This window comes from Phascolarctos cinereus, unplaced genomic scaffold (genome assembly GCF_003287225.1).
Source record: "Phascolarctos cinereus isolate Bilbo 61053 unplaced genomic scaffold, phaCin_HiC Scaffold_1;HRSCAF=81, whole genome shotgun sequence".
Lineage (NCBI taxonomy): Eukaryota > Metazoa > Chordata > Mammalia > Diprotodontia > Phascolarctidae > Phascolarctos > Phascolarctos cinereus.
Genome location: NW_027555514.1, coordinates 213,372,013 through 213,503,901, shown reverse-complemented (window position 1 = coordinate 213,503,901; position 131,889 = coordinate 213,372,013). Strand labels below are relative to the sequence as shown.

The following is a 131,889-nucleotide window of genomic DNA, read 5'->3' as shown; positions in this document are numbered from 1 at the left end:
CCTTCAGTTTCTAATAGATCTGGGTAGTTTTCATGTATGATTTCTTGAAATATAGTATCCAGGCTTCTTAAAATCATGGTTCTTGAGATGTGCAAAGATTCTTCAATTAGAATCAGTTGGGTTTTTTTAGTATCAGATATCTTACATTTTCTTCTTTTTTTCATTCTTTGGATTTTTGTTCTAATATTTCTTTCTTTTTAATGGAGTCATGGTTTTCTGTTGAGCCTAATCTAGTTTTCAGGGATTCTATTCATTAGGTAAGGCTCGCCGCTTTCTCTTCTGTTTCTAATTCTTCCAATTCTTTCCTCAAGAGCTGTATTTCATTTTTCACCTCGAGCTCTATTTCTTCTAGGTATTCATGAAGTCTTTTGGAAAATCTATTTTTTCCTTTGAGTCTCTGCTTGTAGTTGTTATAGAATTAGATTTGCCATAATTTTGTTATACTGGTTAGTGTTTTCTTTAATTTCCTCACAAAAGCAGCTTGGCTTTGTTCCAGGGCCAGGCTTCACTCAGTCCTCTGCTTTGTGTGGGATTGTTAGTCCTGAGTGCTCTTGCCTTGTATTTTTGTTGTGTCCCTTGTGTTCTTCTTCTTCTGATCTCTGCCTACGATGGTGTGCCACCCCCTTGATATTGGCGGTTCTGAACACTGGATCTTCAGGGCCTTCTCTGGTATGACCTTGAACAAACTTCTAGACACCTCAGATCTCCCAGTCCTGGGCAATCCCGATCTGAGCATGACCTCTGCAGCACTGTGCTGATGGCCTAAAACCAAGAGCCAACATTAACATAATGGAGAAGATCAGAGGTAAAATAAGGATGTCTCATAATCACTATTATTTGATATAGTTCTAGAAATTGTGTATGTATGTGTGTATATATATATATATATATACATATATATATATAATGTACATATACATGACATCAAAAAGAAATCAAGAAAGTAGCATAGTTGCATCTTGCAGATGATATTATACTTTACATAGAGAAGCTTAGGGATCCAGCTAAAAATTAATTGAAACAATAACATCAGCAAAGTAGGAGGATGTAAATTAAATCCACTTAAGTCATTAGCTTTTCTGAATATTACTAACAAAACTTACCATAAAGAGAATGAAAAATTCCATTTAAAATAACTTCCAATGTGCGGAATATTTGTGAGTCCATCTACCATAGAGGAACTATATAAACGTAACTACAAAACATTTATTACAGAAATAGATAGACCTAAATAATTGAAAGGTAACTAGGTGGTGTGGTGGATAGAGTGCCAGGCCTGTAGTCAGGAAGATGTCTTCCTGAGTTCAAATCTGGCCTCAGACACTTACTAGCTGTGTGACCCTGGAAAAGTCACTTAACCCTGTTTGCCTCTGTTTCCTCATCTGTAAAATGAGCTGGGGAAGGAAACGGCAAATTATTCCAATATCTTTGACAAGAAAACCCCAAATGGATTCAAGAAGAGTTAGACATGACTGAAACCAATTGAACAATAAATAATTGAAAAGATATTAATTGCCTAGTATTGAACCACGTTAATATAATTTTTTAAATTCTACCTAAATTAAGGATAAAAAAGGAAATGATTTTATTGAAGTACTTTTTTCTTAATGTAGAAGAGCTCCTTTCTTCCTAATTGGTTTGAGTAAGGAAAAGATGCTATAAACCTCAGACCCTGCCCACTTGCTACTTACATGTGATCTGTGAATATGGCCTCTGTTCTTTGCTTCTTTGCATTTGGTCTTTGGTGAAAAAATATCAGACAGACCATGATGACCCTGTGAGTTTTGAAAGGTTGGAATGGAAAATAAGTGAGGTCCAGGAGCTCTAGCTCACACCAAATTTGGAGATAGACCAATGAGAACCCAGTCTTTATGAGTAGCATGCTGTGCCTGACTCCATCCCCACATATATGTATTATTTCCAGTTAACTTGCCACATAAAGAAGAAGAGCCTTCCAACTGCTTCCTGAGCTGAAGATGCTTACAAAATGCATTACTGGATAATTTGGATTCTCTTTCCTGCCTGGCTGGTTCAAGTGAAGAAGTCATGCTGTAATCCCCTGGGTGGGTAATGGTTTTTGTTCTTTACCCCTTTGGTTGTTTCTTGCTCTTAGATGACAGTGTACTGGACTAGGCTTCAACCTTTGAGTTCCAAAAGGTCAAGAGAGCAAATCACTAAAGGTCTGGGAGCTAGAGACCATACCAGATTTTTTGGATAACCAAATCCAGTGAGAAGAGAAGTCACAAATAACTGTTTGACCCAACATAAGAATGGAAAAGAAGATAGACAGGAAGGAGTCAGAGTAACTCATCTATTGGCTATGCCAAATTTAGCAGTGAACTTGATGGATCAAATGCTTTATAGCAATTCCTTTAAGGTTAAGCCAGGTCCTACAGTATCAAGGTGATTTAGGGGAGACTCTGGCCCCAGATGTTGGGGTCAGGAATTGAAAATGCTCTTTAACATTTTGTTATGAAAATTTCTCCTTAAATATCCTTTTGTTAAAAAGCTTTTTTAAAAGGACAGAAGAAAATGGAGAGAATTTTAGGAGACTCAGATAAGCAGGGAAGTTTTGAAATAAATGTGTTGAAATTATTATATCCTCTTTTTTAAAAAAAATTAATGGAGGTTCACAGTTTCATATACAGTCATCTTCTTCTGTTCTTTGTATTTGAAAATGTGTCTGTCAAATTCAGAGCAACAAAAAATTAAATAAAAAATAAAAATATTGGGGCAGCTAGGTGGCACAGTGAATAGAGCTCTGGCCTTGGAGTCAAGAGGACCTGAGTTCAAATCCAGCTTCAGACACTTAACACTTACTAGCTGTGTGTCCCTGGGCAAGTCACTTAACCCCGATCACCTCACCAAAAAGCAAAAAAAAAAAAAAGAGAGAGAGAGAGAGTTCTTAAAAACCAAATAAATAAATAAATAAATAAATAAATGAAATTTTAAGAAATGTATTGATCTGATCATTTAACCCTATCAAAAAAAGGAAAGGAAGTCAGTTAGGCATGATTTGTTCTTAATTAATCCATTTTGGCCTCCAGACCATCATTTCTCTTTCTAAGCATGCAGACAGCACCCTTCTCATATTGAACAAGTTCTAGAACCCAGTGACTAGAACAGGACTCTGCAAACTTAATACAATCTGCAGTTGCTGTTGCTGGCATTGTGGTACTGTTGGTGATAGGGGCAGGGGCAAAAACACCTTGCTGTTTCTTTTCCAGCTATATAGTTCTGAAGAACTAGATGCCAGGCTATGAGATTTGGGCAACTCAATTTGCTTAGTGCCATTAGAAGCCAGGGATCTTGGCATTTTGGTGCTTGCAGGCTCTTCCATGCTGCTCACATTTAATAGTCATCATTTCAATTTGTTATAGGTACAGAAATAAGCCTCTGGCTTTTTAAAAACATAGTCCATTATTTATGGCAAGTTATATGCATTTAAACTGTCTACTTCCTCAAAAAGGCTGGAATATTTTATGTCTCCCTATTAAGTACAGTTAGAAGATTGCCTTCCAGTTCTCCTAATTCTTCTCAGTATCTTCTCAAACTCTCCTATCTCCCATTTATAGCTAAGTGGTCTCAGAGGAACAGGGGATTCTGCTCCTCAAATACCCTCAACCTGGGATTAAGGGAAAGGAGGGTGAAGGGAGGAGGAAGGAGGGGGAGCAGGTTGGTTGGGCTGCATCCTGCAAACTTTCCTTTGGAAGATTCCACAAAGCCTTTTTTCAAAACTTTCCTTGCTACAGAGAGGAAATAATTTCTTCTGATGGGCAGGTCTCCTCCACTCCACTCACCCTGCCCTATTGTTGTTTCTTGATCTAACTGGAAAAGCTGATAAAAATCCAGAGCTGCCTCTGCTGTTCAGCTGCTATCTCTTGTGTTCACACCACCGAGTTGCAGTTCCTCTCCATTTTTTCTTCCTGCTTTTCTGATGGGAAAGTCCCTATTACTCCGATGTTAATAGTAGCAGTGAACCACATATGTCATGAGGCTCACCTGTGGCAAGAGGCTATTGTGTGACTCAAAGGGAGGCAGAATAGGCATCTCTCACCTCTTCTCCCACCCCTCTCCAAGGGAGACTTTAATTCCTGCCAAGGAAGGAAGAGATTGGGGCCAGAGACCACAATGCTTTCCTCAGAGAAAGGGTAAAAGTATATCTGGCTAAGAATCTATCTGTTCCCTTAAATATTATTTGTCTAGGGGATGTGATTGGATTCCATCCAACTTTTGATTATCATTCTATATCCAAGGTTTGATCCACAGGTTGGAAACCTGTGGTCTTGAGGCCACATGTGGCCTTCTAGATCCTTGAGTGTGGTCTTTTGACTGAGTCCAAGTTTTACAAAACAAATCCTTTTATTAAAAGGATTTGTTAATTAATTAATTTTTAAAAATAGAGGGATTTGTTCTGCAAAGTTTGGATTCAGTCAAAGGGCCACACTTGAGGACCTAGAAGGCCACATGTGGCCTCAAGGTTACAGGTTCCCCATTGCTGGTTTGAACCCTTTCCCGCCTAATATCAGTTCCACAGTGAACACACATAGAGAATAACAAAGAAGCCCATTTATCCAAAATGTAGCTAAACAGAAATCAGAGAAGGCATACTTAGGAGAATAAATGCCAAACAATACCGAGTGAAAGAGCCTTCTCAATGGAAACAAGATAGTTCAGCTCAACTAAGAGAGAGGGCTCTGAATTTCACCCAAGGAGAAACTCCTCAAAGTCTCTATAAACAAGCTGGGAATAGACACATGATGGAGACTACCTCTCTCCCTCAGGTTTTCCCAGTCTTTTCCTTCAGCAACCTGAAGTGGAGTTGGCCTTTTCTCAATGGAATGAGTATCCAAAGTGAGGGCTGACTGTGAAGTGAAACTCTAGCCTCTCACCAGTCATTTCAGTTGTGTCTGACTCTTTGTGATCCCGTTTGGTGTTTTCTTGGCAAAGTTACTGGAAAGGTTTGCCATTTCCTTCTCTAGTTCATTTTACAGATGAGGAGCTGAGACAAACAGGATTAAATGACTTGCCTAAGGTTACATAGCTAGGAAGTATCTGAGACTGGATTTGAATTCATGAAGATGAGTCTTCCTGACTCCAAGCCTGGTGTTCCATCCACTTCACCACATAGCGGCCCCTCACTACCTACACAGCCTCATAAGTTGGGCAGGGCTTTCATCTCTACCAATAAGGAAAGAGTCCCATACCAATAGGCTTTGGGACAAGGGTTATATTAAAATGGAGACTCAGAAGTACTGACAAAATGACCATGGGGGAAAAAAAAGGAGACTTTCAACAGCACTTCAGGAGAGTAGAACTTCAGTAGAACTTTGGGAGATGTATCCTTGCAGCTAGAGGCATTTTGGATTGCATAAAAGCTCACTAACTGACTCTAATAGTATAAGTCACTGGGGACAGTCTCCTTCTTTTTGAATCATAGAATTTTAGAGTTCAAAGGGACTTCAGAGATTATATAAAGTATGACTCATACCTGATCAGAATCTCTCTACAACATCCCACCATTCAGCCTCCATTTGTGCATTTCACATAATGAGGAGCTTACTATCTTTTGATATAATCTGCTTCACCTTTAGACAACTTTAATTATTAGGAAGTTTTTTCTGTATAATCGTCCTGAAACCTTCCTTATGCCCCTTTGATCCCTTAGAAGGCAGAAGGAATAGATTTAGTCAGGAGAATCATTCTTCAGTCTCTCCAGCTCCCCTCTCGGGTCCAAGTTTTGCTCTTGATTGGTGAGAATTTTCCAAAACTAGCCTGACCCAGACCCATCATATTGCCCGCTGATCTCCAGGCATCATTATGCCATGCTTATCTACTCTGGCTTTTGGAACAGTAATCAAATCAACACCATTCCTAGAAAGGATGTGTCAATAACTGTCCCATGGCACCACTCATTACCCCAGTGACTTCTCAGACCAAATCACTGTTTCCTGGCTACCATTCCCTTATATGTGCTATCTTCACCTTAGAATATATACTCCTTGAAGTCAGGGACAATTTTCTGTTCTTTTCTTTTTTTTAAATTTAGATCTTCAGCATGGTGCCTTGGCATTGCCTTAGCGCAAGTAGGTGCTTTTTCATTCATTCGTTCACTTAGATTCAAATACTAACTCAAGTACTTACTTTGTGCTAAGCTAAGCCTAGGGACACAAGGAAAGACAAAAAAACAGTCCCTGGCCTCATGGAGTTTATACTCTAACGGAGGAGACAATATGCAACATTGTTGTACATACAAGGTAAATACAGAGTGCACTGAACATAATTGTGAGGGAAGACTCTAGCATTGAGGGGAAGGGAAAAAGCTTCTTGTAGAAGGTGGAATTTTAGATAAGACTCAAAGGAATCCAGAAAGACAGGAAGTAGAGATGAGGAGGGAATGTTGAGGAAATGTCTGTAGACAGTGAAAAGGCAAGAAGTCAGGAGATATCTTGATCCAGGACAAGAAGGTTAGCATCTCTGAATCTTAAAGTATGTGATAGGGAGTAAAGTGTAAGAAAACAAGACAAATAGGAAGGGGCCAGGTTATGAAGGACTTTAAAAGCTAAAAAGAGAATTTTGTATTTAATCATGGAAGTTAAATAGGGTGTCACCAAAGTTTATTGAGTAGGGGGCTTTAGGAAGATCACTTTGGCAGCTGAGTGGAAGATGGACTGGAATGAGGAGAGACTTGGCGCAGGGTGACATTGCAGTGGTCCAGGTTTGAGGCGATTAAGACCTGTACCAGGTTGGGGGACAGCTCTAAACGCTTTCTTATTGATTCTAAGACCATAGAACCAGTCTCAAATGAGTGTCAATGTCCTCATTGGCAAAATAAAGATAATACCTACTTTTCAGGCTGTTAAGAGTAAAATTCTGCATGGGTGCCATCTGGTATTATTATTACTCCTGGTTTGCCCTCTGGCACCAAGCAAGAGGAGTCTCATTCCTCTTCCAGGTGACCTTCAAATACTTGACCTTTTTTTTTCTTTTAGTAGTTAGTTGTCACTCCCCATGAGAAGGGTTAGATGGTTAGTCATCTGCACCAATGAGATCACTCATCCCATTAAGTACCGAAGAGCACGGTAGTTTTAAACCTGAGATGGTTGGAGCACAGACCTTCCTAGAAGCAGACAAATGGATGGAGCAACCTGTCAAAATCCACTCCTACTCCAGTATTCTGCCTCTGGAGAAACGAGTGCCTCCAAAGTAGACTGCTGATTAGCCTGAGGACTCAAAGCTGTGTTTAAGGAACAGACTCAGCCCAAGTCAAGTTCTCTGAATAATCCATTTCCTGAACACACAGTACACTGCACAGGTGGTGCTGATTATTCAGTGTGAAGCCTGTGCACAGTTTGTTCTGAGGATTCAAAATTTTGTGGTTGCTACCTTCCCTAGTGAGTTCATCCCACCCACCACCATCCCTCCTAGGCCAGGTTGGGTCCTGCCCAGAGTGTGGGGCCTACTTTTGTGGCTTGTGATCTCTGAAGAATATGAGGTGGGGTCAGAAATGGTCTGTGTGAAGTGGAAAAGGAGTAGAAACTCAAACCTATGAGGAAAAGGGAACAGGTATTTCCTGGCACTGAAGTAAAGAGAAATGAGGGGTGCAAAGGAGGGCTGGCAAATAACAGCCCAGTCCTTGAATAGTGTCTAGAATCCTTCCTGGTTCCACGTGGAAGTCGGGGGGGAGGGGAGTTTCTTTCCAGCTACGCATGACTGAACACCTCATACTGTAGGATGTCAAGAAATCTCATACTGGACTGAAGACCTGGAAGAAATGATGATGACTCAGGAAGAAGGGAGCCAGAACTGAGTTTGCATACAAAAGAGACAATCCTTTGATCTTTCAGTTTTTACATTCCTGGCCCTTGAGTGAGAGGAGAATTGCTCTGAGCTGCTGGGCAGTGAATAGCAGTGCTGAAGCATATTTGAAACTTCCTTTTTAGCAAAAATGAAAAATTGAGAAATCATTTTTTCCTTTTCCTTGAATCCTTGGAAAAGCCCCTTAGAAAAAATGGATTGATCCAGTAATGTATAGGTTGATAGGTTGAGGACAAAAAGGCTTTTCTTAGAGAAATGAATTAAGGACACTACCTGAAGACAGAAGAACTCTTGGCCTGTTGACACTACTGCCTCCTCATTGCCAGAAGTAATTGACCTAGGGCTCATTTTTCTCCATTGGGAAAGGAATAAAATATTGATAGAAGGGAAGAGGGCCTTTTGTTTAATTCTAGGAATGAGAGGAGTGGTCTAAGATGGAATGGGTTGGAATGTTAACCCAGACTGTATTTTAGCATATTATGATCTTTTCCTTTTTCAAGATTCCTATAAATGTTAGCTGAAATCATCTTGAGACAGTCATGTCACATTGGAGTTGATGAAGGATTATGGCAATCTGAATATCAAAATTAGAAATGGCTTGGAGATGGATTAACAGTAAATTAAATAAAATTACTTCTGGCAGTCTTGAGCCTAAAATCTCAGAGTACAGTACAAGACTAATTTTTTTTTCTTCAACAATGGCAAGCTACATTTTCCCACGTAAGCACCAGGTAACCATGAGCATATGATGCCTCCAGAGATGAAATTACCCAGATGAGCACAGGAGACTCAAGAGAGGTTCCACTGACAACTGGATTTGGTAGAACTGACCACTGGCCTTCCAATGGCTGAAAATGGAGAAACTGTCTTCAGGAGAATGTGGAAAACCAGGGAGAGGAACACAGTAGTGATAGTAGAGAATGTGACCCTTGAAAACAGAAAGACCGGCTACTGACTCTAGAAAGACACGAATACTCAGAGTCAAGCAGGGAACTACACATAAGGGAAACTTCAGGAGGACCCCACAAAAGGAAAAACAGACTTCCCAGGCCAGGAGTCAGGCAGTATCCCTTTGCCACACATTTTATGTCCACATGAGCCTCACTGACATTGTACTTTAAGTGTGAACCCTGACTTGCTCTAGGAACCTTCTGTGCACAAAGGGAGAGCGTGCCCCCACTTAAAGGGAAATTGTTCTGTACCAAATATTCTTGGGAAACCTTCTCATTAAATCCCATTTGTAAAAGCTACTGGAGTTTAAATGGTTGACTGATGGAGAGCACACATGTGGGAGCTTAGAAGTAACAGTATCAGAAATGCCAGTCCCTCAGTTACCCATAGAAGCAAGGCCAGTGAGAGCTGCCCTCTGAGGACCCAGCTGCCAGTGCCAGTGGGAGCTGAGCTCAAAGGGAATTTTAAACAGCATAACCTCAAGAATGTGAAGGGCTTTCTTACACCACGGAGTGGGATAAACTGTTTCTCATCTCTACAGAGGAAGGAAATGGACTGGAACTACCACGAAAGGGGCCCACAAGGTAGACTTTCCTTTACAATAATGTCAACTAGTTGGGGGCAGCTAGATGGTACCGTGGATAGAGCACTGGCCCTGGAGTCAGGAGGCCTTGAGTTCAAATCCAGCCTCAGACACTTGACACTTACTAGCTGCATGACCCTGGATAAGTCACTTAACCCCACTGCCTAGCCAAAAATAAAATGTATTTATAATTTATTTATTAAGTGTCCAATATATATCAGGCATTGTGCTAGGCACTGGGGGTGCAAAGGAAGGCAAAAAGCAATCCCTACTTTCAAGGAACTCACTCAGTCTAATGGGGGAGACAATATGAAAATGATCACGTACAAACAAGCTATGCACAGGATAAATTGGAGGTTATCTCATTAAGATCAAAGAGGACTTTCTTATAGAAGTGGGACTTTATACGAGACCTGAAGGAAATCAAGGGACTCGGGAGCCAGAGGTGAGGAGAGAAAATAGATAGCCAGTAAAAATGCTTGGAATGGGGAAATGAAGCGTTATGTGCTAGGAACAACCGGGAAGTCACTGGAGGACAGAACATGGAGGAGATAGTGAAAGAAGACTGAAATGTAGGAGGGAATTAGGTTATGAAGGACTTTAAAAGCCAAACAGGAGATTTATATAAAGATAGTAAAGGCACTAGAACAGGTCATCATGGTAAATTGTAAAAGCTTCTCTGTACAACTTGAAAGGCAGGAGAATCTCAGATATCTTAAAAAGGAATGAGGAAGAAAAATTAGGTAAGGTCAGAGGTGTGCCAGAGCCCATTGTTAAGTTTTCTGCATGAGAATTTATACCTTGGAAATTAGGAAATGTTACAAATCAGGTCTTGGTTCACCATTTTGTTGATGGTCTAGACTTAAGAACGTGATAAAGAAAAGGTAAATAATGCAGATGAAACCTAAAAGTGTGTCATGAGCACATTTTTGTTCTGTTTTGTTTTTCAGAGAGCCAGCTGTTAAACATCTACCCTACATCCATGGACAGGGCTCACTCAGAGATGGAAGGTTAGAGAAGGTGACTCCTCCAAGTTCCCTTCACCTTAGAGTTTTATGACTCTGTTTCTACATTTTTGAGAACCCCAGTTCCTTTAGAGAAACTAAGCGAGTTTGGCACTTAGGAGCAATTTGGCAGCTACCTTTTTTCCAAGCTAAATAATATGTAATTCATTTTGCCTTTTCATTCTTTCAGAGTAGTAAAGGAGGCCCTCTGCTGGCCAGAAACCTGTCTGATGAATCTAGGTAGGAAGATAAGAATTCTAAGAGATCTGGAAAGACATTAAGGGATGGAGGTAAAGAATCTAGAGTCTAGACCCACTTAATAAAAGGATTTGTTCTAGGAGGTTTGGATTCAGTCAAAGGGCTGCTCTTGAGAACCTAGAGGGCCATATGTTGCCTCACGGCCAAAAATTCCCCACCCCGATCTAGACAGACCGGAACTGTTGGGGGATGGGGTTCTCATGACCATTCAGGACTCTATGGCATCTTTGACATCAACTTCCTGATTTCTTGGTCATATTACTCAAGGCTCTGAGCATACAGTGTAGAAAGGATAACAACTTTCTTTTCTCCTCCCCCATCACCCCAGAGCTCTCCAAAAGACTAGAAAAAGCCTAGCTACATTTGTTTCAGTTTGACTGATCAAGAATTTGAGAATAAAGAATCCCCATTTTAAATTAATCCTTTCCACTGAAGATTTTTGTATCCGTCTTTCCACTCTATCCCTACCTCCCTATCTTATCCTTCTTGACTCCATGGACTGTCCCTATAGAATAAGATGAGTTAACCCTCATAGATCCCACCCTAGATCCAGCAAGAGCCAAATAAATTTTGCATACATGTAATAAAGGGACTGGCCAATTAGGTTCTAGTACTGGGTGCATGCTCAATAGGTTTTAACCTGCCAGCAGCCTATATGGGGCGTTGAGTGAGCTCCTTCTGCAAGTTTAAGATGATACAGCATGAAGGACCCTGCTCCCAATTTAGGACCTGTGCCAGTGTCCTTTGACTTTTCCCTGTCTGATTATAGGGAAGAAAAGCCTTTTGATTGGATGTGAAGCCAGAACTGAGTGTGCATAAAAAAGGCTATATCAGTCTGTCTTTCTCCTGACAATGACTGAAGCAAGACTGTAGCCTAGTCCATTCTGTCTCCAGCACTCATTCACCTAAGAACAGAAAATAATGAAACACATTGGAGGTAGAAAAACAGCTGCTCCTTGTGCTAACCTCCATGTTAGCCCAGGCAGAGAGATCAGGCTGCTAATACTACGTCTCTCTCCTCACCCAGAGGTTTGCCATGGTTCAAGCCTCAATCACCATTATGAGAAAGACAGAAATTGATTGGACTGGTTAGTGGCTCTCGTGCTCTATCTTTATGCTATTTCTTTTTTCAGCAAGAGAAACCCCTAAGATCAGGAGTTTGATTATGTATTGAATGCCAGAATACTAGATGACAAAGACTAGTGAGGGAGGAGGCATCCAGGATGAAGACCGTTTGAAACTCTTGAAGACGAATTACTTTACCTAAGCCCAGGCTTAGATTGAGTGAAATATGAATTGATGCGGCCCAGCCAAGAACAAACACGAAGACCATAGGAGAGGGCTGGCTAAATCTGTAGTTGAAGACTTTTCATTGCAAGGAAACAGCATAGTGTGTCTGAAAAGCTCTTGGGCCTGAGTGAAGAAATTACACCATTAGCTGTATGATCTTAATTGTTTTGTGTGTGAGGCTCAAATAAGAAAATGTATGTGTGTAATGGAGGCTTTGAGCATGTCCGGATCATCTAAGACAGAAGGACCAGCTTCTGGAAGAAGACATCCTGTGTTTTCTTACTGCTTGGGTGGGAGTAACCTCTTTGGATTGGCGGTCACTACCCAGCATAAGAGCAATGTGTTCAGTAGAATTAGCACAGAGAGCCTAGCGGTGCAACCAGCCCGACAGGTTGTTACTCTCCCAGTGGAGAGTACCTCAAGGACAATACAAGCAAAAGGTAAGGAGGTCCTATTGTGTCAAAGATGTGAGTTGCCCTGGCCTCTACACCAGGGTATTCTATATACGTGGCCATTCTTCCTACTGAAACTTGTGTGTATTTGTGGGAGATTATACTCCATGTCCATGGGGAGAATATTTTTTTACTGCTATTCATGTGATACCATTTGAATAAATGCCTTTGCTTTGGGTGTATTCTCTGAATGACTAGAGTTAAATACACTAGTGGGGGCTTGAAAACTGTTAAGAACGTGGACTCACAGAGCACCTTTGACTTAGGGTAGTCATCCTTCCAGAAGACCTTCCACAGGAAAACTTTCTCAATCCCTCTTAATTCTAGTGCGTTCCCTCTCTCAATTATTTTCTATTTATGCTGAGTATAACTTATTTCTTTATCTCTTCTATTAGACTGTAAGCTCATTGAGGACAGGGACTGTCTTTTGCCTCTTTTTGCATCCCCAATGCTTAGAACAGCGCTGGGCATGTAGTAGTCACTTAATAAATGTTGACTGAAGAGGCAGCTAGGTGGCGCAGTAGATAGAGCACTGGCCCTGGATTCAGGAGGACCTGAGTTCAAATCTGGCCTCAGACACATAACACTTACTAGCTGTGTGACCCTGGGCAAGTCACTTAACCCCATTGTCTAACCCCCCCCAAAAAAGAATAGGTCATATATAATAAACTTTTAATAAATAAATAGATGTTGATTGATTGATTGACTGACTGACTGACCTGCAAGTACAAGTTGGGAGGGTAATCAAGAAGAACTGCCTGTGTAAAGCACTTTGTAAACCATAAAACGCTACATAAATGTCAGCTATTAATATTATTAAGAGTTCAGTCTGTGGCATATTGGGTTTCCTGGGCCCCTAAGGGGATATTCTTGGGTTGGGGAGAGCAAGAGGAAGCAGTTTTTAACTTAGAAATAACTACAAACCGGTCTAGAGCATACACCGCTCTCCTTCCTTCATCTCTTTCTTCCCTCTGCTAATGCGGTTAAGTGTTAGGGAACATTTCCTTTCTCTCCCACCCCCCACACTATCTCAAGCTCAGACAGAATTGGGTTCCTCCAGAAGTCACCTTCCCCCATCATGGTGCCTCGGTACCTGACAGGTCCCAGAGCTCTAGAACAGTGCCCAGTTTCAGGAGTTCATCTGAAGGAGCTGCCCTCTATTTCTTAAGGTCACCACATGCACGAATAGAAGACTGGACTCACTTCCTCTTAGCAACATGAATATTTTATATTTTATAAATGCAGGCCTAGGGCTTTAAGCAGAGAATGTGCATTTGGGGTAAATCTGATATTCAAATTTATGCAAGCAATATGATATCTGGGGGAGGTGGGGGGGAACCTGGTAGAATGAGTTCAGAAATAACTTTCCAGTGCCATCGCTTTGAAAAAACAAGCCACAGCCACAGAGCTCTAGTCTTGGGAAGCAGCTGAAGTGTCTTGAAAGTATAATTTTGGAAAATCTTCCAGTCTCCCTGGGCTAAAGGGAGGTAGGGATGGGAGAGGAAGCTGTGGAGGAAGACGAATTCCGTAGATTGGCCTGGCAGAAGGAAAAAATAAATGACTACAGGATTCAGTGGATTGGAAGAAAAAGACAAGAAACAAGAGACATTATTTGGCAAAGATATTTCTTAAGTTCTCCCTGTTGACCTGGCCCCTCCTCCCTCGACACCTATTCCTTGAGTTTGTCTTGACAGTTGACATTGAGTCCATCATCTGGGTGACTGGAACAAAGGTATGTTTCTTCCTGTCAGCCAGTTTAATTCAGTTCAACAAATGTATCTCAAATGCTTATCAAGGACAAAACACTGTGTTCTGGAAGTAGGTGATTTGGAAAAAAAAAAAAAAGAAACAAACAAACTTGGCTACAGAGGGATACTTTGTATCTATTCTGGGCTCAGGGTAGGATCAACCCAAGATATTTGCCACTTGGGTCATGGTATCAAGGTGTACTGGGAGGATGGAGGGGAGTCCAGGACCCTCAGTCAGAGGTTCTGAAAAGTGTTTGAATATGAATGAAGTTTGCTAGCTGATGTTGGTAGAGAGACAATGTCCAGGGTCTTGCTTCTCTGATTTCTGTGTCTCTCATCTAGCTATCTATTTTTTTTCCTTCTGGCACCAGGCACAGAAGTTCTAGGCAAATAGAAAAATTATTAATTAGCTCCTTTCCTTCTATAGCTCATGATGAATACCTAGTTCCATTGTAAGATCTTAATTGCCCACAAGGATCCAAGAAAGAAAAACAGTGGAGTCAAAGGTTTAGAGTAGGCAGCCAGGATAGGAGAGATTCCATAAAGAAGGAACTATGGGACAACTTAATTTTGGCATAATGGAAAGGAAGCTGGACTTTTAGTCAGAATAATACTGGGCTCCAGCTCTGTCACTTACTGAGTGATCTTGGGCAAGGCCTATTACTTCTCGAAGGCTTTCCTCCTTTCTAAAATGGGTATCATCAGATATTGACCACTTGCCTTACAGGGTTGTTGCGAGGACCAAATGACATAAAGCCTGTGTATGCAAAATCTCAATATTAATGTAAACTATTACTGTCCCGGGTTTCTTCTCCATTTGAACTTTTCTGTAGGAGATAAAAAAAAAGGAGTGAAAATTAATAGGAGTTGAGGAAGTCTACCAAGGTGTCAGAAGAGGAGGATGTAGTAGATTAATTGAAGCTAGATGAGTTAGTCAAGGAAGGCTTCCTGAAGGAGGTGAATTTAGAAGGTCTCACTGAATTCTAAGCTATTAGTGATGATCTTCTTCCTAAAGTTCAACTTGGATCACACTTTCTCAGAGCCTCTTAGAAGCCATGGGGTAGAATTCTACTCCACACCCTTTCAGACCTAGGACTGTCTGGCTTTTGTACCTTTTGTACCTTCAGTACAAATGCTCGGCACAGGGAAGGTGCTTAACATATTGATTGGTTGAGGAAACATTAATTTAGCTCCTACTGTGTGCTAAACATTGGGGATACAGACAAAAATGAAATAATCCTTGACCTAAAGTAGCTTACGTTCTATTGAAGCTACAGGGCTGCACTAGAGCCAGCTCCAACCAGTTCACAGGGACTGATTATTAAGTTTTAGGTGTGAGCATATAAAGCTCAGAAATTTACAAATCAAGGCTTTATCATTCAGTTGATTATTTAGATTTAAGAAAGTGATGGAGAAAATGCTTATAGTGCAGATCACACTTAAAAGTATGTGTGAGTCCTATGTTAAACATTTATCAGCACACCACTAACTGAAGGGATTCCAACATGTATAGTACATGGCAATTTGGTAAGATCAAGGTAATTTCAGGAGGGGAAACCACTAATAATTGAGTAATGCTGGAAAATTTCTCATAGGCAGGGGGACCTTAAATGAGGGGGTAAAGGACAGAGACATTGGGGTATTACCCCATTGGGGTAAATAAGGGGTAAAGGACAGAGACATTGGGGATGCTCAGGAAGGCAAAGAGATTAAATACCAGTTTAGGGGGAACAGCTAACAGGATGCTTTGGTATGAAAAGGATGGAAATGAGAAAAGCCTGGAGGGACAAAGTAGTGATGATTCTGGCCTTGAAGTCAGAAAGACCTGGGTTCGGGTCATGCCTCTGACCTATGCTAGGCAGGTCACTTAACGTCTCAGTGCCCAGGGCCACTCTCTAAGGCTGTAAATGACAGATGCTGAACTGTGATGGTGCAGAGAGTTTTCATACCAGAAATACATGATGAAATTACAAGTCTGGTTCACTGACCAAAGACTGGAAATAAAGGTAGAAACCAGAGAGAGATAAAGAGTAGGTATTTTATTCTAGACACTGTCTGTCCTTTACCCTAGCCCAGAACGGATTTGTCTCTATCCCTACACAGTCCTGAACTGCATTTCCACAGAGGCTCTGCAAATGCTCAAAATAGACTCAGGATATGAGCTTAAGGGTAAACTGAGGACACAGGTAACCTCCCCATGAAAAAAGAGAAACATATCAGCCCTCCCAGATGTGAGTTTGGAACAGTCAAGCCACACTCCAGCCCTGAGAACAAACAGCCTCAGGTACGTAGTCTTGGCCAGGGAACCAGAAAGAGGATGAGAAAAGGGCAGCCTCTGCCCTTAAGTGCCCCTAATCTGATAGGATGTGAGATACATATCCAAACACTTTCCCAGAGCCTCTTAGAAGCCGTGGGGTAGAATTCTACTCTAAACTATTTCAGGGTTTAGGACTAGGGAAGAAAGAAGGAAGGACTAGTTCAGGTCTAGGGTCACTTGGCTTACCAGAATTACAGACATCAAGACTAGGGGGATGGAGGGGCAGCTAGGTGGCGCAGTGGATAGAGCACCGGCCCTGAATTCAGGAGTACCTGAGTTCGAATCCGGCCTCAGAAACATAACACTTACTAGCTGTGTGACCCTGCGCAAGTCACTTAACCCCATTGCCTAGCCAAGGAAAAAAAAAAAAGACTAGGGGGATGGGAAGAGAATTGAAGGACAGATTAACCAAGGAAGGTTTACTGAAAGAGATTTATAGATATAATTATTATTATTTAACTTTTTATATAGTATTATGTTATAAATGCTTTACATAATACTTTAAAGTTTGCAAATCATCTCACTTAATTCTCACAACAACCTTTTGAAGTCAATGTTATAATCCCCATTTTACAGATGAAGAAACTATTAGAGATGATAAGTGATTTACCCAGGGTCTCATAGCTAGTATCTGAAAGTAGTATTTGAACTTACAGCTTCCTGACTCCAAGGGGATTAGAATCAACAAGCATCTCAGACTGGGAGAAATTCTATGTGAAGCCTCAGAGGTAGTATAAATCACAGTGTCCATCTGTAAGCATTGAAAAGACATGGGAGGTGGGGGAGGCCAGCTAGGTGGCACAGTGGATAGAGCACCAGCCTCGGATTCAGGAGGACCTGAGTTCAAATCTGGCTTCAGACACAACACTTACTAGCTGTGTGACCCTGGGCAAGTCATGTAACCCCATTGCCTAGCAAAAAAGAAAAGAGAAAAGACACCAAATACTTGGCACAGAATCTGTGCATTTAAAATAAGGATCACTCACTTCACTCACCTGTACCGCTTGTTGCTAAAATACAAATGAATCATTTCTGTGCAAGGCGATGCATAAGGCATATCTGAGCAAGTACTTCTGAGTTCTTCAAAGAAAGCATTTGCAAAAACCTTAGAGGTTCAGAGAGATAGCCAATAGGTTTAGGGCTCAATCATAGCTATGCAGAATGGAATGGAATGGCCGAGGGGCTAAATGGGTTCTCCATCACTGGAAGCCATCCAGCAGAGGCTGAGAGATCATTTATCAGTGTCATTTTTGATGAAGATTTCTGTTCACAAACAGGTTGAACTAGATGGCTCCTGTGGTTCCTTCCAACTCCAAGGTCCCATGGTTCTGTAAATATCCAGACCCCAAAACTGACTATGATGCCTAAGTCATAGTTATGGAAGAGACACTGGAGATCTTGGCAGCCTTCCTTCCTCATACCATGACTTTACTGAAGGTCACACAACTAGCTGAAGACCTGGAACCTAGCACCTAAGAGGACTGCATCCATTGTGCTATTCTTTCCACTAAAAGAAGCTGCCCCTCACTTGTGTGTGCATATCCCCCATCTGGCTTAAGCCATATCCTCAAAATGGAGGCCATCTCCCGTCATCCTGATTTATATCTTGCCACTGGACCCAGATGGTTCTGGAGGAGAAAGTGAGGCTGGTGACTTTGCACAGCCCACTCTTACTTAAATCTAATTCACTTGCAAATCATGGTATCACCTTCCTGATGTCATGGTCCTCTTGGAGAATGAAAGACAAACAACAACCTGTGAGTAGTATGGGCTGCCCCACTTGGAGACCCAGCTGGCCAGTTCCAGGTGGGCAACACAGCTCCTTCCTTCCTTCCTTCCTTCCTTCCTTCCTTCTTTCCTTCCTTCCTTCCTTCCTTCCTTCCTTCCTTCCTTCCTTCCTTCCTTCCTTCCTTCTTTCCTATCTTCCTATTTTCCTTCCTTCCTTCTTCCCTTCCTTTCCTTTGCCTTCCCTCCTTCCTCTCCCTTTGTCCACACAAGGTACCATACACTTACCTGCAGGTGCTCTGCCCAAAGGGATATAAATTTTGATGGCTGAAACCTAGCAATATATCTTGGGGTTTAGGGCCAGATTTCTTTCTTAAAGATCATGCCTTAAACCCAATTCACTCTGGCTCTCATTGATTGGCCATCCCCAGATGGCTCAGAATGAACATAAATAGTAATTGTTTCTGTTTTGGCCAGAAACCCTGAAAGTCTTCCCCTCCCAGATTAATTTTTGTTTTTATCAAGTAAAAGGGGGCATTCTTGACTCATTTCTTACCTAGTCTTAATCACTGAATGGGCATGGCCTCAGTCAAAGTGACAACTCAGAAAGACCTTAGCTTAAAAAGAACAAGGTCTCCCACTGTATCAGGGGCCATCTCCAGTCATTCTGATCTATATCTTGCCACTGGACCCAGATGGCTCTGGAGGAGAAAGTAAGGCTGATGATTTTTCACAGTCCTCCCTCAAATCCAACTCACTTGCAAGTTATGGTCCTCCCTGATGTCATAGTCCTCTTCAAGAATGAAGGACAAGGGGCAGCTAGGTGGCACAGTGGATAGAGCTCCAGCCTTGGAGTCAGGAGGACCTGAGTTCAAATCTGGCCTCAGACACTTCACACTTACTAGCTGTGTGACCCTGGACAATTCACTTAACCCTGATTGCCTCACTTAAAAAAAAAAAAGAATGAAAGACAAACAACAACAATAATATCCTCAAATACCTGGCAACTATGGAAAAGGAGCGCACATGCCCAGGGTTGGACCAGTTCTAATTAAGAAACTTAAGATTCTTCAGATGAAACTTACTCAAAGGCCCTTTTAGTCTGACTCTTGAGAATGGGACATTTATGCTTATCATCATTATCATCAATCATCAACAGCAACATGCATTTATTGTGCGCCAGACTTTGTACTAAACTCTGCAGATACAAAGGCAAAAGCAAAGTCTTTGCCCTCAAGGAGCTTACATTCTAATGAAGGAGATAACACACAAACAGTTATGTACATAGAAGATATATAAAGAGCACTTGAAAAGTTGTCTCACAGGGAAGAAACAGTTGAGTGGTGTTGCTGGCTCTATGCCCAGTTTAGTGACCAAGAAAGGCCTCTTTCAGAAGATGGGATTTGATCTGAGTCTTGAAGTCAAAGAATCCAAAAAGTGGAAGTGTTAAAAAAAAATTATATATATATATACATATATATTAAAAGGAAAATTAATCAAAACATTAAAAATATTAATACTGTATTCTTCAATTTAGGTTCAAGTCTGCCAGAAATAATTTTATTTAGTTGATCTATAACAGAGGTTTCTTTTTCACCTGCTAACCAAAAGCAGAAAGGAAGTCTCACTCTCTAAGTGACCAAGATGTTATCACGTCCTGGGTCCGATGAAGTTATCCCCTTATAGAACTGTACTCCAAAGCTAATTTATACATTCCGGGATCTGAGTAGTGAGTATCCTACATAAGCATAATTCTATTTGGGGCATTATAGCCCAATCCAACCCAATGCCCATTGCAGTGCCTGGCACATAGAAGGTGCACACCCAAGAAATTTTTTTGAGACTTTAGAACTTTGATCAATGCAGGGTTAAACCACGAGTTCAGAACACTCAAGTTGAAACATGCCACTCACTAGAAAAGTAATGACCTTAAATTTCAGACACATATATTTTGGGATATGGCCAAGGTGGGAATTTGTTTTGCTGGGCTAGGAATGTTTATGATACACCTTTATTTGCCACGGTTTTTGTGGTTTTTTGACAGAGCAATGAGAGGCACAGATTGTAAATGGATGTAAAAATAAACATTTTTAAACAAGAAATGCTTGTTGATTTATCCTATTTTTATTCAAACATTCAAATGCTAACTATGCCCCAGCAACTACTGAGCAGACAATCACTGCGTGCAGGGCACCAAGCTGGGCACTGGGAAAGACAGATAACAGGTCTGCATGAGGCACAGTTCCTGCCCTCTTAGAACTTAAACATCAGGCGGAATGTAGTTCCTACTCTTGGGGAGCTCTTGGTCTGGTAGGGATGAGAGACCACACATCAAGGACAGACACAGGAAGATAAACAAGCATGGAGATCTATCACATGTAAACAGACTATACCACTGAGGTGTGAAGAATGTGGGTAAGTCAGGAAAGGTCTCTTAGAGGAGGGAAATATAGAACAGAGTTGAAAAGGAGAATTGGACAGAAAGGAAAAGGGAGGATCTGCCCAGGAACTGAATGAAAACTCAGAGGTATTAGAGAATGAAGCTCTGTGGTGAGTACCAGATCAAGTTTAAAAGTGACTCAGAGAAACAGACGTTGCCACGTTTCTGGTGGTCTCGCCATGGCCATACTCTTCAAACATTGCCACCCCAGCAGAAAGACGGACCCCTGAGTCCCCTACCTCTGCCGGGTGAATTTTTACTTTATCTTGGCTGGTCCAGGCATCCATGACGTTTCCTGAAGCCTCCTCGCTATGCCCAACATGGTACCTTCCTCCTCCCTCCCTTATTCCTCCTCCCCACTTCCCTCCGTTTCCAGTACTCCTTTATATGTTTTCTTCCCTCATTAGAATGCAAGCTTCTTGAGGTCAGAGACTGTCTCACTTACTTGTATTTGTATCCCTGTTATTTAGCACAGTTCATGGCACATAACAAGCACTTAATAAACGCTCTATTATCGATCTATTTAATTATCTACCTATCTGTTTATCTATTTATCCATTTATCCATCCATATATTTTCCTCAATGAAAACCCTAAAGACCATCTCTTCCATGAACCATTTCCTGATGTGCCCAGGTTATAATGACCTAACCCTTCAGATTTCAGTTTGCTTTACAACCCTCTGATATATTTGACATGCAATGTTATATTCTATCTATGTGTTTATCCTCCTTTTTTAAGATCCACGAAATGAAGATAAGTCCATGTTTTATCAAAACTTTTTATCTCTCCCAATACTTCACCCAGTAGGCCCTTAACATTTGTTGAGTAAATGAATCACCTTTTTATCTCCCTCCCTTTTATCTTTCAGGTATCACTTGACCATGCCTTGTTTTGCTTTGTCCCTGTCTCTCCCACTTTTCCTTCATTTCACCCCTGGTTGTCTCTTACAACTAAACCACGGTAGCACTGTCTTCTCTACCATCCAACATCCCTCTCTTTCTGCTCTCTTTGATGCTGTCCCCAAAGTTCTCTCTTTCATGCTGTCTAGATTCTGCGCTTTCTCCTTATATTCTCATACAGATGTACTTTCCCTCATACCCCCCCTTTCTGATTCTGCCTCTCCCTGTTAAGAGTCACAGAATCACAGAATCTTAGATTTGGTTAGCTAATTCAGCATCCTAATCCCTACAATATCTTTCTACAATATCCTTGCCAGAAGGCCATCCAGTTTCTATATGAATGTTTCTAGCGACAGGGATCTCATTATTTTATTAGGCAACCTTATTTTTAGACCTGTGGTTAGAAGGTTCATGGCTGTTGCTATTGAATCATTCAGTCATGTCTGACTCTTCATGACCCCATGGACCATATCATGGCAGGCCCTTCTATCTTTCTCTGTCTCTCAAAATCTGTCCAAAATCATGTTCATTGTTTCCATGACATTATCTATCCATCTCACCCTCTACCTTCCCCTTTTCCTTTTGCCTTCAAACCTTCCCAACATCAGGGTCTTTTCCAACGAATCCTATCTTCTCATTATGTGGCCAAAGTATTTAAGCTTTAGTTTCAGTATGTGACCTTCCACTAAATAGCCTGAATTAATTTCTTTAAGTATTGACTAATTTGATCTCCTTGTCGTCCAAAGGCCTCTCAAAAGTCCTCCAGCGCCACAATTCAAAAGTATCAATTCTGTTGCACTCAGCTTTCTTTATAGTCTAATTCTCACAGCCATGCATAGCTACTGGAAATACCCTAGCTTTAACTATGACCTTTGTTATCAAGGTGATGACTGCTTTTTAGTACGCTGTCCAGATTTGCCACAACTTTCCTTCTAAGGAGCAATCATCTTTTAATTTCATGGCTGCAGTCACCGTCTGCAGTGATCTTTGAGCCAAGAATATAAAATCTGACACTGCTTCCATTTCTTCTCTATCTATTTGCCAGGAAGTGATGGAATCAGTTGCCAAGATCTTTGTTTTGTTTTGTTTTGTTTTGCTTTGTTTTGTTTTGTTAAGCTTCATGCTAGCTCTCCTCTTCCACCCTCATTGAGAGGCTTCTTAATTATTTTTCACTTTTTTCTACCAGAGTGGTTATGGTCTGCACCTCTGAGATTATTTGTGTTTCTCCCAGTTTGGCTAAAATCTATCTTTCTGTAATTTCCACTCATTCATCCTAGTCATGCCCTGTACATAGAATGACAAATTCTACTTCCACGTGACAATCCTGAAAAGATACGAAGGCAGTTATCATGTTCCCCCAAAAGGCCCCAGTTCCTTCAAATATTTTTCATCTTGGAAGTCCCACAACCCTCACCACCTTACTCTACATGGCCTTCAGTTTGTCAATGTCCCTGTTAAATTAGACCCAGAAGTGGACATGTAAACCAGTGTTCTAGTATTTGCATAAGACTCTCCTCAGCTAGCTGGTACAGTGGATAAGATTATCAGGCCTAGAGTCAAAGCCAGCCTCAGATACCTACTAGTTATGTAACCCTGGACAAGTCACTTAACCCTGTTTGCCTCAGTTTCCTCATCTGTAAAATGAGCTGGAGAAGGAAATGACAAACCACTCCAGTATTTTTGCCAAAAAAAAAAGGGAGTCATGAAGAATCATACACAATAAAAGTGACTTAGCAGCACCTCCTCATTGGTGATGAGAATGATTACTCAATGGCTTGAGCCTGTATGAGGGGTTAGAGGTGGCGTGAGAACTTGGGAGAGGGTGAGTCCTTGTTGTTTCCTGCTCAAGAAAGGACATCTGTGGAGAGAAAGCCAGAGAGGGAGAGAGAGAGAGAGGGAGAGACAGACAGACAGAGACAGAGAGACAGAGACAGAGACAGAGAGACAGAGAAAGGCAGAGACAGAGGAAGAGAAGACATTGATAAGCAGCAGGTATGCAGAGAAGTAGGCATCTTACCATGTTCCTGACTTCCAACTTGTCTCTGTAAAGACTTAAGGGAATTTCCCCCAGGTGAGATAGGAAACTTGAACTCTTGGGTCAGCTGAAACAGCTTACTCCCATTAAGAGAGTTCACTCATTCTGGGTATTATCTGGCATATTCTTATCTGCAGAACTGCTCTGATTTTTGTTTGTTATGTGCTTGGATAAATGGATTTATTCCACTAGTTATTTGTGATGGTCTTTTGTGTAACTAGCAATTGGTGGGAAGGAGGTCAAGTCTTCTAGTAGAAGTCTGAGGCATAGATACTTCCCCTTTAAAGGATAGCAACCAGGAAATCATCTTGAACCTAATAATTATTTCCCTTAGATTGACAATATTTAGGTGAGCACTATTCCAGAGATATCAATTCACATCTCCCTGAAAACCATATTTAGACATAGCTATGTGTGCATACACATAACAAAATTGGCAACACAAACACCTTACAGAGAAAATACCCCAGATCTCATCTGGTTATGTTATGTTATTTTAGGAATGTGTTTACTCCCATAATAACATCTCTTCTTTCTTTCTTTCTTTCTTTCTTTCTTTCTTTCTTTCTTTCTTTCTTTCTTTCTTTCTTTCTTTCTTTCTTTCTTTCTTTCTCTTCCTTTCCTCTTTCTTTCTTTCTTTCTTTCTTTCTTCCTTTCTTTCTTTCTTTCTTTCTTCCTTTCCTCTTTCTTTCTTTCTTTCTTTCTTTCTTCCTTCCTTCCTTCCTTTCCTCTTTCTTTCTTTCTTTCTTTCTTCCTTTCTTTCTTTCTTTCTTTCTTTCTTTCTTTCTTTCTTTCTTTCTTTCTTCCTTCCTTCCTTCCTTCCTTCTTCCTTCCTTCCTTTCCTCTCTCTTTCTTTCTTTCTTTCCTCCTTGTCGTCCAAAGAAATGGTCAGAGAATTAATCTCTCTAAGTATTTATTCATTACCTACTATGTAGAATATATTATGCTAGGTGCTAGAGATACAAAGAAGAAACAAGACAAAAGAGCCTTCATATAATCTATTAGAAGGGCTAAGACAAGGCAGCAGAGTTCAATGTACTAGATTTGGAGGCAGAAGACCTGAATTCAAATTCTGACTGCCACCTATTCCCTATGTGACCTTGAACAAGTCACTTACCTTTCCTGGGTCTCAGTTTTCTCATCTATAAAGTGAGAAGGTTGAACTGGATGGCCTCTGAGATCCCTTCCAGCTCGAAATCTATGCTGCTATGGCAAATGCCTAAGTAATTACATGAACTTTAATAAGATAAGAAAATAGGAGAGGTCCAATGCATGAGCAATTTTTAAAGACAAGCAATCAATTATACCTAAGGGATTGGGCATGAGAAACAAGGATCAGGGAAGATTTCACAGAAGATGTGGCATCTGAGCCGGACCTTGTAGAAATGGAAGCATTTCAACAGAGGGTGATGTGAACAAGACCTTTTTCTGGATGGAAAATAGTGAGTGAAAAGGAATAAAGGGGGGAATATATAAGACAAGATTAGGGAATGACAAGTAGCCCAGGTAGGCTTAAATGTTAAATGCATAAATAAGAGTCCTATTCCCTTGCTGACCCTCCTGCTGGAAAAACAATACCTACACCTGCCAATGATCAGGCAGTAACCTGAAAAAATTCTCACTCTTGCCCCACATCATTTGGGGAAGCTGTAACACTACAATCAGTCAACAGGCATTTATCCATTACTTACTGTGTGCCAACCACTGTGCTAAGTTCTAGGAATATAGAGAAAAAACAAAAATGGGCCTTGCTCTCCAGGAACTTACATTCTATGTACTTTCATTTCAGCTCTTGGAACAAGGACATATGTCAAGAATAAGGTACAAGTAAGCATCTAAGTATGTGGGTCTAGAATTGAAACAGGAAAGACTGGTGGAGGGAGCAATTTCAAATGTCTCTCCACTGTCCTTTGAACCTAAGTCCCCAGGGATTGATTACTGTGAAGATTCTCTAGACTGTCATGCTGCAATTACCAGTCTTGGCCGCACTTGGGACACAGAGGAAACCCACTTCCTACAAGAATTAAGGCAGGGAAACCAGTGACTGGACCCTAGGAGTCCCCAGGGCATTCATTGCATTCAAAGGTCACTGCCCTTCCTATCTCTTGCCACAAAACCCACATCCTGTGACACTTTGGCGCCCTGGGTTATCCAGGCACCACAAATTTTCTCTGTGTTTTAAGATGGTGCTTGGGGTGAACAGCCCTCGTAACTTACACTGAAAAAGATCAGGCTGAAGCTGCTATATAAAAAGTGATAGAAATGCGTTTGGGATGGGCCTGAGGTAACCTTTTTCAGAATAGGAATTGTCCCCAAAAGAGAGAGGGTGTTGGACTGCTGGTCTCTTTTCCTTCAGGTCAGTCCATAGAAAGCAAAAGACTGCAACAAGCCCAGTTGTTTATGGGCTATCCTAGAGCATCCTGCTACTTCCCTAGTCAGTCAATAAACATTTATTAAATGCCTACAGTGTGCCAGATACTGTGCTAAGTGCTAAGGATACAAAGAGAGACAAAAAACAGTCACTGCCTTTGAGGAGCTCACAATCCAGTGGGGGAGATGGCGTACAAGCAACTCTGTACAAATAAGCTACATACAGAATAAATAGAAAATAATCAACAGAGAGAAGTGGGAAAGGTTTCCTGTAGAAGGTGGAATTTTAGCTAAGATCTGAAAGCATTCAGGGAAGCCAGGAAGTAAAGATGAGTGGGAAGGAAAGAGTTTCAGACACGGCTGCCAGCAAGTGAAAATGTCCAGATTTGAGTTATAGAGTGACACGTGCGAGGAATAGCAAAGAGCATGGTGTCACTGGATCTGAGAATAGTTGTGAGGGTGAAAGGAATAAGAAGACCAGAAGGGAAGGGGCCAAGTGAAGAAGGGCTTTAGAAGCCAAATAGAAAACTTCATACTGGAGTTTATTGAGTGGGAGGTGAGGAATTGAATAGTTAAACTGTATTTTAAGAAGATCAATTTGACAGCTGAATGAAGGATCAACTATAGTAGGGAGAGACTTCTGGCAGGGAAGGGAGCCTGCCTATAGGCCATTGCAACAGTCCGGGTATGAATTGATGAGGGCCTGCCCCAGGATGATGGCAGTATCACAGGAGAGGAGGCAGAAAACAACAGGATGTAGCAGCTAACTGGATATGGGAGTGAGAAGGAGTGGGGAGTCAAAGATGATCGCGGGCCTCGATGACTGGAAGGATGGTGTTCCCCTAAACAATAATAGGGTAGCTAGGAAGATGGGACAGTTAGTGGTAGAAAGATGATATGTTCCATTTTGGACATGCTGAGTTTAAGATGTCTACAGTATAGCTAGTTTAATATGTCCAATTAGATATGTCCAATAGGACATAGATTTGGCAATTACGAAAGCATCGGTAATTTTGGAGAGAGTAGTTTCCATAGAATGATGAAGTCAGAAGTCATACACCAGAATTAAGAAAAGAATGAGAGGAAAATAGGCCCACCCATGACCCAAAAACAATAGATCATGATATCCATGTGCAAAAGAGGAAGCAAGGTCATATGGTGGAAAGGGCACTGGATTTGGAATCAGAAAGCTTGGTTCTGGATCTCAGCTTCCCTCGAAGAAAGCAAAAGATTAGGATCTTCCAATCTAGAGATAATGTGTACGTTTTAGTTTAATTCACAAGGCCTCTGAATTTCAAAAGCTACTAGTTGTTATTTAAGACAAAATCGGAAGTGTAGATTGTAGCATTCACTGTAAGATATTCAAAGATACAATTTTATATGATTAGACAAAATCTGAATCAAAAATTGACTTAGGATACTTTTATCTTACTCTGAAAGTCCTTGAAGCTGTAAGATATTGTTATGATCTAACATCACAAATTATATCTTTGATTTGTCTTCCTTTTTCTGTTTGGTAAACATTCTGTTCTCAATTTGTAACTTAAAAGCAAATCCCTTCGTGTGTGGTAATTTCTAGAACTATCTGGAAGAATCTCCCAAGAATCAATAAGACCCAGATTTCATAGGTCAAAATGAAGACACTCGGCTGACAGAGAGGGATTTCTTTATGACACTGGGCCTTAAGGGTCTGTGGTGAAGATCACATGAGATGATTGTGTATAAAAAGGCTTTTATAAAAACACTGTAAGTGCTTCAGCAGTGTAAGCTATTATTACTTTTAAAATGTGGGAGTTGGACTTCCAGCACTAAGAGTTGAAGTTGCGTTGACTCTTCCACTTCTCTGAGATACTTCTCCATGCCCCAACCCCTCACAGCCCTGAGACAGGCTGTCCAGAGACATAGATAATGCAAAACAATGGGAAAATGTTTAAAGTCATTTAGAATTGTCTTTGCAATATAGTCAGAAACCCCTTCACCTTATATCCCATGTTTAGGCCCTGGGACCTGATCATTGATGTGAGGGAGGAAGTCACTACAAACAACCTACTAAGTTCTGAGTCTTCATCTTCATGGTGCAAAGATGCCCCGTGCTTCCCATCCACCCCCAAAGAAAACATCTTCACCACTTAATATCCAAAATTCCTTAAGCCTACCTTTTATATCACAATTAGGGACAAGTCTTAGGATATGGGTACCCCTATGAAAGAAAACAAAATGACTTCAATCTACCCGAAGAAGTCTATAGCTGATTATAGGAAAGAAAGAGATACTGAGGATAAACTTTTGGGCCCACCCTGAGTTTTCAGATAATCTAGCTTAATTATACCAGAGATCATCTAGCTTTGTTACCTACATATTAATTCAGTCCCCTCCAAAGACAGTGGTTTACCTTCCAGCTTGTCACCACTGCACTATATAGTAGTAACTCAGATCTCTGTATAGTGTTTTCACAGCTTACAAAGTACTTCACTCAGAATACTTGCACTGTGCAAATATTAGAAAACATCAAGTGTTATTTTCTCATAAGTCTTCTCTTCTCCAAGCTAAACATATCCAGTTCCTCCAATGTGACCTATCATGGGCTACAGGCTTTTCACTATTCTAGCTGCCCTCCTCTGAGGAAAAAGATATTACCATTAGTATCTTCATTCAACACCTAAAACCTGCCAACATTCACCTATTGGTCCAATCGACATCAACATCTCAAAAAGTTCATGATAAATATACCTATGCTTGGTGTAGGAAGATGACAATACAACATAGTGAAAAAGATGCTAGATTTGTCCTTAAGAGACCTGGGTTCAAGTCTCAGCCCTGTCATTTGCTAGCTCTGTGACCTTGAGCGAGTCAATTCCTTTGACTCTCATGTTGGTTCTTTGTGTACCGTATGGGAATATTTATACAGTTTGTATGACCTACCCTATAAAATTGTGAGAATCAAATGATGGAATGTCATTTTCATTAAAGACACAAGAATGTATGTGACAGGGAGGGGAAGGGTTAAGCAGCTAAGGAATATTCTATCACTTTACCAAACTCAAAGCCATGTTTAACAGTTCCCTAAACCAAAATAGAATTAGGGAGATAAATACCCTGATGTTGTCAGATAAATAAAATGATGCACCCCAAAGCCAAATAGAGGTGATTTTTTTAACTTTTTGCTGTTAAAACAGGCAGCATGGCACAGATTTGGCCTCAGATGCTTACTAGATGTATGACCCTGGGCAAGTCACTGAACCCTGTTTGCCTCCGTTTCCTCTTCTGTAAAATGATCCAGAGAAGGACATGGCAAACCACTCTGGTATCTTGGCCAAGAAAACCCCAGATTGGGTCTCAAAGAATTGGACAAGACTGAAACAACAGAACGGTACCAGTAACAGGGCAGTAAAGCACGAGTGGTGAAATAACTCGGATAAAACCACCAGGGGGCACTGGTGATCAAGGCTAGCCACGCCACCTGTAATCTACCAGCAGCAGTTTACGTAAGCCAGCAAAAGCGATCCTTCAACCTGCGTGAACTGATGCTGAGCGAAGTGAGCAGAACCAGAACATTGTACACGGCAACAGCAACAGTGTGCAATGATCGACTTGGATAAACTTAAATCTTCTCAGCAACTCAAGGAAATAAGAGAATTCCAAAAGACTCGTGATAGAACATGCTATCCACATCCAGAGTCTGAAGCCAGATTAAAGCATATTACTTTCTCTTTTTTGTTTGCTTGTTTTTTCTTTCTCCTGGTTTTTACCTTTTGTTCTGATTCTTCTTTCACAACATGACTAATGTGGAAATATGTTTGATGTGATCGTACGTGTATGGCCTATCTCAGATTGCTTGCCGTCTTGGGAAGGGGTGAGAAGGAGGAAGGGGAAAAGATTTAGAACTCAAAATCTTATAGAGGTGAATGTTGAAAACTAAAAATAAACAAATAAATAAATAAATAAACAGATAAATAAATAAATAAATAAGCAAATAAATAAATAAATAAATGAATGAATGAATGAATGAATGAATAAATAAATGATTAATCAAAATTTTAAAAAGTGACCCTTTAAATGCAACCGATGAACATTTACAAAAATATGAAACATCCCAACTAGCAGAATGAGAAACAAAATGGATATCCATAGAACATGAAGTGACTGAACACCTTTTTGAATGCAATGAATATAACAAAATATTATTGTGCTGTAAGAAACAACAAAAGGGACTCTGGGGGGGATTTGTATTGAATGATGTATAGTGAAGTAAGCAAAACCGGAAGAATAATTTATACAAATGACCACAGCATTGAGAAGAAAAACAGCTTGAAAGACTTAAGAACTCTGGCTAATGCAATAACCGAATAGGATTCCAGAGGATTAATGATGAATCATGCTTGCCAACTCTTGGCAGAGAGGTGGTGAGCTAGAGGTTCAGAAAGAGACATGCTTTTCCAGTCAGGGACAACACGTGAACCTGTTTTGTTTGACTATACCCACTTGTGACCAGAAAGCTTATTTTATTTCATTTTTTGAAGCTGAGAGAGTTATGGAAGTGATAACGAAGCAAAAATAAATTAATAAAAATAACACAAGGAAGAAAGCAGAAAAGCATTCCAAAAGGGACGGAGGCAAGTAAGGCAGTGTTGAAATTGCTGAGATTTCTACTCTTTCCTCCTCCCCCTCACCAAAACAATAACCACCACCCAACAATGATCAATCTGGCTAATGAGATCCATAATCGATGTGTACTTTTTTTCCTTTTCAAGGGGATCACATTTGAGGGGTGTGGTCTACATTGCAAGCCTACTGTGCGACTGAAAACTTCCCTTTGCATTGTGTCCCTCATTAAAAGGTGAGTTGTCTACGAGCAAAGGACTGTCTTACTTCTCTATTTGTATCCCTAGCATATAGCACGGTGCTTTGCACATAGTAAGATTAATGAAAGCTTTGTTCATTCACTCATTTTTTCATATTGAAGAGTGGTCTCCATTGGGTCCAATATAGTAGTTTAGAAAGCACTGCAGTGCTGTGCCAAAGTGACCAGCAACCAGCATGTGTTGGGCCTTGCTCTCCTTCCCACAGCCTCCATCTTCCAAGAATGGCGTAGCCTGGAGCCCCATCAGAGTAAGAGCCTAGTTCTAGACTTAAGAGAGAGGTTCCATTACTCTCTCTGCCAAGTACTCATATTCTTTTCCCCCAGGACGGAGGTCAACACAAGAGAGGTAGCATGGGGCAGCAGGAAGACCAGAGTTAGATGACCTGGACTCCAGTGGGATAACAACAATAAATATCTATTAAAGCCCTACTGTGCACAGAACACTATACCAAGTTATGGAGGTTATAGAGCTTAAATGAATCACCTGAAGGAGCTCACAACTCAGGAAAGAAATAACGCCAATACAGAGAACTATAACATCCACTGTTAAGGACGTTGTTGAACGGCGTGTCACTTAATCTCTCTTAGTCCATTTCTTCATCTACCGAGTAGGGATAAAAATACCTCCACTAGCTATTCTACAATTGTCTTGAGGATCAAATGGCTAGAATTTGTGTAAAGTTATTTGTCACCTTTATGATGAAAAATGTTATCCAGCCCCAGAGAAAGAATTGATAGTGTCTGAATACAGATTGAAGCAACTTTTTTTACTTTCCTTATTTTTCCAGAGGTTTTTTGTCTATGTTTTCTTTCACAACATGACTATAATGGATATGTTTTGCATGGCTACACATGTATAACCTATATTAAATTGCTTGCCTTTTCAATAATGGGAGGTGAGAAAGGAAGAAGGAAGAGAATTTGGAACTCAAAGTTTTAAAAACAGGGGCAGTTAGGTGGCGCAGCTCCGGCCCTGCCCTGAAGTCAGGGAGGCCTGAGCTCAAATTCAGCCTCAGACACTTGGCACTTACTAGTTGTGTGACCCTGAGCAAGTCACTTAACCCTGATTGCCTCACACACACAAAAAAAATCAAAGTTTTAAAAACAAATGTTAAAAATTGTTTTTACATGTAACTGGGAAAAAATAAAATACTAAATAAAAATTTAAAAAAAAAAATGAGCTCCTTAGTAGGAGACATTGTGTTACTCTTCTATTTGTATCTCCATCTCTTAAAACATTGCTTTGTACAAAGTAAGGGTTTAATAAATATTTGTGTTGAGGGCCGATCTTAAGAGTCTGATATGGGTTTAAGATCCAGGACAGAGTTTGACCTTTGCCCAGGCTTTTACCCAAAGGGCTCAATAATTAAGAAGCACAGCTCTCCAATCTCTCTCTGTTAGGAGGTTCTGAGACATTCCTTCTCACTCTTTGAACCTTAGATTTTACATATTCACTCCTTTATACAGGAGCCAGGAAAAAGCCTTGGAATTTACAACTCTATCTAGGAACTCTGATAAGGAGGAAATGTATGTTATCATATCCTTAGCAGATGTTTCGGGAGTGTCTCACGGGGAGGACTCTTTGAAGTTAGGATGGATTTTCTCTATATATCCTGTACCCTCAGAAAAATAAACTGAGTCAGTTTTTCTGCTCCGCCTGGCCCACTTCATGTCTTATTTCACGCCTTTCCATTCAGTGTACTATCTGGTTGCGGGCAACATATTTGTTCATTCATTCTAAAAAATAAAAAAGCTATTTGTCACCATAAAACCCTATATAAACGTCAGGTAATTTTATTACAGCACATTTGCCCAAAGTGGCACCTTGACTGGTTTTCACTGGCCTTCTGGCTGGTTCTGCCCACCCTCTACACGCATTACAATTCTGCTTCTAAGGAAGGAGAGAGAAGGTAGAGACTGAACCCCTGAACACTAGAGGGGTGACGTATCAAAGATGGGGTATGCCTATTCTAGGAAAGCCATTCTGTCTTAAGTCTAATTTCACCATCCTCTCTCATCCCCACGTGGCTCTGGCAGGTGTGACTGCCACACTGACACCAGTGTGGGAGATGGCTGGAAATCATCACCTGCTCCATGATGGCCCAAAAGCCTCCCCCAAAAAGTTCTACCCCAGGGGCAGCTAGGTGGCACAGTGGATAGAGTACTGGCCTTGGAGTCAGGAGGACCTGAGTTCAAATCCAACCTCAGACACATAACACTTACTAGCTATGTGACCCTGGGCAAGTCACTTAACCCCATTGCCTAGCCCAAAAAAAATTATTAAAAAAAAAAAAGTTCTACCCCAAAAGCCTCACTCCTTTCTGAGGAGCACCCACATTTTAAGTGCATGTGATCCATACCATACCAACTTCTGAAACAGGAAGCCCAAGGTTACAATGGGAGGGTTTTCTCAGTCTGAGGCAGAGCTGTCACTATGGACTTAGGGAAGAGAGTCTAAGCAAACCAGACGACCAGAGATCTTCATCGATGGCTCTTTGAAATGACTGTCATTTAAGCTTTGCCACTTGGGGGTGCCATTAATCTGTAAGTACCTTCTGATAAACTTTTTTTTTTTAAGAGATGATAATTCACTGAGGGTGGGGCTTTGAGCCACAGAGAAAGAGATGTCAGGACCCTGAAAGCAAAGTTTGTTGTGTGGAATTCTCGCTAAGGAAGAGTTGTAGAAAATGTTGACCAGGAAGAGTTCTGGGATAAGAGAGAGAGGACGATTCCTCCTAGAAAAGGATTGGAAGCAAAACACTCATGATGGAAAACACTATCCACATCTAGAGAAACCGTGGAGTCTGAATGCAGACCAAAGCATACTATTTGTGGTTTTTCCCTTTTGTTCTGATTCGTTTTTCACAATGTGACTAATGTGGAAATATGTTTGGTATGATCATACATGTGTAGCCTATATCAGATTGCTTGCCATCTTGGGGAGAGGGAGGGGAAGGAGGGAGGGGAGAAGATTTAGAACCCAAAATCTTGTAAAAGTGAAAGTTGAAAACTAAAAATAAATAAATATTTTTTTAAAAAGAAAAGCATTAGAAGCAATCTGGACACAAGATCTAAACAAAAAATAAAAGGAATTTGTGGGTTTCAAAAAGAAGATTTTTCCTTTTGGATGGATTCCTCCTCTGAAAAGCTTTTGCTAGCAATAAACTCAGACTGCAGAGAATTCCCTTTCCCCTGAAATCTTCGCTTGGTATATCATCCCTAACCTTAATATAATATTGTTTCTAGCCCTACTCCTAATGCTCTCTTTTTGTTGTTATTCAGTGGTGTCTGACTCTTTGTGACCCCATTTGGGGTTTTCTTGGCAAAGATACTGGATTGGTGTGCCATTTCCTTCTCCAGCTCATTTTACAGATGAGGAAACTGAGGCAAACAGGGTTCAGTGACTTGCCCAGGATCACACAGCTAGTCTAAGGCCAGATCTGAACTCATTTGGATGAGTCTTTCTGGCTCCAGGCCCAACACTTTACCCACTTTGCCACAATCCTCCCTCTTGCTGCTCTCTCTAACCCCAACCAAACATGCAGCTAAGTCTCAACTAGTGCAAATAAGGAACATTGTGGCATGGTCACATTCAAATTCCAACAGCATATCTCCATTGGACTAGAACTAGTGATTATATTTTACAGAATTGTAGCAAATAGTTCCCAAAATATAACAAAATGTTTACAATAATTATATTAAAAAATATAACAATCCCAAATAATGAGATTATTTGCATTAATTGAAACCTAGCAGTATTTCCAGAGAAATTCAGAAGGAAGCACAGGCAAGTAGGACAGTCTTGAAAGTAACACATATAGAAAAACCTGGGAAGACTTATATGAGCTGATGCGCAGGGAAGTGAGGAGAACTAAGAGAACCTTGTACATAGCAACAACAGTATTGTAACGATAATCAGCTGTGGAAGATTTAGCTATTCGGATCAATTGATCCACAGTTGCTGATCCACAACAACTCATGAACAGATGGACTCTGAGCGCAAATTGAAGTGCATTTTCTTTCACTTTTTTTCTTGCTCCTCCCTCCCTCCCCCCAACATGGCTAGTGTGGAAATGTTTTGCATGACTATATATATATATATATATATATATATATATATATATATGTATGGGGGGAACAATATATATGTATGTATATATATATATACATATATCTATATGTGACATCATATTTCTTGCCTTCTCAGTAAGTGGGGGAGGGACTGAAGGGAGGGAGAGAATTTGGACCTGAAAACAGAAATTAATTTATAATGTATTTTTTAAAAAGAAAGTAACAGAATTTGTCATATACTTTTTTTTTAAAAAAAACAAGCAGTATAGGGGCCCCTAGGTGGCATAGTGGATAGAGCACTGGCCCTGAAGTCAGGGGGACCTGAGTTCAAATCCAGGCTTAGACTAAACTAAACTTGACATTCACTAGCTGTGTGACCCTGGGCAAGTTACTTAACCCCAATTGCCTAAAAATTTAAAAAAAAAAGCAAGCAGTATGGAATGGAGATTCACAGGTTCTCAGAACTTTCGTTTAGGGTCTGCTATGTATAAGTATAGAGAAGGAGCAGCGAGATGGTGCGGTGGATAAAGCTCTGGGCCTGGAGTCAGAAAGACCTGAGTTCAAATCCAGCCTCAGACACTTACTAGTTGTGTAACCCTGGACAAGTCAGTTAGCCCTGTTTGCCTCAGTTTCCCCATTTGCAAAATGAGCTGGAGAAGGACATAGCAAACCCTTCCAATTTTGCCACAAAAACCCCAAATGGGGTCACAAAGAGTTAGACACCACTTAACAACAATGAAAAGGGAGTATTAGAAGGAGAGCTAGAAACAACATTATATTAGAATTAGGGATGGTACTACAACTGAGTAATAGCAACATTTAAAGAATGAGCCTCTCTAGAGGCAGCCAGGTGATAGAGCACTGAACCTGGAGTTAGGAGAAAACTGAGTTCAAATTTGCGTGAACCTGGGAAAGTCAAACAACTTATGTCTGCCTCAGTTTTCCCCATCTGTAAAATGGGAGTAATAAGAATGCCTGTCTCCCAGAGCTTTTGTAAGCATAAAATTAGACAATATTCATAAACCAGTTTTACATCTTGGTTTTTCTTTTGCTTCTTTCACAGCTAGCAAGTTTCAAGCATCTGGTCTGAGAACAGATTTGAACTCAGGTCCTCCTGACTCCAGGGCTGGTGCTCTATCCACTGCACCACCTAGCTACCCCGAGATGTTTCTTTCCACCTTAACAGGCTTAGGAACTTTTCCCTAAAATTTGCTTAAGTATCCAGTGTAGCAAGTATTGTCTGGATCTCCTTGCTCAGGACCAGGTCATCTACATTGCCCCTCAGGCTTTCAGAGGGTCATTCTGGAGGGGGGAGGTCTCTCCTCTAATGCTTGAACCTCTACCAGCAGTTAGGGGCCGGTGACTAGGATATTTGTTTAAAGATGTAGCAAGAACAAATGTACAAACATTTCCGCCTTACTACTTCCGGAGGCACACTCTTTCCTACACCAATTCTGTCAAACTCAAATAGAGAAGCGATTCTCTAAATGATGCATAATGATCCCTGCATTTGACTTAGAAAACCACATGTTAGCATTATTTATGTTCTTTTGTATTTTTATTTATTTTGTTAAATGTTTTCTAATTACATTTTAATGTGGTTCAAACCTCACCGCTCTGCCCATGAGTTGAACAATCTCCCCTACGCCACCTTGGTCTCTGGGAGAGTAGGCACAAAACAGCTCAGTTCCTGCACAGCACTGGTCCCACCAAGCTCACGTCACAAGGTGGCATTACTACCTGACGACCCTGCATATCAGCTAATGCTGAACTGGAGCTTCCAAGGTCAATACCAAAGCTCCTCAAAACTTCAATGCTATGCTGGTTGCATTCCTGTAGGAACCTGTCTGCCTCAGTTTCCTGGCTTGTTGTGAGGGTAAAATAAGGTCACATTTGTAAAGTACTTTGCAAATCTTAAACGCTGGCTATCAGCAACATCATCATTACATCTTCAGTGGTCAATCAAAGAGCCTCCTTTTCAACACATGGTTAGCCAAGCCAGCTAAAAACAGCCTGGCAAGCAAGCTGCCCAGGTTCTCTCTCCACTTGGAGATGCTGTCTCAAATACTTTATGCATGCACTAGACCCCATTACATCAGGATTTACATTTAAGCCAGTGACCAGACTTGCCCTAAGGCAAATGAGATAATATTTGTAAAATGCTTACTACAGTGCCTGGCACATGGTAGCTTCTTAACAAATGCTTGTTCCCAAGCAACTATGTATAAACAAGATATATAACCACTTATCTCTAGTTTGGTCCCTTACTGTAACTCCAGTGCTACCTGAGCATTGTCGAGGTAACCCCACAGAGAAAGAGTTGTGTTGAGAGGTTTCCTAGGATCGTCACAGAAACCACCCCATAGAAGATGGTTTGCTGTTATTGTTCAGTAATTTCGAATGTGTCCAACTCTTTGTGACCCCATTTGGGGTTTTCTTGGCAAAGACGCCAGAGTGGTTTTCCATTTCCTTCTCCAACTCATTTTACAGATGAAGAAACTGAGGCAAACAGGTTTAAATGATTTGCCCAGGGTCACACAGCTAATACACGTCTCAGGTCAAATCTGAACTCAGAAAGATGAGTCTTCCTGACTCCAGGCCCAGCACCTATCTGCCCCCATGTAAGATGTATTCATCCTGTTTCCAAGTTTGTTAGCTTCCCATTTCTCAGTAGCCCAAACCCTGGGGTTCTGAAAAGAAAGTCTATCCAAAATATGATGGTGGCTTCAAAGGTAATTGGTCTGATCTAAGACCCTGTCTTGGGCACCCCATCTTTCATTCATTCATTCATTCAATATGCAGGCGCTGTACTGTTCACTGTGTGGTGACACAGATATAAAAATGATAGCCTCTGACCTCAAGTTTATCGTGGGAAGCCACTGGTATGCATACAAGTGTAGTGAAGGAACCTGTTGCAGCCTTGCACCCCAGCCACTTCCAAAAGGAAATGTCCCTTGGCCTTTTGATAAAGGGCACATGCAATCAGATGCTTCTGGTTGGTCCCCATGTATTGGAAGGGGGAAAGAATGTATCACAAACTGTTGGCCATTGAGCAGAAAGAGAGTCTTCCACTCCATAGACCTTAAAAGGAGAGACAACTTCGGCTTTCATTGTCTTCTTACTCTCTTCTGAACAGGTGGCTAAGGACTCTGGTAGCTCTCTCTTGGACTTTCCCTGGTGGGAGTAGGAGTTAGGAATGGATTTCTTTTTTCTTTTCTCCATGCCAGCTACGAAAGCTGCTCTTACATGGCACTAATATATATATATATATATATATATATATAATATATATATATATATATATATATATATATATGTTTTTGCTAGGTAAGCTTGAGACTGGGTCTCAAGATCCTAGTCACCTCTAACATTCCTGTTTCTTTCCCTGAGTGCAAGTTATCAAAAAGCAATACTGAACTAGACATTTCCCATCGTGGCAATGATCTTATGAACTCAAGAGGTCTGGAGTCATTGAGATGTCTGGGTCACTGGTAGCAGGATCTGCTTCCTTCAGGTGCTATAACATTTCTCAGAGAAGACGCCCACCTTTAGTGAGTGCTCAGGTAGTTTAAAGCCAAGATGAGTGTGAAATGTCCATTCAGCAGTCCCTCACAGTGTTTCGTGTTTTAATTACCAACCTCCCTAGAAAGTATAAATAGGAAAGATAACTTACTATTTCTTGTTTTATGCACTTTGTCAGTGTGCTTATGAGTCAGTGGTGTTGTAAGCATTTCTTTTGTGATGAAGGAAATAAATAGCTGTCCTATACCTGATTTAATTTGCATACTGAATTCTTTAAACAAACAAACAAAACAAACAAAAAAGACTCTATTAATACCTTTGGGCAAGACTATAGACATGAGAGACAAAAAGAAACTTTAAACTAGTCTATGGAAGCAAGTGCCCCATAATCCTGGGTCAGTAGGCCCATTACATGAATAAATACAAAGTAATGGGGAGGTGGGGGAGGGGAGTACATATAAGCAAATGAGAGGATCAAGAAAGGCCTGTCTAGGAGATATCATTTGAGCTGGACATTGATGGAAACTAGGAATTCAAAGAGAAGATAATGAAAAAGAAGTCTATTCCTGGAATGTCATTTATGAAGAACAGCAAATAAACCAGATTAACTGGAGTATAATTGTGAAGGGGAATAATGTGCAATCGGCCCAGAAAGATGGGCTGTAGCCACACTGGGCCATTGAAGTCATCCCCTGTAAAGGAGACAGGAAGAGAAGGGAAGGCAAAGCATGGGTAAATCCGCACCCTTGAGTTGTGGTTTGTCATGAGATTGGAGGAGATAGAAAAGGGCCAGCTGGATATCTCTCCCAAATCCCCGGAAGCAGAAAAGCCAACGTCACACAAAGGCTCTGGGGAGGGTTCCACGTGGTTTCCCTCCCCTTGACCTTTATGAAGACCTCTCCATGCCCCTTTTCAGAACTTGGACTCTAGCCTGTGCATAAATATAAAACACCAGATGGCTAGGATGACAACCTGGTATTTAACCCCTCCTTGATTCACTGCCTCCCTGCTGTTCTGCCAGTCCCCTAACCTAATTCAACAAGGCTTCAAAAATCAACTTCATAAAGCCTTATACACTCCCCTGCTTGAGGACATATAATGGCCCCCATCACTCTCACTCCAATCCAAACTCCAAGGCAGCACAGAGTAGTAGAGAGGGTAATGAACTTGGAGTCAAAAAGACCTAGATTCAAATGGACAAACAGTTACTAATTGTGTGACTCAGGTTAAGTAATTTAAACTTTCCATTCCTCAGTTTCATCATCTGTAAAAATGATTGATGACCTCTAAGGGCCCTTCTAGTTCTAAAATCTAAGTCTCTTTTACCCAGTGTCATACTAGTCTCTTGGGATGGTCCAGCTGGGTCTTCTTGGACCCTACTTCCCATCCTTTCCCATCTCTCACTCTCCATACCTCCAGCATCTTCTCTTCCTCCCTTCCTTAATTCACACTCCCCAAAATTCATCCTAGTCCTCCTAGGAGTCTAGAGCTCTGTACATCTCCCTTTACTCCCATCCTTGTCTTTCTCTATCTCCATACCTATCCTGAGTATATGTTCTGTCTTCTCCATCAGATGGGGAACTCCATGAAGGCAAGGGTATGTGCCCCCTCCATCTGGATCCTTATTCCCTTAGTACCCAGCACAAGGCACACAGAATGACTCAAAATGGGGAGCTAAAGAAGGGCCACCATCTCATTTCTGAGGGTTTTTTCCACTAAGGAAGAAGGGAGAACTTATCAATTAAATGCAAATTAAAAATTTAGCCTTAATCTTGGTTTGTCTTTGAACAGAAGACAAATGAGTTTACCCGAAAAAGTATCTGTACTTTATTTGTATTTCTAGAGTCACCTGCAATTTTCCCTAACTCTCATCACATGGTTTTTGTCAACTAGTAAGGAGTGATAAGAGCCCTATAAAGAAGGGCCTGGAGGTCTGTGGTCTAAACCCTCAGGCACCATGCTGCGAATCCTGATCTTCGCTGCCCTTGTCTTTTATGGTAAGTCTGACCTGTGTTATGTAGTTAGGCAGGGCCAGAGCTAAACTCTAAGCCTGCTCTTAGGTTCAGAATAAAGTCTGGTCCCTATGCTATGCCCTAATACTTGAAATAGCTTTCCTTTCTTGGGGCCCTACAACGGCAGAGTTTGACGTGTGTAGCCATCATTATAATGGGTCATCACCCATTGATAGATCTTTGAACCTGTCTTTTGAAGATGAGGCTCCCCTATGAGCTCTGAGGGGAATCCCCCTCCATTATTTATGGGAAGTCCATGGGCTAGAGACCTCCTCAGCAAATGATCACAGTTGGGAGTGTAGATTGGTGTACCCCCCAGGAAATTCTGTCAAAGGCATTTGGATGAATCAGGGCCATTCTAGACAGAACTTCCATGTGATTCTAGGTCAGTCAGTCCACAAGTATTTACTAAGCACTTACTATATGCCAGGCACTGAGCAAGTCCCCCAGCTTAGTTTCCCCCTACCCCAACCTTATGTTCCTACCCACACCTCAATATAAAGGATCTTTGAAGTGGTTGAGAGTACTTAAGCTAAAGAGGTCATGGTCTTCCCTTTGCAGTTCAGCTTTATGTAAACCCCAAGGGTTCTAGCAATAATTACAGGATAGGCATGGAATTCATAATTTTCCTATGAACTGAGACTCAATGAAGTTCTCTAGTCTTCTGAGGGTAGGGAAGGTTGAATATCAGACAACCCTGTGTCTATATCCCCTGTAACCCCACATGACATTCCTTAGCCCTCTGTACCCCCTATAGCTAAAAAGTTGCCTACTCATTACTCATCTTTTTCCTTTCTCAAAGGACATGGCTTGGAGGACTTCCCAAATATCAATGCCCGAGTTGTGGGAGGGTCTGATGCCCAAAAAAGTTCCTGGCCTCACCAGGTAGGTGCAACCATGTAGCAATGGCTTTCCTCAAACTCAGGCTTCCCCTCTAAGCCACATACACTTGGAGGCAGAGCTCATATGCCTTGAATTCAAGTTTTGAAGATGCATGGAACCACCAGTTTTTCTAACTGCAGAAAGACTGGATGTTAGGATTTAGAAACACGACACGGACTCATACCCTCCATCCAGAGATATACCACGCTTGGGAACACATGAACGCATCGCATTTGCACTTATAAGAGTGGGTAGGGTATACAAGACAGAGGGTGGAGTAAGAGTCAGGAAGATCTGAGTTTTGAATTCTGCTTTGGACATTTACTTAACTGTGTGACCCTGGGCAAGTCATCTAGCCTCTCTATGACTCAGTTGCTTCATCTGTAAAATGAAGCAGTTGGACCTGATGACTTTTGAGGTCCCTTCCAGCTCTAAATGTAATATCTTATGATCTCCCCATACATCAGATGCACATTATCCAGGCATCGTTTACACACACTTCTAGTCTGTCAACCACCCCATCATAACACAAAATGCACTACAGCATTGGACTAGAAGTCAGAAGAGTTAGGTTTTATTCTTAGATAGTGACTGTATATATGTTATGTTGTGTTATTTTGTCTCACATTTTGTTGTATTATATCTTATATTGCATCATGTGTCATATCATGTTTTATATTGTTATATTCTATCATATCATGTCATATATTATTCATTAGCCTCCCTAAGCTTTAGTTTCCTCTTCTATAAAATGAGGAGGTTGAATTAATTGACCTTTAGGGTCCCTTTCCAGCTTTGACATTCTAGGTTACAATCCATACATACACACCTCTAAACAGACACCTACCCTTTTTGTCTCATCTTCCATGTACATTCCAGCTTATATGTCACACACATATCCTCATCTCTTGCACATGGGCACAATTTGGCTGCTCTGAAGGCATTTTCCCACTTTCATGTCAAGACAGCCATGCTGTAATTTAAGCATATTGGATAAGTGGATGCGTGCTATATGTTGGAAAGCATGATGTCTTTGGTCATGGCCCAGCTTTATGATCATGTACCTCCCAGAGCCTTTTTCCTTATCTGAGAAATGGGGGTGATGACTCACTACCTACTTCATGAGGGGAGCATGACTTTCAAACTTTAAAGGATGAAATGAAATTTCTTATGATTATACCAATTTACCAAATTGATTCATTAAGAAATTACTATACTCATCACAAAAGTATTCACTGCAGGATTCCCTAATCCTTTGTTTCTTCAATTACATTGAGAATCTCACTTTTAAATATTTTATTGATACTCATTTTTAACATCTTTATCACTTCTCAGTGACTTCCCCTTTAGTTATTTAATTACATTGAGAATATAATTTTATTTTTAAAAAGTTTTATTGATGGTCATTTTTTAACATCTTTGTAATTTCCCAGTGACTTCCCCTCCATGACAGAACTGCCTCTTGTAATGAAAAAAGGAAAGTTAAGCCAAGCAAAGCAACATTTCTGACAGTATATACCTCATTCTATGCCCATAGCCCATCACCTGGAACGCTTTACTATATAACTGAAGTTACTATTGCCCACTGTATTGATCTGAGTTGCGATGTCTCTCAATGTTGTTTTCTTTATAATATTGCAGTCATCACATAAATTGTTCTCCAAGTTCTTTTTTTTTTCACTGTTCACCTCACGTAAGTATTCCTAAGTTTCTCAGAGTTATAGTTTGATTTACTAAAAAAATTCTATTTCCTCTCAGATTTTCAGGCCCAGGGTTATTGTTGAATGGTAGGTCTACCCATAGCATTTAGGGTGAAGGTCATAAACTGATGAAGAATATGCAGCTTGGGACTCAGGTTGCAGACACCTAGATCAGTGTTCCCTAAAATCAGAGAAGGGAGTACATCTCCAGGATTTTTTTGAGTGATGGAGAATCCAGAACTTTGAGGCTCTGTACAGCCATTTCATGCCAAATCTCTTCTCAGGCAGAAGAAATTATTATTCCCATGCCAAACAGCCCCATCATATTTTGATTGGGTGGGGGTATGGAACTCAGATGGTGATGAGATAAAGAGGGGAGACAACCAACCACAGTCACTGATTCCTCTTTTCCTTTACCTATTCCTTCCAGATTTCTCTCCAGTACTCAAAGTCGGGGTCATGGTATCACACCTGTGGAGGGACTCTCATTAACCAGAAATGGGTTTTGACAGCAGCTCACTGTGTGGACAGGTAAAAAGAAAGGAGGCACTACTAGTTTCTCTGGGTGCCAACGGAAGTTGGTGTGGGAAAGCCACTGAAGTTCTGGACTTGTCTGAAAGTTCAAATCTTGCCTCAAACACTTTCTCTAGCTATGTAATCCTGAGAAAGTCACTTTCTCTCTCTCTCTCTCTCTCTCTCTCTCTCTCTCTCTCTCTCTCTCTCTCTCTCTCCCTTTCTCTCTTTCTCTCTTTCTCTCTCTGTGTGGGCACATTTCCTCATCTGTAAAATAGGGATAATAATTATACCTACCTCAGAGGATCATGAGGATCAGATGAAATAATATCTGCAGGGTGCTTTGCAGGCCTTGAAGTGTTATATAAATATAAGCTATTATTATTGGTTAGGAGGAAGTGAGGACTGGGTATCCAGCATCTGTGAGTGAGTTCTGTGTGCATTGTCCATCCTCTGGTGTGGCCAGGAGAGGAATATTCAGAACCTGAAGGAAGAATCAGTGACTTTAATGAGGAGATCTACATATCGAAGCCCTTCTAGAGGGGAGCGTGGTGTCCATGGGAAGGGAAGGGTTTGTACTGAAACAAACCCTTTAACAGGATCACATCCACATTCTGATATTATCTTTACAACTCTCCTGTCTAGACTGGTTAGACCACAGACTTGAACTGTTGAAACAGGAGCATACAGTCTGCTGAGGCTGAATTATGTGGGTTAACTTAGCAGGGAGACCGCATGGAGTCAGGAGGACCTGGGAATGAACGGCTGCCTTAAGTATTTCATAGCCTCTCTGAGTCCCAGTGGCAATGCCTCTGAGCTGGGGATAATAATAGAACCTAACCTCCCTGGGGCTGGTGTGAGGAGGAATAGAATACAAGCAAGGATGTAGGACCTTCCAGAAACCTTAAGCACTCAATAAATGTGAATGTTTTCTTTTTTTTCTTTTATTTATTTGTTTTTAGTTTTCAACATTCATTTCTATAAGATTTTAAGTTTTGAATTTTCTCCCCCTCCCTCAACTCTCCCCCTCCAAGATGGTGTGCAATCTGATGTAGGCTATACATGTACAATCATATTAAACATACTTCCACATTAGTCATATTCTGAAAGAAGAATTAGAACCAAAGGGGAAAATCATGAGAAAGAAAACACAAAAAAGAGGAAAGAGTGAGAAAATAGTATGCCTCGATCTGCATTCGGACTCCACAGTTCTTTCTCTGGATGTGAATAGCAGATAAATGTGAATTGTTATTGTTCCTGAGTATGAAACAAATACCTTGGGGGCAGCTAGGTGGTTCAGTGGATAAAGTTCCAGCCTTGGAGTCAGCAGAATCTCAGTTGAAATCTGACCTCAGACACTATGCCACTAGCTGTGTGACCCTGGGCAAGTCACTTAATTCCAATTGCCTCACCAAAAGAAAATAAACAAATACCTTTTCAATTATTTTCATACCAAAGGAGATTTGACACAGTAGATAGAATGAGGGACCTGAGCTGTGATAAGTCCCCCATGGCTTCCTTTTCCTCCTCCAGCAACCTGAACTTCCGAGTCGTAGTAGGAGATTACAACCTGTCCAAGAACGATGGCACCGAACAGTATGTGAGCATCAGCAAAATTGTCCAACATGAGAAATGGAACAGCAACGATGTGTCTAAGGGGTAAGTGATAGTCAATGACTCCTCTGACTGCGGTGTGTATATGGGAGTGGGGGGATGTGTATTGACCCTTGTCGTTGATATGTTTTCCTTGGAGGTCAAGAAATAACTGAGACCTGAGTCTTTAATCCTGCGCCCCATGGTCTGGCCTGCTCTGGGCAAGGTACCCTGTGGACCCAGAAGGAACCGAGACTCTTACTTACTCATGAGATTAGACCCAGAAGGAATTGTAGAGATTATTTAATCCAGCTTCTTTTTAGAGTTGAAGTAACTGGGACCCAAAGAAGTTATGTGACTTGACCGAGGTCACGTAACCAATTGTTAAAATTTCAGTGTGAGCATTTGTTGTTGCTCAATCATTTCAATTGTGTCTGCCTCTTTGTGACCCCATTGAGGGTTTTCTTGACAAAGATGCTGGAATGGTTTGCCATTTCCTTCTCCAGATCATTTTTGAGATGAGGAAACTGAGGCAAACAGAGTTTAATGACTTGCTAGTGTCTCAGGCTGGATTTGAATTCAGGTCTTCCTGACTCAAGGGCCAGTACTCTACCCATTATGCCACCTAGCTGCCCTAAGCAGCTACAAGGTGAGCATTTGCACCTTGGAAATTGGCAAATACTAAGATGACCATTGATTATTTTGTTTGTTGTCTAGACTTAAGAAAATGATGGAGAAAATGTTTATGATGTAGATTAGATTTAAAAGTGCGTCCTGCCTTTTAGACGTACTGGTTGTTAAACATTTACTAGCCTGTTCCTGACAAGTTTGTATAACAAATGCTCAGAGGCAGAAGAGGGCCAAGCGCTTCCTAAATGGACAGAGTCCATCTTTGGCATGTGAATGATCCGTCTCCCTTCTGCCCACAGCTATGACATTGCCCTGCTCCGTCTGAGCAGCAGCGTCACCCTCAACAGCTATGTCCAGCTGGGCACCCTGCCCCCATCCGGTCAGATCCTGCCCAATGACAACACCTGTTATATCACAGGCTGGGGCTTGACCAAGAGTAAGTAACTGAACCTGTCATCCACCCGGAAAGCTTCGATGAACCATTTCTCTTTACTGATCATGTAGCATACAAATAGTCTATGCTCTCAAGGAGGCTCATTACATGTGACACTCATCAATACACAGAGATGTAGTAAGGACACACAAACTAAGACCAGAATGGCCTATCAGGTACTTACTTACATCCTTGAATCAGTCATAGAACTTTGGAACTAAAAGGAATGTTAGGCATCTAGGGGATCTAACCCCTTTACTGTGCACATGAGAAAATGAGGCCTGCTGGAGGTAAAGTGACTTATCCACGGTCACACATCTAACTAGTAGCAGAGCCAAGATTAGAACTCTTTGATTTGGAGTCCAGTGCCCTTACCATTAGCTCCACTGTTGCCATAGAAAGGATGGGTAGAGTAGTTATACCGTTGGAATATGGGTATGAGTGGATGGGCTGGGGCAATTCCAGGTTCACATGAGAAAAGATCAAGAAAGACTATCAGCTTTTCTCAGATAACTTCAGAAGACTTCCCAGAGGTAAAGGGCTTTAAATAACTCTTAAGTGATTGATGACAGGATCACAGCCTGTCTGGTTAGAAGGGTGTTCCAGGTATATGGCACAGCATGGTCAAAGGTTCAGAGGCAGAAGAGGGACAAGTACTATTATAAATGTGAGTTATAGGAATTCAAAGTTATATCATATTAATTAATAGATTAATCAGGGATAGGGGTCAAGAATAGATAGTCTCTGGCTTTGGGGGAGTTTACAGTACAATGAGAGAAAGAGGAAAGATAGATATGATATCAACATATATAAACGTAGTAATTTCTAAAAACACATTGAAGGAAAAGAGGCTGGGAGGTTTGCAGGAGAACGATCTGTAGAGGGGTCACTGGGGGCTGGCAATCTGAGGATGTAGCCATGCTTCACATGTGAAGATGACTCAGGACTCAGGCCACTAGCTCATCCCTTGTGCTTTTTGTGTCCCATGTAGCCAATGGACAGCTGGCTGACAATCTACAGGAGGCCTACCTGCCAGTGGTGGACTATGACACCTGCTCCAGCAGGTCCTACTGGGGATCCACCGTCAAAAACACCATGGTGTGCGCAGGAGGAGACGGCTTGAAGGCTGGATGCCAGGTAGGAAAACAAACGTCACCCCGCTTCAAAGCTGGGAGAGCAAGGAAGTTGGGGGATTGGTTCCCCCATCTTCATCCTCCTCTTCTGTTTCACTGCCCCCTTCTCTCACTCCCTTTCCTTCATTCTCTCCCAAATCAAACCCAGCAACAGACCCATTTTCTCTCATCCACTCAACGAACTAGGAACACTCATACACCCATCTCTCTCATCTGTCTCTGTTCATCTTTGCAAACATATATGGGCACACATATGTATCTGTTTGTATGTGTGTTATTCTTCTTTAATGACTTTGTGCGTGGGGCTCTGGAGCAGGACAGGACAAGGAGGGGCAGTATATGTGATTATCACCAATCAGTGCTCCCAGGCAGAATATCCCCTGCTTAGATTTCAATTGTTGTTTTACACACACACATACACACACACACACACACACACACACACACACACACACACTCACTCACTCACAAGAGGCCAGGACTGATATACTTGGTTCTAACTTAACTTGGCTCCCTTATCATTGGCCCTCCCTGGTTTACCCTCAGATAGGCCAGCTCCTTCTAGAATCCAATCTTGTGGGTCACTATCCTTTCTTACTAATCTCCCTTACTTAGTCTAAGGCTATGAAGAAATCAAATCCTGGGATTTAGGCTTCACCTGTCTCAGTCAGTCAGCTTTCCAGAAATTTCAGCTCCTTCTTGGAGACCTTTGCATTTGGCTCGAAGGTTTTACCTGTACCACTTTGTAAACTTCCTACATCACTGAATCCCAGTGGGAAGCACTGGACTTTCCTGGTCCCTGAACTTGTATGGCTCTCTAGATGCAAAGATAGACCAGATTCAATGCCACTTGTGCCAATAAAGCTATTATAGATTAATGCTCAGTTCTGACCACCACTCCTTCTTAACCCTGCTTGCTAATCATTTATTCCAGATCGTAAGAGCATGTTTTTAAGGTTTATTTACAGGAAAAAAAAGAGATACAGATTCAGAAGTAATACAGCAGAGTAGGGTAATTAGATGTGTGAATAAAAGAAAAACTACCTAGTTCCAAACTGGATGGCACTTAAAAGACAATGTATTCTGATAACCCATAGTTAATCCCCTAAGGACAGTTTAGCCCAAGATTCCCTCTAGTCTAGAAACACCATCCAGCTACCTGGGAGCCACAGAAAGAGAATAACTGCTTCTGTCTTAGAAAGCCCCCATATCTATTGGGGATTTCTGAGCTTGGAATCCAAGTTCATCTTGAATCCAGATCATTGGTCCAGTCTCTAATATACTCTAATTCACTTTTCAGCCAATCAGGATGTCTCTTGATCCTATGGCTGCTTCTGGAACATTCTCCCCATAGTCCTACCTACTCAGTAGTTACTGAATTTCCATCTTCCATTCCTCCCCTTCAAGAGAGACAGGGAAACATCTAGAAAGTATTAATATTTCTATCACCTCAAAATTGGAAGAATTCAGTCCTATATGTAGGGTCACTCCCTGGTAAAGTTCACAAAAGATAATCCCTTTATTTATAAATTAAATTCAGACATCACATATCTACTGAATGCAAGGAATTGTGACAGGCTCCGGATATACAAAAACAAAAACAGTTGACTTTTTTCATAGTATTTTGACAGCCACAATTTCATTACCAACATTACCTCATTTCATCTTGATTATAACAGGATGAAGTAAGTTCTATCTTGAGGTATAATTATTTCTCTCCATCTCTCAGATAAAGGAACCAGTGGTTGAAAAAAGCACTAAGAAGCAAACACAGCCAGAAAGATGGGATTCAACCCGTTCTGTCCTGGTTCCTAGCCCAGCATTCTCCATTACACACCATGCCTCTCAAACTTACAATATTGTACACAATTAACTCTAACACAAAGTAATGCACAATGGATGTGAGTATTAGCCGTATTATATGTAGCATTAGGAGAGAAAGGCCATTACTGAGGGAATGGATTAGGGAAAACATGAAGGAGATGACCCTTAAATAAAGCTGAAAGCTTGTTTCCTTGGTCTCAGGAGAAGCAACATGCTTTTCTTCCTGTGCCTCTCCTAAAACTCTGACTCATTAATGCCTTCTCTGGTAAAATTCCTTGAATTAGCTTCTCCATGCTAGAGTAAAAGAAGCCGTCAAGTAATTATGTGATTAGATAGAAATTATAGGCTCTATCGTATAATTCATATAATAGAAATTCATGTAATGTGAATTGTATGATAGAAAGAGAAGATGGGCTAGTCATGCAGAAAGGCAGATGACAGATGGACAGCTAGAGAAATTAAGACAAACCTCTAGCACTAGGTGAATCTCCTGCGGAGAATTTTGGGAGGACATAGACAAGAGATTCGTAGGATGAGCAGGTAGGGTGGATTGTGAGCCTCCTCTTTGGAGGAAATACTCAAATCCATGAGGTCACAGATCCATTGGGAGTATTCTGGTGCATTAGTCTTTCTTGTCCCTGTCCCTCCAACTATCTCTAGCTTTTTCCTGAATTTAATGCTTCTCTTTGTTCCCATTATCCTTCATTCTTCAGACTCTTCTCTTCTTTTCCAAATAGACCACATTCTTTCTAAAGAAGTTCTCTGGCCAGCTCTCCTTTCAGCCATAACAGAGTGGGGAAAGCACATCTATAAGAGAAATGAACCTTCTTCTCTTTGCCCAGTGCTACTTCCTCAGTCTCCAGTGCTGAAGCCCTCCCCCAACATATATTTTATGAATAAGGCTGATAGTTGGCTGGCAAACCCCCAAAATGAATTTGGGAAATGGATTTTTTTTTACTGGAGATGTAATGATATGATAAAAAAAAAAACTAGTCCTGAAGTTAAGAGAAATCTGCTTTCAAATGTCAACTCTGATACTTACAAACTGTGAGACTTTAAGTACTCCTTGAATCCCAATTTCCTCACATGTAAAATGGGGCTAATAGCACGAAACTACCCATCATATCTTAAAGTCTATACAAATATATTAGCTACTATTATTGTTGTTACTACAGTGATCAAAAGGTTTGTCAAGAAGCAAATGAGTATGGGGCAGCTAGGTGGTACAGTGATAAAGCACTAGCCCTGGAGTTAGGAGGACTTGAGTTCAAATCTGGCCTCAGACACTTCACACTTACTAGCTGTGTGACCCTGGGCAAGTCAACTTAACCTCATCGCCTAGCGGGGGAAAAAAACAAATAAGCTTAGGTGACTCTGTTTCATCTTTCAAAGCAGAGATTTTTAGCCTTTTTGTGTGTGTCATAGATCCCTTTGGAGGTCTGTTCAAGTCTATGGACCCCTTCTCAGAATCATATCCTTAAATACATAAAATAAAACATATAAGATTGCAAAAGAAAGCAATTCTAGTGAAAATAAAGACTTAATTTTTTTACTATCCAAATTCACAGACCACCCTGAAATCTATCCATAGTCCATGGACCCCAGCTTAAGAAACCCTGTTTTGAAGAGTTGCCCATAATTTAAACATATGAGGAATCATTCCAAGTTTTTGGATACTAGTCATTTGTCTCCTTTTCTTTTATTAAATTTTTTTCAATCAACAAACATCTATTTTCTCTCCTTTCCACTTCCTCCTACTATTGAGGAGAAAAACATAACTCTCGCAATAAACATGCAAAAACAAATTCTGGGTTGTTTATGTCTAAAAATGTATGCCTCATGCAGCATCCTGAGTCTAGCACATCTTTATCAGGAGGTAGGCAGCATATTTCATCAACTAGCCCTCTGGAATCATGTCTGGTCATTGTATTGATCAGAGAAATCTTTCATATTTATCCCCACTTTCAAAAAACACAGAAACAGAAATAAGAAGTCCTTGCCTTCTCTCTCCTAGGATGTATCAGGGAACTCCCAGATTGCCAGAACCTTCCCTACCCTACCAGGATAGGCATCAGTTTCTCCAAGAGATAGGAAAGTAGAGACAAGAAGAGAGATTATGCCACTGAATTGGGACAGCAGGGGACACAAAACCTTCAGGAATGATGACCCTACTCCCAGCCCAGCCTCCTTTTCTTGTATGTCAACCTTCCTGGAATTTGAATAGCTTTGTTGGCATTGAGCAAACTAGTCAAAAGGTCCTTTGCAGAATCTAAGAGCTGGATCTTTGATGTGTCCTTCCTGGCTTCTGGAATCTCCAAGCCTACTCCTAAGATGTGTCTCTCTTTTCTATAGGGAGATTCTGGGGGTCCTCTTAACTGCCTGGTTAATGGAGAGTATGTTGTCCATGGAATTACCAGCTTTGTGTCCAGCCTGGGCTGTAACGTTGCCAAGAAGCCCACCGTCTTCACCAGAGTCTCCAATTACATCTCTTGGATCGATGAGGTAAGTCAGCCCAGTTGTTGGGCATAAACAGTATAGGTGCACTATACAATCATGGACTAGGAGAATGGGTAGAATAGGAAAGAAAAGGGGGGGTGGGAGCAGTGAAGCTAGTACTATCCCCTCCCCACACATATACTCCTTGGCTGTCATTTCATATAGCCAGGTATAATTTTCCTCACCCTGATCATTAAGGAGGGAGACACTGTGGTATGCTGGGAAAACTTTGACTTTGGAGTCAGAAGAAAACCTGGGTTCAACTCTTGGGTCAGCTACTAGCTATCTACCTGATCTTGGCAAATCACTTCTCTCTGGGTCTCAAATGCCTCATCAGTAAATGAACCAGGTAGACTAGCTGGCCTCTGATAACACCTGTAAGTCTGTTTCAAGTGGATGTCAGGAGAGGAACAGAGCCAGTGTGGTCTGTAGGAAGACTGGGCATTTCCCTGGACAAGAAGAGGAAATGCTTCTTCAATAGGTGCCAGGTCATCTAACAGAAGGGAGTTTCTACTTGGAAGGGAGGCTGTCTCCCCTCTGATGATGCACTGGTGGGACAAGTCCATTGGGCTAATCCATAGGAATCCAAGAGTGCTCTCTTCACCTCTTACATAGTTGATAGGACATGGCAAGAGCTCCACAGTTGGCCAAATTCTATTCTTGTTTCTCTGTGGCCTGAGAGTATACTCCATCTTCTTCATTAAACTGGGTATTTCCCAAGGCAAAAGACTCTATATTCTCCTGCCTTTACATTTCTTCTCTTCCCTCATTCCTCACTCAAGGACTCAAAAGAAGACTAAAGGAACAACGCTGAGTCCAATTTTCTTTTTTTCAGGTTATTGCTAAATATTGAATGTTTCTCTGAGACCAAAGGGTGAAGGCCCTCAGCTCCTCCGCAGGAGTTAAAATCATGGAGAAAGTTCAGGATGAGGAGACATTGAGACAAATGCAGACATTGTATACCAAATAAAATCAAATTAGCAAAATATTGAATGTCTTATGCCTCCTTTCATCTAGAATTAAACCAACTTAAGGAAATTCAGTTAGCCATTATCCAAGCATAGTTTAGCCAACTTACTTAAGTGTTAAGTGCTTAGCACAGTGCCTGGAACATAGCAGGTGCTTAATAAATGTTAATGGAGTGATCAAATGTTGGTCTTGGTGTCAAGGATGAGTTTGAATCCTGCCTCAGACACTTACCAGCTGTGTCACATAGCTAGTAAAAGTAAATGCTGCAACTCTACCCAGATATTCTGATCCTGAGGAATTCAGTACAACAAAGATTTATGAAGCATCTCTTACATACAAGGCACCATCGTAGGTGTTGGGGATACAAAAACAAATGGAACAAAAATGGTCCCTGCCATGAGGACATTTGCTGTCCACTAGGGGTAATATAACCAACTCATAAATTAGTATAATACAAATCAAATGAGTATGATACAAGATAAATTGAGGAAGGAAAAAAACAATAGGGAGGAGGCCAGGGAAGTCTTTATGGAAGACTTCTGTCTTGACAATTGCCATGAGGGAGATATGAGAAGAAGCATATTTAAGCATGAATCATAGATCTTCAGCCGGAAACAACCTCAGAGGACATCTAGTTCAACCCTTTCGTGGTAGGATTGAGGAAACTGAGCCCCAGGGAAATTAAGTGACTTGTCTGTGGTTGCACAGGTAGTAGAAAAGTAGGCATCAGTTTCCAGCTGGAAAGTAGTTTGTGAAAAGGAGTATTGTGAAATGAAGCTGGAAAGTGAGGTAGGAATCTGATTGTGGAGTGGCTTGAATGCCAGGCAATACATCTGAGGCCCAGGTGAAATTAAATGAAATTAATTTCACAGTTACAAAATCTCAGAATTAGAAGAGATCTCATACGTCATCTAGTCTAACCCACATCTGTACAAGAATTCCCCCTACAAATACGTACTTCAGCAATCAATCAGTAAACATTTATTAAGCCTGTACTATGTGCCAGGCACTGTGCTAAGTGCTGGAGATACAAAAAGAGACAAAAGATAGTCTCTGCCCTCAAGAAGCTTACAGTCCAATGGAGGAGACAAATACATACAAAACAAGCTATACACAGGATAAATAGGCAGCAATTAACAGAGCGAAGGTACTAGGATTAAGGGGGGTTGGGGAGATTTCCAGTAAAAGAAGGTCCATATAGTTCTTTGTTTTTCTTTATGGCCACATAGTTTTTTCTTAAACATCTCCAGCTAGGGCCAACCCAGAACCTCCTCAGGCAGTTCGTTTAATTTGGGAATAGATGTAATCATTAATACGTTATTTCTTGAGTAACATTGTTTTGCCCTTGCCAAGGTGATCAGGGTGCTGGAACAGAATACTACCTACCGGCTCAAGCATAAATCTTGACCAAGATTTCTTCCTTCTGAGTCTTACCAAATTCTTTTTATGATACAAATACGGTGTTGATTCCTAAACCAGGAAGAATCAAAATAGAGAAAGAAAATTATAGACCAATTTCTCTAATGAATATAGATGCAAAAATTTTAAACAAAATATTAGCAAGTAGACTGCAGCAACTTATCACAAGAATAACACACTATGGCCAGTAGGATTTATACCAGGAATGCAGGGTTGGTTCAATATTAGGAAAACTATCAGCATCATTGAGCATATCAACAACAAAACCAACATAAACCACATGATCATCTCAATAGATGCAGAAAAAGCTTTTGATAAAATACAACACCCATTCCTATTAAAAACACTAGAAAGCATAAGTATAAATGGAGTCTTCCTTAAAATAATAAATAGCATATATTTAAAACCTTCAGCAAGCATTATATGTAATGGGGACAGGTTAGAAGCATTTCCAATAAGATCGGGGGTGAAACAAGGATGTCCATTATCACCACTGTTATTCAATATTGTACTGGAAAGTTTAGCTTTAGCAATAAGAGAAGAAAAAGAAATTGAAGGCATTAGAATAGGCAAAGAAGAAACAAAGCTATCACTCTTTGCAGATGACATGATGATATACTTAGAGAATCCTAGAAAATCAAGTAAAAAACTACTTGAAATAATAAACAACTTTAGCAAAGTTGCAGGCTATAAAATAAACCCACATAAATCATCAGCATTTCTATATATTACCAACAAAGCCCAACAGCAAGAGATAGAAAGAGAAATCCCATTTAAACTTACTGTAGACATTATAAAATATTTAGGAGTCTACCTCCCGAAACAAACCCAGGAACTCTATGAACACAATTACAAAACACTTTTCACACAAATAAAATCAGATCTAAATAATTGGAAAAACATCAGTTGCTCATGGGTAGGCTGAGCTAATATAATAAAAATGACAATCCTACCTAAGCTAATTTACTTATTCAGTGCCATACCAATCAAACTACCAAAAATTATTTTATAGTTAGAAAAAATAATAACAAGATTCATTTGGAAAACAAAAGGTCCAGAATATCAAAGGAACTAATGAAAAGAAATGCAGGGAAGGTGGCCTAGCAATTCCAGATCTTAAATTGTATTATAAAGCAGCAATCATCAAAACTGCTTGGTACTGGCTAAGAAATAGGGAGGTGGATCAGTGGAATAGGTTAAATATGCAAGACACAGTAGTCAATGACTATAGTAATCTATTATTTGATAAACCCAAAGACCCCAGCTTCTGGGATAAGAACTCACTCTTTGAAAAAAACTGTTGGGAAAACTGGAAAAGAGTATGGCAGAAACTAGGCAAAGACCCAAATCTCACACCATATACCAAAATAAAGTCAAAATGGGTTCAGGACTTAGATATAAAGGCTGATACCATAAGTAAACTGGGAGAACAAGGAATAGTTTACCTATCAGATCTATGGAGAACAGAAGAATTCATGACCAAACAGGAGATAGAGAACATTATGAAAAGCAAAATGGATATTTTGATTACATTAAATTGAAAAGTTTTTGCACAAACAAAGCCAATGCAACTAAGATTAGAAGGAAGGTAGAAAATTGGGAAAGAATTTTTACAACCAGTCTCTCTGATAAAGGCCTCATTTCTAAAATATATAGAGAATTAAGACAAATTTATAAGAACACAAGCCATTCCCCAATTGATAAATGGTCAAAGGATATGAACAGACAGTTCTCAGATGAAGAAATTAAAGCCATCTATAGTCATATGAAAAAATGCTCTAAATCATTACTGATTAGAGAAATGAAAATCAAAACAACTCTGAGGTACCACATCACACCTATCAGATTGGCCAACATGACAAAACAGGAAAATGATAAATGTTGGAGAGGATGTGGGAAAATTGGAACGCTAATACATTGTTGGTGGAGTTGTGAAATGATCCAACCATTTTGGAGAACAATTTGGAACTATGCCCCAAAGGGCTACAAAAATGTGCATACCCTTTGATCCAGCAATAGCACTTCTAGGGCTATATCCCAAAGAGATCAAACAAATGGGAAGAGGACCCACATGTACAAAAATATTCATAGCAGCTCTTTTTGTGGTGGCAAAGAATTGGAAATTGAGAGGATGCCCATCAATTGGGGAATGGCTGAGCAAGTTGTGGTATATGAATGTAATGGAACACTATTGTGCTATAAGAAATGATGAACAGGCTGACTTCAGAAAAACCTGGAAAGACTTATATGGTCTGATGCTGAGTGAAGTGAGCAGAACCAAGAGAACTTTGTACACAATAACAGCCACGTTATGCAATGACTAAGTTTGTTAAACTGAACCCTTCTCAGCATTACGAGGATCTAAGACATCTCCAGAGGCCTCAGGATGGAAAATGCTGTCCACATTCAAAGAAAGAACTATGGAAGTCGAATCACTGTCACTTATTTTTACCTTCTGTTGAGTTTTGTTTCGTCTTTCTGATGGTTCCTCCTGTTGGTTTTAATTTTTACTTACAACTTCACTAATGTGAAAATATGTTTAATGGCTATGTAAATGTAAAGCCTATATCAGATTGTGCGCTGTCTTGGGGAGGGTGGGGGGGAAAAGGGAGAAAAATTTTCAACTCAAAAGCATATGGAAAAAATAAAAATAAATAAAAAATAGAAGGAAAAAAAGATTTCTTCCTTCTTCCATCCATCCCCTTCAGAGTTGCCCTGACTGGACCAACAAAGCCAGACTTTGACTCACAAGTTAGCCCATCCCACTCTACGAAAGTGGGGCAGGCAGAACCCAAAAGAGTATGAATGGAGGTGTGGCTTGGGAGGGGCTCCTACAATCAGTGGAGTGGGAGACTTGGGAGATTAGAAGCCGTGAAAAGCAGGAGCAAAAGAAATAGAAAGAGCAAGAATGAAACAGCTAAAACTAAATACTGCAGAACTGTAATGATGAAGCTTAGTTTCAAAGAAGACATATGGGAAAGTATCTCCCCTGGTTCTTCACAAAGCCGTGGGGGACTGTGGGTATGGAACATTTCATCCTCTGTCAAGATTTTCTGGTAAGTTGGTTAGTTTTGCTGAACCATCTTTTTTTTCTTCTTTTTTAAATGGATACTCTCTGCAATGGGTAAGAGAAAGAGATACACGGTGGCATGGAGGGGATATAAAAACAAAGGTATTAATAAATTTATTTAAGAAATACAAATTTTAAAGGTTTGCTTTGTCTTTCTTTTTTTCTTTTTTAAGTATGATCAATGTGGTTAATCCTGGCATTACTAATCTGTATGTGTCCTTGCAAAATGCAGGGGGAAAGGAGGAAGCAGTGGTGTCCCAGGAGGAGAGAGAAATTCATTTTACAACTGAGGTATATAGTGTGCCAGAGAAATTCTCTGTTTGGGGGCTTGAGCCACAGAAAGAGAATTATTCATTCACTACTTATTGCCTTCCAGAATAGGGAAAGACATTTGGACTTAGGCCTTTCTAGGTAAATGTGTCAGCAGCTTTGGCTGTAGGAAGCTATGAGAACTCAGGCTTGGAAGAGAGGGTGGGCTCATTTCCCCTACTGTTATCTTCTCCATTTAGATTTGAAAGTAAAACCGCTCTCCAGAAGAAAGGAGCCGAGGAAGAAGCCAGAGAGAAAGTGGTTGCCTAAGGACAAGAGCTGAAGGAATCACTGAGAAGGAATAATCTGACCCACTGGAGACTGCAGGGGGTGGCATTTGAGAGGAACCACTGACTTTTTACTAGCCGAACATCGTGCAGCACCACACTATTGCTATATTTATTTCTAGGAACTTCTGGAGCAACTCAGTTCCTTTTGATAGCCACTCTCATATTTAGTCTTTTACTCTGTCCTATCAATAATAGCTAAGACAGAGTAAGCAAATCGATAACATGATAACAGCTAACATTTATATAGCATTTTAAGGTTTGCAAAACGTTGTACAAAGGTTGTCTCTTCTGATCCCCACAGCAACCCTTGAGGTAGGTACTATTATTATCCTTGTTTTACAGATGAGGAAACTGAAAGAGATTAAGTAAATGTTTGTGGCAGGATTTGAACTCAAGTCTTCTTGATATCAAGTCCATTGCTCTTACCCTCTGCAATGCCTAGATGCCTCCTCTGTTCTCCCTTTCCAAATTCCTTTTAAAGCCCAGGCCAGAGGATTTTGCCTAAAGAGTAAAAAATGGCTATCAGTCTGTCAACCATCCTTAATGACATTGGGTCAGTAAGCACCCTGGGCAGAGAGCCTCTACATTCCATCCAAGGCAAAGGCCTCATCCTGTCATCTTATTAACTCGATTTACAAGGTGTCATCCTTGACTAAACTCTTCCTGGGGATTTCCTATGCCTAATATGTATGTGTCCTCCCGTGCTCAGAGGCTACACCAGCAGGACAAAAGCTTTCGTTAAGTCCTATCCCTTCATGCCTCTGCATTGGTTGCACCCCTCACCTTTATTCCTTACCTTTCCCTCTTAGATCCTTAGCTTCTTTCAAGGCTCAGTGCAAGTTTCACCTTCTCCTTGAAGCTGGAAATCTGGGAAAGCTTCAAGTATCAGTGAGATGACAGCTGTACTTTTCTCGTCTGAAGTCCAACCTAGCTAATTTTGGAAAGACTCATCACTAGACAGCAATCAATCAATCAATTAATAATCAACATTTATTAAGCACTTACTATGTGCTGGGCAATATGCAAAATGCTGGGGATACAAAAAGAGGCAAAAGACAGTATAGTCCCTGCCCTCAAGGAGCTATTCCTCACTCACCACACTCCATTTTCCATCTCCAGACCTATGCCCTAGCTTGGGGTAGGGGTGGGGGCAATCCCCATCCCCAATGTGCAGAATACTCTCCTTCATCTCCATCTCTTGATTTCTTTGGCTTCCTTCAAGATTCATCTTAAATCCCACCTTTATGTAGGAGGATCGCTTGGTCTTCCTAGCTGCTGGATCCTTTCCCTCTGAGATTACCCTCCAATCTACATTTTATATGCAGCTAGGTGGTGCACCAGATAGAGTGCCTAGCCTAGAGTTAGGAAAGCCTGAGTTCAAAACTGACCTCAGACACTTACTAACTGTGTGTCTCTGGACAAGTCACTTAACCCCTCTTTTCATCAGTTTCTTTATCTGTAAAATGGAGATAATAATAGTACCTACCTCCCAGGGTTGTTGTGAGGAACAAACGAGATAATAATTATAAAGTGCTTAACGCCGGACACGTTGTAAGTGCCATAATAACGTTAGTTATTACTATAATTAGTTACATGTTGCGTCCCCCATTAGGATGTGAACTTGTTAACTGTCTTTTGCCTTTCTTTGTATCCACAGCACTTAGCACAGCATCTGGCCAATGGTAAAAGCTTGTTGATTAACTGATTGGCTCACCATTGGTGAAGGGAAGATTTGTCATGATAAAATTACAGAACAGAGCCAAAAGTACAATGCCGAAATACTCATTAAGTTGATATCCAATGAGTATTCATTGAATATCTAGCATGGGTGTGTGATGAATTGGAATCAGAATATAACTGGGCATACTGATTCATGATAGCAAACAGAGGGGAAAAGAAAAGAGAGAAGAGATGAGGAGAAAGAGAAGAAAGGAGGAGAGAAGACAAGCGAGAGGAGGAAGAAAATGGAAGAATTAGGAAAGAAAGGAAAGATGGACAAAAGAGATAAAGGGGGAGAGTGGAAAGAAGTAGTGGGATGCAGAAAGGTAGAAAATGTTGAGAGGAACCAGCCTGAGTGAAGAAAGCAAAAAATTAAGAGCCAGTCCAGAGAAGAAAATAAAGGAAGAAGTCGGGGGGGGGGGTAGGTGGGGTAGGAGGGAATGGGGAGGATTGGAGAGAGGTAGTCAAAAATAGAGGACCACAAACTAGATATAAATCAGCACAATGGGACTAGAACTAAAATAGGTAACAGGATATTGACACTATGAATGAGAGGATAAGATAACCTTCCATCATCAGTTCCCAGCAGCCCTTTGGAAGGTCAGTGGGTTCCATTTTGAACCAACCACAGAAGGGCAACATGGAAAACTTGAAGATGAGATAATTCATCAGGAGAAGAGAAGGCTGAAGGGAGAATGAAAATGGAGGATGATATCAGGTAGTCATGAGATGTAAGGAAAAAGAATCTACTCACAGCCATTTGGGCTCTTACAATTGCGCTCTCCAATGTCTGCTGAAGAGGTTGATTTTCTCCTTGACAGGGTCAACCTAACAAGCAAATGACCAAAAAAACAAGGTCAACCTTCATATATATATATATATTATTATATATTATTATATATATATATATACACACACATACATATGTGTATATGTATGTATGGAGAGAGAGAGAGAAAGAGAATCAACCTTTATATGTAAATACCAACCTTTCTTTATATATTTATGAAAATATGTATGTGTGTGTGTGTGTGTGTGTGTGTGTGTATACCATTGATCCCATCATTCTTCTGTCTTCTCCAGCAAATTGCCCCTTCAACAGGCTCGTCTCTCCTACCCTTAAAAAACCCTCTCTAGACTTTATCATTCCTTAAAGTTATCATCCTCTATCTCCTCCCTTTTTACAGTCAAATTCCTAGAAAGAGTTGTCTACACTCCTCTTCCACTCCTCTATTCATTCCTCAACTCTTTCCATTCTGGCTCCTAACTTCTTTACTTAACCGAAACTTCCTTCTCCAAAGTTACCAATGTTCTCTAAATTGCCAGATCTAAAGGCCTTTCCCCAATCCTCATCCTTCTTGCCCTCTCTGTAACCTTTGACTCCCTTCCTTGATACTGTCTCCTATCTGGACTTTCATGACCCTGCTCTCTCTGATTCTCCTTTTGCCTATTTGTGTGCTACATTTGTCTCCTTTATGAGATCATTATCCATATGACTCCCCCTAACTGTGGGTGACACCAAAGCCTCTGCCTTGGGTCCTCTTCTATTTTTACAGCATCTTACTTGGTGACGGCATCAGCTCACATGGATTTAGTTACCATCTCTATTACAGATGAGTGTCAAATCTATATAGCTAATAATTATAATAGCTAACATTTATACAGTGATTTTGCAAAGCACTTTACAAACATTATCTCATTTTATCTGAGTGACAACCCTGGGAGGTAGGTGCTATTATTGTCCCCATTTTACAGATGAAGAAACTGAGGCCTACTGAGGTTACGTCACACAATCTGAGGCTTGATTTGACTTCAAGTCTTCCTGACTCCAAGTCTAGCACTATTCACTGGCCCACCTAGCTGCTTTATCTAAGCCAGTCTCTCTCCTGAGACTTCAATCATACAGCTCCATAAATACCTATCGGGCATTTTGAACTGGAAATCAAACTCAATAGGTAAAAAAACAGAACTATGCATCTCTCCCCTCTCCCAGCCTAACTCTTCCAAACTTTCCTCCTTCTCTTGTAATGCAGAACATTATTTTGCCATTTAGGTAGTCGGGCCCTTCAAGCCATGGAAAGCAAAAGTTGGTGCTTCATCTTGCCCCAGACCTCTTTCCTCCTAAATCTAAACAATAGTGAAATGTACTCTTGCATAGCTCAGCATAGCCCATACCTCCAACGCAAATGGATAAGAAAGCTTGCAATATAATTGCTTTAGATAATTATGTTTATACCACAGACCAGGACACCTGGTCTGGTTTGTGTGATCTCTGATCCCTAATAATGGGGTGCTTGGGTGCTTGTGCTAATATTTTTTACTGACCATTTGCTCTGATCAGAGAAATCTACTATAAAAGGGAAAAGGCAGGGACATGTGACATCCAAATATGACAGGATAGAAAATCCTTAGCTCTGTTTGAATTCAGGTAACAGTTACAGTTCTCCAACCATGCAATATCAATTCCACATCATAGCCAGACTCAGGAATAGTCAGGTGGGAAACATTACTTCTCAAAGGAACACAATGGGGAAACTGAGCCAGGAGGATCCCATCCTAGATTGAGGCTAAGATTGTCCTCACAGCTTTTTCCCAGATGCAGATCTCTACCCGTTAGTAGCTTGTGGCATTTCTCTCAGATACCCATATTCAAACTCAAAACAAAATTAGTTATAGTCCCAAGAGTCTTTTACCCAAAACAGCAAGTTTCACTAACCATAGCTTAAAGCCAGATACAGTTAATATATTCCCATGGAGTTGCAATAAGCAATAAAGATTTACCAGGACTCACATACATAAGAGATTGCACTTAACATCTTTCCTTCTCAAATTTAAACTTGTCCTGGTGTAAAAGCCAATCATTAGAAATCATTTCTATCTACCGTACATAAACTTGTAACTTCTCAGCAAGCCAAGTTCATTGTTAGAAACTCCAAACAAGGTTTTTTTTTGTTTTGTTTTGTTTTTCTTCTCAGAGCAGATGACCTTGCTCACACAGATTTTTTTTTTCAGGGAGCGGGGCAAGTTTACAAAGTAATGGGAATTGCCTTATACCCCAGGGAGGGGCTAATCCTAGTGCCCCTGCCTGCCAACCCCCTTACCCCAAGGAGGATTGTTTTGAATGGGCAGAACCAATCTGGATAAGGCTTTTACCCAATTCCCTCCTTTTCCCACAGCAATCAATTAACAATTCTAGGTTGTAACATTAAAACAGTAATTTCAAATAACTTAGTTATTTGTTAGTTAACAGTCTTATAACTTTCAGAAGTGATAGTCAAATTGTTTTAGCTATAAGCCCTTTTTAAAAACAGATTAAAATTTATCCTGATGTTAAGAAGAATAATCACTAAACTTTTATGAAGAACATTTGTTAGAAATTTTTAAAGTGATAGATATCTTTCCTTTCTACCTTAAAGTAAAAATAAACCTTTAAAAATGGAATTCATTAAAACTAAGTTGATGTAAAATGTCCTCAAGTAACATAAATAACTTCCCAAAGTACCATAACAAACTAAATTCCTAGTTGTTACAGAATTCCTAGACATCACAAAGTTCCTTAGTCAAAAACAGAGAAAAAAATTCAGTTTTTATAATGCGTGAAGAACATTACCACAATAACAAATATTATCAAACCTTTAAAAATTTACTCAGTTTTTATCTCAAGGATTCTCATTTACTCAGGAATTTCACAACACAGGAAACGTTTACACAGATTTGATAAGAATTATAGGTGAAACTTCCTCTTAAAAGCAAATAAAATTTGGAAGTTTATTCTAACCCATTCATTCTCCCCTATTTATTTATTTAGTTTTGGAGGGGTAGACAAAAATATATTCCCAAATGCAATACCCTTGTTAAGCTTAGAAATGTACTGGACCAGTATTGATTGCTTTTTCTTTCTCATAATGACCAGTCTTTAAAAGAACCCACTCGGGGATCTAACCTGAAAGGTGGGTGGACATAATTCCCTCCATCTCTCCTCAAACTGCCCTTACTATGCACTCAAAACAATCCACTTGTCTGAGTTTCCTTCAGTGTACTTAAGTGCAAAACAGTGTAACAAGTTCTGAAATGGAAAACATCACCTTTTTACCAATTTGGATGAGCTGGGGCTGGTGGGGAAACATCTACTAAACCCAGCAAGCCGCAGTCCTCAGCACATACACCAGTTGTCTATGTTCTGGTACACAAGAACTTTTCTCTTTGTCTCCACTCAAACTTGGCCAGAGTTAGAATGCAGAGAGAGAGAAACTATTACTCATGCAAAAGTCCCCAAACCTTCTCACTTTCAAAACCTCCAGCCACAACATGCAACTAAACCATATTCCCTTCAAATTTTCTACACACACTCCTCTCTCCTACATGCTTAAACTTCCTTGCCTTTCTTTCTAATGATTTAAAATCCCCTTAAAACCTGTACATATCTCATTCCTTTCTAATTCTGACCTGACACTTCACAAATCCTTCCCAACTTGCCCTCTACCAACCATATAACCTAAATAATAAAGTATTCTTCTCTCTTTCCCTCTCCCATCCATGCACTCCTTTGAAGCTGCTGTTACCTGGGGACGGAGAGGGGAGAAAGAAGGCAACTTTTCAGAGTCCCGCTGCAGCCTTTGGCTGTCTGGCTGCAAACAACCCAAAAGGGAGGGAAATGATGTACTAGCCGTACCCCCCCCTTATTGCAGAACACAGACACAGACAAACAATAAAAGCCTGAACACAAACACATCCTCCCAATGGAAGTCGGAGGAACTGCCCTGGAGAAAACTGTCTGCAATCCAGTCTGACACCTGCCTTTCAGTATGAAACAGAGGTGGCTTCAGGCAGATGATTGCAAAACAGAATCTCTTAAAAAGACAATCTCTGCACATATAAACTAATAGACCAACACTGAGACAGAAACCAGGAACGAGACACGGGCCCGACAGAACTAAGACAGAAACCAGGAACCAGGAACCGGGTACCAGGAACCAGATACAGGCATAGTCCCGATGTCTCGGGGTGCCTGGGGGATTGAAGCACTAAGTGCTCTGCTGTGTCCGGCACTTGTTCTCCACCAGAAAACAGGTCTGCAGACATTTACCTCCGGAGGGTTACGAGGTCCACGAGGGCTGAAATGAGGTACAGTCGGAGTCGGGGAGGGAGGTTTCTCCTACTCCTGAGTTCTGGGGCCCTGGAACACCATCAGGGGCCAGCTCCCCTAAAAGTCAGAACAGAACAATTCCCCCCTCCCAAGGCCAAAGTCCTTTCCAGGTGGGTCTCTGCTTCGACACTGTACGCTGCTGTCTCGCTGGGGCCTCCAAAATGTTGTACTGAGAAATCAGCGAGCGAGACCCAGACATAATTTAAAATGTGGATTTATTAGCACGCAGCTGCCAGGGGTATGCAGCCCCGATCAGGGGTCGAGCTAGGGTTTATATGGAAAAGAGCATGGGAAAGAAATTCCAGGAGCACTGATGAGGTAATCCAAAAGTGCAGGTGTCTTTGGGGGCTATGGATGGGAAAGTACAGGGAGTATACCAGACAGGGAGGGGGATGGATCTTTGGAGTCTGGCAGGAGGAAGAGTCCTTGGGCTGGCCAAGGACACCCCTCCCCCTCTGTCTGGATGAGAGAATGCTCTGCAACAAGGAAAAGATTTCTCACAACACAGGAACTTACTGAAGAATTGGGAGGCTTCCAGAGACATGATCTGAGGCCTGGGGCCTGAGCAGCCCAGCTCTGTGTAGCTGTACCAGGGAGAGAGATAAGGGTCATGCTGAGGCCCATGCATGAATAACTGCTAGGCACAGTGTCCTTGGGCTGGGGAATGGTTGTTAGAGACAGTGTTCCTGAGACTAGGGAGAAATTTGGGCACAAGTACAAGCACAAGCACCCAAGCACCCCATTATTACGGGTCAGAGATCACACAAACCAGACCAGGTGTCCTGGTCTCTGGTATAAACATAATTATCTAAAGCAATTATATTGCAAGCTTTCTTATCCATTTGTGTTGGAGGTATGGGCTATGCTGAGCTATGCAAGAGTACATTTCACTATTGTTTAGATTTAGGAGGAAAGAGGTCTGGGGCAAGATTAAGCACCAACTTTTGCTTTCCATGGCTTAAAGCGCCCTACTACCTAAATGGCAAAATAATGCTCTGCATTACACCAGGCACTAGAGTAAGCACTCCAAATCCCAAGAAGGACAAAAACAAAAACAAAAACAAACCCACTGTCCTTGCTCTGAAGGAGCTCTCAGTGTAATGAGGGATACAACATGCAAACAACTGTGTAGAGACAAGCTATATACAGGATAAATTGGAGATAATCTCAGGGTTTCAAGGCTCAGCTCAAGTGCTGTCTTCTACTTGCAGTCTTTACTGATCTCTTCCCCTCCCCTGCCACCTCCACACAGGCTAGTGCCTTCCCCATAAAATTATCTTGTATTTGTCTCTATTTTGTATATGCCTATAAATGTATGTACATATGTGTGTACATATTATCTCCTCTCTCTAAATTGTAAGTTCTTGGAGGGCAAAGCACTGTTTCATTTTTGTATTATGTCCCCAGGACCTAGCACAGTGCATGGCACTTAATAGGTGCTTAATAAATGCTTGCTGGTTTGTTGACTGATTGATTCTTTATGATTCTGAAGAGTGAATGCCTAAGGAATAAGAAGCAGCTTTTTTTCTACTTACTCTGAATACAGGACAAGGGGGACGGACTAAGGTTCCCATTGCAATAATAAAAAAAATCAAACTTAGACGAGTCCTCTCATTACCGGGCTACCCTGTCACTAGCACCTAAATTAAGAAATGCACCTAGATGACAGCTAGAAGTTAGCCTAAGGATTCAGGCACTCAGAACCACTGACTGAGAAAAGGTACCCTGAGGGGAGGGTCTGTGGATAATGGTGGGCTGAAGCAATAGCGGGGCTGCTGGCAAGTCCTTCAGATTTCCCAGTGTCTCTGTGCAGTCCCTCTCTGGGAATAGCTTGGCATTGGCCAAAGGGCATTCTTTGTACCCCATCTCCTATTCCTAATTTAACCAACCTTAGTGTCTCAACCTTAGGTACCAACACTCCATCCCCTTCTCTAAGACGCTAAGTCCTTATATATTTTTCCTCTCTGCTCTGATTCTTCCTTTCTATCACCATAGCTACGACCCTGATCTGGGGCCTTGTCACCTCAAGCCTAGTCAACCGTGACAACCTCCTTCTGGCCAGGTTATCAATTAAACAGGTATTTATTGATGGTTTACTAGTGGTACCAGGCACTGTGCTAGGCCCTGAGATATTAGTACACATGAACAAAGAAATAAATAGACACTCCCTCAAGGAGCATGTTATATTCTACTGGAATTGGGGAAGGGTTCAGTTCGGACTTGGAACTAAAGGAAGTTAGGGAAGCCAGAAGATGGAGATGAAGAGGGAGCTTGATCTAGGCTTGGGGATGTTGCAGCCCTTGGAAAATGCCCCAAAGTTGGGGGTTTAGGTACAGTAGGAGGCCAGTGTACCTGGGTAGCAGAAGATGAGGTAGGGGAATAAGTTGTAAAAAAGATAAACGATGAACTGGAGATACAAAGAAAAATGAAACTTACACTCCCGGAGCTCACAGTCAAATGGAGGAGGCAACAATGCAAAAACTATGGCCAAATGAGACAGACAGGTTAAACCAGGGATAATCAAAAGAGAGAAGGCACTAGCATTAAAGAGAACCAAGAAAGCCTTCTCCTAGGGCAGGCCTGCACAATATACCGTCCACTGTGAGCCTAAGGATTTGGGGGGGGGGGCCCTGGAAAATGTAGGGTTGCTACTGGGCACTCTCCTGTTTGTTATATAACCCACAGCAACCAACCATGGTCAGTCTGTCTCTGGGCTTACCTATCTGTGGTCCAAAGAAGTTTAGCCTATTTTAATTTTGGCTTCTACCTTCTGCTAAGTTGTGCAAGTCTATCCTGGAGGAAGATGAGAGAGTATGCATTCAGAGGTGTTATGCCTCTTGTTCCTAGGAGATAAGATTTTTATTTAGGACTTCCCTTCAAAGCTGCTCCTCAGAACTTTTCCCCAGCAACCAGGGTGAGGCTGGAAAGGGGTCACAAATGCTCCCTTCTCCCTGGGGCAAGGGGGGGGGGATGGTCGGTGGGGAGGGGGCGGCAGGGAGAAGACTTAAAAGAGGAAGTCTTATTGGCCCTGAGTGAGAAACCGGATCCCTCCTCTTCCCACCTGTACCCTCACCCTGCAGCTCTGGGTGAAAGGTCTGATGGTCCCAGTTCCACCCCAGGGTGAATGTTTGGGGTAGCCAGGTCTAGGCCTGGTTTGGGCCCAGAAGACCCTCCTCGCCCCGGTGGCCAGGTCTGGGCCTGGTTTGGGCCCAAAAGATTTTCCCCACTCCACCCCCCAGGGTAACTATTTGGGGTAACCAGGTCTGGGACTGGTTTAGGCCCAGAAGACCCTCCCCACTCCAACCCCCAGGGTGAATATTTGGAGTAACCAAGTCTGGGCCTGGTTTGGGCCCAGAAGACCCTCCCCATTCCCACCTTTGGGATGAATCCTTGGGGTGGCCAGGTCTAGGCCTGGTTTGGGCCTAGGATCCCTCTTTTCCTGGTGTGTGTGCGTTGGGGGGGAGCTGTGATTATTTGGGGAGGGGAGCAGGAGCCTATCCTTCCCACCCCCATCCTCTTAGTGAAGGGTCTGGTGGGCCCACCCCCACTCCCAGTGTGAATCCTTGGGGTGGCCAGGTCTGGGCTTGGTTTGGGCCTAGGATCCCTCTTTCCCTGGGGGAAGGGGGTGTTGGGGGGTGGGGCTGTGATTATTTGGGGAGGGGAGCAGGAGCCCATCCTTTCCCACCCCCACCCTCTGGTGGGCCAGCCCTGCCCCAGGGTGAATCCTGGGGGGGGGGCAGGTGTGGGCCAGGGTCCTGCTTTCACCGAGGGGGGAGTAATTAGGGAGGAGAGCAGGAGCCGCCCCCCACCTTACAGGATGCAAGGCATGCTGGGAGCCGGGCACTTCCTCATCAGGCAGCTCCGGAGGAAAACCAAAGGGTGACAGAGGCTGCTCGTGGGGGGCCCACGGTCAGACAAGGACAGGAGAGGGTGGTCATCAGCAGGCTGGGACAGGGATGGCTGAGCGCTCAGGCAGCAGTGCGGGCCTCCTGGCCAAGCAGATGCAGAAGAAGTTCAGCCGGGCCCAGGAGAAGGTATGTGGGCGAGGCCTCCTCCATATCTGCCCTGGGGAGGAGGGAGGAGGGGCACCTCCTTCACCGGGTCCTGACCTTTCACCCTCTCCATTATCTTTTACTATTTTTCACAGATTTGGGGCTAGAATGGGCCTTATCTTAACACCTCCCCTCCTCCTTCTTCATCGTTTTACACATGAGGACACTGAGGCCCAGGGAGGGACATGACTTTCTTCCCTCCTCCCCATGTCCACCCCACCCCTACCTGCCAAGTTTGCCTAACGGGAAAGGGGAGAAATCTCTAAGGTCCTTTTTCCTAACCCTGAAATCCAGGCCCGTAAAGGTACAAGTGGAGTAGATGTGGCAGAAACAGAATTCAAATCCAAGTTCCCACCACCACCCCCCAAATTGGTATTCGAATCCAGGTCCTCAGACTCCCCAAACAATGCCCTCTCTGGCCCTTCCAGAAAGGAAGAAGAAGCACTTTCTAGAGATAATCTCCTTTGTTGAATGGATGAGGTGGTTGGACCCTAAACGTCCTGGTGGTTCATAAGATTTCAGAGCTGGAAAAGACCATAAAAATCGTCCAATCGATTTCTCCATTTTGCAGATTACGGAGCCACTACCAGCAGAAGGGCTCTGGTAGATTTTGAACTAGAAAGTGACCACATCTAGTCAAAGTATGGTCCAGGAAGCCCTAGGGCTCCCCAAGACCCTTTCAGGACAGCCTTGAGGTCAAAATTATTGTCCTAACACTAAGGTGTTTTCATTTCAATTAGGTTCAATATTGATAGATATCTCTTACCTAAACAAATGCTCTTCTCAATCATTTTTAAGATTATAAAAGGGTCCTAATTTCAATTAGGGTAAATACTGATAGGTATGACCCACTTATCTTTAAGAATGTAAAAGGGTCCTAATCTCACTTAAGATCAATATCGATAGGTATGACCCACCTAAACGGAAACTCTTTTCAATTATTTTTAAGAGTATAAAGGGGTCTTAATTTCAGTTAGGGTCAATGTCAATAGATATGAACCCCCTAAAAAACAGAAGCTGTTCCCAATTACTTTTAAGAGGTTAAAGGGGGTCCTAATTTTAAATAAAGTAAATATCAATAGATTTGACCCTACCTAAACAAAAGATCTTCTCAATCATTGAGTGTAAAAGGGTCTTAATTTTAAATAGAGGGTTATGATCCACCTAAACAGAAGCTCTTCTCAGCAAAGGAGTCTTGAGACCCAAAAGGTTGAGAACCGATGATCTAGTCCAACTCCCTCATATTAGGAAAGAAGAAACTGGGGCTCAGAAAAGGTTAAGTGACTTGCCACACCTCAGATCACCTCGGCCCCACCCTTGCCCCACTCCCCACCCAATCTACGGGAAGATTCGATGAAACACCTGGAAGGTCCCTTTTTCTGATCCTGAGATTCTGGCCCTAAAGGAGATAGTGAAGTAGACATGAGAGCTTAGATCAGAAGGTCCCAAAAGGTAAGGATTAAGCCTGTAAAATTTACTCTTATGTTTAGTTAGGCAGGTACCTAGAAAATAAGGCAGTAAGTCAGCACTGGGCATGTTCCTGCCACTCCCTGTGCCCTTCCTGTGACATAAGAAATACCCAGGATGATGAAAGAAGGAAACATCTCTCCCTTGGCCCTGTGCCAACCCCCTGTTCCAATCCCTTGTTCCCATCTATTCGTATAAAGCAATTTGTTATTGAAATGTGTTTTGCATAGGTCTATATAAGGCCATTCAACCTTTTCTCTGGTGATTTTAAATGCTTCTTGGAATCAAAAAGACCCAGATTCAAATCCTGCTTCTGACATTTACGCGTGATGTTTGTGTGATTACTATGTGATGTTAAGCAAGTTTCTTCCAGCTCAAAAATCTATTGGCTGCAGGTTGTGGTTTCTTGACTTTTCTCTTTTTTGTTCCTTTGTCCCATGCAAACTTCACAGAACAATTGAGATTGGGGGTTATGAGTTAATGTGCTAAAGTGTTTCTAGTCTCAGGAGCTTGTGCAGTCCAGGGGAGAGCAGATTCACTCTTGGAAAATCACTAGAGGCTGTGGAAAATCATTTGTGGAGGCTTCAGGGTGTAGTAGAAGGGAAGGCTTTGGGATGTCCAGACTTGTCATCTCACATCTTCTTTGACCCTGCTTTAACAATCCTACCAGCCCTTTCCATTGACAGCGAGCTCAGCCTGAGAACTCAGCTGGAAGCAGTAGGGTGGGACTTGTGGCTAGCTGAAGTGGGTTAGGGGGCAGGATGTGGGTTGGGAGGCAGAGCCTGACGAAGCTTCTCAGAGCACTCTTTTTTTTTTGTCTGTCAACAAACATATTAAATGCTTACTATGTACCAGGCACTGGAGATACAAGGGACCTGGGATTTCATTGGCACAGGGCCTAGTCTAAGTGGTCTAAGGACTCTCAGAGTCTCTTGGGAAGGGGGGGGGTCATCGAGGTCAAAACAATTTTCATAATACTAAGATGTTATTTAAATAACCCACATAAAGAAAACCTGTTTGAGGTCTTCGATAATTTTAAGAGTAAAAGAGAGTTCTGAGACCAAAAAGTTTAAGAACTGCTGATACAGGGAATTCCCAGGTGAGGAAACTCCTTCTACCACTACAGGTCAGAGCCTTCTCTGCAATTTAGAGTCTCAGAGAGTTGCCTAGAGCAGTGGTGTCAAATTCAACAGATGGCCCACTAAACTCTGTGTGTGTGTATGTGTGTGTGTGTGTGTGTGTGTGTGTGTGTGTGTAAAAGGATATGTTTTATTGTATTTTTATTTATTTTGTTAAATATTTCCCAGACTCATTTAAATATGTCTGTAGTTGAACATGAAGTCCTGTTTGAGAGAGCCCTGAGAAGTAAATTTGCCCAGGGTCACACAGCCAGTATGTGTCAGATGTGGTTAGGGAAGGGGAAGGCCTGACTTCTAGACCAGCTCTTTATTCACTGTTCCAAGAAACTCTGAGAATCTTCCCCTCTCAGACTGGTTCTTTAGTGCAGGCAAGCTAGGCTATCTTTTGCCACAATTCTTACCTCACCTTTAATCACTGAATGGATGTTGCCTCAGATAAACTGAGACCTAAGAAAGACCTTAGCTTAAAAAGGTCAAGGTCTGGGGCAGCTAGGTAGTGAAGTGGATAAAGCCCTGGCCCTGGATTCAGGAGGACCTGAGTTCAAATGCGGCCTCAGACATATAACACTGTATGACCCTGGGCAAGTCTCTTAACCCCATTGCCTAGCCTGAAAAAAAAAAAGGTCAAGGTCTCCCACTGCATCTGGGGCTATCCACAGTCTCCTGACCTAGATCTTACCACTGGATTCCAGTAACTCTGGAGGAGAGAGTGAGGCTGATGACTTTGCACCGCTCTGCCTCACTTAAATCCAATTCACTTGCAAGTCAAGACATCATCTTCCTGATATGTCATTTGTCCTCTTCGAGAACAAAGGATAAATAACATCCTAACCAGAGCAACTCCTCTACTCTAGCTCTAACTGGAAAAGGCTCAATTATTCTCTGCCCTCCAGGAGCACACAATCTAACAGGGAAACTGCATGTAAATAGGTAGATCCATACTAGATGGTCTTCTCAGAGGGAAGGGTATAAGCAGATGAGAGGATTGGGAAAGGCCTCCTGCAGAAGGGGGGATTTGAGCTGAGTTTTGAAGAAGCCAGGGAAATTAAACATCAGTGAGAAAGTAGAATGGTCCAGTCATGGTGGGGGGAGGTAGGCTCAGGACATCCAGTGAAAAGGTATGGATATGGCAGATGGAGATTTAAGCTTGAAGAACAGGAAGCTGGTGGAGTTTGATCAAAGACTTTGTGGGAGAGTTAAGTGTAGGAAGACTGGACAGCTAGAAAAGGACCAAGTAAACTTTGCTTCTACCACTCCTATGTACTGGTAAAACAACAACTTTTTCATATTACTCTGTGCCATAAAAATCGGTGTGAATCATTTCCACTTACCAGAATTAATGAAGTACATTAAGAGGAATATAACTTATAGGAATAAGGAGGCAGTGCTTCCCCTATACTGTAGCTTGGTCACGATATTGTTACCAGTTCTAGGCACTACCATGTAAGCGGAACATTGATAGTGGTGTAATGCTTGAAAACTGGCCCTGGGCCCAGAAGGACCTGTGTCTATCCTGACCCTGGCACATACTGTAACCCTGGGCAAGTCACACAGCCTAGTGTCTAGTCCATCTAAGCAACTCTCTAAGACTACAAGTAGCAAGAAAAGTACTGACTAGTTGGATAGAGGGAGTTTCCTTACCAAGGAGTCCCATATACAAATGAAATCAAAGGCCTAGTCCTTGTGTCTCTACTGATAGACTAGAGATCCTCCAGAGGAATTCAGTCAGAATGACTATAAGGTGATGGATCTGTGGATGTTTAATGTGGAGTAGAGAAGATTCTAAAAGAGCGTGATGGCTATTGCCAAGTATTTGAAGGGCTATCATGTAAAAGCAGGGTTGGGCTTGTTCTGTTAGTCTTAGAGTCAAAACCAGGATCCATGGGTAGACATCACAAAAAAGGCCAATTTAGGCTTGGCATCAGAAAAACAACAGCAACAGCAAACAAATAAACTCCCTAACAATTAGAGGCGCCCAAAAGTTTGCTGGACTGCCTTTGGAGTCAGTGAACTTCCTGGGTAGATGACCACCTTAATGATATGTTGGAGTAGGACTTCCTTTCAGGGATGGGTTGGATTGGATGGCTGTCGAAATACCTTCCAAATCACAAATTCTGTGATTCTGTGAATCTTTACTCATGGAGTAAACTTTGGGTTTCTCTCTCCCCAAGGCTAGCATAGTGTTCTGCATGCAGAAGACGATATTTATCAAGAACTCTAAGTACAAATTGAAGCATTTTTTTTTACTTTATTTTTCTTGTCCTTTTTTTGTAACATGGCTAATATGGAAATATGTTTTGCAATGAATTCACATGTTTAATTGATACGTTGCTTAGTGTCTCAATGAGTAGGGGACATGTGGGAGGGAGGGAGAGAATTTGGAACTCAAAATTTAAAAAAAATATATTAAAAACAAAAAACATTTTTTAAAATTTATCCAGTTCCTGTTCATTTAAAAACAAATATTTTAACCAATTCCTCTATTCCCTTCACCACCCAGACTATTACCAGAATTTCTTCTGTAATTGTGGTAGAAAAGGAACAGAATTTGGAGTCAGATGACCTTGTTTCAAAACTAAACTTGCTATTTACTGATCACTTTTGCCTTTTCACCTGTGCGACTGGACCTCAGTTTCCTTATCTGTAAAATAAGAGTGCTAGACTAGACTAAAATCTCATCTGAATCTAAATCTACATTTAATGATCTGTATTCTATTTCCTGACTGCAGCTTACTAGCACTATGGCCATGAGCAAATCACTAAATATCTCTGGGTCTCAGTTTTCTCTATCTTTAAATTGGGGATAAAAATACTTGCACTGCCAAACCCCACACAGGGTTATGTTGGTGGGGGGAGTGCTATATAAATGCTCACTAATGTCCATTCCTTCCCTAAGTTTTGCCTCGGGAGGGGAGAAGGACCTGACCTTTGGATACAGGTGTGAGAAGGCCTCACCTCCCAAGCAGAGATCCAGACACCAAACTGTCACTGCACCATGTGAATGATTTCCTGTGCTCTGTCCTTTGCTCGAGTGATAGGATAGAGGATACATCAGGCACACACCCAAGGCACAAACATGAGAGAAAGAGACAAGCATTGATCTAGGACAGCTCAGTGCAGAGTGTTCTAGACAAAGCAAATGCCTTAAATGACAGGAGGAAAGGGGCTTGGATTTGTCCCACTGAAGAACAAGAGTCAGCCTGTGGTAAAGTTTCATGGGTGATGAGGCTGGTGAGTTGGCACAAGATTTTCCCCCCAGGGAATATGCAGTTTCCTGAATTTGAAATCTCAAGGGATTTTCCAATTTTATCCCGGGGCCCTAGGCACTGTTCAGTAGAAGGATGTCTCTCAGGAAGCCAGCCCGAGTCTGCTGGAGAGAAGCCCACCTGCCCTGCTTTTCTGCTTGGCTGTCTCTGGTTTTCCTTGACCAACATTTCTTATCATTACCATAATTCTGTCTCAAAAAAAGAAAAAGAAACAGCTTAGTTTTTGTTCCTCTGCTATCCCTTGAAAGAAATTCTCCTGGCCTGATGTGAACCAGGGCCAATCTTCAAGTGTTTGTCCTGATTTAAGGAGAAGAAAAAGCTGAGGTTCCAGGTCCACACATTCCATAGATTCTTTTTTCTAAAATTAAATGTTTTATTAGAAACTGAGAATGAAATATCAATACAAACAACCACACTTGCTTAATGAGTTTAAATTAATTAATTTTAATGCAGCAAGCAAGCACCATCAACCTTTTTTAGTTTCTCCTTGTAAGTCCCCACCAGGATTCTCTGTCCATTCTCATTCATGGATCATAGGATCAGAATTAATGTCTATCCCATGATTCTAGTTCTAGGCTTTTGTTTTTGTTTTTTGCTTTGCATTATTTAATAAAAATCTCCAAATCTCTTTATTCTACTCATATTTGTACATTTTAATTGCTGCATTTTATTCCATTATGCCTTATAGTATTCCATTATATTAACATATAACATATTAACATATTCATCAAACTATTTCTCTGTTGTTTGACATTAAGGTTGCTTCCGGTTTTGTTTTGTTTTGTTTTGTTTTTGCAATTACAGATGATCCTGTTATGAAATACACTCATAAGTAATTTTTTAAATTTTTAATTGCTTTTTTGGTATGTTCTTTGGATCATTGTCATTTTCCAATTATTCCTTCCCTCTCTGCCTCTCTTACTCTCCATCACTACACATAATAGAACTCTTCCTTGCAACAATTAAGTATACTCATACCCTCATAGATTGTTAAATTGTCTGAACTAGAGAGTACTTTAAAGAACATCTCATTTTGTAGATGAGGAGGCTGAGGCCCAGGCAGGAGTGACTTGCCCAAGATCACACAGGTAGTGACAAAGCTTTGACTATTTAGGCAGGAAATCCAGGGGCTCCAGATAGGGCTGCTCCCTCCATAACCTTCCTCCCCCAAAGACAAACTTCTTTTTCTAGGCCTTGGAACTTTGTCTCATTGAGCTCTAGACAAATCTTGGGAGCCAAAGATTGATCTGGGCCAAAGAGTCTGTGATTTATAAGGAATGTTGGGAGTGGGAGCTCCCTTTCTCCCAGGTCTCCAATTTTAGAGATGGGCCCCAGCTCTAGCAGAGGAAGAGAAGGGTGGAGATAGGGGAAGGAAGTCTGCCACACCTATCACTTCACAGAACAGTTTCGCCACATTCTGTTGAGGGAAGTGTGTGATATATTGGGTTAGAGAGACTGAGGAAGCCCTTTACTCAGGGCTGTATGGCAGTCCGGTTGTAGTACAACAAAAACAGAGATAGAAAGACAGGGTTAGAGGGAAGTGAAGATTCTGATAAAGGAACAAAGAACTCGGGTTTAAAATGGTTACAAGATTGCTGGGCTTCACACCAGGCAAAGCACATAAGAAAGCTCAGACCAGAGGGGGAGCTATAGGGGTAACTCACATGTTCATGCTGCTAATTCAGTTTCAATTCATTATCTCACAAAACACCCCAGTTAGGTAGTATAAGTAATATTAACCCCATTCCACAGATGATGAAAAGAAAACTTAGGGAAATTGATTTGCCCGTGGTTACCCAACTAATAAGGAACAGAGACAAGACTTCAGCCTGGTTCTGTCTCCAGGACTAGTGCTGTCTCCACCATTCATAGTCAGAAAACATGGATTAAGTTCATAGAGAATCCAAACATACCATTCTACCACATCTCAAAGCATCTCTCAAATAGACCAACTAACATTTATGGTGCATGACTGCTTACAAAATGCTTTCCAATTTCATGGCAGGATTATATGTAATAGCAAAAACTAGGAAGCAACCTACAGGTCCACAAAAGGGGAATGTTTAATTATGGTACATTAACATAATTTAATTTTTATTGTTATTCAGTTATTTCAGTCACGTTCAACTCTTAGTGACCCCGTTTGGGGTTTTCTTGGCAAAGATACCAGAGTGGTTTGCCATTTCCTTCTCCAGCTCATTTTACAGATGAGGAAACTGAGGCAAATAGGGCTAAGTGGCTTGCCCAGAATCACACAGCTAGTAAGTGTCTGAGGCTAAGTTTCAACTCACAAAAATGACTCTTCCTGACTCCAGGCCTGGCACTCTATCTACTTGGACACCTAGCTGTACCACGTAATGAAATACTATGATGTAATTAAGATCAACAAGTAGGGGAAATACAAAAAAAATTGAGAAGACCTTTATAAAAATGCCAAGCGGGAAAAAAAAAAAGCAGAACCCAAAGACTAGAGTACACATTAGCTCCAATTATAGGAAGAATAATAAATAAGGGGAGGAGGGGAATCTGATGAGGACTTATAGCAAGGGTTTTTCAACCTTTTTTTGTCATGGACACTGTTGGCAGTTTGGTGAAGCCATGGATCCCTTATCAGAATAATATTTTTAAATAGTAGAAGAAAATCTAAATTTCAGTTAGAGGTTAGTGAAAATAAAGATAAAAATTTTTCCCATCTAAGTTCACAGACACCATCCCACTTTAAATCTATCCATGAATCCTTTGGTAGTATTAACCCATAGGTTAAAAACTCGTGATTTAGAGGAGTGACTGAGAGTCTTATGATACTTTATTTACTGAAATTAAGTAATCAAAATGCAAATAATCACTAAGCTTATACTGATGCTCAATTAAAAAATGCAAACCATTAAAAACAAAGTGCTTTCTGAACAACACACCTGTGAAGTATGGTCATGTAAATACTATTGTCAGTTCAACTTGACATACATTGATTAAGCATGTGCAGTTTGCAGGGCCTTGTGCTAGGTATTGAGGGGATGAAGATTGACAACAACACATTTTCTTCCCTCAAAAAGGGAAGAAAAAGGTCAGTATACAAACAAAGATCTTAAATGTGATAAGGGTGAAGGGCAAAGTGCTATAAGAAATGTGAGGATGTTATTTGATCATCTGAGCAATGTGGTGAATTAAAAAGAACACTGAGTGAGAGTCAAGACCTGGATTCAAATGACAAGTTGAGCAAGTCATTCATCTCTTTGGCCCACAGCTTCCTCATTTGTAATATGAGCAGATTGAACTAGATGATTCTGATAATATATCTAAATATGTGGGATCCTCACAACAATCCTGTGAATTAGGGAGTTTCAGTATTATTATGTCATTTTGCAAATGAGGAAACTATGTCTCAAGGAGGGGAAGTTAGTAAAGGCATCATCAGGATTCAGTTCTAGGTTTTCTGGGTCCAAATGCATTGGGGTATTTCCCTCCCATTACACTACAACAGAAAGGTTTCATAGAGAAGATGGCATAAGAGAAGAATTATGGCAGGTAAAGATGTAGAGGAAATGTGTTCCAGGAATATGGGAGTGCTGATGACCAGAGGTAGAAGAGAGGATGAGACTGGGGAGTCTAGCTTGTCTAAAAAGTAGAGAGTATAAAGAACATGAATATGGAATAAGGCTAGAAGGGTGGGTTGGGGCCAGATTGTATTTAGAGATACAATGAGGAGCAGGGGGGTAACATGGTCAGACTTGCACATTAGGAAGATAGTTTTACCTGTTGTGTGGAGGATATTGTAAAGAGAGGATGGAACTGGAGGTGCTGGAGATAGATATCCATCAGGAAATTAGAAATGAGACTAAAGCTCTCAGAAGAGGTTGGGAGCCATTTGCATAGACATGATCTCTGGAGTCATATGAAGGGACAAGATCACCAAGTAAGAGTGTAAAGAGAAGCAGGCCAGGAATGAGCCTTGGGGGAAACCAAAGGGTGAAAGAGATCTAGAAGTGGTCAGACAAGTAGGAGGGAATACTAGGCCAGAAAGCATCACCTACCCCAAGAGAGGAGAAAATGTCAGGGTGAAGGGAGTGGTCAACAGTGGTAAAGGCTGAATGTTGACAAGGGTAGCTGCCTGAACAGGGGCCCACTGGCTGGCTCCTCCATACCAACTCCAGTCAAGCACTGACATTTGCACCAGCCTGAATAATGGCAAAGAAATGCAGTGAGAAGCTAGAGTAAGTGACTTCTACCCCAGGACTGCACTAGTGAGCTAGCAACCCATGAGCACTAAGAAAGAGTCCCTTCCACCCCCAAGTAAGACAAGGACCAGAAGGACCAGAGATGGGACCTGGGTAATGTCCCTCTCTCTTTGTTCAAAGGGAGCAAGAGCAGAGGGTTTTCCTGAGAAAATGTCAGAGTTATTATAAAGTCCCAGGGCAGGAACTTTGGCAGCCCTGAGGAACAGCAATGGGTAGCAACCAGATCAGTGACGCAATGCTCAGACTAGGGCAGCGCAGGCCCAGGGATTCTCAGGTCCCTAACACTGTCCTGAGACCCCAGAGAGAACTCTAAACCTCAAAGAGTCAGGAGAACCTAACCCCAGGAGGTAGAGGTCAGCTCAAGAATCCAGGGAACCCAGGGCAGGACCAAGCAGGGCCAACCACGCAACACAGGGTAGAGCCTGATCCTGGCAGAAAGCTCCAATTTAGCCACTAAAGCTGAAGGGATAATTTAATGAAAGAAAATATCAACAGATATAAAAAAACTATAATAAATCTAACTTTATAACAACTACACATATAGACTCCAAGGGAAAAAAACCTATTTTCCACAAGGACTACATGAATACCTAGAAGAAATAAGCAAGAGATAAAATATGAAATTAAAGCTCTGCAGGAAAGAATTAGAAGGAGAACGAATGGCTTAGAAGAGAAAATGGTAGGTAACTCAAGTAATGGACTCTCTAAAAACTAGAACAGGGCAAACAAAAACCAATGACTTACTGAGATGGCGAGAAATATTAAAACAAAATCAAAAGGCTGAATGAAAAACCCAAGAAAATGTAAGCTATCTGATATTAAAAACAACTGACCTGGAAAATAGGTCATGAAGACGTCATTTAAGAATTATTGTATTCCCTGAAAACCATGATTTTAAAAAAAGAGAGAGTGTGTCTGAACACTAGATTTCAAGAAATTGTAAATGAAAACCACCCAGAACTTTTAGAACCAGAGGGCAAAGTAGTGATGGAAAGAACCCACTAATCCCCTCCGAAAAGGAATTCTGACAAGAAATGTCCCAGGAATATCATAGCCAAATCTGTAGTTCCCACATTAAAAATGACCAAATACAGCAAGCATCCAGAAAGAAGTATTTCAGATATCAGGGAACTACAGTCAGGATTACACAAGACCTTACAGCTCTTACTAAAAAGAAGAGGAAATCTTGGAATGCTATATTTCAAAGAGCAAAAGAGATAGGCTTATAATCAAGAATACCTTATCCTGCAAAGTTGAATATAATTCTGCAAGGGGAAAAAATGGACCCGAATGTTTTCAAATTTTTCTAATGAAAATACTAGAACTGAGTTGGAGCTTTGAAATACAAAAACAAGAGTAAAGAAACCTAAGGAGGAACATTTATTTGAGCAACTGAAAATAGCTGTGTTGATGCCTATAAGACTAACGTTCTAACAGGAGAAGAAACAAATATCTCTTCTGACTCTTAATGCTTTCAAAGAGTATTGAGAGAGTTAAATTAAACAAAAACAAAAAGCAAAGGTCTTAGGGGTGGACTAGTCTTATTTTGAGGGTTTAAGAAAGAGAAAGGGAGGGCAAAAGAAGGAATACACTAATATAGAAAGGAGAAAAAAGGGTGAGAGGAAGGACTTGCTATTTCTCATAATTGGAGTTCACAAGAAGACTATACAAAGACAGAGGAAGGGGTAGGAGGAGTGGACATCAGATGAACATCTCATCTGAAGTAGACAAAAGAGGGCTGAACACACACAGAGTTTGGTGTACAAATATATCAAACTCAACAGGGAAGGGAAGAATAGGCATGGGGAAGTTAAAGAGGGAGAGCAAAACTAGGGAGGAAATTGTCACAGGTAAGACAAAATTTCTGATCCTGAGGAGAGGACTAGAAGAAGTGGGTTGAAGGATGGAGCAAAGAACCAGAAACCAAGGGACTGTCTTTGCTTCTTAGACGTTTGAGGAATGGCTGAACAAATCGGGATACATAAATGTAATGGAATATTTGGGGGCCATAAGAAATTACACAAAGACAATTTCAAAGAATCTGGGTAGCTTGACTACAGAGTGAAGTGAATAGGACCAAAGAACAATTTATACAAGGATAATAACATGGTTAAGAAAAGCGACATTGAAAGACTTAAGAACTTTGATCGAAGCAATGACCAGCCACCTCCCCAGGGGACCCGTGTTAGAGCATTTTACCTACCTCCTGACAGAGACATAAATATCTTTGAGGTTATCCAGTTTGGAATTGTGTCCAGACTCTTTTAAAAGTGTTGAAGGGAAGGATTCAAGATGGGGAAGGAGACATACATTTTTGGTCACGGCCACTGTGTAAAAATGTTTTGCTTAACTAGGCTTATTTATTACAAGGTTTTTTCCCCCCTTGTCCTCAGATACTTTCATAGGAGGTGAGGAAGTTGGGGACTTATCAATAGTGATGTCAAAGAGAAAATAGGTACAAAAAAATTTTTAATTAAACAAGAACAGTGATGTAAAAAGAAAACCACCATTGAAATGTTTCCAAAAATGTGCAGAAGAAAACAGGACGTTCAGAAGGAAGCATAAACACAGGACAGTTTTGAAAATAGCATTTGAAATTTGTTATATACTTTGAAAAGAAAAGCAAATGGTACAAAGTGGAGACTTTTAGTTTCATGTGGAATTAATTCTCTTTCTGCCTTCTGTATGTATACAGATGCTTTTGGGGGGTTTACATTTTAAAAATAAAATTTGGAAAAAAAGTCATTGGTGACCTTGGGGAGAGCATGGTCAAAAAAATCAAGGAAAGGGTAGAAGTCAGATTATAAGGGTTCGAAGATTGAGGAAGTGGAAGCAAAGAGCATAGACTCCTCATTTTACAACTTTATCAATCAGCAGGGAGAGACATAGGACAAAAGCCTAAGAGAGTAACAGGGCCAAGGAAAGGCTTTTTTTTTTTTGACATTATGAATGAATGACAAGCATTTATTGAACACTTGTTATTATATAGTAAGCACAAGTATGATTTTCACAAGTACAGGGCCTTCTATGGCTAATTTGAAGAACAATACTCTTTGATGTGTACAAGTATGTTCTGGTAAGTTTGTTCAAAATCAGTGTCATATACTTTATAGAAACCAATTTTGCCCTGAGCCTATTTGTAGACCAAAGAGGAAGTGTCAATAAAAGGAAGAGAATCAAGAGTCATGAGAATGTAGAAGTGGTTGAAAAGGATCTAGGAGGAAATGAGGCTGGATCAGATGAAGGGCTGAGTTGAAGGATTGGCGCTGTCCAGGAAGAAGTCTCCTTTAACCTGGAGATCACAGAGAAGGTAAAAAGAATAATAACAACAATCATAGCTGACATTTACACAGTCTTTAAAGCTTGCAGAAGACTTTACATATAGTATTCTCATTAGGGTATAGAAGGAGAGAAGAGGAGGGAACTCAAAACAGATAGCCTTAATCTCCTGAGTAAAGTAGGCAGTGAGGTATCTGCTTAAAATATGTCATATGGGGGCCAGTCGAGAACTTGAGAGTAGAGGTTTGACACAACTTCTATAGGGAAGATGATAAGCAGCCAATTAGAGATGAATAGAAGGATTTCCTTGCAGCTGCAATGGGCATAGTTGGAGTGCCATAGAATGAATTTGTTGTGGGCCCAAACAGCTCACTTTAGAGCTTCTAGTTGGACTCAGATGCTCTGGATTAGGAGTGGAGAAGGTAAATAGTGGTAATGACTCAATTCAAGAATATCTTGAGGATAAAAGATACAATGGTGGAGGACAGTGAATTACTACAACTCTAGGGCTAAGACTGAAGAGAAGGAAGTGAAGACAGAACAGGGATCCTGGACTAAGAAATCAGGGATGAATTGTGTGCAGGAGGTATATGAAGGTAAAGAGCAGGTTCAGAAACAGTGAATGAGGACACAAAAGAAACAAAAGGACTAAAGTTTATAGTAACATTTCTGTATTACTTAAAGTTTGCAAAGCACTTTGCATACACGATCTCATTCAGTCTTCACATCTCTAAAAGGCAAATACTATTACTATCCCTATTTTACAGATAAAGAAACTAAGGCTCAGAGAAGTGCCCATGGTCCTACACTCACAATCCAAAATTCTTCCTGCTATGCCACTTTGCCTTTAATGTAACATGCTTATGGTGACATAACTAATAAATGGAATAACCTGGGTTTTCCATCTTCTTTTACTACTCTGAAATGCAGAGATGAGTCACCACTTCTTTGTTTCTCCTAGCCATTCCTCTTATCCTGCTTCTGGATCCCATGCTGACTGAACCCTTTTGATAAGGTCTTTAAGACTTCTGGATTAAACTTTTCACATGAGAACAATCCGCTCTGAATCTGATGATCAAATTCCACAGATAAGCCAAAACATTTTTATCCTATTCTACAGAAGCAACTATGGTATAATGAAAATAACACTAGATTTGAAGTTATAAGAAGAGGATTTGTGTATTAACTGCAACATTTACTAGTTGTGTTAGTCAAGTTAAGAAAGTCAGCATGGTGCTATGGAAAGAACACTAGATTTGGTACCCTAAAGAGATCAAAGAAAAAGGAAAAGGGCCTATATGTACAAAATATTTATGGCAGCAATTTTTGTGGTGGAAGTTGAGGGGATGCTCATCATTTGGGGAATGACTGAATAAGCTGTGGCGGGTGATTGTGATGGAGTACTATTATGTTATAAGAAATTGTAAGGGGAGTGGTTTCAGAAAAACATGGCAAGACTTACATGAACTGATGTAAAGTGAAGTGAAAACTGGAAGATCATTACAGCAAAGTTGTAATGATGATCAACTATAAAAGCCTTGGCTACTCTGATCAATACAGTACTCTGATCCAAGACAATTCCCAAAAGACTCATGATGGAAAAAAAATGCTTGAAGTATAATTTTCTTTTTTTAAAAATTTTTGTCTTTTCTTTTCTTTTTTTATAATGTGGTAGCTAGGTGATGCAATGGATAGAGTATATGGCCTGAAGTCAGGAAGACTCATCTTCCTGAGTTCAAATCTGGCCTTAGACACTTACTAGTTGTGTGACCCTAGGCAAGTCACTTAACCCTGTTTGCCTCAGTTTCCTCATCTGTATAATGAGTTGGAGAAGAAAATGGCAAACCACTCTAGTGTCTTTGCCAAGGAAACCCTAAATGGTGTTACAGAGTCAGACATGACAGAAGACAAATAGTATGGAAATGTGTTTCACATGATTTCACGTGATATCAAAATTGTTTGCCTTCTCAGTGGATGGGGAAGTGGTGGGGGGAGGGAGAGAATCTAGAACTCAAAATTTAAAAGGGAAAGAAAGGAAGAAAGAAAGGAAGGAGCGAACACTAGATTATGAATTTTATGAGATGATTCAAATTCCAACTATGCTACTTACTACCTGTGTGACCTTATATAAACAACAACCCTCAGGCCTCGGTTTCCTCCTCTGTAAAATAAGGGGTTTGAAATTAGATCATCGCTAAGGTCCCTTCTAGCTCTAAATTGACTGTCTTATGATCTTTAAAGTGAATAAGTGTGAGCTGTTTTTATTTTCCCACTAAGCTGATGACTAGAGTCACTTCCATAGAGTTTATGAAGACTTAAGAGCTAATAAATGTCTCCAAAGTGAGGAAAGTGAAACTAAACAAGGGTGAATCAAACAATGGGAATCCACTAATTGGATTCTCATCCCCTGAACAACAGAGAATGGTCTGTAAAAGTGGGAAGTCCAGTTACAGTTAGAATGAAGAAAGATTGAAGTCAACCAGTCAGTTCTCTTCTCCTTACTTAAATTTTTTGTTGCTATCTTTTGTTTTTATATCACCTTCATTTCTATACATATCCCTTTCCTTTCCCCTATCCAGAGAGCCATTCCTTATAACAAAGGATAAAAAAGAGCCCCCCCCAAAAAAAAGTAAAACCAACATAGCCACTCAGCCCAACAATATACACAATGTTCTCTTCCCACACTCTTCCACCTCTTCAAGTGAAGGGAATGGTACATTTTCTTATCTCTTCTTAGGAGTCAATCTTGGTCATTATAATTATAATTAGTGTTCAGTTTTTTTGTTATTGATATCAATTTTTCATTCACATTGTCATAAAGTCATTGTGTATCTTGTTTTCCTGGTTCTGTTTATTTCACTTTCATCAGTTCATAAAAGTCTCCCCATACTTTTCTACAATCTTTTACTGAGTTGTTTCTCACAGTGCAGCAATATTCTATCACATCCATGAAATACAATTTGTATAGCCATTCCTCAGTCATCTACTTTGTTTTCAATTCTTTGCACTTCAAAAAGTTGTGCTATAAATATTTTGGTGTATATAGGACCCTCCTTTTTACCTTTTACACCCTTGGATATAGTCCTAGCAGTGGAATCTCAGGCCCCCTAGGGTATAGACATCTTGGTCAGTTTCTTAGCACAATTTTAAATCATTTTCCAGAATGGAACAATTCACAGCCACCACCACCAGCACCAGTGTATCTTTTGTTCTACAATCTTTTCAACATTGACTATTCCCACTTTTGCCATCTTTGCCAATTTGGTAGATATTAGTTGCTTTACATTATAATTACATTATGATTTACATTAATGTACATTTACATTAAATCTTTACATTATTTTACATTTATTATTTGGAGCAATTTTTCATATGCTTGTTAATAGATTGCAGTTCTTCTTTTGGTATCCTTTTCATGACTAATCCTTTGGGGAATGACTCATGGTCTTATATATTTGTGTTAGCTCCTCATATATCAGATATCAGACCCAAATCAATATTTGATGTAATTTTTTTCCCATTTCATAACTTCCCTTTCAATCCTAGTTTCATTAATTTTGATCATGCAAAAGCTCTGAATTCTTTTAAAGGCACCCTAACACAATTCCAAAGTGGATAATCTAAAAACTATTTCTAAATGGTTTTGAAATGTGTCATGTGGTGGGGAAACAGCATATCTACCTTCCTGATTCCACTGAGCTCAGGCACACATTGGATTCCTGTGGATAGCACAGTGGGGGCAGTGAAGTATGGATAGGAACAGAGGGAAATCTAGCTGGGCAGGGGTCATTCACCATCCGGTTCGTGATTAAGAGACATTAAAACATCTCATGTTTTTCCAGGTGCTGCAGAAACTGGGGAAAATAGCAGAAACCAAAGATGAACGCTTTGAACAGGCTGCCCAAAACTTCCACCAGCAGCAGGTGAGTGATGATCAGGGGAGGAAGAAGGCCATGACGTCCCAGTGGCCACATAGAACAGGTAGGGATCCTGGATGAAGAAGGACAGGGACCATGTCTACCAAGACTTCCACCTCCCCAGGGGAAGGGACACTCTGGTAACTCTCTACCTCCCTCAGAGACAAGAGGAACTTCATAGGATCATAGATTTAACCAATCAATCAATAAGTCCTGTATTCCACGGCATAATTGTCACAGATTTTATGCCAAATTTTTTGGCAGAAAGGTGGAGTCTGACCCTTATGTGAAGCTTTTTTAAAAAATGTGCAGGCATTAATTTAAAATCATTTATTATTAAACTGTCTTTGGTGCAAGATTAGGATGCACGGAATACTCGAAAATATACATTAAAATTGAATATTGACAATACAAGTGCACTGAGAATTCTAGGGTGGCTCACAATGTGCCAGGGACAAATGTGTATCCATATGCTCCTGGTGAATAAATTGTCACTCTGTTTACCTTTAAGCAGCGTAAGGAGCAGAATTATACCATGTGATGATAACCCGATGAAAGGTCATAAACCAATTTTTGGACTGAAAAACACACACACACACACACACACACACACACACACACAGAGTGCAACGATTATGCAGTAGCAACAATTATGTAGTAAAATACAGTACTTAAATGCCCCCTATGTGCCAGGCGCTGTGTTGGGTGTTAGGGATTCAAGTACAAAAGATGAAATAATCCTAATTCCTAAGAAGTTTATAATATTCAAAGCTATAGGTCACCTAGTCCAACCCCCTTCTTTTACAGACGTGGAAACTGAGGTCCAGAGATAGTATATGAATGGTCCAGAGTAATAGCAGTACAATACAGTCAAGATTCCAACCCAGGTCCATACTTGGATTCCAGAGCCAATGTCACCAGTGAGCACAGAGGGTAAGAGCACCAGGGCAACATCTGGACCTGAAGTTTGACTCCAGCTTCATTGGTTTTTCAGCTATGTGACCATGAGGCAAGTCATTTAACCTCTCTGTGCCTCAGTTTCCTCATCTGTAAAACAGGGATAAGAATAACACCTACCTCCTTGGGGTGCCATCAAATGAGAGAATGTTTGTAAAGCACTCTGTAAACCTTAACTGTAGGTATGCTTAGCTATGACTACTGTTGCTCTTTCCACTACTGCAACGCGTTCTATGGGTAGGCTTACTATCCTTTTTTTTGCTAAGAGTTCCAAGTCTCCCTACTCCCTACACCATCCATCCCAACAACATTCTGTTTGGGCCCTAGGCAAAATGGTTGTGAGTGCCAGCCACTTCCTTTTTTAACTCACTCTCCCCCCTCCCCTACTTCCTAGCTTCCTAGCTGCCCTCAGGCTGTCCAAACAGAAGCCTACCTAAGCCCTCCCTCTCTGGAAGTGCCCACTTTCACCAAATTAGCAAACCCTTCTCTTCCCAATTCTGACACACTTCACTTATAGGTATTAGTGGGAAAGTAATTCATATTTTACTGTGAATGACTGATAGACTAAAGAATATATACCCCCGGGGCAGCTAGGTGCCACAGTGGATAGGCCACTGGCCCTGGATTCAGGAAGACCTGAGTTCAAATCCGGCCTCAGACACATAACACTTACTAACTGTGTGACTCCAGGCAAGTTACTTAACCCCATTGCCTAGCCAAAAAAAAAGAAAAAAAGGATAAATACCCCTCCAGAGCAGAGGTATTTTAAATGAGGTGTTTGTAACTAGATTCATGCCAAGTAAATGTTTTGCTGAGTACCACTAAATGAGCTGAGGAGTATTTCAGGCTTTTTATTTATTGTATTAACTTTTTTTTCAATCAATAAAAATCAATTTTCTCTCCCTCTTGCTTTCTCCCACCCCCATTGGAAAAGGAAAAAGAAAAAACAAAACCCTTGTGACAAATAATGCATAGTCAAGCAAAACAAATTCTGGCATTGGCCATGCCCCCAAAAATGTCTCATTTTGCATCCTGGGGTCCTTTACTTCTTTGTCAGGGTATGGGTAGCATGTTTCATCATTAGACCTCTGGAATCATGGTTAGTGATTGCATTGATTAGAATTAAGTCTTTGAAAGTTGCTTAACTTCACAATGTTGTTGTTACTGTGTTCTCCTAGTTCTGCTCTGGATCAGTTCCTACAAGTCTTCCAGGTTTCTCTGAACCTATTCCTTCATCATTTCTTAGAGCACAATAATATTCCATTACATTCATATACCATAATTTGCTCAACCATTCCCCAATTGATGGACATTCCCCTCAGTTTCCCTTTTGCCACCACAAAAAGAACACACACAAGTGTGTATATATCTGTACGTGTGTGTGTATATACACATATGTATAGACATATATATGTATATAAACATATACATCTGAGAGAGAGAGGGAGATCATACATGCATACATGTGTCCTTTTCCTCTTTGATTTCTTTGGGGTAAAGGCCTACCAGTGGCATTGCTATTTTAGAAGTTCGGTAACTTTTGAGGAATAGTTGTAAATTGCCTCCCAGAACAGCTGGACCAATTAACAGCTAGAGAAAGTATATTTCAATTTGATTGAACTTAAATGCCGAAAAACCCCATTATAACTGCAACAACTATGAGCAGTGAAAATCAACATTCTACCACCTGTCCTACCCCCATACATAACAATAAATTACAACTAACCTCAGATATGTGAAAAGTATCTGAGCTGAGGTTTGAACTCCTAATTTCAAATCGAAGTACTCCACTCACTGCTCTGTTTCTTCAAAATCTTTTCATTCTTTCTCAAACTTCCCACAGCTCCCCTCCTCCACTCTTTCAGCTGAGAACCTTCTTGCTTCATATTTTATTGAAAAAATTAAGATCACTGGGGCAGCTGGGTGGCACAGTGGATAGAGCTCCGGCCTTGGAGTCAGGAGGACCTCAGTTTAAATCTGATCTCAGATACTTAACCCTTACTAGCTGTGTGACCCTGGGCAAGTCACTTAACCCCAATTGCCTCACCAAAAAATAATCAAGACCATTCCCAGAAAGTTCCCTTTTCTCCTTTCCTCTTCATCTCACATCACCCAGATGCTTTCTGCCACCATCTCCTCCTCCTCTGTCTCAAATGAATAGATAGCCTTTCTCCATGCTAAGGCAAGACCTTCTGCATGCACAAATGATCCCATTCCACCCCATCTTCTCCAGGAGGTTATCCCTTCTACCATTACTACTCTTTCACTTTTCTTCAATCTCTGGCTGCTTCCCAGCTGCCTATAAACATGTCCATGTCTCCCCAACTCTGAAAAAACCCTCCTTGATCCGTCTGCCCCAGCTAGCTCTCATTCCATACCTCTCCTCCCTTCAGTGGCTAAACTCCTTGAAAAGGTTGACTACAGTAGGTGTCTCCATTCTTTTCCTCTCTTTCTGCTCAACTTTCTACAATCCAATTTCTGATTCAACCAAAACTTCTTTCTACAAAGTTACTAATGATCGCTTAGTTGCCAAATCTACTGGGCTTTTTTCAGTCCTCATCCTTCTTGTCCTCTCTGCTTCATTTGACACTATTGATCACTCTCTTCTCCTTGATACTCTCTCCTCTCTAGGTTTTTGGGATATCACTCTCTTTTAGTTCTCTGCCTACCTATCTGACTGCTCCTTCTTAGTCTTCCTTATTTGATCTTTGTCCAGGTCAGGACCAATAACTGATGGGGTTGGGATCTGGACCCCAGAAAAGAAAAACCCTGGACTTTCCCACACAGCCAGATCTCTGGCATTAGCCTGAGGCTATAATCCCATCAACTGGCCTTTCTTGGTGGCTACCTTAATCTCCCAGTTCTCTGTTACTCTTAACTTAGTTTAGCCCTCCTTCCTCTTACCTCCCTATGGCCCCAGGTCACTTCCTACCCTTAATCCTATTTAGGCTTCATTCTCCCTTGGCCCCCCGGGGCCCAGGTCCGAGGAGTTCTATTACCTCATAAACTACTTGGCCACTCCTAGATCCCTCCTACAAACTTTCTGTATATAAGGTCCCTCTTGTCTCCATTAAGGTGCTCAGATTCTTAAAATCTAGCCACTACTCAGATTTTTACCATCTAGTGGATAGCTCACTAATGTTCAGACTGCTTAAGAGTCTGCCCAATATGACAGATGTTCTAGTAAACCTTGTCTTTGGCTAAAAGAAGGCATGGGTCGAATTCTTTCAGGCAGGACCCACGTGTTGTGATTTTGGGATCCCAGCACCACTAAACCTCAACATAACCATGAGTTATGTCCCAAAGGACAGGGCTCTGTCCTGGGCCCTCTTCTTTTCTCCCCCTATTCTACTTCAGTTGGTGATCTTATCAGCTCCCATGGATTCAATTATCATCTCTACCCTAGATGATTCTCAGATCTACTTATCCAGCCCTAACTTCTCTGCTGACCTCCAGTCTCATATTTCCAACTGCCAAATGAACATCTTGGACTGGATGTCCTATAAACATCTTAAATTCAACATGTCCAAAATTAAATTCATTATCTTTCCCTTAAAACCCTCCCCACTTCCCTATTATTGTTGAGAGTACCAACATCCTCCCAATCACCTAGTCTAGGTGTCATTTTCTAGTCCTCAATGTCACACCTCCCCACCACCCATCCTTAAACGAATCTGTTGCCAAGGCTATTAATTTTCCCTTTTTCATATTTCTTGCATACATGCCCTTCTCTCCTCTGATAGTGCCATTACTCTGGTACAGGCCCTTACCTCACACTTGGACTATTGCAAAAGCCTACTGGTTAGTCTCTCTACCTGTTAACTCCCCACTCCATTGCATTGTCCACTGAGCTATTAAAGTGATCTTATTATGTCTGATCATGTTACCCCTCTGCTCAGTCAGTTCCAGTGGTTCCCCATCACCTCCAGGATCAAATATAAAATTTTCCGTTTGGTGTTCAAAGCCCTTCACAACCTCCTCCCCCCCAACTTTCCAATCTTCTTATAGTTTACATCCCCCCATATGCTCTAGAACCCAGTGACACAGTCCTCCTTGCTATTCCTGGAACAAAATAGTCTATCTTCCCCCTCCAGGTACTTTCTCTTGGCTGTCCCCCCATGTCTGGATTGCTCTGCCTCCTCATCTCCATTGGCTTCCCTAGCTTCTTCCAAGTCCCAGCTAAAATCCCACCTTCTACAGAAAACTTTTCTTGATCTCTCTTAATTCTAGTGTCTTCCCTGTATTAATTATTTCTAATTGGTTGTTTCTACACAGTTGTTTGCATGTTGCCTCTCCCATTAGATTGTGAGCTCCTTTGAGGACAGGGATGGTCTTTTGACTTTCTTTGTATCCCTAGTACTTAGCACTGTACCTGGCACATTATAGGCACTTAGTAAATGTATTCACTAACTGACTCCCCTAAGGCTGAACAATTTCTCTATCAGAATTCCACTCATTTGAAATCCATACCTACTGTGAAGGTTAAGCCTATTCCTTTGCTAATGCTCAGACTTTCTGGACTAGGGAATCTCACACATTGAGGAATGGGAATTTTGGCTAGGAAAAAAAGGAGGAAGGGCCCTTTGCTGCACCAAACACTCACAGACAATCTGATGTGCTTCTATCATAATCCAGGGCTTTATCACTTCAAACTTTCTCCCAGGACTATCTCTTGTATCCTTTTGAATGATAGATTTTGAGTGAGAGGATGACCCAGCTCTGCCACTTACTCCTTTTGAGGCAATCATTTCTCTAGGCCTCAGCTTCCTTATCTGTCAAGAGAAAAGGTGGGACTAAACCATATTTTATACACACACACACACACACACACACACACACACACACACACACACGCACACACACACACATATATATATATGTATATATATATATATATGTATATATATATATATATATATATATATATATATATATAATCAGAAATCAGTCATTCTTTTCTAAGCTCTTATTTAAGTACCATTTTAATCATGGTAGCTATGACAGCTCCTTAGTTGCCTTATTACTCCCTAATTTCCTAAATGTTCCCTAAAATTCCCTAATAGCTTCCTAATTTTTTCCTGAGGAACTATACTAATTAATTTTTGATATGGAACAAAAAAGAAAACAAAAAAGTCCAAATAAAGTCATCAGAGCATTCACATAACTGGAGAAGGGAAATCATTAAGAAGCTGCAATCTAAAGAAGGGCCCCAGCAAGTATATTAGTTACAGCAGTAGCTTTTATGAAGGTTTATTTAATACTGTCGTTTAGCCAAAGCAGGCTGCTTCTGACCTCAGCAAATCCACAAGTCGTTGCGCTGTTTAGTAAGTTAGATCAATCCTAACAAGTCTTTTCCCCACCCCTCACAGAAGCATAGACATAAGAGTTGGAAGGGACCTTGGAAGGCCATTGAGGCTAACCCCTTCATTTTGTAGATGGGGAAACCAATCTTAAGAAAGGCTAGAATGCCTAGGATCACACAAGATACTAAGGGCCTGAGGCAGGATTTGAACTCATGTCTTCCAAGTCCAAAACTCCATCCACTGTGCCATCTAGCTGCCTCCCTTCCATGTCCCCACTACTCCACAGGTCTTTACATTTTCTCAACCCAGTCAGTTTATCCTTCATTTACGATCTGTTTCACTATGTTTCTGTTTTCTGAAATTGTGTCCCATCTCACCCAGCAAGTGTCCCCAATAATACTGGAAGGTCCTCAAGGGCAGGAATCCCAGGGTCTCCAGTTCCCTCTAGGCAACCCCTCCCCATAGTGTACAAAATTGTGTACATCACATGGAAGCACTCAGCACCAAGGAATTGTGACTGGTTGGTTGACTGAAGGCTGGCCCTGTTTATATAAGGGGTGGGAAAAACTGACTCAAGCTTGGCCTTTGATGGGTGTGGAGCACTTGGCAAAGCCTCAGAGATCAGAGATCACAGCATTTTAGAGCTGAATGGGATATGACATACAGATTGTCTAAGCCCAAGCCATTTCTTTTAAAAGATGAAGAAAAGAGCCCAGAATGAGGCAGTGACTTTCTTAGTGTCACACAGCTTAGTGTCACACAGCCCTCAGCCCAGGGCTCTTTCCATGAGAATTAGATAGATGTGTGAGGCAAGAAGAAAGAAACTGGGAAGTTCCTCTTCTAGAAATGAAAAGGCTGAAAAATAGGAAGCAAGTAATGTCATCCAGAAATGATCCCCCACTTTCCCCATCTCCCTTGAAGACAAGCTGAAGCTGAAGCATGAGGGAATTAGATTAGACCTCAGGAGGAATTCTGTGATTGAAGTGATTATGAGATATAACTAAGAATCTCTTTTGATGGAGAGTCTGAGACTCCCTTCCTAGAGGATTCTCAACATTTCTGATTAGGTTAAGGGTGGACCTGCTTTCGACAACAGGAGATGAATTAAACCATTTTCCTTTTTTATTTTGAATTTGTATTAATATCTTTAGTTTTACAAAATACTGTCAAAGTCCCAATGTCTCTGGCCCTGACCTACACTTTGGGATATACCTTTTCAGGGAGCTACACATTCCCACCCCCACTGACATGGCCTTTCCTACCTTCTCTCAAGCCCATGTACGTTAGGGCCTTGACTTTGTACTTACTTAGCAATAAACATCGATGTAATAAAAGTTCAGGGTGCTCTGGACACTGGATTTGGAGTTGGAAGACCTGGGTTCCATCCAGCCCCTTCTCTGCCATTTATCAGCTGTGTGACTTTGGGCAAGTTGCTTTTATCTCTGAATCTTGGCTTCCTTGTTTGTACAATGGGATTAATAATACCTGCTCTGCTGGTCGTGAAGATCAAAGGAGATGATTTCTATAAAGTGCTATTTAAAGTGTCAGCTATTATTATTCTCACTCCCCATCAATATTTTTCCCCCACTTAAGAATGGTACCTCTTATAACTTGGGTACTGAAAAAGGCACAATGGGAGAAGTAAATGACATGTCTTAGGTGGTAAAGTCTACTGGGACAAACTGAATACAGACACAGAATCTGAAGCCCATTAAGATCTAGGGTAGAAGAAGGCTGAGCTGGACAGGGTTTAGGGAAAAGTCCTGAAGTAAGGAGAAAGGGGTGGCCTGTATGAAGATTCAGAGGAAGATTAGGGCCAGGTGCCTGTGGGGAATAAGGAGCAGGTTTTCCTACATGGAATAGAGAGTTTAATACAGGGTTACATAAGAGCGGAAATTGGATAGGGGAGTGGGCAGGGGGGTGTGAGGAGAAAGGGAGGTCAGAATTGGTAGAGAGGAGCATCATAGAACTCTAGAGCTAGAAGGAGCCTTCTAGTTTGCCTAGTACGACTCTTCCACCTTTATTGTGCTGATGAGGAAACAAAAGTCATCGATCCTTCATAGGAAGACCAAGTAGAGAAGAGATAGCTCAGTGAGAGTCCTAGTAACATCTTAATAATTTTGTTGTTGTTTAGTTGTTTTCCAGTCATGTCTGACTCTTTGTGACCCCATTTGGGGTTTTCTCATCAAAGATATTGGAATAATTTGCCATCTCCTTCTCCAGCTCATTTTACAGATGAGGAAACTGTGGCAAACAGGTTAGGTGACTTCCCCGGGGTCACACAGCTAGTAAATATCTGAGACTGGATTTGAACTCAGGTTTTCCAGACTCCAGGCCCAGCACTCTATACACTAAGCCACCTAGCTGCCCTTCAATTTTTAAATGGGCCCAAAAGAAACAATTGCTGGAAGAGGATGAGCTAATCTGTATAGCACTCCATGATTCAAGGATCTGTAATTTCACTGATGTGGATACTCTCTCCACCTAGCAGATCACTTAATAACCTCCCTTCAAGAGATCATCCTCTCTGTCCCTCCTTCCCCTTTACAGTCAAAGTCCTAGAAAATGTTGTCTACACCCATTGCCTCCACTTCCTTTCCTCTTCCCGTTCAGGACTTTACAATCTGACTTCTGACCTCATTACTCAACTAGATCTGTCCTCTCTGAGGTAGGTTATCCAGACCTGATGGCCCCTTCTAAATTCTCATCCTTCTCACCAATCTGCTGCATTTGACACTGTTGACCACCTTCTCCTTTTAGATACTTTCTACTTTCTGCATTTTTATGACCCTGTTCTCACCCTGTTCTTCTCTCACCTGTCTGCCCATCACATCTTAATCTCTTCTTCTGGATCGTTAGCCACATCACTCCCCCTAACTATGAGTGTACTCACAAGCTCTGACCTGGGCCCTCTTCTATCTTTATAACCTCTCACGTGGTGACTGCACCGGTTCACAAGGGCTCAGTCATCTTTATACTGATGACTTCCGTTTCTATACATCCAACTCTACTCTGTCTTCTGGGCTTCAGTCCACCTCTCAGATTTCCTCTTGGACATTATAAACTGACATTCCACAGACATCTCAAACTCTATATGTCCAAAAGAGAACACACTGTCTTCATCTCTGGGCTTCATACAGGCTGTCCCTTATGCCAGCCCTGCCTCTCCAAAGCTCCGCTCCAGCACTATTGTCCATGTGAAGCTGTGAGACTTGTATATTTCATATTTACATACTGTGGGGTTCCATTTGGTGAAAGCTGTAATACACAGTAAGAAGTGGGAGCCATAAACTTAAACTCTGAAAGGTGGAAGGCATACTGACCTGTTAAAAATCATAATCGGAAACTGAGTCATAACTTAGATATTGTGACCCATACATGACCAACCTTGAGTGCCTGGGCATTCATCCGATGCTGCTGGATGTCTGGATACCAGGTTCAATACTAAGTATAAACTAAAATATTAGCCAAAACGTTAACTAAGTAGAAAAACCTTAAATATCCACCAATCTGCAGTGAAGCACCCTGTGGCTCCTCCTCCCTTTGTCTGATTTCTATAATTACCACGGGGATTTTGGAGGTTCTTTACGGGTATCTACTGAGTCATCTGGCTGCCGCCTCAGATTGCCCCCATTTATAAATAATCATAATGACTGATGACACTCCTATAATCAATCTGGAGCTCTTTGGCCTCTTTCTTTGGTAACGAACTCACCCCACAGTACAGGGGAGATATAGAATTCCTCAGCCATGGGAACTCCAGACCTTACACATATGTGTGTATATGTGCATGTGTGATGTGCATGTAATATACAAAGGGCAGCTAGATGGTGCAGTGGATAGAGTGCTTGGCCTGCGATCAAGAAGACTCATCTTCCTGAGTTCAGATCTGGCCTCAGATACTTATAGCTGTGTGACCCTGAGCAAGTCACTTAACCTTGTTTGCCTGAGTTTCCTCATGCATAAAACGAGCTGGAGAAGGAAATGGCAAACCACTCCGGTATCTTTGCCAAGAAAATCCCAAATGAGGTCATGATGCTTGGCCCTTACAAATGTTTGATTAACTGATTGATCACAACTTATCCACATCTTAATAGACAGTTTCACGAGCTAAGTGGCCAAAAACGAATCATCATTTGGTGGCCAAGACTGTGATGATGAGCCTGAGCCTCTCTGAACTTAGTAAGGCTGTCCCTTGTTCCCTTGAGTGGCAGGGCTGCTGCCAGATCGCTACCTGAAGGCTTTTCATCTAGATAGGACATGAGGAAGCTTGTGTCATCTTCCGTCAGCCTAGACTCCAAGAACTGAGGCCTGCCTTTGGGTTTATCAGGAAGAAAATAGAACTTAGTGGAGGAATTTATGGAAATAGTAGGTAAATCCACTTGCCATCAGGACTATCAATTATTTAAGTAAACAATAAAAGATATCCCAGCCTCAAAATGTCTTTTCTACCTTATGTAGAGGCATCTTCTGCTTTTTCTTTTCCCTTCATCTTGAATAGTCTTTCCAGTCATTTAACCAAGTTAACTTCTCTTTCTAGGCTGAAGGCCAAAGACTATACAAGGACTTGAAACATTTCCTTAATGCTGTCAAAGGTCTGTATCCCAGTATCAATGATCCCAGAGGGCATCCTGGAGGAGGGAGTGGGTGAAGAAAGGAGAGAGAAGCACCTTGTGGGAGAAGAAGCCACCAAATCAGAAACTCTTGATTTACATAATGTTACCAAAAATCCTGCCTTCCCATGTCCTGTGTGCTTCCCAGAGCCTAACATCTTGGGATTAAGTTGGTTATGTTGGTTAAAATAACCTCTCTGTAAGCTCTAGCCAACTTCTCTAGGGGGCACATCCCAAAGCTATTTAAGTGTTTTCCCAGATCACCTAAAGATGCTATGATTTGCATATCATTTGTATAATCAATGGAATGAATTTTGGGGTGAAACCTCTTACAAAGACCGAGTTCTTTTCTTCCAGTGATGCACGAGAGCTCAATGAGACTGTCCCAAACTCTGCAGGAGATCTACAACTATGAGTGGGAGGGCTACAGGGACCTGAAAGTCATTGCATCGGTACAGAGGACGACGGGGGCCAGTGACAACCACCACCATTTATTCAGCACCTACCCTATGTAGACGTGCCATGCCAGGCACTGGGGGAAATAGCAAGTTTGTAAAAGATGTGGTCACGGTTCCTGCCTTCATGGAGCTTACACCCAGCCGGGGGATAAGACACAAACAGAAATAACTGTAAAGCACAATATTACCTGATAAGTGTTTTAGAGGGGTCTGGAACAAAGGGTAGGTGAGGTCAGAGAGTACAAAGGTCACTGCCAAACAGTGGGACTAGGGAAGGACTTTGAAAGGAGATGTGGCTTGAGATCAGTTTAAAGGGTGACTGGAAAATCCACAGACAGAGCCATTCCTCCCTCCTCAACGTCCTTTTGCCAGTGGCTGCTTTCTTGCTGTCTCACTGCTCTCCTCCCTGGAAGTTCAGTCCAAGCTGGGATTGTCAGCTTCATTGAAGGCAAAAGAGAACTAAGAGGCACTCTTTCTTGTCTCTTGCCAGTAACATGCCAATCTCAGTACAGATAAGAGGGGGAAAGCTAAAACTTTTTAGATAAAATGAGGGTTTTGATGGGTTATAAGGCAGAGAGCTTGAGGAGGCCCCTGGAATTAATGGATGTAGACAAGCAGGCCTGGATGGTGGAGGTCTGCACCATTGGAGGAAATGATCACGCCTATGAGATCATAGCTCCATTGGAGTTTTAAAAATTATTATCATCTATAGATGTCAATTATCTGGACTCTAACAGTCTTACCAAAGCTCATCCTTTTCTTCTGTCTGAGTTCTTCCTTCAGGAAGCTTCCTAAGACTAACCTCATCTAGTTCTCCCTCTCGATCCCTCCTTTTCCCCTATGTTACTAAAGCTCACCTTCTCTGTCACACTGGGAAAGCACCGAGGACAGGGACTCTCTGTCTCTCTCTCTCTGGATCTTCCCTCACAGAACCCAAGACAAGGTACAAGGTACACAATTTGAGGCAGGGATCTGATGGTTCACTAGCACCCGGGGCATTAACTAAGTGGGCTGCTGCTGCTGAGGAATGGGATGCTGGAAATTCTCAGCCAACTGCCCCCTCATCTCCATGTGTTTCCCAACAGAACGATAATCTCCTGTGGGAAGATTATGAAGAGAAACTAGCTGACCAGGTTGTGAGGACCATGGAGAACTACATCTACCAATTCAATGAAGTTAAGGTATCTGCTGCATCAGCTTAGTGCCAGGGCCAGGGTCAGGAGTGAGACAGATCAGGGCAGAGGATAGGGGCCAAAGGCTACACTTATTCAGCACCCACTTAATGTTGTGCCAGCTGCTGAGGAAATATGACTTCTAAGGCCTCTTCCAGCTCCAAATCCTATCATCTTCTGACCCTACAACCTTCATTCTTGATTCCTCAAAGAGTTTATAGTCTAGGAGGGGAAATAAGACCATTACACAAACAACTACAAACCAGAATAGGGTGTGATAGTTTCTAAAAGAGGTACAAAGCACCAGGAGAGTTCTGCCATTGGCCTGGGGAGGGGGAGAATGATGGGAGCTCAAGTTAGGGTTAAGAGATTAGATGAAGGACTAGGACTGAAGGTAACACTTGAGGTTAGATCAGAGGGTTAAAGATAACATTAGGTTATGTTTAAGTTCAAGACTTCGTTCAATGTTGGGTTGGGTCAGAGAAGCCCCTGTGAATCTACAATATCTTAGAGTAGAAAGATCTCTGTTCTAATTCACACTCTTTTTGTGGCCCTAAAGGAGTCCATTTACCTCCTTGGGCCTCATGGTTCCTGTTCTCCAAGTTAGGGGGATTGGACTAGATCCAAATTATATGAAAGAACTCATGTCTGTGTGCTAAGAATAGCAGTTCTCTAAGAAAAGGTTGGTGTTAGTAATATTTTCCTCAGTAAAGCATTAAATATGAATTTAGGCATTGTCAAGAATGTCTATCATATGTGCCCATTTTGGGTTAGCCTTCATTTCTCTTACTTTGCTCCAAACTGTCCATCACCTTGTAGGTGAGATAGCCTATTTGCCCAGGCCCACAGGGCGACCATTTCCAAGGCTAAAGGCATTCTGTGGCTTAATCAGAGTGAGAAACACTGCACTGGATCATTTTGAAGGTCCTAGCCAGATCCTAAATTCTATGATTTCCAATTCTGGGGCTAAGACATAGGCAGGAGAGAATAAAGGAACATAAGAAGGAAGAAAGGAAGGAAAAATAAGATAGAAAGGGGGACTAGGAGGGGAAAAAAAAGAGAATAGAGGTGCACTTGCCAGAGAGGAAAAGTGCTATTCACCTTCCCACAGAAGTCCCTCTGCCCCAGGCTATAGCCAGTGGTTCCAGGCCAAGGGGTGTGGGTATTTCAGGACACATGGTCAGAAGCCTATGTTGTTGAAGCACCATTTTATATTTATGCTAATTGCCAGCTAGCTACCAATGACAGTAATTGATGTACATAGCACTTTACGCCAGTGATCTCATTTCAGTCTCACAACTACACCACAAGGTAGCTCCTATAGGTAGCATCCACTTAGCCTCAGATTGGTTAAGTGATTTGTCTACCATCACCCAGCCAGTATGTATAGAAAGTGGGACTGGAACCTAGTTCTTCCTGACACTCTATCCATGCTACCCTTTAAAACCATAGCTGGTGGTATCAAATATCCAAGAGCAGCAATGGCAGTGGTTTGGCCCCACTGCCCTACTAGTTCACTGTGCTGATTTGATAAACTTTATTTTTCTAGAAACCTTTGGAGGCCATAGTTTTTAGACTCCCAGAATCTCTAGACTTATAGTTTGAGTGGGGCTGAGACAGGCTTTCTCAAAGCTTTCATATGATCACACCAGAGAGGACTTTAAAGATCATTTAGTACAACCCTCTGAGGCCAAGAGAGGTTATATTTAAATTCAAGGCTTGGTTTAATGTGAGAATTAGGTTGGCTTGAGTTTGGGACTGCCTTAGGTCAGAGCAGCCAGTCTCACACAGGCAGGCAGACAGGCAGGAGCAGGGCTAAGATTCCAAGCCATGGGCTTCTACAAGATTCTACAAATCTCATGTTGCTTCTGCTGTATCCCACTGCCTTCCCATGTCAATGGCCCAGTGACCTTTATATGAGCTGATTCTTTCTCCAGGAAGTTTTAAAGAGGAGTCTAAGGGCTGAATATCTATGGCTATTCTAAATCAGGACAGTTTCTCAGGACTTCCCCAAGCCTGCACTTCCCTATTTAATTGTACTTCCTTACCTGCTATTCCTTCCTGGGTTAGGATGCAGGTTGTGTTCTTGGGTCCATTTACAACTCTGTTAGATAGCCAGGTAATACTAGGACCCAGGTGTCCTACTAAGAAGCCAGTGCTCTGCTCTTCATCCCACCTGAAGTTTGGGCCTTTCTTTCTTTCTTTTAAAAATAAATTTGTATTGATATTTTCTTTTTCTTTTTCTTTTTTTTTTTGCATCACCACAGTTATCCCAAATAGTATTCTTTTAGAGAGGAAAAAAATCAGCACATCTGATCGATGCATTGAAAAAGTCTGAAAACCATGTAATGTTAACTCCTGTGGACCTCCCATTTCCACCAAGGGGTGGCTTGGGGGCATTCTCTCAGAACCATTCATTGAGTCCTGCTCAATCTTTACAATTTTATTATATTTATTTTTTTTTTATTTGGGGTGCGGTTCAATTCCTTCTATTCACATTGTTATAGTCACTGTAGATACTGTTTCCTTGGCTCTGCTTCATTCCTTTTTCATTCTTTTCTGGACCAGGAGAGAATTTCCAAGCGAGGTCGGAAACTAGTAGATTATGATAGTGCCCGGCACCACCTCGAAGCAGTACAGAATGCCAAGAAGAAGGATGAGGCTAAAACCCTCAAGGTAATAAGAGCAGGAGAAGCCTCCAGTCTGGGAGCTGGATGAGAGTTTTAGTCCACCCTTCCTCCGTGTCTGGGAACCCTGAGTGTGGTGGCTCCTGGATGGGTGCTGCAGTGGGAGAAGACAACACCAGGGGCGGGGCGGGGGGGCCATAGGCTCACCTTTCTGGCATCCTGCCCTCACCCCCACCCCAGGCAGAGGAGGAGTTTGTCAAAGCACAGACGGTGTTTGAGGACCTGAACCGGGAGCTACAGGAAGAACTGCCTCTTCTCTACAGCAGGTAAAAGGATCCAGGGACTCGGAGAAGTGCAAAAGTATAAGTGGGAGCCATGGTGCTTCCCACTGCGCAAGGATGTGGTACCTGGAAAAGAGCCTCATTAGCCTGGTTGTCCAGAGTCTCCAAAAGACCTCGTTAGCCCCTGCCTCTGACTCACTTAGTGACCCCTGGCAAATATGGGCACTGGTTTCCCGATCTGTAATAAACCCTGCCCTCCTTGATTCTCAAGGCTTTCAGGCTAAAGAGAGATGCAAGATGTGAAAGGGCAGCTTGACACGTTTTTACATGCCATACAAAATCAGTTGATGATAATAGTGCAGTTTCTTGTACAAATATATTGCTTTAAACAAAACCAAGCATGAACCTCCAGATTAGTACAAAATATAACTAAAGGAGGGAGTGTGCATTGTGAAGGACTCTTCACTTTACAAAAGCATAATATTCCTTTAAATAAAATTTGCATAGAATCAAATTTAGTTGAACTGAAATTTTTTGAAATAGTGAGATCTCCTGAGGCATTTAAAATGGGATTCAGTTTATAAACACTGATTTATAGACACGGCTTTGGGGAGCACAGGTGTCATAGAAAGTATTCATCATAGTAATAATACCACCTTCCGTGATGGGCAAACTATCTTATTAATCTGGAAATCCAGCCTGTTTTGGTGCCAGAGTTCCTGGGCTATCAGTGCTCCCTTCCACTCTCTCCCCCTCTTCCTTGAGGATTTGATTACCCCCCAACCGCAGGACTCTGGAGACTTCAGACATGAGGAGGTAGAAGTGGTTCTGGAATTTTGGGTGGAGTATAGGGGGAGGGTTAGAGAAGGGCCTGTTCTATGGAGCAAAGAGCCTTGGATTCAGAATCAGAGCCAGGTTCAAATCCTAGCTCTTAACGCTAGGTTCTGTGACCATAGACAAATCATCTCTTGAGTCTTGGTTTCCTCATCTCTAAAATGGAGGTAATAATGCTTATAGTACCAACCTTATCCAAGTGGTTGTAGGAAGAGCTCTTTGTGATGCAGTTTGCAGTTGCTGGGAAGCCCAAAACCCCGAAATGTCAGGGTGCAGGGTGTGTCCGCCTAGAATGAATTCAGGCACTCGACCTGTCTTCCAGTCAAAGTGGCAAGGTTTATTGTAGTAACACCAATAGAAGTGGGCAGGGTTCCCAGTGAACCTGCAATGTAATGGGAGTGAGACTAATGCTTATATATAAAAGGGGTGGGCCAGGTACAATGGTGAAAGGACTGTCTAGCAAGATAATTAAGTGATCTAGGTGGGCTGGAGTGGATCAGATGCTTTGGGCAGGAGGCCAGTGATCTGGGCTACTGAAATGTATGGGAAAATTCAGAAACTGGGTTGCTTTCAAAGATATGGTCTTTTCCTTTTAGAGGTCCAGGTTCCATCACTCCATCATTTGTAAACTACAGAACTAATTCCATGGTATGAATGACTGTCATTATCAATCATTTGATCCTCACAGCATCCTGCAGGATAGATGTGGCACATATTACAGACCAAAACGCCTGAGCTCCCTTAGAAGCAAAGGGACTTGTCACAGAATTAGTGACAGATCCAGGGCCTCAGACTCTATAGCCAATGCTCTCTCCATTATAGCATGCAGCCTCTCCCATCTGTTTTATAAATATTAGCTACCTGCCCTTTCTTCCTGGGTGCTCACCTGCTGTTTGCTTTGCCTGGCTCTGCTCTATTCCCCATTAGCCGAATTGGCTGCTATGTGACCATCTTCCAGAACATCTCCAACCTCCGGGATGTTTTCTACAAGGAAATGAGCAAGGTAAGAAGCCATTGGCCAACTGAGATGATGATGATGGGGGTTTCTGGGGCTGGTTGTGAGGCCCATGGTAGATGGGATGAAGTAGCATCCATGGATTAGTGTGTCCTGTTTCAGTCGCACAGAATAACACACACACGCGAGCACTTAGATATGCACACAAACACATGCACAATGAAGACCTCTAGGCCAGAGTTATACTAAAATGAGAGGATCTAGGTTGGGTTAAATTTATACATGAATTTATTATTTATTAAGTATTTACTGTGTGCTGAGCTTTGGGGGTAGAAGTAGAAGACAGTCCCTGACCTGGGGAGCTTACATTCAAATGAGTGAGACAGTACATATGAAAGGTTGCAGCTGCAAGTCAGATGGAAAGGAGTCAAGCTGTCTCTAGGGTTTAGCAACCAAGCAGATTGCGATGTCTCTTCTTATGGAAAAACCTCCCGATAAAGAAAGTTGCTTGAGATTGAAAGGTGTGAATCATGGCATCTCCATCTGGGTAAAGGTCAGTTTTTAAATCCTGGGAGAGTTTCTCTGGTCCCTTGGCTGGATTTGGGCAGTCCTTTTAGGCAGAAGAAAGGATAGGCCAAATGATGTCTCATATCCTTCCTACTTGTAGAATTCCCAGATTCTTTTATATCTGGACCCACATCTTTGCTTCCTTCCTCCTGGGTCTTGAAGCATCCAAACCTCCAAAGCAGAGGCCCTCTGTTGCTGCCAAAGTCACAGAATCATTGAGTTGAGAGGGACTTAGGGGTCACTTAATTTAAGCTGTACCTGAAATATGAATCTTCTTTACAGTATTCCAATATCTGGCCTTTGCTTTAACACAGGCCTGTACAACCTGTGGCACGCCAAAGGATTTCGGGAGGCCTGAGAAAAACGTAGAGGAAGGCCTTTGGGCTGCAGGTTGTGCAGGCCTGCTTTAACAACTCCAATGAAGCCCATACCACTTTTGAATGGTTATCAGTTATTAGAAAGTTCTTCCTTATGTTAAGTTGAAATCTCTCTCTTTGAGGGAAGGATTTCTTTGGCTTAATGATGATTTCAGAGTATGCTAAAAAAGCAGCATTGGAAGGTCATCTAGTCTACCCCTTGCCAGAAGTAGGAATCTGACAAGTTGCCCTCTAGCCAGGTGGGATTTGCTTATTTAATATCAAAACAGAAACAGAATGAAGGAACCAACACACAGAATTAGATGCCACCTGCATATATTCCATTTACAACATAGATAAACCACAGAGGGGTAATGGAAAGTTAACTGCATGCTGTTACCAAAGGGCATTGTGAAGAAGAGCTGGTGCTCCCAGCTTGAGTGACTTGGCATGCAGTCACTAGGGGGCCAGAAGAATGGCTGTGAATAAGGGGCCCCACAGAGTTTCTCTGTGCTCCTGGCTAAGTCTAGGCAGGTTCAGAAGACAGTGTATCAGTAAGCAAATGCTCATATGCCTGATTGTTCCACCCTAAACACCACCCTTACTTACTAGCTGTGTGACCCTGGGCAAATCACTTAACCCCAATTGCCTAAAAAAAAAAAAAACCACCTGGGGGAAAGCTTGCTAACCAGGTCTCAAATTTAGAGACTGCAGGGCTTTGATTGGCTGGAGCACAGCTTCCCATGGGGGTGGGGGGGTAATGGTTATTAATTATTATTAATAATTATTAATAAACTTATGCTGGGAGCAGACTCGGTCCCTAGACTTCTTTTGGGAGCTCCCAACAATAGCCAGGGAAATGGGATGCACACACAGAGCACAAAGACCCCAAAAGAGCTTGGGGGTAACTGGCTGGAGCTCTGAACATTGTTACTGAAAAAGGAGTGGATTCCATAGGTTTTCAGGAGAAAAGGAACATAGAGGAGTGTTGGGAAGAAGAAAAGGGATAGAGCTGGGCATCTCAGAGAAGATGGCCCAAGCTGAACTATTACAACCATTACCTCCTTTTTTCTTTTGTTGACTGTAGCTGAACCATGACCTATATGAAGTGATGAGCAAACTGGAGAAGCAGTATTCCAGCAAAGTCTTTGTGGTCAAGGGAGTGTCCAAGTGAGCAATCTTTGGTGTCTTTTTCTGTCACAGAGTCAACTTTGCTCCTTCTCTGTGTCTTTCCCTTCTCTCTCCTTTTCCCTTCCCCACCTCCATCCCCTTCTCCTCCTTCAATCCAAAGTCATGGCATTCCCTATGGTGGGTAGGTGAGTATGTATCCCTTCATAGATGTGTTGTGTTCCAAAGTTTATATAAGATTCCTTTATGTGACCCCTCCTTTCCAGCCAAATAGCGCTACTTACTGTTGTCACTTCCTTTCTGCCTTCACCACACACCAAGTACATTTCCTGCCTGTGTGTCTTTGCTCATACAGTTCCCTTCCACCCTCTTCTTGGACTGCTCTCTCTTTTCTGCTTGTAAGTAATCCCACTCGTCCTTCAAAACCCAGTCCAGGCTCTACCTCTTGTACGAAGCTTCTATGACCATGCTAGGCCCATTATCTCTCCTTCTTCCAAACTTATAGCTCTTACCATAATCAACACAAATTGTTATTGAAAAATATTGACTAAGCACCTACTGTGTGGATCATTAACCCTCCTGCCCTGGCAGAACCTAGGCCCTGGGGAGGGAGGGGGGATGTGCGCTTAAAAGACAGACTAACCATGTTCAGGTGGATGGCACAGACAGCAAGCACTACAGAGATTCAGAGAAGAACTGGAGTGATCAGGAAAGCCTTCGTGGGGGAGAGGAGATCTGAGTGCGGCCCTGAACAGTAGAATAGAAATACTGTGCCACATATCTGGCAAGCAGCCATGCCATATCATGCTGCATCACTACTCTGGTCCTTAATTCCTCCTGTTATTGGTCTATTTTTATTTTTTTTCTCTCTCTCTCCCCTCTCCTCTCTCCCCCTTCCCCCTCCTACTTTCCCCAACACACACCCACTAAATTGTCATTTATTGGAAGGATAGGGACCATGACTCATTTTCCTGTGTATCTCCAAAGTCAAGTCAACAAACATTTATGGAGCACGTAGTGCGTTCTAGGCTCAAGATAGTCATGAAAGACATAGGTGTGAATTCTGCCTTTGCCACCTACTAGCTAGGTGGCCATGGGCAAGACCCTTTGAGTCTCCGTGTCCTCTTCTGTAAATGGAGGTAATCAAACTTATGGTACCTCCTCCCTTCTAAGGGCAAATGAGGTATGTAAAATGTTCCATAGAGATGTTAGCTATTACTTTCACTACAATCTAAAGGGGAAAATAAGAAGTGGATACAAAGAAACATAATGCTGCAAAACAAAGGCATAAGAAAAGTGCTTTGAGAGAAATAGATTACATGTGGCAGTGGCCTAGGGGAGGCTTCGTGGAGGAGCCATTCAAAGCATGCCCATCTGGAAGGAGGAATAGGATTTCAGCAGGTAGAAACTGAGGGAGAGAAGAATTTCATGTTTTTGGGATGAGAAATTATTCAGGGAGTGGTGAATGATCTTATCTGGCTCAAGCACTTTGTTCAGGGGAGGGGGGAGTAATGGAAAATAGGCCTGGAAAGGGAAGTTAAAGCCAAACTGTAGAGCTTGGACTGGGTAGGGGCCTGATAAATTCCTGCTGAGTTAATTTAACCTGCCATAGTCTCCTACAGATATTAAAATGCAGTAGAGATGAGAGATATACCTCCTTAACCACCACTGCCTCCCTTGGCCACTGAGAGTAAAATGACCTAAGCCTCTCTGGGAGGACGGCCCAATTAATAACCATTACCTCCCCCACCCCCATGGGAAGCTGTGCTCCAGCCAATCAAAGCCCTACAGTCTCTAAATTTGAGACCTGGTTAGCAAGCTTTCCCCTAGGCTATTTTTTTTTTAGGCAGTTGGGGTTAAATGACTTGCCCAGGGTCACACAGCTAATAAGTGTCAAGTGTTTGGTCTGAGGCTGGATTTGAACTCAGGTCCTCCTGACTTCAGGGCCGGTGCTCTATCCACTGAGCCACCTAGCTGCCCCTTCCCCTAGGCTATTCCAACACCCTTTGGGGCAGCCCCCGCTCCACTGGCACTTCTTGAAAACTGACTCCAAATTAGCTACCTCTGGGAAGGCACCTGTCAGAGCATTACTTGAGCAGGTGCTCAGCTTGCAGCTGAGCACGTTACACACGCTCCATGGATTGTTTGGTCCCTTCCAGTATTAACTTCCTTTCACAGAACACATCTGATTTCCCTTTGCTATGTCATTTATTCCTCTTTCTCTGGTTCTCCTTCTGTTCTGGGAGCTCAGAACTCATAGGTATACAACATATCACAGCTAGAAGGCCCCCTGGAAATCATTTGCTCCAACCCACTTTTTTTCCAGTGAAGAAACTGAAGCCCAAGAAAGATGAGATAGATGACTGAGGATAAGTCACTTTTCTCATTAGCCAGGGATCTCCAAAGGCCCTAGCACAGTTCCTTAATTCACTGCCACAGACATGTATTAAGCTCTCACTAAGTGCAGGGCATCCTTCTGGGCACTGGGGAATATCAGCTGAAAAATGACCCAGTCGCTGGCTAGAATTCTGCCTCTGGGTCTCCCTGGTCCTACCTGAGTGCCGCGATGTCTGGTCTGGTCTGCCACCGCCCTACCCCGGCTCCCAGTGGCCTTGACCAAGACCACTTCACAATAGCCTTTAAACTATTCCCCCTTCCTCAATGTCCTCAGTTTCTCTTCACTTCATCCTGCCCTCTCATGCCCTCAGTCTGATAGTATTATACCCTGGATCAAAAGCCTTCAGTGACTCCCCTCTGCCTTGGAGGGAAAGTGAGATCCTCCACCATCTACCTTTATGGCCTCTTACATTATTCCCCGCAACTAAGCCAGTCCCCTCCTCGTTCCTTACTGATCCTGAGATTATCAAGAGAGAAAATGTACATGGAATTTCAGGATCATAGAAGAGAGGGGAAACTGAGGTCCCCAAAAGTCAACAGACTTGTCAAAGTCCACAGTTGATAGGTGGCAGAGCTGGAGATTCAAGCTCCCAACCTCTGGCTCCCCATCTAATGCTTTTTCCCACTATATTTTATAATGCTGCTTCTCCTAGAAAAGTCACCTGGCCACTTCTGGCTTTGGTTTTCCTGCCTCTAATATGAGAGGGTCTGACCAGGTGATCAGGAAAGCAAATAGGAAGGTCTCTTTCAGCTCTGAAGTTATGATTCTAAATAAATTTTTGTTGGTTGGACTGACTTAAAACAATCTCTTTTCTCTTTTTAGGCAGCGAAGCTCCTTGGTCATCTCATCTCCAATCCCTAGATCCAGTGTTTCCATAACTTCTGGGGAGGGCAGCCCTCTCACCTCCCCCAGTAGTCCTTCTCCTATGAGTTCTTCTTCCAGAAGTCCCTCTCCTATCAGCCCCTCTTCCAGAAGCCCTCCTCCTACTGTCACCTCCCTCTTTTCCTTGAAGAGGGAAAAAGAGTCAGTCTTGGAAGATGAAAATGCTCCAGCTACGGAACTATCCCAGAAGGAAGACTCCCCTGAATTCCATGATGACCCCTTTGAAGAAGAGAAGAGAGGGGACATAGATGACCCCAGTGTTGAAGAAAAGTTTCTGTCACCCTGCAATGGCCCAGCTAGGTCACGACCCTCTTCTGTAGTTCAGGCTGAGCTGCAAGATGAAGGTTCCCCCTCTTGCACAGCTCCAGTGTCCCCTGGAATCTTGCCTTCTCCCAAGGAGATTCCATTACCAACCCCAGGAGTCTCCCAACCCCTATCCCCTAATGAAGGATCAGGCCCAGTAAGGGAGAGAATGCCTAGTTTCAAAGCTTTTATAGCCCACAATAAGCAACCTCCGCCTAAAGCCCTTCCCAGTCCAGGGCCCTTACCTGATCTCAAGCCAGCTGAGAAGCCAAGATCACAGACCCCTGAAGTCAGCCAAGAGGATGGAAGTCCCAGAAGTTTTAAGGAGCATGTTTCCCCTACTTTACCGATCACACAGGTGAGGCCACATAGTTGAACCTTCAGATCTCTGGGAAGGAGGAAAAATAATCACAATGATGATAATAATAAGGTGGGAATAAGCATTTGCATAGTACCCACAATGCATCAGGCGCTGGGCTGAATACTTTACAAATATAATCTCATTTGATCCCCACAACAACCCTGGGAGATAGGTGCTATTATTGTCCACATTTTACAATTCACAAAATTGAGGCAGACAGAGGTTAAGTGACCTGCTCAAGGTCACACAGCTAGTAAGTGTCTGAGGCTGGATTGGAACTCAGATCCTCCTGATTCCAGGCCCAGTATCCTATGTACTGAACCACCAAGCTGCCATAATAATAGTAATATTAGTAATGATAATAATATAATGGCATTTATGCACAGCTTTAAGGTTTACAAAATACTGTGCATATGTTATCTCATTTGCTTCTCACAATAACCCTGGAAAGTATTATTACTACTAATAATATCATTTTATTATTATTATTATTATCCCCATTTTACAGTGAAAAAACTGTAGTTAACCTTCTAGTTAAGTGACTTGCCAAAGATCAACCAGGTTGAAAGTGTCAGGACTCTAATCGAATTGCTCTGACTTCAAATCCGTTTCTCTTCCTACCAAACCATATTCATGGTCTATTGGAAAGAGTGGTCAAGCCTCAGCTCTACCCCTAGCTAGTTGTGCAACCTTGGATCGCTAGAACAGTATAGCCTTCACTTTCTTAATTTGTAGAATGTGGCCTGGACTAAATCAGGGCAACCAAAGTGTTTTCAGCAGCAGGCCAAATGATCAGTAACCCATAGGCATTTGGTCCATATCAATTATATGATTGTGTAATTAATTGCTTCAGCAATAATTAATTGATCCAATCTTAACACCCAACAGCAGCTAGTTACTATTAGCCCATCCATGCTAACTAATTAGGCCAAAAATTTTTTTGCTAAAATTCTCAGACAGGTTATACTCTGGGCTCAGGTTGATTGCATTTGACCTGATTTGCAACTCTGACATTCTGTTTAGCCTGGATGTTCAACCTGCAAAAGTGATTTTAAGTGAAATGTGATTGTTCTCTTCAAATTATTTAAGAGATGTCATATGAAAGAAGGATTATTCTTTATAGCAGAGCTTGGGCCATGTGTGTTACAGGGAGAGTTTGTGGTTCAATAAAAGAATTATTGAATTTGACAATTTCCAGTTCCAAAATTATCCAATTTAACACTTGGAACTCTCCCAAAATAGAACTGGTAGTGAGTTTCTCATCCCAAGAAGTATTCAAGAAGAAATAGCCATTTGACAATCAGTTCATTCTGATGTGCCTTTATTAAAGAGCCTTTAATGTGTCAGGCAGTGTGCTCAATGTTGGGACTCCAAAGACAAAAATGCAGTGGACTCTGCCCTCAGAGAGTTCACAGTTCCTCGGGAAAGTGATATGTAAACAGACAGGTAGGAAACAGCAATCAATGTACTCACATAATCTGAAGATTGGAGGGGATCTCAGTGGTCACACCAGGAATCCACACAATAAATATCTGGTCATCTTGTCTCTTCTTGAAGACTTCTGAGGAAGAAGGCTCCTCGACCCTCAAGGCAGCCCAACCTATTTGTGGAGAGTGCTAACTGTAAGGAAGCTTTTCCTGACACCCATTCTCCTTTCACCTTTTTGTACCCTCCATCCATAGTTCCTGCATCTCCCTCTGGGACCAAGGAGAACACTTCTGATCAGTCTTCCATGTGCCAGCCCTTCCAAGGCCCAAAGATTCGCTGTGATACTATCCCCCGTCCCCTGTTAAATGAGTCTTGCTCTTCTTCAGGCTTAACATCCCCGTTTCTTCAACTAATAGATGACATGGCCTCCAATTCATCCTGGTTGGTCTCCTCTGAATGTTCTCCAACTTACAATGTTCCTCTTAAGCTGTGAAACTCAGGATTGAACTTGGTACTTGAGATGAGGTCTGATATGGTCACCTCCTTATTCCTAGAAGCAGCCACTAATCATATAAAATGTGGGCTACCACATCCCACTGCTATGCCCTCCAGAGCCTGCCATCCCCCCAGCTTACACTTGTAAAGTTGATTGTTTCGTTCCCAAACTAATTTCCTCTTCTACGATTCTGCCTAATGCTCTGGGACCCTGCCAAGATCCTTTGGGATTTTGGTGCGGTCATCTCTATCCCTCCCAGGTTCGTATCACCTGCAAATCTGACGAGCCTTTATTCAAGTTGTGGATAAAACTCTTAAATAGTAGAGGACCAAGCACAGATCTCGGGGGGAGGGGGGTACTCCCCTGAAAACCTGCCAATGGAATGCCCACCGGAATCTGTACTTGGCCTTGCATGTACAAGCCATATAAAATAATGGGGTGGGGAGGAGAGGAATAACAACTTTGTTGTTAGGGATTCCTGCACTGGGGAGATTGGACTCAGTTATTGACAACTCTAAGGTTTTATGATACCACCTTGATATCTTGTCCTCAGTAGATGTGAGAAGGGTTGCCCTTCAAGGTAGAGTCTTCCTGCACTATTTAGTTTGTCCCTAACTAGCAACCTCAGTCTGCCCCTCAGTTTCTTCCTCTATAAGATGAAAGCATTTGGCTAAATGTCCTAGGAGATTCCTTAATGCTATAATATTCTATGATTTCTATGTTTTGTAGGATTCCTCTGAACTTGGCACAAAGGAGGAGATAAAGAGTGAAGAGAGCAAGGAACCAGACCAGAGCAAGAAGCGGGATTCAGACATTTCCCTTCAGGTACTGAAGTACAAGGCATCACTTCTGATCACCATCACTCAGACATTTTCCCCTATGACTTAACCTGAAGAGTCATTCAACAGTCAATCAACGTGCATTTATTAAGCATTTACTATTTGCCAGGCACTGTGTTAAGACCTGGGGAATACAAAGGCAAATACACAGGATGTCACCTTCTAACAGGGGAGACATGAAGTGGCCCTTCTCCTTGCCAAGGCAAACTCTTCCACATATACCCTAGATCCCATCCCCTTCCATCTTCTCCAGCAGATTGTCCCCTCTGTCATCCAACTGTCTCTAATCTTTAATCCCTCCCTATTTCTGGTTCCTTCCTCACAAATTACAAACATTCCAAAGTCTCCTCTATCCTTAAAAAATCCTCACTAAAAAATCCTCACTGACTAAACCCTCCTCCGCTTTCCTGCTCAATTGCCTGAAAAACAATCTCTACTAGGAGAGCCACTTCCTCTCCTCCCACTCCCCTCATCATCCCACCCAAACTGCTCTCCCCAAAGTTTCCAACGATCTCCCGATAGCCAAATCCAGTGTCCTCTTCTCAGTCCTCTTCCTTCTTGACCTCCCTTCAGCCTGGGATGTGGTCCATGAGCCTCTCCTCCTCAGTGTACAGCTGACAACAGATAGACAAGTGTCTTGCTTAGTAAATGGCCAGTAAATATTAGAGCTAGGGCTTGAAATAACAGTTATCCCTTCCACATTGTAACTTTCCCCATCACAGTTTTGATATATTGTGGGTCAGCATAAGAAATTAAATGAGAATTTTAGGGGGATTTTGTGGAAAGTCACAGATGACGCACAAAGTCCAGCTGACAACACAGAAAAAGTTTAGATACTCAGAAATACATGAAATATATATGTAGTATTATATCAATCCAAATTTTACAATAAGGTGCTATAAACACCACATAAAAGAAAAAGAAAAAATTCAGACTTCTCTCTGGTACAAAGGGAGGACCAAGAAAATTTACATGGATTTTCCATATTATGGGGGCACTGCACCCCTAACCCCTGTGATGTGGAGAGATTAATTGTGTATCCTTTTGACTTCCAAGTCTAGAATGAGGGGGTACTCTAGTCTACCAGTAGATAACTCTCCTGGTTTTGGGTAAAGTGAGCTGAAAGAGCCTAGGAATCAGGCATCCTGGGTTCTGTCCTCTATCTTCTTCTCATTGGCTGTGTGACTTTGGGTGAGTCATGCCCTGAGCCTCAGTTTCCTCACCTGCAAAATGAAAGAGTACAGCAAGGTGGTCTCTAGGGTTCCTGCCAGCTCAAATGATATGAATATATGAGTGCTGTGCCTTTAAGACAATTCTCCAGTCTACAGCAGTAAAAAACACAGTAAAGGGAGCAGAGGGCAATTTGGGGATCTCTGGATCTCAGTTCTATTTTAGTTGTTAGACTAAGCCATTTGCATGAGCTTTGAGGACTACAAGCCACCTTAATAGCATTTCCCTTCTCCCTAAAAGGCACTTCTCACTCAGAATTAGGTCAGCAGCATTCTGGGAAACCTCCTGAGACACAGAGAAGGGACTGAGGCGGAGGGAGAGGACAGAAAGGCAGAGAGAATGATGGGGGATGGATGAATGGGTTCTGGGGTCAAGTTTGAGCATAAACAGACCAGCAGGACCATGGAGTGTAACACCCAGCCTAACATCTCCTCCCTGCACTCACACAGCTCCGGATCTCCTGGGCAAAGGTTAGGGTGGGTTAGGTGAGGTTCATTTCAACAATAATTCAACGTTTATTGTGAGACAAATGCAAAGAGGACAGGGCCGGCTCTCAAGGAGCTGTCTTCCTACCAGATCTCCTAATAGAGTTACTTTTGTATTCCAGATGAAGGAATGTCCGAATGAGGAAAAAAATTGAGCGAGAACTTCCCAACCAAGACCCCCACATCCCAGCTTCCCAAACTGGGGAAGTGGCAGGAGAACAAGAAGCCAAAAGGCCAAGGAGGCCACACTCCAGCAGCCTCCCTTTCTGAACATGTGAATGCTGGCCTTCGAAAACTTAAGGGAGGAGCGGCCATGGGTGAGAAGGGAAAGAGAGGGGTCCTTGGAAGGAAGAATGTTTGACCCAGAGAAAACTGAAGTCAAGTTTGGGAATTATTAGCACAATAAAGGCTGGTTTTCTTTTTCTCTTTAGTGAAGTGGGGCTTTAGGGATTGTAACAAAAAGCACACACACACACACACACACGCACACACACACACTATCACACAGACTCCTGTACTCACGTAGAAACACACACCATGAACAGTTGTACATGACTTAAAAAGCCAAAAAAGTCAATTTTCAGAGTGTTAAAGGTAAATAAACAAACTGTGGTTCTGAATATGCTTGTGTTCAATTCAGCAAACATTTATTAAGCACCTACTATGTGTTAAGTCCATGTAAGTTAAGATTTGAGATCTACATTATTAGAAAGAGCATCTACACTGACCAAGACTAAATTACAGATCATATGCAAGACACTTGGAGATAGAAAGGCCATCCTGCCTTCCAGGAGCTTCCATTCTTTTTTAGGGGGAGTTACTAGCCAGGGTTATACACCCACACACACACACACACACACACACACACACACACACATACACCCCTTTGTATCTGCATTCCAGGGAATAGTTAAGGAAGCCTCTGCAAGATTCTGGTTTCAAATATAGTTCCATGTTATCTTTGATTGAAGTCTTCCTGGCTATGGCTTATTTAATAGAATTCATTTCTTTTGTAATCCTGTGAATCTTATCTTATACATTTAAAAATGTGATTCTGAGTAAAGGTCTATTCACCAGGCTTCTCAAAAGGTCCATTAAACACGTATACATACACACACTCTCTCTCTCCCTCCCTCTCTCTCTCTCTCTCTCTCTCTCTCTCTCTCTCTCCTCTAAGTCTATATCATCCATCCAGTTGCATCACTTGAAAAGACTGCTGATCTGATGGTCCCTCCATTCACCTCTGGGGCTCCTCTCTAGGGTGAAATCTTCCCCAGTTGCACTAGATAGTTTTATGCTTCGGTTTCAGTTAAAATGCAAATAGCCTTGGGTGGGGTCACACTTTTAAGCTGTTATCTGTCATTTACACCTGAGGGCCTCACTTAAGCCTCAGTTGCCTGCTTTCCCTCTTTCCTTGGCAACTGTCCAGAATCTAATAAGATAATGTCTATGAAAGCCTTTGTTGTGCAAATGTAAAGTGTTATTATTGTGTCCCAGTGGAAGTGGGTTAGAGGCTAAATTGTGCACACTTGGTGGAACCCAGGCTGAGTCCCTCCCTGTGTGTGATGCTGACTGATCTGGGTTTGGGAGAGAGCTGAAATCTGCCCAGTTTGGAGAAGGAGTGGAAGATTCGAGAGTGAAGTTTTGCTTAGAGGAACAGAGAAAAGGAAGGAGGGAGGAAAAGGAGAGCATTAGGGCTCCAAGAACCTCTCCAGGTTTAGGAGAGAAAAGGGTGGTCACATTTATGCAAGCACTTTAAAATCCCAAAGTATTTTCCATTTTTTATCTTATTTGATTATCACAATCGTGTAAAGTATGTAGTGCATCACACTGGTTGTGCTGGGGAAAAGCCTTGATGATCCTAGGTGAAGGACAGCTCCAAGTCAGTATGTTCAGCTTTGTTCACTGAGGCCAAGCCCAGTAGAGTGTCTGTGCTTTTACTCAGCACAGGGGGCATCAGCAAAGGCCTGCATTTCCAGACTGTGTAGGATCATAGCTTGGCTTTGCTATTAATTAGGTATGGATATGACCCTGGGAAGGTCACTCTGCAGACCTTGGTTTCCTCAGCTGGAAAAGGGAAGTGTTTGGACCAGATGGTCTCTAAGATTCCTCCAGCTTGTCATCTATAATTCATCTACACCAACTCCCTCATTTTATAGCTGGGGAAACTGAGGCATGACTAACTTGCCCAAGGTCATAAAGGAAATAGGTACTTTTGTACTAATAGGTACTTTAGGTACTGTGCCAGACTGCCTCTTTGAGGGTCACAAAAGGCTTTCCTCACAGCCCCCCTAGTAATATAATTCTTAGCTTGGAAAATAAGCAATATGGCAGAGGGGGAAAAAAGCTGGCCTTAAAGTTAGGGAGGCCTGGGTTCAAGCCCTCTCTCCCCCATGCAATGATGACCCTGGGTAAGTCACAACCCCTCTGTGCTCCCAAGGCAGCTCAACAAGACCTTGAGCTACAAAAAAGATTCTGATCTACCTTATAGGAGGTTCCTAATTGGGCTACCGACACTGATGAAATCACAAGTCCTGTTAACAAAAAAAAATTTCGGTCAACAAATGTTGACTAGCTAGGTGGTGCCTTAGTGCACAGAGCACTGTACCTAAATTCAGTAACCTGAATTTGAACCTAAGTTTGAAACCAGCCTCATTTACAAGCACATGACCCTGAGCAAGTCACATAACTTCTCTGTGCCTCAGTTTCCTCATCTGTAAAATGGAGAAAGTAATAATGCCTGACTCCCAGGATGGTTGTGAGGATCAAATGAAAGAAAATTTGCAAAGTGTTTTGCAAACTTTGAAGTTCTATCTGAATGCTAGCTATTACAGATAACATATACAGATCTAAGTCTATACAGAGTAAATACAAAATATGTATCAGGATTCCACTTCCAGCACTCTTTCTACTATGCCACACTATGTGTGTGTGTGTGTGTGTGTGTGTGTGTGTGTGTGTGTGTGTGTGTGACAGATGAGTGTGGTTCACTCTCATGAATTGTGGGATGTGAGTCCATGGTAGGAACCAATTTTCCTTATTTTCTAAGCAGTTAAAGTTGCCTAAGGGAAGAAAGGGCATGAGCTTCACAGTGAGGAGTCAACCTTCCCTCCTGGGCCTCAGCTGGGGCTTAGGCCCTGGTGGTTGTGGATGCCAGTGTCCTGTACCCTGACCTGGAGAGAAGGCCCCCTCCAGCCTCCACAGATCCTTCTGTGGCTCTGTTGACACAAAGTTGTCTGTGTCTGTTTTAAAACAAAGAGAGATCCCTTGGAGAATATTGGCAGATCATTTTCTTAAAATACTTCATCACTCTTTATTGGGTTCTGTATAAAACAAATTGCAGGGACTACTTTCTTCAGGCAAGCAGAAGAAAGACCATTCATAGGACACTGAGAGTATAGGATAAATGTAGGACATTGACCGAGGTGTCTCTCCTTTAGCAAGCCATAAAAGAGGGATATGGAGAGCTATGGATAAAGTATGGGACTTAGAGTCAGGAACACCTGAATTTGAAGCCTGCCTCAGACAGGTACTAACTGTGTGATCCTGGGCAAGTCAGCACCAGTTTCCTCATCTGGAAATTGGTGGAGGGAGGAGGGCGGGAGAGCTCATACCACTTCACAAGGTTGTTGTGAGGATCAAAAGACATAATTTACACAAAACATTTCACAAACCTAAAAGTGTTATGTGTTACTAGCTATTATTACTATTATATGTAATCCTATTTTTTACAGTCATATTTTTAAATTTAGAGACAGGTGGTTAGTGACATGGATAGAGCACTGAACCTGGAGTTCAGAAGATCTAAATTCTTGGAGGCCACTAGGTAGCACAGTGCATAGAGCTCCAGCCCTGGAGTCAGGAGGGACCTGAGTTCAAATCCAGCCTCAGACAAATAACACTTACAAGCTGTGTGATCCTAGGCAAGTCACTCAACCCTGATTCCCTGCCTTCAAATCTGACCTCACTTGTTAGTTCTGCATCCCTAAGCCAGTCACTTAATTCTATTACCTCAGTTTCTTCATCTGTAAAATAGGGGTAATAATAACAACACCTACCTCCCAGGATTGCTGTGAGGATAAAATGAGATAATGTTTGCAAAGTGTTTCCAAACCTTAAAGTTTTATATGAATGCTAACTATTATTATATTAAATGGAGATGCAGATGGCTGGGGGGGGGAGGGGGCGTGGCACTTCAGGGAAAGAATCTGTCAGCAAGCTTTTTAAAATTACATTTTGAAAAAGAGTCTTATGAAACACGAACAATTCTCAATGAATTATGAAAATATAATTATTGAGATAATCACTCAATAACCCCACACACATATACCCATTATTTCTCACCTTTGCTCATGTTACTCCCCTACGGATAAGTTACCTGAGTCATAACCATTACTACTATTGAGTCCCACATAGCACTTGAGAATTTGTTTGCAGTGTTATCGAATTCAATCCTCACAAAAACTTTGTGAGGTGGGGTACTATTATTAACTCTATTTTACAGAAGAGGTTTAGAAAAGTGACTTGCCCAGGGTCACATAATAAATAAGTATCAGAGACAGGATTCCATTTTAGGGCTTTCTGACTCCAAGTTCAACACTCCTTCCACTATGATTCCCTGCCTCAAATCCTACTCAACTCAAACACCATTTTCTTGAAGATTTCCCTGCTCCCCTCAGTTGGAAGGATCTTTCCCCCCCATGGGTTCCTTTGCATATTTCAAGCATCTGTCATACATTATTTTGTATTATAGTTATTATAAGCCTGTGCCATATTTACCTCTTAGCTCCCTGACAGCAGCAACCAGTATTTTATTTAAGCTTTACATTTCCCTCATTGCTTAGCAGCGCTCAACATGCATACTGTGTGCAGATGAAGCATCCCAAACACAAAAGGATGAATTCAATCCCATTTTCTCATAGACAGACAGCAAGAGTAACAGCAAGAATACTGGACTTAAGAGTCAGGAAACCTGAAAATCTAATCTTTTCTCCATCTTGAACTACTAGGGGAAAAATCACTTAACCTCTCTGGGCTTCAGTTTCCTCATCTGTAAAATAGGGACAAAAATACTTGCATCATCTACTTTGTAACATTATTGTGAGGAAAGTGCTTTGGAAACCACAAAGCACACTGAAAATATGAGTTACTATAATAGCACTTGTAACAGACCTGAGGGCTCCAGGGACTAGGGCCTGCTCTCTCACTAAGGGACCCTAGCTCTGGGCTCCAGGGGATTGGGCTCAGTCAGGCAGGACACTTGTCACTAAAGAGAAGAGGAGTCTGACTTCTTATCATCTCTCCCTCATAAGGCTCCAGCTCCAGAGCCTCAGGGAAGATTTCTTAAAGAACAGACTCGACTTATGCGCGTATATGGTTCAGGAGTGTGCTGGCAAATGGGAAATAATCAGCTCTCTTAAAAAAAATGTGCACAAGACCCATTTTTTAAAGTTTAATTTGCATTATTCATATGATACACTTTGAAGTTCAATCTGCAAGATTAGCATTTTCTCCATCACTTTCTTAAGTTTAGACAATCAGAAAAACAATCAGTCAAGCCCTAATGAGTAGCATTTGTGAATCTCCAAGGCAAGTTCTTACACAGAAAATTTATCAGGCTACCCTTGATAAGGATTCTCCAAAAGGTATCAATGGAGTTCTTTCTAGAAAGGAACTCAATGCACAAAGTAGATCATGTATAGAACAGCTATTTACTTCTTTCACTAAAAAAAAAAAGACTCATAAGTATGCATTGACAAGTACATAAGAGTGTGAAAGAGTAAGTTATAATTGCAATTATAATCTCCCGGGAGGTCAGTACTTGAATCAACATGAAACACTTTGTGAAACTGTTTGACAGGCATTTCACCCTCATTTTAGCCTGCACTGCCTGAGGAATTCACTCAATGTCCAATATCTTATGGCAAGCCAGAGCATGGCTTAAGTTCATCCTCCTTGTGACTGGATCTGCTCTGAGTAGAGTATAGTTGAAACTATTGCTAGTCACTCAGACTTCTCAATGACTTGAAACCTCTCAAGTCCATGAGGTAGGCAACAAGATGTTTCTACATCCATCTCAGGACTGCTGTTCAGTCACCTCTACTAAGGTAAGGAGACACAAAGGGGAACACACATCCAGACTCAGGCTCAGCTAGACAAACATATGCTCCCAAGACCATCTGTGAGCAGCCATCATAATTTCTGGGGCCAGAAAGGAGGAGAAAGAAATCCCCTTCCCTCCTTCCACAGGAAATCCGAGGGAAAACTGTCAGAGTTCTAAGACACACATTTAGAAGAGGAAAAAAAAAGAAAGAAAGAAAGAAATCAAGGCCACCTAACCCTGATTGTTTCACCAAAAAATTAATTAATTAAAAATTAAAAAAAATCAAGGACAGAAATTGTCTCTTCTTTTTAATGTCATCTGAGTAGGCAATTCTTGCTGCCTATTGACTGATCCCCTATCACAGCTCCCAGTCATGGGGTCGAGGGCAGGGGATGAGGCAGCACGTGGGAACCAACCAGAAGTCTCAAGTTGTAAATGCCTCTTATTAAAAGTCTAAAGCATATTTCTCATTAGAAGTGGCTAGCTATTTATTTCTGGGTGCAGGCTCAGTCAATCTTCCATGGGAAGTATCTCATCCAGCGCCGTCACTTAAAGTGACGAAAGGAGAGGTCTATCCCTACACATGTTCTATGGGGATAGCCATTACTACACACTCATAGAAGACCAAGGCTGGAAGGGATCTTGTCCAGTAGTTTCCATTTAGTTGTTTACAAACCCTTGGGGGAGGGGGGGCTTTCAGCAATAGTCCAAGGGATTCTAGCTAAAAAAAAAAAGAATCTTTAATGGTGCCTAAGCAGTAAATTTCCCAATTAAGCTACAAATACATATTTCCTCTGTGATAACAAACATGTTCACATTTGAAACATTATAGATTTATCTCTGCAGTCCTTTATTATCATTATAACACTATATACACAGCGATTTTCATGTTTATGCAGAGAATACATCAAACTCTGACCAATTTTGAATAAGTACAACATGTTCTTGCAGTTTCTCAAACTCTCATCAAATTGTTTCCAAACCACTACAAGTATGCAAACTGATTCCCAAGAGACAGACACATGCACACGCTCTCATTTATATACACTACACCAGAATAACCCCCTTGTTTCCCTCTGTAATCCTACCTCATCAGCTGTATAATCACATGCTCAGGTTGTTGCAAATGTTTGCATTCTTGCAGTGCAAATGTCAGGCTATCTGAAAATCATGATCACTGGGCATTCGCATTTTAAGCCATATTGAAACTATCATGGACCATAACAAATGTTACACTGCCTCTCTTTGCAGTATTAAGGCCATTTTCCTATTTAAACTTATTCCCCTGCTTACGTTACTATTCTATCAGAAGGACTTTCAAATGAACTGATTGGAAATACTGGTGAGTTGTTCAGTAGAGTTTTTGTGAGAACACAGCTGGCATGCTAATGGTAGAAGAGAAGAAAGTTATATCTGAAGAGATTCTTTCCTTACAAAGGTTAGTTTATATATAAACATTATTTAAAGGAAGCAATACATGTCATAGAATTTAAGTATATCTATCACTTAACGTAGCACCTGGTATCAGCAAAAGAAAAATAAATATTTTATATCATAATCAGCTATTCATTTTCATCAGTTGATTAGGTAACTATGTCTTGTGCTTATACAGAGGTAGTGGTAGAGTTTAGACACTGGAGAATATCCCAGTGACTGTCTATGGTTACCAAACAAAGTCACTTGGAGGAATATACATCTCTATCAATTGTATTGATTCAGTATTGTTATGTGTGTGTGTGTGTGTGTGTGTGTGTGTGTGTATGTATATAAAGAGAGAAAGGGAAAGGGAGGGAGGGAAGGATTGTGAATAAAACCCCAATCCCAAAGCCCAATCATATGGGACCCTCTCTTCATTGGTAGATATGAATGTCCTGCCCTGCTCAAGGGGTAGGGCAGAATTGGTGAGAGTGGAAGAGAGGAGAATACTTCACTCTTCTTCAAGTTTTCTTAAAGTCATTCGTTCATCTGGCTTCCAGATACAAAAGGGAAGATGTATGAGGCCAGCTCCACTTCAGGTTGCTGAAGAAAAAGGCTCTTTAAAAAATTTTTTATAAAGGCTACATTAAATTTGCTTATTCATTTCTTGAAGTAATGAATATCCACAACTGCAATGTGTAATTCATGGAGAAGTTTTTGTAAATAATAACTTAAGACCTTTTTTGTCTCAAAATTTACCATCAAAACACAAAAGATATACTTACAAGCCTATTGGGGTTTTTTTAAGTGAAAAGAACAAGATTTTAAAAAATGCAATATTGAAGTATTTATTTCTATGAATGCATAAGAAAGTAGAAAAGCAATTGAAGCTTCATATTTAGTAAGTTATCAAATTACAAAAAAATTGGAGAAGTCTATTTTATTATAGAAAAATTAATTTTGTATGATGCCAAAGCAATTTTGCAGTATATATTTGGAGATGATTCTGTTAAGAAATTAGGAATGCTACCCATTTCTAATATAGGATATGTCCGATGATGTTGAGTCAATTTTTATAGAGTTTTGTTTTTTTTAATTTTTTAATTTTTTAATTTTTTTTCCCATATGCTCTTGAGTTGAAAATTTTTCTCACTTTTCTTCCCCCCCCCAAGACGGCACACAATCTGACATAGGCTTTACATTTACATACCCATGAAACATATTTTCACATTAGTGAAGTTGTAAGTCAAAATTAAAACCAATAGGAGGTACCATCAGAAAGATGAAATAAAACTCAACAGAAGGTAAAAATAAGTGAGAGCGATTCGACTTCCATAGTTCTTTCTTTGGATGTGGATAGCATTTTCCATTCCAAGGCCTCTGGAGATGTCTTAGATCCTTGTAATGCTGAGAAGGGTTCAGTTTAACATTCTTAGTCATTGCATAACGCGGCTGTTATTGTGTACAAAGTCCTCTTGGTTCTGCTCACTGTTATAGAGTTTTTAAAGTGACTTTTATACTTTGAAAATAGATGAGACAACTGATGTTTGTAACCTAGTCATTTCAATTGTATTTGTGAGATATCTGAGTGATTGTAAAGTCAAAGAGAATATGTTGTTTTGCCAGCAGTTAACAGAACATGCAACTGGGGAAGACATTTTTCATCTTCAAACAAATACTTTGAACAAATACAAATATTCAAACAGATACTTTGAAGGAAAAGAAATTAATTAGTCTCTTGTGAAATTTGCACAGATGGAACAAAACTGGTGTGTTGTTTCAAGTATTTAAAAAATTGATGTGAATATAGTGTGGACATACTACAGCCTACACGGACAAGTTTTGGCACCAACAAGAATGCCTCAATGTAAAAGATTGTTAGATGATGCTCTCAAAACAATTAATTTTATAAAATCACTACCCACTAACTCTCAATTGTTTATCATTTTATGCAGAAAGATGGGCAAGTTACGCTTCCAACAGAGAGATATTAGGTGACTTTCCCATGTCAGTTATTATTGGTCTATTTGAATGGAGAGGAGAGTTTGTTGCCTCTTCAATGATCACCCCTGTCACCCAAGTGAGTATACAAGTGATATGACATGGTTACAAAGATTAGCATATTCAGCCAGTAGTTAAATGTGTTACTAATAAACATGCTAGTAATAAATTATATCTAATATCTTTTCAAAAATGAATGAACTCAACATGTCACTACAGAGTACAAATACTAACAAGTTCAATATTCAAAACATTAAAAAGTATCATTAAGAAACTAAAATTTTGAGACCACACAATTGATAACAGGACTCAGTGCTTTGTGATGTTAATAATTATTTTATTAGAAAAATGAGCTATCTTTGGATTAGAATGTCAAGAAAGACATCAGTGATAATCCAAAATTTTTAGAAGTGACTTTCAATGAATATTTTCAATGAAATTTCCAATGAATTGAATTTTATTCACAATCAACTTGATAAGACTTTTATGTCATATGGCTGATAAATTGACAATGAAAAAAAGAACATTTAATTGACATATCAACAGATTTTTGGACTACAAACATCATTCAAAAATGATAGAGCCTTGTACATTTTTGGCTACAAATAAAAAATTAATTTCCATCTCTCAGCAAGAGAGCTTGCAAAATTCTCCTACTATTTTGCATCACATATTTGTATGAGTGTTTTCATTTTATTCTTGTCTTAAATACAGAAATAAATTTAATGCAAGCCAGATTTGAGATTGTGTTTGTCTAGTGTTGAGCAAAATGCTGCAAACCTTTGTTCAAATAAAAAGTTCAACATCAAAATTAAATTTGTGTATGATTATTGTATTACATTAAATATATTCTACCTTATTTCATTAAAATATTATTCATATTCAATACAATTTGTAAAAATAAATAATTTAACATGAAGTCTTCAAGGTAATAGTAAACATATGAGGTCTTGCTGGATTACTTCTTGTATTTCTTACAGACACATAAAATATTCATAATTATTTTATAATTAGAGTTTAAAATTTTTATACTTAAAGTTTTTATAATTACAAGTAGAATAAAATATTATATTTTATATTCATATAATGAACATTTTAATTTGGAGCCTATGGGGGCAAAAGTTATCGTTTGTAGTTATCATAAGGACTTAATGAATAAATCTAGAAGATTATTATCAGCATTATATTAAAATACCCTTGGTACCCTTTGACCCAGTAATATTACTATGAGGTCTGTACCCCAAAGAGATCAAAGAAAAAGGAAAAGGACATACATGTACAAAAATATTAATAGCACCTCTTTTTGTAGTGGCATCAAGTATTAGAAATTTGAGGGGATGCCCATCAATTGGGGAACAACTAAACAAGTTGTGATATCTGTTTGTGATGGAATACTATTTTGCTATAAGAAATGAAGACCAGGATACTTTCAGAAAAATCTGAGAGGATTTATATGAACCGAAGCAAAATGAAATGAGTAGAACCAGAAGAACATTATACATAGTAACAACAATATTGTAAAATTATTAACTATGAGTGACAGCTATTCTACACAATATAATGATCCAAGACAATTCCAAAAGACCTATGATGAAAAATGCTATGCACTTCCAGAGAAAGAAATGATGGAACCTGAATGCAAATTATAAGTACACTTTTTTTTTACTTTCTTTATCATTCTTGCGTTTTTTTGGTCAGCATTTTCTTTTGCAACATGACTAATATGGAAACGTTTTGTATGACTGCACATGTATAATCCACATCAAATTGCTTACCTTCTCAAGGAGGGGGAAGGAGAAAGAGGGAGAGAGAGAGAGAATTTGGAACTCAAAATTTTTAAAAACAAATGTTAAATTTTTTGTTTACATGTAAGTTGAGAAAACTAAATAAGTACATAAACTACCGTGGGGATCCACAACACATTTTCTTTTTTGGTTGAGTGGAGTTCAAGGAATAAAGAACATTGGAAACCACTGATCCAATCCAATGCCTTCATTTTATTTATTTTTTTACTTGTGGTTTTTAGTTAGATAACTATTTTTATTATGAATTTGACAATCACTAACAAACATGAACATTTCCACACACAAGGGATGAAAAGAGTTTTACATGCAAAACAGTGGCTCTGCCAACATATCCCGGCTGGTTTTTTTAAGCATATGTCAACTTTATCATGGTAGCAGAAACGCTGCCCTTCCTGTGTTCCTTCTGTACTTCCCTCCATTCTTTCATTTTACATATGAAGAAACTGAGGCCTAGTCAAATGAAGTGATTGCCCAAGATTGCATAATTAGTCATAGAGTCAGGACTAAAACTTAGCGTTCTTTCTTCTCTTCCCAAGGAGACTAAAACATACTGTGGACAAAGAAAGACAGAGGTACAACAAAGGTCTCATAACATCAGTGTTTAAAGACTGTTTTGGAAATCTAAGTATGGCTGGAGGTTAGCCATGATATCTGCAAAGAAAATAAGGAAACATCTATTGTCAGTGCACAAGGCCTACGCTCTGCAATTTAGGTACATCTTCAGGCTCCAAAGATGGTAGCTTCAGAAAAGGAAGCTAAAAATATAGTTCAGTACTTTCATCTAATTGATAGGGGTATTGCCTCCTGCAATATAGGGTACAACAATCCTGTTCTGCTGGTATCCCTTTCTTCCTATAAATTGATCCCAGTAGTACACTCAATGAGCTAGGTGCCTTCCTCTGGTGATCTTGATATTACATGGATAGACACCAATGTAATACACGGGGTAGTTTCACTCCTTTGTGACCAGCCTGTCTTTCCTAAATCATCTATTTCTCAGATAATTTCCTTTACTCTGCTCTCGCCTACACAATTACTGCCCATGATATACCTCTCCATTGCACTTTGGGTGACCTTCAACTTTAATTCTTCAAAAACTGGGATTGTTCCTGATTCCCAATCATATAGCATCACCATAAGAAAAAAAAAGTTTTATTAAAAGATAGGTCATTATTTCAGGGAGAAGTCATTGGAGTCATTAAAAGCACTGCATAATATCCTAATATCAGTTCACTCTCTTCCTCCCCCCTATTGAACTCTGGGCCCAATTATTGTTCATCTATATGTCTATCCCTGGCAGTTAAGTGGTACAGTAGATAGAGTGCCAGGAAGACTCATCTTCCTGAATTCAAATCTGGCCTCAGACACTTACTAGCTGTATGACCCTGGGCTAGTCACTTAACCCTGTTTGCCTCAGTTCCCTAATCTATAAAATGAGCTGGAGAAGGAAATAACAAACCATTCCAACATATTTGCCATAAAAACTCCAAATAGGGTTACAAAGAGTTGAACATGACTGAAAAACAACTGAACAACAATGTTTATCCTATCTATCCTAGAGAGATGTATAGGTAAACAAGTTGAAGGTTATGACGGTAAATTTCAACGTCTGGCTCTCTGAAAAAAAAAGTACGCATTTTTAAGTTTAATTTTCTTTTTCTTTCTTTTCTTTTTTTTTTTTAGTTGGGCAATGGGGGGTTAAGTGACTTGCCGAGGGTCACACAGCTAGTAAGTGTTATGTGTCTGAGGCCGGATTTGAACTCAGGTCCTCCTGAATCCAGGGTCGGTGCTCTATCCACCACACCACCTAGCTGCCCCCTAATTTTCATTATTAGTATTTTCTCCACCGTTTTCTTGTCTAGACAAGCAACAACATAATAAATCAAGCCCTGATTTGTAACATTTTCTGATACTTGAGATATAAAAGCTCACCCTGGAAATTTAACAATCAGCTCTCACAAGCTAATAGGAACTGGCTCCATCACACATATCCCTGGACAAACTCTATCTCTGTTTTGTGGTTAAACCTATGAATCCCTTTCTCTGTTTTTAAATGCATAAAACACATAGGATTATACTTTTAAATATTTTATTTTCCAATTACATGTAAAAACAATTTTTAACATTCATTTGAAAAAATTTTGAGTGCCAAATTCTCTTTCTTCCTCCTTGAGAAGGCAAGCAATTTGATGTCAACTACACATGTGCAATTATGCAAAGCATGTTAGTCATGTTATGAAAGAAAACACAGGCTTGATCAAGTTTAAACTCCATCAGTTCTTTCTCTGGAGGTGGGTAGCATTTTTCCTCATAAGTCCTTTGGAGTCATCTTGGATCATTGTCTTGCTGAGAATAAGTCATTCACAGTTCTTCATCTTACAGTGTCGCTGTATGCTATATGTTGTTTTCTTGATTCTTCGCTTTGTATCAGTTCATGTAAATCTTCCCAGGTTTTTCTGAGAGTATCTTGCTTGTCTTTTCTTATAGCACAATAGTATTCCATCACAATCATCTACCACAACTTGTTCAGCCATTCTCCAATTGATGGGCATCTCTTCACATTCTAATTCTTAACCACAAAAGGAGCTGCCATAAATATTTTTGTACATATAGGTCCTCTTCCTTTTTTAAAAAATCTCCTTGGGATACAAACTTAACAGTGGTATTGCTAGGTCAAAAAGTATGCACAGTTTTATAGCCCTTTGGGCATAGTTCCAAATTGCTCTACAGAATGGTTGGATCAGTTTGCAATTCCACCAGCAGTGTCCCAGTTTTTCCACATCTCTTCCAACATTTGTTATTTTTCCTTTTCTGTCATCTTAGGCAATCTGATAGGTGTGAGGTAGTACCTCAGAGTTATTTTAATTTGCATTTCTCTAATCAGTAGTGATTTAGAACATTTTTATATGACTATACACATATATGTGTGTGTATATACATACATACATATATATATATATATGTAGCTTTGATTTCTTCTTAATATTGCCTGTTCATATCCATTGACCATTTGTCAATTGGAGAATGATTTATATTCTTATAAATTTGACTCAATTCTCCATATATTTGAAAATGAGGCCTTTATCAGAGAAACTTACTGTAAAATATTTTTCATAGTTATGATTACTGTGTTATTTCTCTCCATCCTATTTTCCCTATTTATCCTTCTCTCTCTCTCTTTTCACCCTGTCCCTCCTGAAAATTGTTTTGCTTCTGACCACTGCCTCCCCTGGTCCACCCTCCCTTTTATTAGACCTCTCTCTTCTCTTATCTCTTTTCTCTCCTACTTCTCTGTAGGATAAGATAAATTTCTATACCCAACTGAGTAAAACACAAAGAAAACCAATTTTACTGTAATATAGTTATCAATTTCTTTTTAAGTTCATGGATCCTAAGTTAAGAATCCCTGCCCTACAGGGTGTCTATCAGAATTTGTGTTGTAACCTTGGCAACAGACATTCTTCATCTACTTGGTCCTTCCTGGGTGAAGGACTCAGCTAAACCCTTTTGACTACAGAGCTTCTTCTCTTCTAGGAGGCTCCACAAAGGCCTGGGGCTTTACACAATTGGCACAATGTCATCCACAAGCAGGAGCATCTGGAGGAACCCATCACTCACAAGGAATCCCTCTTTCATCTATGCTCTGGGAGAGATGTCCTCCATCACAACGGTGAATAACTTGGACAACAATTCATCTCGATATTGGAGGGTCATTGAAAAGGGTTATTTCTTTAGTTCCATCTTCCAAGGAATCTTAAGCAATCTTGATGTGCATATACGAGGTACTTTGTTGAAAAAGAATCTAAGATGAGTTTTGTTCTATTAAATCAAATGAATTTTCACAAATAAGCACAGTAAAATCATATGTTCTCTACATCTTTCAGTTAATTATGAAATGGTAAAGATACGAGTGTCATTTTCAAAAACTTACACATTCCTTTTTACCTCATTAAGGTAGTTCACATATTGATGACTCAATGATTTTATATAGATGGGTGAGTAGGTACGTAGGTCAGTAGTTATTGATATTCTATCACTCTTTTGTGATACCTTTTTCTAATACTTTGTATATATCTCCTTCAGAGACCTTAGATATGAGCCTCTAAATTCTCTCACAATCGTATTGACTATGGCAGGGATCTCCTCTATATACCCTTGAATAAATGGCTGGATGGATGAATAAGTGGACAAAAAAGCATTTATCAAGTTCTTATGATGTGGCAGTCACTATGCTAAGTGCTAAGCACACAGTGGCCAGGGAAGAGAAGAAAATCAGAGACAATGGTGATTAGAGAAGACTGGGATGTCCTTGCTTAGAATGGTTGCAATTGATTTATCATAGTTTTCAGAACCCCATAAGTAGGAAATCAGTTTCTGCTTAAAGACCTCTAGTGAGGGGCAAATTCCTTGTCCTTAGGAGAACAAATTGAATCTCTCTTCTATCTGGCAGCCCTAGAGTGCTCGGTAGATTGTGCAAGTATTAGTATTCCATTTTCCATATTAAGAAATGGGTGCTTGGAGAATTTGCATCTTGCTAAGGTTACCCAGCAACAGTAAATGGAGGAGCTGTCCAACGTGAACCAGATTTCCTGATTCTACACTTTACCACTAAATTATTAAATTAGAGCCCCTTACTACAACAATTAGAATGAGGGCTCCATGAGTTACAGGAATTTGAAAATGACTTCATCAGTTTCTCTCATCTATTTAAAGTCATTCATTTAGTGGCAAATGTTCCTCCTCTCAGCAAGTGATTTTGTGGTAGCATACATCCAAATTAGGGACAAAAAAGGAAACCCAATGCATAACATGTGTCCAAAGGAGAGTTATTAAAGGATGCTCTTTATAGCTCACTAGACACAGCAGCAGGATACTTCAGGCCTTCTAAATCTGAGCCCAGATTGAGTTGATGGTAGGTTAGCAGACCAGATTGGCACGGCACGGCCACTTCTAACTGGCTCCCCAGCTTTCTCTTTTTGTAAGGGACATCTCAGACATATGTAAGAGATGTCCTCTCCTTTCGGGGAGCTCCAGGGTGATGCTTGGCGGAACATGTTACGGCCTAGCTCAACTCCTAGATCAATGCTTTAAAATCTCTTAGTACAGCAGTTGGTCAAAAGGAATGTGAGTTACCTGATTTGGTCAAGGTTGGCTAATAAGGGGCACATGAAAGGTTTTACCGGAGCCAACTGAGCCCTGCTGCTGTTCAGTAGGTTCAGTCATATCTAACCCTTTGTGAGGGCAGTTGGGGTTTTCTTGGCAAAGATATTGGAGTGGTTGGTCATTTCTTTCTCCAGTGGATCCATTTTATCCGGCAACCAGATATTAAGTGACTTGCCCAAGGTCACATAGCTAGGAAGTGTTTGAGGCTGGATTTGAACTCAGGACTTCTTGACTCTGGGCCCAATGCTCTTTCCACTATCTTATCTGGGCCAAGATGGACACTTATCTGTGATGCTGTGATTGGGTAAAGAAGAGGAGAACATCTCAGCTGATTTTTAATAGTGAAATTTAACATGAAGGAGACCACTAACACAAGATATACTCAATAATAGGTGCGGGGGCTGAGCCAGTTTTAAAATTTTCAGTGTGAGCATTATACCTTGCAAATCAGCAAACGCTACAAATCAGGACTTGATTTCTTGTTTTATTGATGATTTAGACTTAAGAAAGTGACGGAAAAATGTTAATGTAATTAAACTTGAAAGTGTGTCACATACTTTTTTTTTTTGAACAATGGATTGCTGGACATTTGCCAACATACCCTAGATACTCTCCAGTTGTAGATAAGTGCCAAGAGAATGACTTTCAGTTGCTTTCTTTCTTTTTTTTTTTTTAGGCAATTGGGGTTAAGTGACTTGCCCAGGGTCACACAGCTAGTGAGTGTCAAGTGTTTGGTCTGAGGCCAGATTTGACCTCATGTCCTCCTGATTTGAACTCAGGTCCTCCTGAAGTTGCTTTCTAAAGTGAGGAATCCAGGGCCTCATAGAAATACTTATGGTTTTTCTTCTCTGGGATTCTATATGTCAAATACTAGCTCATATGCCAAAGGGTATGTGAGGAAAAAAAAAAAACTTGCAATATTCTAAGTTCCTAACAAAGCCTTACTAATTAATATAGCTCTGCAAAAATGTGTATTTACAGATGTGAAGGTAAAGATTGATTGAATCAACCTCCTTAACCCCCATCAAAGAAATTAACATGATGTTCTAACCCTGATACTTTTCTCAGGTGAGAATATTCTTTATTGAATCAATCAATCAAAAGCATTAAATTATGCTTTCCGTTAGACTATAAGCTCCTTGAGGGCAAGGTCTTTGGGAGCTTCTCTTTTTTATTTGTATTTTTTGCTTTTTGCCTTTTTTTTCACTAGTGCTTAGCACAATGCATAGCTCACATTGTTACTGTTATTATTGTTCAGTCATTTCAGCCTTATCTGTCTCTTCGTGACCTCATTTGGGATTTTCTTGGCAAAGATACTGGAGTCATTTGCCTTTTCTTTCTCCATCTCATTTTACAGATGAGGAAACTGAGACAAACAGGGTTAAGTGACTTGCCCAGGATCACATAGCTATTGAGTATCTGAGGCCAAATTTGAACTGGAGAAGAGGAGTCTTCCTGACTCCAGGCCCAGCCTGATTCCAGTCTCTATCCACGGAGCTACCTATATGCCCCTCACATTAGCACATAAACTTGTGTTTAACAAATGTTTATTGACTAGGTGAGAGGTGCAAAAATTCCTTAATCAATTTGAAAGGAGTGAAAGCTATTGAATGATATCAAATGATGCTCCACAGAAAGGACATTGGGATTGTCTAAAGAGACTCAATCATTCCCTCTAGATCTTGGATAATAATATATTATCTTGGAAATAATAATATCTTGGATAATAATATAATAATATCCTAAATAACAATCTAGGATTCAGGTGGTGGGCCTATCCAGTGGTGGAAGCAGTTCCAGCCAAGATCCTGAGGAGTAATTGCTTTGTAGGGAAGGAAGCTCTATCCACCCATTCTCTTGACCAAAGAATGATCTTGTGAGCTTCAAAG

General features: G+C 41.2%; 2 protein-coding genes across 3 annotated transcripts; both read left to right on the top strand.

Moving 5' to 3' along the window:
- The first annotated feature begins 40,195 nt into the window (after positions 1–40,195).
- Positions 40,196–52,542, top strand: CELA1 (chymotrypsin like elastase 1). The gene is made up of 8 exons (XM_020966176.2): positions 40,196–40,343; positions 41,161–41,243; positions 43,371–43,471; positions 44,987–45,112; positions 45,976–46,112; positions 47,101–47,246; positions 51,419–51,568; positions 52,398–52,542. The coding sequence occupies exons 1-8, from the start codon at positions 40,304–40,306 to the stop codon at positions 52,413–52,415; spliced, it is 801 nt and encodes a 266-aa protein (XP_020821835.1). The 5' UTR covers positions 40,196–40,303; the 3' UTR covers positions 52,416–52,542.
- An 11,688-nt stretch (positions 52,543–64,230) lies between these two features.
- Positions 64,231–114,132, top strand: BIN2 (bridging integrator 2). 2 transcript variants are annotated; one of them, XM_020966174.2, is made up of 12 exons: positions 64,231–64,462; positions 85,765–85,845; positions 96,640–96,694; positions 97,070–97,164; positions 98,256–98,351; positions 100,911–101,018; positions 101,210–101,295; positions 103,012–103,087; positions 105,050–105,132; positions 108,311–109,031; positions 111,688–111,783; positions 113,635–114,132. In XM_020966174.2, the coding sequence occupies exons 4-12, from the start codon at positions 97,072–97,074 to the stop codon at positions 113,665–113,667; spliced, it is 1,392 nt and encodes a 463-aa protein (XP_020821833.1). In that variant the 5' UTR covers positions 64,231–64,462; positions 85,765–85,845; positions 96,640–96,694; positions 97,070–97,071; the 3' UTR covers positions 113,668–114,132. The 2 variants fall into 2 exon arrangements, with proteins under 2 accessions (XP_020821833.1, XP_020821834.1); XM_020966175.2 differs by lacking the exon at positions 64,231–64,462 and adding an exon at positions 68,317–68,518.
- The last annotated feature ends 17,757 nt before the right edge of the window (positions 114,133–131,889 follow it).

Excerpts from the sequence above, each read along its gene's own strand:
- CELA1 (XM_020966176.2), top strand. The coding sequence starts at position 40,304 with ATGCTGCGAATCCTGATCTTCGCTGCCCTTGTCTTTTATG. Across the intron at positions 41,244-43,370 it reads AAAGTTCCTGGCCTCACCAG|ATTTCTCTCCAGTACTCAAA; the intron begins GTAGGTGCAACC and ends TATTCCTTCCAG. Across the intron at positions 45,113-45,975 it reads AGCAACGATGTGTCTAAGGG|CTATGACATTGCCCTGCTCC; the intron begins GTAAGTGATAGT and ends TTCTGCCCACAG.
- BIN2 (XM_020966175.2), top strand. The coding sequence starts at position 68,441 with ATGGCTGAGCGCTCAGGCAGCAGTGCGGGCCTCCTGGCCAAGCAGATG. Across the intron at positions 68,519-85,764 it reads TCAGCCGGGCCCAGGAGAAG|GTGCTGCAGAAACTGGGGAA; the intron begins GTATGTGGGCGA and ends ATGTTTTTCCAG. Across the intron at positions 101,296-103,011 it reads CTGCCTCTTCTCTACAGCAG|CCGAATTGGCTGCTATGTGA; the intron begins GTAAAAGGATCC and ends ATTCCCCATTAG.